We start from the raw sequence: 144,179 nt of genomic DNA on the forward strand, positions 1-144,179 counted from the left end.
TCTGGCAGGGCAATAGAACAGGTCCCAGGTCCTGCATGGTTTATTGTTTGGTGATCTGAATCAGGCAAGACTGTAAACTGAATTCCCTGGCCAGATGGGGCCACTCCTTTTGTTCTGCAGACAGGGAAACCACAGACTGGCTCTGTGTTCAGGTGCCACTGTAAGCAGAGCTGTTGGATAAGCTATGCAGCTTCCCAAGTTCACTGGTTAAGTTCCCTGGTTGGGTAGGCAAGGCTACAAATTAATTTTCCTGTCAGGCAGAGTGGAATAATCAGATCCAAGGTTGGCAAGGATATTTGTGGTCTTGACTCAGGCCTACCCATGTGCCAAGTTCCCTGGCCAAATGGGGCCACTGGATTTGCAGATGATCACCTGTGCCTCTCAGAGTCTATTGCTGGGCTACAGTTTTCCAGGTGTTCCAGCCAGGATTTGTGGTTCAGAGGGGCTGGGAGCTATACTCAGCAGTGGGTGAGGCTATGAATTAGCTCCTCTGCCTGGGCAGAGAGAGGGAACCAGCTCCAAGTCTGGAAAAGCTCTGTTTGTGGTCTTGAATCAAGCTAACCCTCACCCCAAATTCCCTGGCTGAGTGGTGTCCCTGGCTTTGCTCTGTGGATGATTAGCTCTGCCTACTGTAATCTCTGCTCGAGCATTGTTGGGTTACACAGCTTTACAGGTGTTCCAATCATGCTTCCCCTGTGAGGTGAGGCCAGAGTGGAACTCCCAAGAAGCAGCCAACAATGCTGGGGGAGCTGGATGTCCACCCTGGGCTCTTTGTTCCCATTGGAGGAATTGTAGGCTCAGTGGAACCCTCTTGGTGTGGTGTTGCCCTTGCCTGGGGGAGGGGCAATGTGCTTCGAATGCAGTTGCTTCTCTTACCCTTCTAATGCAGTCTGTCTCAGCCTCTGTGGTGCTTCAGAGACTGAAGCTTCAGTGCTTCAGCCTCACCTCCATATTCTAAGATTTTCTCAGTGGTGTCTTGCCTATGAATAGCTGTTAGTTCAACTTGTGAAGGGGAGTGAAGTCAGGAGCAAAGCCTGGCATGTCCTATGTTGCTATCTTGGTGACTTCCTACCATTTAAAAGTTGCCTTTTTTTTTTTTGGATTCAGTGTTTACTTGGCTGCTATAAACTTTTGACTGTTTTCCAGAGTTCTGGAAAATCTGGTTGTGAATGTTCCTCATGTTTTCAATGTTTCTCTGGGACATCAAGATCTTGGATGTGCCCAGTCCATCATTTTTCTCAAGTGTGTGCTTTTTTTAAACCTCGCTTTAGCATTGTGGTAGGACAATTATTATCTTAAAAGAAATAACTCCCTGAGTCTTTTGTATGACTCAGAGTTCAAAAAGTTAGGTTTTCCAATTATAATAGAAAAATGATTTAAAAATTTAGTGTTCAAGGACAGGCTAGTCTGTGTCCCAGTAGAAGGGCTCCTATGTTTCAGACACTGTGCAAGGCATTTCCTGTCTCTAATATTCACAAAAACCTGGTGAGATAGGTGTCTATTTTTACAAATGAGGTAGCTTGGGAGAGGAAAGTAGCTTGTCTAAAGTGGTACAGGAGATAGGTGATGAGGCTAATGTTTAAACACAGAAATGTCTGAGTTTTCAAAACTGTTTTAAACTCAGTTAAAAAAAATATCTCCAGACTATATTAGATTATGATGGGGAAGGTGAGGGATGGATATTCATTTTTTAAAAATCTCTCATTGTGACTCTAATGTACAGTTAGTTTTGAGAACCACTGCACTTAACATCTTGCTCCTAAGGAACAGCAGAATGGAGGTGAAATTCAAGGCAGGTCATTTTGTTCTAAATTAGGCAGCTAACCAAAATGTCCACATACCATTTTCAGTGAAGGGAGTAGAGTGACTAACTTGTCCTCGTTTGCTGGGGACTCCCCAATTTTAGTATTGAAAGTCCTGCATCTTGGGAAACGTCTTAGTCCCAGCAAACCAAGATGGCTGGTCATCCTACCAGCCACATATTTATGGAATTTAATTATCTGTAATAGCCTTTTTTTTTCTTTTTTTTCTTTTTTTTGGCTGCTCCATGCAGCATGCAGGATCTCAGTTTCCCGACCATGTATCAAACCTGTGCCCCCTGCACTGGGAGCATGGAGTCTTAACCACTGGACTGCCAGGGAAGTCCCTGTAATAGCCTTTTATAATTTAAAAATCCTAGATGTGTTCCTGAAAATTAGAGCACAATAGGGAGGTGGTATTCCTATGTATTTCTTTATGATTTTGCATAAGAAGCCCAAATATGTCCAGAAACATTCTTTGCTTTCCAATGAACAAGGTATCAGTGTTCTCACATTCTCACTTCACAGAGCCCTTAGTTTTGCAGAAATTTTAAAAGGGTGCCCCATCCCTTATCTCTCCCCACACCCCCTGCCAAAAGATACTTAGTGCCCCTTTTTAACCATTTAGATCCAAATATTTTCTTTTTTTAAAACATGTAAATTAATTTTATTGCATCCTTAAATCATAATTACTAATTGGGGTTGTGTTCATCTGCTGGCCACTATGTAACTTGCCAAATCTTGGAATCATATTGAACACTACCAACTTATTTCCACATAGAATTTCAGGTGGTATTTGCTTTTTATCACAGCAACTTCTGAAAACCCAGCTTCACAAATACATATCATCTTCTAAAGTAATATCACATGATCTAATGTTGAAACTGAACAACCTTGGGCTATAATCTCCAGTGGTTCTGACAGGTACTGCTGTTTTCCTTGAAAATTCAAAATGTCCCACAGGGGCTTCCCTGGTGGCGTAGTGGTTAGGAATCCACCTGCCAATGCAGGGGACATGGGTTCGAGCCCTGGTCTGGGAAGACCCCACATGCCACGGAGCAGCTAAGCCCGTGCACCACAACTACTGAGCCTGCGTGCTGCAACTACTGAAGCTCGCATGCCTAGAGCCCATGCTCCGCAACAAGAGAAGCCACTGCAATGAGAAGCCCGCACACCACAACTAGAGAAAGCCTGCACACAGCAATGAAGACCCAACACAGCCAAAATAAATAAATAAAAAAAAATTTAAAAAAATGTCCCACAATACCTCTTGAGTTCACAGTGGTGCCACAGGGCATCTCAGAAGACAGTTTGGGAACTGTGGGTCCATAGACATTTAATTCTGTCATGCAACCACTACATGAAAATATTCAAATGAATAGTCAACCTTAATGCTCTTTTGACATTTTGTAAGAAGCCTGTAAAACCTGTGTTAACAAACATTAATTCACATTTCTCTGGCTTAACTCCATGAAACTTATTCAAGTTTAAGAGAATATCATAAAAAATGTTGTGTTTATGACTATCTTACAGAATCTTCCTGGGGCACTTCTGGTTAACAGATCATACTGAAATATCCAGGGCAGTGATTCTAAAGCACTATTTTCGATGGAAACTTGTTAGGTTTAGGTTTGGGCAGAAAAGAGGTTAAGAACCACTGGTCAAATGGACTGTGTCATGTTAAAAGCAAAAATGTCTCTGAATACCACTATCAGTTTTCCTCCATTAACATCCACTGATGACCTTTGAAAACAGTCTCATGAAGTAAGGTCTTCAATGGTGCTCAGCCCATCTGTAACACTACCAGAGATAGTTCACTATTCCAGACACTTGTCTGACTTAACAAGATATTTAAAAAATTGATGCATAATTAATGTACAGTGAAATACACAGATCTTGGGTTTTCTCTTTGAATTTTTAACAACTGAGTGTACCCATGTATCCACCATGCAAATCAAGACATAGAGCATTTCCATCACTACTGAAAGTTACCTTGTCTTTTTTCATTCTTCCATCATTTTAATTATGGCTGTTCTTATATTTAACATACATTGAGTCATAATGTATTCTTACCTAACTGCTTTCATTTAATGATGCTTTTGAGGTTTACTTATTGTATACATTAGTTTATTTCTAATGTTGAGTAGTTTTCCACTGTATGAATCCACCACTTTATCCATTTTGGTTACAGTTTTGGGCTATTTTTAATAAGGCTCCTATCAACACTCTTGTACAAGCTTTTCTTGTGAACATATTTTTATTTTCTTAGGTAAATATGTAGGAGTGGTATTGCTGAGTTGTATGGTTAGTAAATGTTTACCTTTAATAAGAAACTGATGAACAGTTTTCCAAAGTGGTTGTTCCATTTTACACTTCCATCAGCAAACTAGGAGTGTTCCAATGGCTTCATATTCTTGGCAGCATTTGTTGATATTAGTCTTTTTCAGTCATTCTAGTGGATGTGAACTGGTGTATCATTGTACTTTTAATTTGTACTTCCCAGCTGACCTAAGATATAGAATACTTTTGAATAAATTTAAAATTTTGATTAAGTCCAACTTATCCTTTTTTTCTTTCTTTGTTGGTGCCTTCTGTGTCCTACCCCAAAAAAATCTTTACCTACTCCAGGGTCAAACACAGTCTATGTTTCTCCCTGCAACCTTTTGTCTCTGGGCTTTACATTTAGATCTATGATTCACCTGTGTGCGTGTGTGGAAAGTTAAGGGTTGAGGCTCATCTTATTTAATAGTTATTCAGTTGTTCCACCAATAACTGTTATATTCTCCTTTTCCCACTGTATTAACTTGACACTGTGGTCAAAAATTGATTATATATGTTTAGGTCTATTTCTGGACTCTTGATTCTGTTCCATTGATGTATTAATTTATTCTTATCCTAATATCATAGTCTTGATTACTGTAGCTTTATAGTAAGTCCTGAAACCAGAACGAGCAAGTCTTCCAACTTGTTCTTCCGTTTCAAGATCGGTTGGCTATTTTAAGGTCACTGTACATCTACATAAACTTTATTATTTTTTTATTTTTTGGCTGCATAGGGTCTTCATTGCTGCACACAGGCTTCCTCTAGTTGCAGCAAGTGGGGGCTACTCTTCATTGCGGTGCGTGGGCTTCTCATTGTGGTTGCTTCTGTTGTTGCAGAGCATGGGCTATAGGCACGTGGGCTCAGTAGTTGTGGCTCGCAGGCTCTAGACTCAGTAGTTGTGGTGCATGGGCTTAGTTGCTCCATGGCATGCGGGATCTTCCTGGACCAGGGCTCGAACCTGTGTCCCCTGCATTGTCAGGCAGATTCTTAACCACTGTGCCACCAGGGAAGTCCCAGCATGTGGGCTCAGTAGTTGCAGCATGCAGGCCCTAGAGCGCATGGGCTTCAGTAGTTGCAGCTCGCTGGCTCTAGAGGGTAGGCTCAGTAGTTGTGGTGCACGGGCTTAGTTGCTCTGTAGCATGTGGGATCTTCCCAGACCAGGGATCGATCCCATGTCCCCTGCATTGGCAGGTGGATTCTTAACCACTGAGCCACGAGGCAAGTCCCATAAACTTTAATTTTAATATTTTAATCAACCAGTCTTTGTTCTTTTTTTTTTTTTTTTTTAAAGCCTGATAGAATTTTGGCAGGGACTGCATACCTATTAATCAATATGGGGAGAAGATACCTTAAACAATAACTGAGTTTTCCAATTCATGAATATGATACATTTTTTTATTTAGGTTTAATTAATTATTTTTGGCTGCGTTGGGTCTTCATTGCTGTGCGTGGGCTTTCTCTAGTTACGGTGAGTGGGGCTACTCTTCATTGCAGTGTGCAGGCTTCTCATTGCAGTGGCTTCTTGCTGCAGAGCACGGGCTCTAGGTGTGTGGGCTTCAGTAGTTGTGGCACGTGGGCTCAGTAGTCATGGCTTGCGGGCTCTAGAGCTCAGGCTTAGTAGTTGTGGTGCCCGGGCTTAATTGCTCCACGGCATGTGGGATCTTCCCAGACCAGGGCTCGAATCCGTGTCCCCTGCATTGGCAGGTGGATTCTTAACCACTGCGCCACCAGGAAAGCCTTTATTTAGGTTAAACGTATTTTTTTTCTCAGCAATTTTCGTACTCCTCAGTGCAAAGTCTTTCTATAGGTTTGTTCCCAGGAATTTGATGTTTTTCACTGCTACTGAAGTGTTGTTTTAAAAATTTGTTTCCAGTTAAATCACTAGCATGCCCCTGGACTTTAATATTTGTAAGATCTTGCTAAATTCACTTATTGGTTCTGATTTTTTTTTTTTGTAGAGTGCCTAAGGTTTTCTACATAAACAATCCTGTGATTTGTGAATGACGACTCTTGTGTTTTAATCTTTATGCCTTTTTCTTGACTGATTGCATGGTTAGGACCTACAGAACAAGGATGAACAGAAATGGTGAGAGCAGACATCCTTGCTTTAATATTTTACCATTAAGTATGATGTTAAGTGTGGATGTTCTTTTGCAGATGCTCTTTATTAAAGAATTTATATTCCTGTTTTTGTACTGTGGGAGGGAGGGTGTTGAATTTTGTCCAGTGCTTTTCCTGTAATCATTGAGATGACTGTATGGGTTTCCTCTTTTATTCTGTTCATAGGTGAATTATACTGATTAAATTTTTAATGTTGACCCAAACTTGCCTTCCTGGAATAAACCCTATTTGGTCATGATGTATTAGTATTTTCCTTTTTATACATTGCTGGGTTCAATTTGCTAATATTTTAAGGATTTTTATTTCTATATTCATGAGGAATATTGGTTTATTTTCTTTTCTTGTAATACCTTTTTCAGGTTTTGTACCGCATACAGTATTTCTTAGGAGTCATCTATGTAAATATCATTTTATCACAAGCCTAACAAATGCAAAACTCAATTGTTCTGAGGTATGTTTTCATGGCCATTGAAAGGTTCCTAAAAGCCATATGAAAGAAGTAAAAACAAAAAGGTCATCTGTCTGATTCTGTAAAAATTTTACATTAAGTGAACAAAAAGCTGAAAAAACCCAGGGAGAGAATTGAGATGTGAGATAAATTGCTAACTCAAAGATTTGTATTTGCTAGTTGTTTTCTCTCCTTCATTCCATCCATTTCACAGTAACAGGAAAAAAAGAGGGGGGGGGGTTGGAAAAAGGAACTCTGCACTGAGGATTAGGCAAGCTTCACAAATGTTTTTGAATATCCTCAGATATAGTATATGATGCATAAAAATACTGAGATTCAAACTCCAAGCATAATGAAATTTCGTTGAAAACTATTGGGAATTTAAATCAATTTAGTTTTAAAAGCAGTTCTAATATTTTCCACTCTACAAAAATCAAGAGAAATCTCTCTGCCCAAGTTAAAAATGTAAGGGATCATCTAACACACCTTTAATTACAAATGCAAAAATTATAGGGAAATTTCAAATGTACACTTTAACAATAAAAAAGTTAGAAATTTCATACACAATAAAGTATCTGCCATTTACATAAAAAACAAAGGTCTGTGTGTGTGTATACACACATATGTACTTTCTAAGTAGAGAAAAGGTCGGAAAGGATAACAAAAGGAAAACAGCAGTTACCTCTGGGAACAACAATTGTGTTAAGAATGCTAAATCCTTTTTAGCAATGGCTTGAATTTTCTAGATGAGATTCTACTCTTCATAATTTGTGTAACCAAAATAAACTTTAAAAAACTGTTCATACCAGTGAATCATGAGTCTTCACTGCAGTAGAAATCACACACCAACCTGCTAAAATAAATTACATGCAGCTTCAAAACTAGGGGTGATAATGTCAGAGGCCACATGCTCAAATCCTACACATAATCAATTTTTTCCTGATTGTCTTTTGGGCAACAATTTGCATAATACATTTAGGATGGCCCTCAAGTTATTTAAACAAATAGATTTAACAGAAATTATTTTAGTAAACTCACTTTGAAAAATGTTCTCAATTTTTTTTTTTTTTTTAAACTCTCATACACATAGCATGTTTCAAAGTTTTTATTTTATAGTTATTGAGAGTGCCACAAAGAACTTTTTTTTTTTTTGGCTGTGCTGGGTCTTCATTGCAGCGCGCGGGGCTCTTTGTTTAGAGCCTCTCACTAGTTGCCGCACACAGGCCTAGTTGCCCCATGGCATGTGGGATCTTAGTTCCCCAGCCAGGATCGAACCTGAGTCCCCCGCATCTGAAGGTGGATTCTTAACCGCTGGACCACCAGGGAAATCCCTCAATTTCTTTTTGATTCAATGACCTTGCCTCACTTTCTTAATCACACAAATTTTTTATTAGAAAATGAATCACATGTGCTGAATATTTATTTTTAATAAATTAATTTTATTTATTTTTATTTTTGGCTGCATTGGGTCTTTGTTGTTGCACACAGGCTTTCTCTAGTTGCGGTGAGCAGGGGCTACTCTTCATTGTGGTGCATGGGGGCTTCTCACTGCGGTGGCTTCTCTTGTTGCGGAGCACAGGCTCTAGGTGTGCAGGCTTCAGTAGTTGTGGCACACAGGCTTAGTTGCTCCATGGCATGTGGGATCTTCCCAGACCCGGGATTGAACCCGTGTCCCCTGCATTGGCAGGCGGATTCTTAACCACTGCGCCACCAGGGAAGTCGCTGTGCTGAATATTTAAAATACTTGTTTCCTGTCTAGGCCTACCACCAATGACAAAACAACCACAACAAAAAATAGTAACTACCTAACAAGCGATAACTTAGTACACCAAAAACATACACAAATTTAAAGAAAATGGCAAATGAGGGAAACTATAACATAGCACAGCCAAAACATGAGTATCTTTGTTTTGTTTTTTGTTTTGTTTTTGTTTTTATTTTTGGCCGTGCTGTGTGGCTTGCGGGATCTTAGTTCCCCGACCAGGGATCGAACCTGTGACCTCGGCAGTGAAAGTGCAGAGCCCTAACCACTGGATGCCAGGGAATTCCCAGAACATCAGTATCTTTAAAATATAAAGCTCTTACAAATCCATAAGAAAAAGATGAACAGATATTTCAAAAAGAATTACAAATGGCCAAAAAACAAGTAGTCACTCTCTAATAGCCAAAACAAATAATTAAAATAAGATTTTTTTCACCTATTAAGTGCCAATGAGTTAAAAAAAAATGATAATACCTATTGCTGGTAGAGATTCATTGGCCTTCCTTAGACTTCTGTTGGTACAATACATTAGTACACATTTCTGAAGAACAATTTGACAAGCATTAGTTATCAAAAGCCCTAAAATGCCTTAATCAGAATACTTAACAAGTAATTCATCACGATTAAGATTTTCATTTAAACTCATTTGTAAACAGAGATAGTTAAAATGAAGAGAACTAAAAGAGGTTTTTATGGTTCAGGACAGAAGACCAACCAAAGCCAAACAGCTATAACAAGCTTCCTTCAACTCCTTTCTTAAGCTGGAAAAGTCGATGGAAAAATCAAATGGAAATGGAAATATGTTAAACTCTTACTGTTCCTGTGTGTCTAATTCCTGCAAACACCGCAAAAAAAGGGGCAGCCTGTCATGATACCAGAAGGTAGAAGGTGGAAGGAATGGAAAGACAGAGTCCTTGCTTTTCGGGTTTTGCAAATCCTCCCCTCCATTACTGGGAATAAAGAAGTGGCAACACTTTTTTTTTTTTTTTTCTTCTTTCTCCAAGCAAAAGAGCCAAGTGTGACTATATTAAAACCTCATTTTAGTACTTTCCTATAAAGTTCACTCAAACTTCTTTAATTACTGATTTAAGATGGTCTAGGTGATATTCTTCTATGAAGGATTCTGCTTGATTCAAAGCTTTTATTTTCACCAGAATAAGAATTATTTCTTTGACTTCATCCCTGAAAAAAAACAACAAAAAAGCATTTTCCCTCTTAGAAATGCAATGTGTAAGGGCACAGTGAATCATAAGTAGTTAATCTGAAACAAAAACTTTACCTTATGCCAATATCTAAAATAGCATAAAATATTTAGATGCTACCTTCTCCACATAATCATGAAGTTCCAATACAGGCTATTAGTGGAGGTATTCTGGCAAATTTTAATGTGAATGACTATAAAAAAGGAGAAAAGCACAGAGCAAATCTATCAGAAATCTGAGTTGTGGTTTGCTGCTACCCGCAGCTTATATGGGCTATCCTGGCAGCAGTATTTATCCACAGATATCATCAAATGCTACAATTTGAGGTTTTAACTTTTTTTTCTTTTTGGAGAGGTGGTTTACCAGAATATCACTGTATTTAAGTCCTTAAACATCTAGTGCTGTGAATGAGATATCCAAAACGGAGATCTAGCTACTGCTGGGTAAACGCCAGGTTGCAGACCTGTACTTAACAAATGTTGAGATTTTGAAATGGCTAGGAAAATTAAGAAGACATTAAAAACATGCTTGTTAAGAGGCTTTTGATTTATAGTTTTAATTTTAAATTCCCCTGTGATACAGTTTTCTGGAAGTGCTTATTTTGGAAGAGATTTACATTTAAAAATATGAACTAATATGCATGAGGTGTGAATATAAAATATTGAGTGATTCTAAAGGTCATACATGAAAATATCTCCTAACTCTTCAGTGACAGTCTCAGATTTTTAAAAGTAAAGTACAAATCTTTCTAAAAATTGCTGAGAACGGAACCCTAAACTATGCTTATGGAGGTACAAATAAAATATGCATTACCTGATTTCACTTGTAGATAATTTACGTGCAGACTGCAGTAAAAACTGGATGAAGTTTTCTAGCTGGGGAAAAGATGTTCTCATGGCAGAATTTTGGAACCATTTTTCTGGTAAACATGCTGCTATCTGATAATCAAAACACATTATTTTTAATAATGACAGTTATTATCTGAGGACTTTAGCTAACATAATTTCATTTAATCCTCATAGTACTCATGTTGGTTGAGTATTAGTCTTCCATTTTATAGTTCACGGTTAAATAACTTTTGAGAATTTCCCCTTTATTTGTCAAGGTTTTATACTTTAAAAAAAATCATATTTTGATACCGAGAGCTTAAAATAGACTACTCTTTATAAATACTTCCTAGTACTTGTGATACTTTCAATACTCTGTATTCCTGAGCGATTACATTGTACAAAACATTTATAACTAAACACCAGAAATGTGTAGACACAAAACACTTTTAGTTAACATACCTACATTTGACCCTTAAACAATGCAGGGAGTTACGGGCAGTGACCCATTCACAATTGAAAATCAGTGTATTAACTTTACAGTCGGCCCTCCATATCTGTGGTTCTGCATCCAAGGATTCAACCAGCTGTGGATTGTGTAGTACTCTAGTATGTATTTATTGAAACAATCCATGTAGAAGTGGACCCATGCAGTTCAAACCTGTGTTGTTCAAGGGTCAACTGTATAAAATAGGTACATTTAATATGATTTCACAGTAAGAAATTGGGTGAGTTTGTGTATAATCTACATGAACAAATAAATCAAGGTCATTCTAAGATACACTGAGTGAAAAAAATTAATTATGGCTTTGATTTTCTTGTAATTTAATACATTGCTTTAAATGTCCATGGCAGCATAAAGAGTCAATGTATGTGCATTCATTTTTTTCTTTTGGGGTGAAAAAAACCCCAAACAACACTTATCATCATCATGCCAAAGGTAATACATGATTTGGGGAAAAGTTTTGGAAAAAAAGAAAAATGTTAACAAAATAAAAAAGAAAAGAAAAACTTCCTCATAGCAGAAGGAAGAATTTTTTTTAAAAAGGAGAGAGAATGGGAGCAAGGAAAAATCTGAGATCATACTATTTAAAGAAATTCTTGGTTTTGCTATAGTTGGTAAGATCAAGATCAGTACGTACTTCTAGAAAGTAGAAAGTTGCACCATATATATATTATAAAATATGTTAAATGAAAGTTCTGGAATGCACTCTTTCTAAAATAAATCTGACTGGTCAACACTGAAAACACAGTTGAGGAAAATGATTTATCCTATTTTTTAATCACCTTTTTCAATTATCCAGAAAAAATACAGACACACTGATTGCCTAAGGCAGAAAGTCCTATAAGTCTTATTATGCAAACTGTATCTTTTTAAAGTTTAAAAACCAGCCCTTACTGGCTTGGAATTTAATGTCGTTTGCACTTGCTTTCCCCTTGTTTTGTACCACAAGTCTCAATAAAATTCTGAAGGAACTATCTAGCTTTTCCATAAATGATCCTGGGACTTATAAACACATTGTCTTGGCCTGGTTTTCTGGCCACAAGCTGTGGAAAGAATGTCATATATCCTCTTCCTTACTTCTGTATAGTAGAGCCTATGGTCAAAGAGAACTAAACTGAAACCTGAAACACACATAGGATGGATGATGATTGAAATTTCTGGTAGATAATGTAGTTTAAAACTACATGAAATAAAAACCACAGCTAGAAAAATGGAGGTTGTCTAGGAACTGCTAAATAACGTTACATATATATTTATATTTTTAAAAAATTTATTTAAGGATGTAAATATTTTCCCACATTCTTAAAAAATTTTCCTCATGACTTTTATCTTATGGATAGACACTAATGTTTTTAGACATTTAGATTCTTTCCAACTGTCTTCTATTATAAATAATGCTACAATAATATTCTTTGTATGTAGAAACCTTTATGCACATCTGATTTTTTAACATAGGATAATTTCCTAGAAGTAAAACTGCTAAGTAAAAGGGTATAAACTTTAAAGGTTTTATATCAATCATTCCAAAATAGTCTCCAGAGTTGTATTCCTCTTTCCACAGTTCAGAAACTATTTCCCAGAATTGCCACTCCACACGTTCTAGATGAATGGTATCCCTGGAATGATGTGGGGCTGTTGTTTCCCTGTGCTTATGACAATACTGGGAATTATAATGGAAATAACAGCAAAAAGTTTGCCAGCATAACAGGTAAAAACAATATCCTTAGTGTATTATTTGCAATTCTCTGATTATTAGTACTGTTAATATTTTCCACATGTTCAGAAGTTATCTTTGCATATTCTTTCTTTGGTGAATTAGGCAATTCACCATGTTGCATGTCTTTTGGTCATTTTCAATAAGAATATTTGAATTGTTTACTGCTTTTTAAAAATGTGGGTATTTATCCTCGTTATGCATTGTAACTTATTTCTCTGTTTTTCAACTTTCTTTTTAACTTTTCGTTATAGAAAATTTCAAACATAAACAACAGGAGAAAGAATAAGTATAGTGAGCCCAATGAACCCATCTTCCAGTTTTAACAATAATCAAATAATCCTGATACATTTTTGATTTACTGAAGTTTTATATTTTTGTCAAATCTATTATTTTTTCTCACCATTTTTGCTTTTAAGTTCAGAAAGGACTCCCTTAACATCAGGTATAGTCATTTATCTTCTTAGTACAATATTTTATAGTTTCATATTTTTACACTTAATTCTTTACTTCACCTGTAATTTACATTGGTATGTAGTGAGAGGTGAGGATCTAACATTCATTTTGTAAACAGTTAACCAGTATACTTTTTTTAAATACTGGGTTCTTCTGGGTTTCTAGTCTGTTAAATTAATTTGTTGTTAATGTGAGTACCACAATTTTAATTATTTTGCTACAAAACTGATTTTAATAACTAAATTTTAAAAATGATAAAATTAGAATCAGTTTCTATACAACTTACCTGGTTGCACTTTTTAACAACATCTGGCCCAGGTATGGCATTGAGAAGAGCTATAATAAGATAACGATTCAGCAGCTTCCCTAGTCCTAGCTCTTGCAAGGTGTCTTCTGGGAGGAGTTCATTCCAAAGAAGAATATTGCGGAAGAGCTAAAACACAATAAAATGTCAAGTGACTATGTACCTTTTCTCAAAGGAAAACCGTAATAGTATCCAACAAACATAAAAAGGTTGGTCAAACTCTTTTAAGCTCTCACTACAATTGGCACTGTTGGAACTGTCAATTTTAGAATCAACAGAAAACATTTCTGAATAAACACCTGATTCTTTCCAACCTCCATATATTTGTTCATCCTATTTTCATTTTTTTAGGACAACCGCTCAAAATCTATTTCAAATTACCTTGCTGGAGCCTTTCCTGATCAATAATCTTCCTTCTCAATCCATACTCTCCTGGAGGCTCGGGCCATCAGATACAAGACCGCAGGACCTCAGGATTCATAAAAGCACTCCTGTTAAAGCCAGTGCTACTGTTACCAATGTGTGACCTTGAGAAATCAATCAAACCTGAGAACCTCACTGCTTTAATATAGAAAATAAGATTAATAATAATCTGTGACTTTGGAGATACCTTGGGTAAAATACTTTTAAGAAAATCTAATAAAAGTAACATGGGTTGCATTTCCCTCCTCTAAATGCAGATCTTTCTGTGAATTTTATGGTATCTTCCACTTTCTTTCCAGTAATATATTTATCACGCTAGGTGCTAAACTACATCCAATTGTACTAATATGCAATGCCTTTTCACAACGTCATTTTTGATGTTGCTCCCTCTTCCTGAAAAGCCTTTTTCCTGACTCAACCACATGACAAGTATTGATTCACCCTATCAAAATTGTTCTTGCTGAGGTCACCCATTACCTTACCATCATCAAATCCAGTAAAAAAATTTCAGTCTTCCTTCCAATTCTCTTCAGTGGCATTAACACTCTGTCTTCGTTCTTGAAAGCCCTTCACTTAGTTTCCCTGATGCCACTCTCTTATGACCATTCTTAGTTTCACAACTCATTCTTAAGGCCTCTCTGAAGACTCCATTTTCTCTGCCCACCTCTTATCTCAGTATCTCCCAAGGGTCTATCCTTAGCCTTCTTCTCATGCTTCATGCAATCTCCTCAGAGGTTGTTATTCATGACCATGCCTCCAAATACTGCCTATATGTGGTTGACTCCCAAATCTCCAGCTCAGATCTGTCCCCTGCAACTCAGACTCATATATCCAATTGCCTCCATTTGTCCCATAGATATCTTAAATTCACCATGTCCAAAACAGATCTTATCTCTCCTCCCAAACCTTTTCTTCTTCCTGTAACCCCTCCAACGCCCTCAAAGAATGTCATCATAAGTTACCAGGTTGCCAAAGTCAAAAACTTGACTAACACCCTACATTGTTCACACGTAATTAATATCTTTTGAATCCATCTTTTCCTTACCTTCCTTTGCCACTGACTTAGCACCGACTTCATCCTGTATCGTTTAGACCAGGGGTGAGACAACTATGGCTTGTGAGTTAAATACAGCTTACTGCCTGTTTTTGTAGAGTTGGTGAACTAAGAATGTTTATTTATTTATTTATGTATGTATTAAAATATTTATTTATTTATTTGGCTGTGTCAGGTCTTAGTTGCGGCATGAGGGATCTTCATTGCAGCACGTGGGACTGTGGCACGTGGGCTCTTTTAGTTGTGGCATGTGGACTCTTAGTTGTGGCATGGGGGATCTAGTTCCCTGACCAGGGATCAAACCTGGGCCCCTGCATTGGCAGCGTGGAGTCTTAACCACTGGACTGCCAGGGAAGTCCCAAGAATGGTTTTTATAATTTTAAATGATAGTAAAGTTTACTGAACCAAAGACATGTGCTCATTTGTTTACATATTGTCTATGACTATTTGTACTACAGTGGCGGAGCTGAACAGTTCAACAGAGACCATATGACCTACAAAGCTTAAAATATTTACTGTCTGGTCCTTTACAGAATTTTGCTGATCTTCACTCTATAGTAAACTTTTTAAAAAATAAAAACAATTATTTTTATTTCTGCCGTTTTCTGCTTACCTTTAGACCTGACCAGAACTGTCTTTCTTGGAACTTTGAATGTGGTGACATTCTGTTTTCTACAGCACTAATTTGAAGCAAAAGAAAGAGAAAGAAGAAAATGCAAATGACTGTTCATCTTTCAGAAACAGAGTTTAAAAAACTGAATGGTTTTGTTTTTTTAAAATCAACCAAGCTAAGCCTTAACAGAATATAAAGGGAGGTGCTCTGGTGATATCTACTAAAATTACAAATGCATGCACACTTTTGACTCAATAAATCCATGTCTGAGAATGCCTTCTGCAGATACATTTCCACATGTACAGAATAATATGTCCATAAAATTATTCCCAACCTTGTTAGTAATGGTTTACTGCTTACATGCTCATCAATTACAGTACATCTATATAATGGCATATTGTGCAGCTTAAAAAAGACTGAGGAAACAACTTATGTGACGACATAAAAAGATCTCAAAGATGTACTAAGTCAAAAAAGGAAGGTACAAAACAATGGTTATGACTACAATATACTTACTTTATAAGTAAATATATAAAAAAGGAGAGGAAAATAAGATTAATTCTAATTGCATTGTAAGTATTAAAATTCTATAAGTATTTAATTCTAATTGCATAAAGAAATTCTGAAAAGGTAAAATAATTTACCAACATTGAGCATTCTTGCATGCATGTATGTGTACAGAGAAGGAAGGGCAAAAACTGGGTGGATGGAGGTCAGGAATGGGAGGGAGTAAGACTTTTCATTTTAAACATAAACAAAATTTAAAAATACACATTCATACTTTTTAACCATGGGACTATATTACTTATCTAAAATATTACAAACCTTACTGGGGGGGAATTTTTACACGCAGGCATCTCTTCAGGATTCACATTAACTAGCAAGCTTAGAAGTTCCTTTCTTTTCTTTCCATACAACTCTTCCATCCTGTAAGTACTCTACAGCTTCAGTTCATGGTCCATTACTATAACTGATGCCTTCTTAGCAAATATAAGAATATGTATCAAATACTACTTGTTTGATCATTTAAAGGTAAATATAGAATTCAAAGATGCAGTTTCTGGCCCCTCAGTGATGTTCCAGGCCTTATGCTGGGCTTTCTGTGTCAGGCATTGTTCTGAGCACTCCCTTCATCTTCACAACGTCCTGTGAGGCAGGCATTAATTTAATGCCCAATTTTATATACAAGGACACTGATGCACAGAAAGGCCCAAGGTCAAATATCTAGTAATGGTGAATCTGGGCTCCAGAATCTGTGTTTCTAACCACTCTGCCATGCCAACTGTCATGTTCTTAGGAATATCATTAAAAAACAACCACCACCCCCAACCAAAAAAAACCCCTAAAACCTATGTCCAAGTGCCAGACATCATACACGGCAATATAAAAGGTGACTGAAAAATATTTGTTGAAATCTCAATTTGCATCTTAATAGGTATGTGTGTTTTGAAACCACTTAATACTGTTAGTTTCTTCTACATTACACTCTTAAATAAATCTGTATTGCAGGAGTAACTATTTCATAAAATCTAGAAATTAGCAACTCTTACCTCTCTGGATATAGAGGAATAAAAACATCATCATCTATTGCCTTCTTCATTCTTGAAACAATGGGTTTAAGTAAATCCTATTTTAAAAAAAATTAAAAGCATCACTGATAGTTACAGGTAGAAATGTGTTTACCAAAAGAAGCAATTTTAACAGAATAGTGCAAATTTGTACACACTCACAGACTTAGGTGTTAAAATAACTATCAATTAGGTACAAGAGAACTTCATTCATCCATGTTGTTGCATGTTGCAGTAGTTGGTGCCTTTTCACTGCAGCACAATATTCTGTTGCATGATGGAACATTTATTTTAACGGTCTTCAGTTTAGGGGTTACTATGAATCATGTTGCTATAAAACTTCTTGTAGAACATGTCTTTTAGTATGCATAGGTATACAATTCTAATGGATATATGTAGAGATGGAACTGCTGGAATACAGTTCATGTTTATATGTTCAACTTTGTACAGAATGCCAAATTGTTTTCTGAAACAGTGGTATCCCATTTATATTCCCACTAGCCATGTATGAGAAATCCTGTTTCTCTACACCCTTACTAAATCCTGGTATTTTTAGGGTTTTTAAATGCTTGCAATTCTGGTATGTAGTCATATTTTATTATGTTTTAATTTTTATTTTCCTATTGAGTAATGTGATGTTGAGCATCTTCTCATATTCTTATTTACCATTTGGATATGCCCCTTTGCAAAGTACCCAATTAAGCTGCTTGTCTACATATCTGTTTTTTTTTTTTTTTTAATTTAAATTAGGTTCTATCTCTTATTGATTTGTAGATGCTTTTTAAATACAGTTTCTTCACTGGTTTGTCAATATCCTTTGACATAGTATATTCACTTTGGCAAACTCATTTTATTGTTTGTATATCAAAAATTGAAAATAACCAAAACATTGAATCATGGGAACTTTTAAGGACATGTTATGTCCATCCAGTGCATGAAGTATTTAGCTAAAGTTTATGAAGACTGTAGTAACATGCAAATTTAAATGTTTAATATTTAAGTGGAAGAAGTAGGATACGAGTGTACATGTCCATTAGTATTATAATTCTGAAATAAAAGGTAGGCTGAAAATATCCTACAATGGTATCAGTCTTTGTACTAGGATAAAAATTTCTATAATAAGATACTGGTCTTACACTTAAAAAAGGAATCCATATTTGAAAAATGGAAACAGCATACTACATACTAGAGGGAAAGTTATTTTTTTAAGTCAGTGACAATGTGTGTAGCACAAATTATGCTGTCATATACCCTATACTAATTAAGTTACTCATAAATGTAGAATTCAACCAAATATATTTTTTCATAAAAGGTATATCTAACTGAAGTCTTGTTTCTCTTTTCACTTAAATATCTGTAACATATTCCTCAAATGGCTGCATATCAATATTAACATTAAAAACAAATAAAAACTCAATTTTCTTTTACTCTCTCAAACATTTTGAATTCTTTTAAAATACAATTATGCTTTGATTTTTTTCCACTTAATATAAATGATTTTGAATCTCAGCCTTGATAAATATTTCCATATTAATTTTTGTTTCTTAAAAATAGTTCTCTAAAAAATGCTATAAAGGAGTTTATTGAGTCAAATGACAGAAGTAGAATATGGATGGTAGATTAAGTACTGTTAAATTTACTGAAATTGCTAACTGTACTATGGTTATGTAACAGACTATCCTTAGCAAATACGCAACTTACTCTCAAAGTGTTCAGGAGAAAAAAAATCGTGTGTGTGTGTATATCTAATGGGAGAGCAAATACTAATGCAAATGGGGCAAAATATTAACGACAGGTCAATCTGGGTAAAAGGCCTATGAATATGCTATTTTTATTCATGAGAGTTTTCTGTAAGTTTGCCATTATTTCCAAATAATTGTTTAAAACAAAAGAAAACTTAAATTCACATATTTTATAACTCGGAGCTCATTAACTTTTCCAAGTAGTAAAATACCTTTGGTGGAAAAAAAAAGTTCTCTAAAGAGTAAAGTTTTAACAACTACACACACTTCTGTATATAGACTTTATTTTTATTTTATTATTTTCTTATTGAAAGATTCTTTGAATTCTATAATGCTTTACAATTTTCAGAAGTTTCACACACATGATAAAAATATGGGATGCTTCACGAATCTGTGTGTCATCCTTGCACAGGGGCCATCCTAATCTGTGTATCATTCCAATTTTAGTATATGTGCTGCCGAAGCGAGCACTATATAGAGACTCTAAAACAGCTCTGAAAAGGCACTTAAAAGCTCTAGCTAGTAGTTTTTATGATGCTCTGCATATCCATAGTGATAATCCTGGGTGGCATGGGCAGATGTTGAGGCCCTCAGGGGAGAATGAGAGTAGGTGCTCACCACAGCAAGAGCAGCATTACTTTTGTGTGTGTCTGTGTACAGGGGTGTGTAAGACTTTATTTGAAAAAGTTTCTGTGGATAGAAAAAGAAATCTGAAAACTACTAATCTATCTAAGCATTCATCTGATGTCACTTTCACACTTCCACTAACCGGTCAACCAACCTTTCTTTGCACTATCCCCTGAGGCTGTGCATAACTTCGGGCATCTTTTGACTATTAGATTTCAGTTGATGAGAAACAAACTTCTCTCCCCTACACCTTCCATACGTTGGTCCTGGTTTACTTCTCAGGATCATGCAGAGCAAATCTAATCATCCTTCCATATGAAAACTCTTCAGGTTTAAGATTGATATCTCACTTTTCTACATTTTCTCTTTCCCATACCATCTTAGACACTCTCCATTTAATATACTTTAACCTAAAATTAAATGCAAAATACCCAGGGAAGTCTTACTTGTGAGGAAAGCACATACAACATTTTTACTCAAAAGAGCAGACACCTAGTAGGATGAACTCCCATTAGTCTTTCTGCTACTCAAGTGACACTGTTGACTCATATTGGGTTTACAGTTGATTATAATCCCTCTCTGTGTTACCTATGTTGCTTCAAAGCTGTGCCTCTCCCATCTTTTATTTATGCAGTTGAATTTTTGAACACAATGGTAGGACATATGTATATTCCTCTTACATTTTATGTTTTGAGAGTCAGTCCATTTTCTCAGTATTTTGAAATTCTTTTGGATTCTAATTCTATTATCCATAGATCTATGATAGAATTCCTAGCTTTCAGCATCAAGAAATTTTATTAGCATGTATTTCACATCTTCATCCAGTTCAATAAAAATACTGAACAGGACAAAGCTGAGAAGATTCTGGCCCTATGGGTCAGTATTCTTTAGGTATACTCTACCTGTTTTCTTTATATCTAACTATACCATATCTTTTCCCATTTGATATATAAGAAAATCTTAACATATTTAAATACATTATCTACTGTACCTGTACAGTTCCTTATTTATCAGTGAAAGTAACTGAGACAATATGGAAGAATATGCTTTGATAAACAGTTGTTTGTATTTAGGAACCCCATCAATGAAAGATTACAGTAAACACTGCTTTCTTATTTTAAGTGCTTGTAATCCATCTCTGTAATAATCTATTTTAGAACATTAACCAGAATCAAAACTATTCTCACCAGACATTAGTTTACAGAATCATTTGCTTTTCACTTCAAAATCAGGAACTATGCTGTCTGACTTGTTCTTCTGGAACCTTTCTCATTCTCTTCAATTCTTAAATGTCACTGAAAAAAATTGAGTGAGCTCACTGGCAAACTGTGTTACTAACCTGGAATATTACATAGTACACTGATTCTCAAGTAGGGGTAATTTTGCCATGCCTCAGAATATTTTATAAGTCTAGAGATATTTTTGGTTGTCAAGACGGGGAAGTGCTACTGGCATCTAGTGAGTAGAGGCCAGGGGAACTTAACGCATAGGACAGCCTCCCACAAAGAACTATCTGTTCCAAATGTCAAGAGTGCCAAAGTTGAAAAGTCCTGATGTAGTTCTAGTCTCCTACGAATGCAAAGACCCCATTTCCAACATTCAGAGTGGGAGGGCTTCCAGAATTAAAATTACCAGTATAAAAACTTCATGAGTGAATCCATAACACGGTTGAAAGACTTTAGTAGTTACAAAGTGCTGGGTCTGCCACTTTTATCTTTTAAAAGTGACTTGGAACTCTGGGCCCCAGCTTCTTCACCTGTAAAATGCAATTAAAGTCAACACATTTTACAAGGTTGTGAGGATCAAATGAGAAAATGTGAAAGTGTTTATAAAATGGCAAAGCACTATTTACATTTGGGCTATAATTAAATAATCCCACATAGAGAGCAAATACAGGATTATATAGCTGCTTCCTTGTAGCTCTAACCTACTAATCTTGGTTCTATGCTTTATAACAACACAGAATAAATCTATTCCTTCTTCAAATATAAACACTATCTCTATGCACATCTTCTTTTAAGTTGAATCTCTCTAATTCATGCATGATTTTCACATGTTTTTATCCTGTTGGAGGTAAGTGGAAAATGCCCTTTCTCCATCAGTTGCTACTGTTCAAATCCTATTCCTTCCTTCAGGTCCCTGCTCAAATGCCACATCTAACAAAAATTCTTTCACTGCAGAAAGTAATTTCTCTCTCCTGCCTCTCTTTTGAGGTTTCATAGCCCTTTATCTGGGCCACTCATGGGGAGGCAATGTGGTCAGTGAGATGAGCCTGGGCTTTAAAGTAAGACTAACCAAGGTACAAATCCTAGTTCTGACTCAAGGCTTTACTGTGAACAACTTTTCAAGATTCAGATTCTTCAACTGTAAGATTAAGCTGTCACCGTTGTTAACAGGATTGCTGGGACTAAGTGGGATGATACAGGAATGAGACCTAACAGAGTGCCTAGTACATAGCAGGAATTAGATAAACAAGTGCTCCTTGTCACTCCCACTTACTTCCTATTTGAAATAACAGTTTATGTACATCTTGTTTCCTCTAAGATAACATGTTTCTTAAAGGCAGAATCATGCTAGTATCCCTATTCTCCCTCTTATTTATTACAGCTTCCCTCCTTCATGACAGCAATTCCAAGTGCTAAAACTTACTGGTGTTCAGAATATGAATATGACATGTCTCCTTGCTTTTTCAACCACCTTGGTTATTCCACTCTGGGTACCCTCCAGTCTGTCAATCTCTCTCGTAATTCTCTTAAAACTCAACATAAAATTGGTTTACTTATTTAACTGCATGAGTATACAATATTATTATCAACAAACAGAATGATAAAAAAGAGTACTACAATAAGAGTAAGATTCAACACTCTCAACAGAGCCTCTAAAAAGTTCCTTCCTCTTTATGTCTTATGTTCAGTGAAACTCAATTCTAAATTATGCTAAGATGAGAATCTATCCTATTGAAGCTTGAATCCTCAAAGAGATTACTGTTCTCAACTTTGGCAGATTATAGAAAACTAGTTAATATAATAAATGTTAACCTAGTTTTAAAATCATTGTTAAAGTAAGGTCATAATACTACTAGACTTTTGCCAAAAAACAAAGGTAATTCGTTTTTTTTTCTTTTAGAAGGAATGAATTTGCACTAATGTATTTATGCCTTTTCGTCTCTGCAGGGCCAATGTATAGTCACAAACCTGAAAGACAGCTGGCTGGGCCATGAGAACACAAAGCAGACCACTGAACAGAGAGAAATAAGCTAATAAGAATGAAAGTAATAATCTGGATCTTATTGAATGTATGTGTATCCTTTTATAAGCATTACCATTCCTGTAAGAATGTTCAGAAATATCAAGGTGTATTCTTTCATCTTATTAATTATAAAGAGCAAAAAATGGTCAATCCTAAATAGTTTTCCCTAAATAGTTTTCTGATAATTACTTCTTCTGCATCTTCTGTAAACAAAGATTTATAATAAATTATATTGATTTACAAATATATCAAGAAATTCATAATTCTAGAAATTATTACCTGTTTGCCTTTACTAATAACTTCATTTTCACAAGTGGAATGTTCTTCAAGAATTATTCTGCTCTGTGTTATTAAATTTGTTGTCTGTGAGGTTGACAAGGGATCCCAAATGAATTCTACAAAGTCTGAAACAAAAATTTTTGGTGGTGCACAATTTAGTTACTAGACTAAGCTTTGCTTATCACATATAAACAATTGAGGCCTTTAGCAAACACTACTTCCCTCCTTATGTGGTTTAAAATCCATGACAATCAGTACCATTACGTATTTGCATACACTCTCTTTTGTTGCAGTCTGGCTCAACTGCAACCCTAGTTAAATCACCTTGTCACAGCATCTGTGCCTGCAACCATGCAGCTAAAACATGGCTGGAAAAAAATACACTTTAAATTGATCACCATGAAACTCCAGTGAGACCTTAATGCTGCCCAGCAATCACATTCTGTTTCCCTGGTCCATTCTCTTTCCCTGTGGCCTAGACAATTATTTCCTGCCTTATCCTTCCCCCTTGCTCTCAGTTAATGGACTTTACTCTTCCAGGTGACTATTTCTTATGTTTTCTTTTCTCCACACTTGCTCTCACTCTCAGCTGATTACTTCCCCATTTGATGAGAAAAATAGAATCAATCAGAAGAGAAGCTCCACAAGCTCCTCCTACAGCATCTACACAACTACCAGCACCTGTGCTCATAAACTGTAACTTGTCTCCCATTCCTATGGACGAAGCACTACACTCCTTGCCAAGGCCAACCCTTTATTTGTACAAAAGACCCCAACCCCTTTGGCTTTCTTGAAGATCCTGTTCCTGGAATTCTGCCCTCTCACTTCTACTGGATCTTTTCTATCACTCTACAATTATTTCTCTTGTATTAAAAATAATCCCTCTCTTGACCCTACTTTCCCCTCCAGTGCTGCCTTATTTCTTTCCTTCATTTTATAACAAAATTACTCAAAAAACTTCCTATCTCCAATTTCTCTCCTCAAACTCCTGAATTCACTTCAGTTAGGCCTTACCTCCAACTATTCTCCTAAACTACTCTTACCAAGTCACAGATAACCTTCACATTTGTAAAATCTAATGGTTGATTCTACTCCCCATCTGATTTATCAGCAACAATTGCAACACTTTTCTTTACTTGGCTTCCAGGATACTACTCCCGTTTCCCACCTACCTCTCTGGTCTCTTTTACTGTCTGCTTGTCATCTTGTTGACTTTCTAAATGCTGGAGTACCTCAGGATTCAGGTCACTTACCTTCTCTTTCCTATTTATATTTATACTTTATATAGAATTCAACCACTTTCCAGCCACCTCCACTTTTAACACTCAAGCCTAAGCTACTATCATCTGTTGCTTGGATTACTGCAAAAGCTTCCTAACTGGTCTGCCTACAGTTCATTCTCAATACAATAACCAGAGTAATCCTGTTAAAATGTTAAGGCAGATCTTGTCACTTCTCTGCTCTAAACTCTCCAACTGTTTCTCACTCTTTCACTTAAGTAAAAGTCCTTACAAATGATTATAAGGCCCCATATGACACAGACACTTCATCCTGCTCACCACTTCTTAGTCTCCCCCTTGCTCATTCTACTAAAGTTACCCTGGCTTATGTGCTGTTTTTCAAGCAAATCAGGCTAGCTCCTGCCTCAGGGCCTTTGTACTTGCTGTTTCTGCTGCCTTGGATGCTGTTACCTCAGATATTCATATGGCCCACTTCTTTACTTCCTTTTGGAATCTGCTCATTTGTGACCTTCCCAGGAAAGCTTTCCCTGGCCAACCTATTTTAAATTGCACTACTCTTTCATAATTTGTATCTCTTTCCCTTACTTTATTTTTCTCCTTGGCCATTTTAACCAACATACTCTAGATTTTATTTATTTATCTTGTTTATCATTTGTCTTCTTCATGGAATGTAAGCTCCATGAGAGCAGGGATTATTATTTTGTTCATTGCTGTATACACTGAAGTAACAACTGTGCTTGACCCTTGTAAAATACATGTTAAATAACTTTTTTAAATTTAAATAGGTTAAAAAGAAACACCCCAAGTCAAATATAAAACAGTGATTTCTCAGGCATCTAGAAGGTTAGGCTTGTAATAATCTTAGAAATATTTGGGCAACTAACACTGAGAGCCTACTATGTGCCTAGCATTAACGACAGGAAACAAAGCAATAAGTAAGACTAGGTAACTGCCTCTGAACAATTCTGTCTAATGGCAAATACAAAAGTTTAGGTAAGCAATTATAATTAAATGTGTAGATGCCACCCTAAGTATGAGTTCAGAGTGCTACAGGAACCCTGAAAGGTATGCCTAATCCAGTTCCTAGAAGTGATGTCCATACTGAGTTCTGAAAGATGAGGAGAAGTTAGCTAGATGAAAGAGGTAGAGTTAGGGGATTTGTCAAGTGGATGGAGGGTAGAAGATATAAAGGCCAAGGAGAATATAGCTGAAGTCCAGTAGAGGTGGAAATGAGGGGAAGAAGGAACCGAGCTTGGCAGGAGATGGGGCTAAAGCACTACTAAACAGAGACAAAATCCTGAAAGGCCTGGAAAGCATGTTAAAGAGTTTAGACTTCATCCTAAAGACAGTTAAGAATAATTAAAGTGTTTTACGTGAGGTATGACAGAATCAGACATATTTTAGATAGATCACCATGGTTTTTGTATAGAAAATGGGTTAGAAAAAGGAAAAAAAAAAACAGACTTGGCAATTGCTTATATAAGGAGGTAAGAAAAAGGGAGGAGTGGATGACTTGAAAGTTCTGGTTTGAATATGTGGGTAGATGGAGGTACCATTTTCTAGACAAGGAATATAAGAGGAGCAGGTCTGCAGCAAAGATGACAAGTATGATTTTGCATGTGGAGTTTGAGTTGTCAAGTAGATGTACTCAGAAGGTACTTTGATAAGAGAGATCTGGTGCTCTAAGAAGACATCTGGACTTGTTCTTCCAGTTCTTTTTGATTTAAAATGAAGCAGAATAGTACCATCCAAAAGAACTTTCTGTGATGATGGAAAAAACATCTTACATCTGCACTACTTAATATGATAGCCATGAGTGATATATGGCTCTTGAAGATTTAAAATGTGGCTAGTGTGACTGAGAACTGAATTTTAATTTTACTAATTTGAAATTTATATTTTAATAGCTACATATTGCTAGTGGTTACCATACTGAGTAACACAGATATAGATGGCACTAGAGGAGAGTATGCAATTACCCAGGGAGCTCATGAAGAGTATGAAGAAGGTCCAGGATAGGACTTGAGAATAAATATACAGTATTAATTTCTCATAATGCTACTTATTTGAGGAACTGTTTAATTGTAAGTGAAATATCTGGAGTTTTCAGATGAGTACTTAAATGAGGCACATATATTCTATGCTATCATTAATAGTGCTTAATAGCTAAAAGTAAATAGTTAAAAGTACTATCTTTCTAAGATACCCCATGATTGCACTGCAAGTTATATGAAGAAAAATCTTTAAAGTATAGTCAAGTTGGCTGAGAAGCAATATAAAGTAAGTTGCTTCATCTTTTAAGACTTCTGCAGACTTTGCTGTCAGAATCCATTCTCAGTGACATGGTGGAACAGATCCTTATCAAGTACAATTTCAGATAAAACAAGTCTTCAGACTGAAGCACAAGCATCAATGCCCAAGGGCTTCTGAGTGCTAGTGGCAGATGTGAGGGAAATGTAGTAATGTTTTTTAAAGAAAGAAGAAACACACCATACACAAAAATAAACTCAAAATGGATTAAAGACCTAAATGTAAGGCCAGCCACTATAAAACTCTTAGAGGAAAACATAGGCAGAACACTCTCTAACATAAGTTGCAGCAAGATCTTTTTTGATCCACCTCCTAGTGAAAATAAAAACAAAAATAAACAAATGGGATCTAATTAAACTTAAAATCTTTTTTTGGGCCACGCCACATGGCTTGTGGAATTTTAGTTCCCCAACCAGGGATCAAACCCAGGACCTCAGAAGTGAGAACATGGAGTCCTAACCACTGGACTGCCAGGGAATTCTCTAAACTTGAAATCTTTTGTACAGCAAAGGAAACCGTAAACAAAACAAAGAGACAAGCCTCAGAATGGGAGAAAATATTTGCAAATGAAGGAACCTACAAGGGATTAATCTCAAAATATACAAACAGCTCATGCAGCTCAATATCAAAAAAACAAATAACCCAATCAAAGAATGGGTGGAAGATATGCATAGGCATTTCTCTGAAGAAGACATACAGATGGCCAAAAAGCACATGAAAAGCTGCTCAACATCACTAATTATTTAGAGAAATGCAAATCAAAACTACAATGAGGTATAACCTCACACCGGTCAGAATGGCAATCATCAAAAAGTCCACAAACAGTAAGTGCTGGAGGGGGTGTGGAGAAAAGGGAACCCTCCTACACTGTTGATGGGGATGTGAATTGGTACAGCCACTACGGAGAACAGTATGGGAGGTTCCTTAAAAAACTAAAAATAGAACTACCATATGACCCAGCAATCTCACTCCTGGGCATACACCTGGAGAAAACCATAATTCAAAATGATACATGCACCCTAATGTTCACTGCAGCACTGTTTACAATAGCCAGGACATGGAAGCAACCTAAATGTCCATCAACAGAGGAATGTATAAAGAAGATGTGGTATATATATACAATGGAATATTACTCAGCCATAAAAAAGAACAAATAATGCCATTTGCAGCAACATGGATGGACCTAGAGATTGTCATACTGGGTGAAGTAAGTCAGACAAAGACAAATATCACGTTATCGCTTATATGTGGAATCTAAAAATAAGGGTACAAATGAATTTATTTACAAAATAGAAGTAGAGTCATGGATATGGAAAACAAACTTATAGTTACCAGGGGATGGGGGGAGGGGTAAATCAAGAGATTGGGATTGACATGTACATACTACTATATATAAAATTGATAACTAATAAGAACCTGCTGTATAGCACAGGGAACTCTACTCAATACTCTGTAATGGCCTATATGGGAAAAGAATCCAAAAAGAGAGTGGATATGTATAACTGATTCACTTTGCTGTACATCTGAAACTAACACAACAATGTAAATCAACCATACTCCAATAAAAATTAAAAAAAAAAAGAAACGTTAAGGGGAAAAGTTAAGGGAAAGAAAGAAATACATGCAGTAGAGATGAAAGTGTGCCCCTAATAAATGACTTATAAAAAAGTAACTAATGAAAGTAATGCTAGGGCTTCCCTGGTGGTGCAGTGGTTAAGAATCCACCTGCCAATGCAGGGGACACGGGTTTGAGCCCTGGTCCAGGAAGATTCCACATGCCGCAGAGCAACTAAGCCCGTGCGCCACAACTACTGAGCCTGCACTCTAGAGCCCGCTCGCCGCCAACTAGAGAAAAGCCTGTGCGCAGCAATGAAGACCCAACGCAGCCAAAAATAAAATAAATTAATTAAAAAAAAAAAAAGTAACGCTAATGTCACAAATACTAAAGATCCAAAAGTATCAGGAGTTTGATAGCCAATCACTTGCACAAACAAGCATTTTTAATCAGCTTAAATTATAACATCTGTTGATTTTTACTGTATATTACAGTTCTTGTGTTCAAAAACGTCTAAAAAAATTTGTGACTGTAACAGAAATTAATGATCTTATACTTTGCCAAAGAACAATTTAATTTTACCAAGATTACAAAACAGTACCTGTAAGTCGAGGAATAATTGTTTTGCTGATGACAGTAGACAAGATTTTCTTATCAGAACTATCTTCCTTCTTTGAATCTTCCATACTGCTATCTATAAATTCCTCTATAGATGTGAACCATGGCATCTGTTTTAAACCTATGGAATCAAACTTATAAATAAAATTATCCAAGTTATAAATAAATTCTTAAACATTAGTTTATTTTTAAATAGTTAACTTTTTCAGTAATCACCAGAGCTTTTCTAAGGATCAAAGGAGAATAATTCCATATTTTAACCCAATGTATACAGTACTAGACCACCAAGGGTAGGCAGGATGACATGACTAAGACATGATGTCTAGGCAGTAGGACAGAACACTGCGTTTCATGCATTCATTCATATCTAGAAATGTCCATTATGTGTTCAGAGCCTAATACATGGCAGGTACTGTTAGGAGCAAAATATACATTTATAACAACAGCAGTTAAAATAGCCACGGACTTTGTTTATAAAAATACACTTACCTCACGCAAAATTCACTTCTGGTTCTCTCAAGTCTCATTGGCACAAATGTATACTTTGCATGTGGTTTAGCTTATTATTAAACAAACAGCAGATGGCCAATTATTATTTGTTGAATAACTGAATGAACAGATCTTTGCTAGATGTAACAGAGTACTCAGTTCAGCTGGAGTGGTTAACAACTAGGCTGCTTTCCGACCAACTACCTACCACTTTCTTAGGGATAAGCTTGGCTCCTAAACTATGAACACTGCATGGCCCTAACACAGAGCCTAAAGGCATGCATGACTAGAGCAGAGGAAGATAAAACGACAGGGATCCATCCTTTACTTTGTTAAATCTTTATTTTCAGCTCTCCTTTCTTCCTAGAGTTTCATTTTCTCATTTCTGTTTGCTTAACAGGCACATCCACATGGATGTCCCATCATCATTTCATTGTCTATAAAGTAAAACTTCCATCAAAACCGTTTTCCTCTCTGAAAAGTCACCATTTTTATGAATGGAACTACCATTGTACTAATAACTCAGACTCCAAACCTTGGGGTCATCTTTTTGATGTGTTGTGTTAGGGTTATTCTCCGTATTTTACTGATTCTTACTTCATAACGCCACTTGTAATCAACACTTTCTTTCTCTTCCCTTGTAATCAACACTTTCTTTCCCTTCCCTTTGTCACTATCACCCCACGTGAGGAATTCTTCACCCTGCACTTGGGCTACAGCAATAGCCTTTCAGTATATACCTTCAACTCTTTCTCCCTAGCCTCCAAGTTAGCCTGTTGCTCAGGGCTTCCTAAAACATTACCTTCATCATGTCACGCCTCCCATTACCTATCAAAACAAGTTCATATCTCTTAATTTAGGATCTACGCAGTCTCTACTAAACTAATATTTCTCCCTATGTACCTTTATGAAATACCCTTTCCTTCCTCTGTCTTCCTGTTTAAATTCTATATATCCTTCAAATCCTCATTTAAATTCCTCATCTTCATTGTAGCTTTCCTAGCCAAGTATTCCCATTACGTCATCTCCAACTTCAGAACTCTTGGTACCTATTTTGAATTTCACTCAAACAGACGGTAAAATTCTTAAGGTCTAATACTACCTTTACTTTTTTGAGTGATCTTAAACTTATCATAGAAGAAGATTTAAAAGAAAAAGTGTTTCCTTTACTGATGTTAAGTGTCACTCAGCCTTAAAAACAGAGTGAGAACCAAGAAAAGACGAGTGCAGACTATTACTCCAAAGCACAAATTATCAATTCCAACGCTAAAGGTAAGGTACTTTATAGTTAACCTGATAACTAGAGGATTTAAGTAACTAAATGTGATCAGGATTATTTTTTTCACATGTTAAGCTTACATACCTTAAGAGGATTCCAATCAATCAACTGAAATCGTATTAGGGGATGTAAAAGCTTCGGAATGCATAAACTAATGAAAGCTTCATAATAAGAATCAGGAAACTTTTCTCGCCATTGTTGAAATTTCAATAAAATATTCTGGATATTACAAAAATCATCGTGTACATCTTCAAAAATCTTCTTATGATCCTGTAAAATGTCACCTGTGAAGAAAATGAGTCTGTATAATATGCATTTTAAGTTTATGATCTTGAAGTTTGCTTCCTATAAACATAGTTATGTATAACTTATGTAATCAACTGAGCTGAAAATTATCCTTTGACGTTAACATATAAATTAGGTTTTATTAAAAAAACACTTTAGTAACAATTGACACTAGTAAAGTCTGCCGTTTATTGAGCCCCTGCTATATGCCAAAACATTATAAATACATTATCTCATTTCATCATCATAACTATGTTCCCTATAAGGTAGGTGTTTCTAGCCTACCTATTTACAGACAAAGAACAAGCAAACAAACAACAATATCAGATATAGTGAAGTCAAGGAATCTGCCAATGATCACACAGACTAGATCCCCTCTTTGAACTCATCTGGTTGACTGTAAAGCCCACACTCAACTATACATATTTTACCTTCTTATAATGCTAAAACTGGGCTTTACTAAATTCAATTATTTTAAATTGAAAATTATAATATAGAAAGTATGCAGTAGGGAAATGAAGCCAAAAATGTTCATGGTTCCTTTATAACAGGAGATGAAAAAGGTTGACGGAGAAAACTCAGGAATACTCATCATGCTCCTCCATTTTATCCATTTTTTCAGAGGTAAGGACAAGTCATATATGGAAAAAAAAAATGTATTCCTTTTTTCCTGAATTTTACCAACTATTTTACATAGCTTAAATAACTAAGGGCAATCACAGTAAAGCATTTTCCATCATTTCAATACTTCAAGACACATTAGAAACTTGATAACTGACCTTGGCTTTTTTGGAAGTCAATCATGTCTGAAGATAGTTCATCATCACTAGATGTTCCTTCCTGATGAGTACAATTCCCAGAAAGAACCCTTGCTTGTCTTCTTCGTGCCCTATATTTTGCAATAAACCAAAAACAAATAAAAAACAAATAGCTCCTGTTGAAAAGAAATGCTTTAAAACAAAAAGTAAAAGTCATCATTTACTTAAAATACCCAGAAATAAACCATCACATTTGCATGCAATTTTATGTTAATATTTTTGACATTTTAGCTTCATTAATCTGAATTGGTTCTCCCTCTTTTTTCCTGTAAGACATTCCCATAGCCTACCCAGATTTGGAAGAGCAGGTAACAATGTAATTAGGACCGGCTTCTAGGTATGAGCCATTCCCAGCCTGACAAATGTCATTTTACCCATTTCTTCTGACTGATCCAAATATACCAGTGCATCTTTAAACCATAAATTTTGGTTTTACATCATTCTCACAAATTAATATGCTAAGTTATGGTTATTTATACTATATGGTTAATTGTATTTAAGTAGCAAAAAATACTTGCTCAATGATGCTTTAAGTCTTTATATAGTTACCTTCGAGATTCAATCTCTTCTAAATTCCACTGAGTTTTTTCATCTATAGCCAAGCTTCTATTTGTTGACATCTCAGCTTTGCCTGTTAATGAATAAAATTGATTTCATACTGCAAATTCTCAAAAGAAATACAGTGAAACACTTTGAAAACAAGTTATATCTTAGGTATATATACATATCTGTATATATAAACACACACACATAGAATATGCTTAAATTGCATATTTCATCATGCAATGAAATTGCAATGTTAACTCCCTATCACAATATTAACAGTCATTGAGTTTGCTAGTCTAAGAAAATGTACCTTGTATGGTGAATATAGTTCAGCACTTGAGAACAGTAACAAAATTTAATATAAAGTTTCTTTCCCTCGTATTCTTTTTCAGCAGTTTTCACCAGTTTTTTTTCTGTCCCTATAGTCAAATGCTAGAAACATCTGCATTACCAATATGTCATTCATATTATTTCCTATTTTAGCATGTACCGTAATTTATGACCAACTGAATGTCATGTATTTGAGTCATTCTCATTTTGCTTTTATCATCTACTTGATGCTATGGTCCCATTTCTTTCACTATACCCCTTATATATAAGGTGACAGCACCTTAATCAATGGAAGGCATCTCTGAAAATACAAAACCAGTGTGAGAACTAAAGGGAAGCATCCAAATCTTTTATTAATATAATGAGATCTTACAGATGATTCTATGCTGAACCCACCAGAATTTCTTTAACCTCTACAAACAATCTGTGGACGGGCTATGGAAAATTTATAAAGTTGTATTTCTGACACAGTCTATATATTTATGTCACGTCATCTCCAAACAGTCATTAAATAGTCCTATAAATATTTTGTTTCAAATACTAAGTGATTAGAAGTTATAATTTTCATTTTTTAGTTTTAGACTGCATTTAAGACATTTTGAAGCCCTAGCTTAAATGGTTTGGGATTTTTGGAAGGGGCTAAGTGAAAGGTTAGTGGGAAAATACTCAAAAAACATTTTTTATACAGGAATAAAAATATTTTTATCTTTTAGCTGATAATTTAGCTTAATGAATAAAAAATCACATTGAACATGAAAAACACTAACGTGATAACTGTTGTAAATATGCTGATTCATGTTTTAATTCATCTTGCCTGCGTTTCATAAAGATCATGGCTTGTTTTACAAGGAGTGCATGCATGGCTGATTCTATTTCTTGGATGTTGATAATCTGAAATACATATATAAGTAACATTTTGTGGGTCATCATTAATGAATTATAAAAAATAATATTTATATATAAGCACATTACATGCTCAATTCTCATATACAGAAACATTTTTTATACCATCTCATCTCAATTAAAAGAACATTGTGAGGAACAGACCTAGCTTCCAATACTTTTAATACTAATAAAATTAGAAAATCAACTTACTGTATTAAAACAGCTATAAATATCATAAATAATAAAACCTAATGGGCTGGAGTCAGGAACATGGTAAGAGTGGATAGATAAGAAGAAGGATTCTTTTTTGAGCTAAAAGAGAAGGAGGAAATGATGACTGCAGCTATTTTTCACAGGCTGAGCGGGGGCAGACTGTAGGGAACACTTGAGGAAACTGGTAAAATTTGAAAAAAATAGAGAACGGAAGAGACCTAACCAGACAAGTAAGAAAGCTGTCAAGAAGAATTGAGTGATTAGTTGAAATTGGCATTTTTATATTTCTTGGGCAACAATCCCCCCAACTCCAACGATGTTCCATAGCTAATGCTATGGATTCAAGCCTTTGACAGTGTAATTCTTCAAGGATGAATGAAGAAAGTTACATTGTAATAGATATTTCAGAAAAGTAACTACCAAGTGATATTAAAGGTAGTCAACTTAAAACAACAGGGCAGAAAATACAATTATTTGGTAATATTTTAAAAGTAAATTAAAAGTAATGCAGAAAGTAGAGTATATTTTTAAAATGATTAGTTTACTTTAAAAAAAGGACAACTTAAGACCCCAGTGTAAGGACTTAGTATGTATAAAACAAAAACAGAAATTATAATGGAAAAGAATGATTCATAAATCTGATTAACACAAAAATTTCAAAACATCTGATGACATTGCTAATTACTAGAGAAATGCAAATCAAAACTACAATGAGGTATCACCTCACACTGGTCACAATGGCCAACATCAAAAAGTCTACATATAACAAATGCTGGAGAGGGTGTGGAGAAAAGGGAACCCTGCTACACTGTTGTGGGAATGTAAACTGGTGCAGCCATTATGGAAAACAGTATGGGGGTTCCTTAAAAAACTAAAAATAGAGTTGCCATATGATCTTGCAATCCCACTCCTGGGCATGTATCTGGAGAAAACTCTTAATTCGAAAAGATACATGCACACCAATGTTCACAGCAGCATTATTTACAATAGCCAAGACATGGAAACAACCTAAATGTCCACTGACAGATGAATGGATAAGGAAGATGTGGTGTACACACGCACACACACACACACACACACACACACACACACACAATGGAATACTACTCGGCCATAAAAAAGAATGAAATAATGCCATTTGCAGCAACATGGATGGACCTAGAGATTATCATACTAAGTGAAATAAGTCAGAAAGAGAAAGACAAATACCATATGATATCACTTATATGCAGAATCTAAAATATGATACAAATGAACTTATTTACAAAACAGAAACAGACATAGAAAACATATTTCTGTGTCATAGACACAGAAAACAAATTTATGGTTACCAAAGGAGAAAGGGGGTGGGGGAGGGATAAATTAGGAGTTTGGGATTAGTGGATACAAACTACTATATATAAAATAAACAACCAGGTCCTACTGTACATCACGGGGAACTATATTCAATATCCTGTAATAAACCATAATGGAAAAAAATATGAAAAAGAACATACATACCCATAACCGAATCACTTTGCTGTATACCAGAAACTAACATGTTGTAAATCAACTATACTTCAATAAAAAAAATTAAAAACAAAAAAACACATCTAATGTGAAAAAACCATTGCAAACAAAATCAAAAGACAAAGCAAATTGGAATGTTTACCTACATCAAATAGGATAAAGCACTAAAATTGTTAAGCAATAAAGAACTGTTCACCATATACTGGAAAAAGAAAAAAGGAAAAAAAACCCACAAAAAACCTCCGTATAAACCAAGAAGATAGCAGGGCAAAGGACACAATTATTCAAAAGAAGAAAAACTACATGTGTTAACAAAACAAAGGGTTTGCTTGAGATCAAAATAAATATGTAAAAACAAAAACCATTTTTTAATGTAGTAAACTAGAAACTTTCTGGAGGATAATTTAGCAATGTTTTGTAAGCCTTAAAAATATTTAGACCCTTTCACTTAATAATTTACTTTCTAGGAACTTTTCTTAAACAGATGGAATTTTAAAAATTTATACTGCTATTTATAAGTTGCAAAATGATTACAAAAAACGTCTAACTGTCCAACATTGAGGGAATACTTAATACTCCAGTATGTCAAAAATGTGTAGCAAGAGTCCTAGATGAAATATTTATTTATGGGATTTAGACTTTTAAAAAAATCACATTGTAAGGGAATTTCTCCATAAAAAGGAAATGATTACATATTTATAGACATGTACCTTTTTATTAAGACAGTCAATTAAATTATCCACATAAACTTTCATGCTTTTATAGAATTTAAAATTTAGAACTTGATTTGATGAATTCTCTAGGTTCTGGATGGTACTCTTTGAGCTCTTGACATCTTGTATGTATTTTTCATATTCCCTCAGGTGTGAGCGGTGAGTATCCTGTAGTAATGTTAATCTAAATAAATATAAAATAAAAATAAATAAAAATCGCTTTATATTACAAAGTTTTATTTCTATTATAGTAAGTAGCGGTCTAATGAAAAATTTTTTCAAATCTACCTTATAAAGACCACCAAGTCAACTGACAATCATATGAACCTGGGTTTATAAGACTTGTAGAGCAAAGGAAAACACCAGGATAAAAGAGGTTTCAAAGCGAAAGGTAGGAAAGGACACTTAAAGATTTTTAGGTGCTGGAGCTAATCATAAGTTAGTCTTAGAGGAGAAGTTAGTAAGTGTGGATTGATCAGATTTTATAAACAAGGTGAGTTCCTGCAATAATCAGTGGTTTTATATTTGAAACACAGGAGTCCATGTGGAGTTACTGTTAAATCAGTCTGTGGTCTTCCTTGCAATATGGGTATCTGAGCTGGTATTAAAACCATTTGAGCATGTTATGATTTGATATAATTTATCTGTTTTGTGACTCATAATGGTTTCTGTTTTGTCATTAGAATTTGATGTTCCGTGAGGTGCATTTCATTCCCTCTGTTGTTGCTGTAGCCCCTATACTGTTCTGTTGATGTTCAGAAAGCCCAGTTTCTTTCAGCTCTTGTGAATATCACATGTATCAACTGATGTAACATAAAAAAACTCTCAAATACAATTCAACATCTGCTTATCTTTTAAAATTCACTTACCCCTTACATATACATGCCAATGGAGGAATAAGAAACACACAAAAAATCGAGAATGTGTTTTACACTAATATTTGACACTGTGAGCACATTAGAATTAGAGAATTAACTAAATGAAATAACAAATTCATAGTATTTGGACTTGAATCAAACAATTAAAAAAAATTAAACTTCTGCTAACCTCCTCTAAAATGAAAACTCATTAGCAAGCACTTGCTTAGGCCAAATGTCCTCTTCTCAAGTTTCCCTTGAACAATGACTACTGCATTTGTCTCTGAAAGTCTTTCCTTGCTTTATATAAAAAACAGAGGCAGTTAAGAAATAAATCAAGATAATAATGTACAGCAAGCATTATTAACAAAATGCTTTAAGTGTAGTATTGCCGGTTACAGCAGTAAATGTGTAAGTACATATATGGAAAAACAAGGTATGGAACAGGGTATATAAGTGTGCTTCAATTTTGTATTAAAAATGGGGCAATATATAAGTACATATGTGCTTATACAGACATACATATATATTACTTCTGTAAGGAAACATAGGAAACTGGTAGAAATGGTTTCCTCTGGGGAAGATGACTTCCTTTTCTCTGTATAAGCTTTTGTACTGTTTGACTTTTCTGTCTTTAAACCATAAAATATATTTTCTTTTAAAATAAAGAACCCTGTTAATAAAAAAAATAAAGTACACTAAAGTTAAAAATAACATGTATCTGGATAAAGTGAAATGCTAATCTATATCAGTGGTCTGCTATTTTTTTCTGTTCTATTACTCATGCAAGACAACTCTCTCAAACACAGTCTCAAAAAAAAAAAGTTCTGAGTTATATGTGATTCTAGATGCAATCTATCTATAATTCTAGCTCTGTATCAGAAGGAGACTAAATGATAGTGAAAACATTACAAAAATCATCTTTAATCAAGATAATCTCATCACTTAACATCACTACTGAAAAACAATGACCTAGAACAGAGGCTGGCAAACTTTTTTGGTAAAGGGCCAGATAGTAAACATTTTAGGCTTTGGAAGCTCGATGGTTGCTGTTGTAACTCCTCAATTTTATGTTGTAGCACAAAAGCAGCTACAGACAATACATTGCACAAGCATGGCTATGTTTCAATAAAACCTTATATACAAAAAGGGGCAGTAGGCTGGTAGTTTGCCAACCTCCTAGAATACAGAGATAACCTGAAATCTAAAAATGGTACATCTAAAATTTTCATATCTTTCACAATAAAATGTTACAGAAGGTCCTTTTCTGCATCAAACCATTTAAATAAACCATGACCAACATATTTTAGTTGCAGTGTGATCAAGGAATGAAGCTACTGTAAACCTGATTTATACAAAAGATACAGGGGGAGAAAATTCTGAACCTATTCCAAGGTATTAGAAAAAAATTCCCAGGTATAAAAAAAAAAAAAAAAGCAACGAAAATGTTCTTTAAGAATACTTGCTTTGGTGGCAGGAGAACCAAGCTCTCTCCTTGTATTAAATGTTGTAAGGACTAATTAGACTTTTACTGTCATACTTATTCTTTCATATATCTAAAGATGCACACTAGATCCTAAGTAGTAAAACAGAATAAATATTTAAAACAAAACAAACTATTACGGGGTTTGCCTTATTTTTAACAAAAAATACTATTTATAAACGTGAGATTAATACTATTTAAGAGATAACTATTAATAGCAATAGATAATGAATGGTTAGCTGTGCTTTAGAAATGTATTTGTATCAAGAACCATAAAAATATGCCTAATTTTGCTGCAGTTAACTTTCCCCAGAAACTTATCTTAAGAAATAATATAACCGTTTTGGGACTTCCCTGGTGGTGCAGTGGTCAAGAATCGCCTGCCAATGCACGGGACACGGGTTCGAGCCCTGGTCTGGGAAGATCCCACATGCTGCGGAGCAACTAAGCCTGTGCACCACAACTATTGAGCCTGCATTCTAGAGCCCGTGAGCCACAACTACTGAGCCTATACGCCTAGAGTCCGTGCTCCGCAACGAGAAGCCACCACAATGAGAAGCCCGTGCACCACAATGAAGACCCAACACAGACAAAAATAAATAAATAAATTTATAAAAAAAAAGAAAATAACAGTTTAAGTGACTTATAGGAACAAAACGTTCATAATGAACATCTGTAGCATTATTTATAATAGACAAATTTAGAAATCAAAATGTCAATGTCCAACACAAATACTTAAATAAATCATGATATACTATCAATGAACAAAATGTTACTAATATGCTTATTATTTTTTATTGTAGTCAAAAACATATAACAAAATTTACAATCTTAACCATTAAAGTATATTACAGTAGTATTAACGATATGCACATTGTTGTATAACAGATCTTTAGAACTTCTTCATCTTGCAGAACTGAAATTCTATACCCACTGATCAACAACTTCCCATTTCCCCCCACCCTTGGCAACCACCATTCTACTTTCAGTTCCTAAGAGTATGACTACTTTAGATACTTCATATAAGTAGAATCATGCAGTATTTATCTTTTTGTAACTGGTTTATTTCTCTTAGTCCTCAAGGTTCATCCATGTTGTGGCATGACAGGATTTCTTTTTTTTTACCACTGATAATACTCCATTGTGTGTAAATACCACATTTTCTTTACCCATTCATCTGCTGATGGACATTTAAGTTGCTTCTATCTCCAAGCTATTGTAAATAATGCTGTAATGTGCAAATATCTCTTGAACTGTTTTCTTTTGAATTCTTTTGGCTATATATCCAAAAGTTGGATTGCTGGATCATATGGTAATTCTATTTTTAACTTTTTCGGAAATTGTTCTCCATAGCAGCTGACCATTTTACATTCCCACCAACAGTGTATAAGAGTTCCCTTTTCTCTATATCTTTGACAATACTAGTCAATTTCTGTATTTTTCATAGTGGCCACCTTAATGGGTATGAGGTGATAGCTCAGTGTGGTTATGATTTGTTAATTCCCTGATTGGTGATGTTGAGCATCTTTTCATGTTTGTTCACCACTTGTATGTCTTCTTTGAGAAATGTCTATTCCAGTCCTTTGCCCATTTTTCAGTTGGATAGTCTGTTGTTGAGTTATATGAACTACTTATATATTTTGGGTATTAACCACTTATCATATATATGGTTTACAAATATTTTCTCCTATTCCGTTGGTTGCCTTTTCACTCTGTTGATTATTTCCTTTGTTAGGCAGAAACTTTTTAGTTTGATGTAGTCCCACTTGCCTATTTTTGCTTTTGTTGCCTGTGCTTTTTCTTTGTTGGGTCCTTTGAGATTCCATATGAATTTCAGGATTTCTTCCTATTTCTGCAAAAAATGCCATTGGGATTTTGATAGAGAATGCATTGCATCTATAGATTGCTTTGGGTAATATGGACATTTTAACAGTATTAAGTTTTCTAATCCATGAACATGGGATGTCTTTCCATTTACTTATGTCTTCAATTTCTTTCAGCAATGTTTTGTAATTTTTGATGTACAAATCTTTTGCCTCCTTGACTAAGTTAATTCCTAAATTTTATTCTTTTTAATTCTATTGTAAATGAGTGTTTTCTAAATATATAGTTTTGGACTTTTCATTGTTAGTGCATAGAAACAACTGATTTTTGTGTGTTGATATTTCATTCTGCAATTTGCTAGATTTGTTTATTAGCTCTAACAGGGTGTGTGTGTGTGTAAGTGTAGTCTTCAGGCTTTCCTACATAAAAGATCATATCATCTGTGAACAGAGATAATTTTACTTCTTCCTTTCCTATTTGGATGTCTTTTATTTATTTATTTATCTATTTATTTTTCTTGCGTGAATTCTCTGGCTAGGACTCCCAATACTTTGAATAGAAGTGACAAGAATAGGCATCCTTGCCTTGTTCCTGATCTTACAGGGAAAGATTTTGGTTTTCCACCACTATATATGATGTTTGGTGTGGGCTACTCATATATGGCCTTTATTATGTTCAAGTAATTTCTTCCTATTCCTAGTTGGGTGAGGGTTTTTATCATGAAAGTGTGCTTAATTTTGTCAAAGGTGTCTTCTGTATCAATTGAGATGATCATGTGGTTTTTGCCCTTCATTCTGTTAATGTAGTATACCACACTGATTTTCTTATGAATCATCCTTGTATTCCAGGAATAAATCCCACTTGGTCATGTGTATAATCCTCTTAATGTATTGTTAATTACATTTGCTAGTATTTTACTGAGGGTTTTTACATCAATATTCATCAGGGATATTGGCTTATTAACTTTCTTTTTTTGTACTATCTTTGTCTGAGATTTTGGGATCAGGGTAATGCTGACCTCATAGAATGAGTTTGGGAATGTTATCGCCTCTTCAGTTTTTTGGAAGGGTTTGAGAAGGAATGGTGTTAATTCATCTTTAAATGTTTGGTAGAATTATACAGTGAGGTTATCTGTCCTGGGCTTTTCTTTGTTGGTAGGTTTTTAACTACTAATTCAATCTCCTAACTAGTAACAAGTTTGTTCAAATTTTTCATCTCTTTATAAATCAGTCTTGGTAGGTTGTATGTTTCTTGAAATTGATCCATTTCTTCTTGGTTATCTAGTTTGTTGGTGTATAATTGTTTAGAGTAGTATCTTATGATCCTTTTTGTTTCTGTGGCATTAGCTGTAACGTTTCTCTTTCTTATTTTTGTTATTTGAAACTATTCTCTTTTTCACTTAGCCTGGCTAAGGGTTTGTCAATTTTTTTGATCTTAAAAAAAAAAAAAACTTTCAGTTTTGATTTTTCTTCAGTTGTTTTCTATGCTCTATTATGTTTAATTCTGCTCTAATCTTTACTATTTCCTTCCTTCTGATAACTCTGGGCTCAGTTTGTTCTTTTTTAAGTTTTTTGAGGTACAGTTAGGTTGTTGATTTGATATCTTTCTTCTTTTTTAATGTGTTCATTGCTATAAACTTCCCTCTTAGTACTGCTTTTGCTGCATCCCATAACTTTTGGTGTTTTTGTTTTCATTTGCCTCAAGATACTTTATAGTTTCCATTTTGATTTCTTCTTTGGTACATTGGTTGTTCAAGAGCATGTTTAGTTTCCACACATTTGTGAATTTTCCCTTTCCCTTTCTGTTACCAATTTCTAGTCTCACTGCACTGTGCTTGGAAAAGGTATGATTTCAACCTTAAATTTGTTAAGACTTGTTTGTGACCTAATGTGGGATCTATCCTGCAGAGTATGATCTGTGTGCTTGAAAAGAAAGTATATTCTGCTGCTGTTGGGTGGAACATTCCATATATTTGTTAGGTTCATTTAGCTTTGTTCAAGATCACTGTTTCCTTAAGATTCTGTTTATTTCATCAATTATTTGAAAGTGTGATACTGAGGTCTCATACTATTATAATATTGCTATTTCTCCCTTCAGCTCTGTCAATATTTGCTTTATACAGTTAGGTGCTCTACTGTTGCATACATATATATATATAAATAATTGCTAGATTGTCCCAATAAATTGACCCTTTTATATTACATAATATCCTTGTCTCTTGTAGTTTTAAACTTAAAATTCTTTTCTCTAAGTAATGCCACTCCTCTCTCTTTTGTTTACTGTTTTCATGGAATATTTTTGCAATCCTATCACTTTCATCCTATATGCATCCTTAAATCTAAGTGAGCTTCTTGCAGATAGTATATAGTTGGCTCTTGCTTTTTAAACTTTTTTGGCTGTGCAGCTTGTGGGACCTTAGTTCCCTGACCAGGGATCAGACCCAGGTGCTAGGCAGTGAAAGCACAGAATCCTAACCACTGGACCACCAGAGAATTCCCGGATCTTGCTTCTTTTATTTTTCCCAACCTACTCAGCCACTATATGTCTTTTGATTATAGAATATAATCCATTTACATTTGAAGTAATTACTGATATGGAAGGACTTACGATTGTTATTTTTAAATTGATTTTTGTCTGTCTTGTAGTTATTTTGTCCCTCTCCCTCTCTTGCTGCCTTCTGTTTTGTTGATTTTTTTTTGTAGTGATGTGCTCTGGATCATTTTCATTTTCCTCTGCATATCTTCTATAGGTATTTCCTTTTTGTTTACCATGGGGATTACCAAAAAACATCTTATAATTCTAGTAATCTATTTTAAACTGACAACATCTTAACTTCAATCACATACAAAAACTCTACTCCTTTATATCTCCCCCTCCAAACCTTGTTATTGATATCACAAATTACACTTAAAAATTTTGTATCCATTAACATGTTATAGTTATTTTTGTGCTTTTACCTTTAAAATTCTATATTAAAAGTGATTTTCACACCACTCTTACAGTATTACAGGATTCTGTATTTATATATATATTTACCTTTACCAGAGAACTTCGTATTTTTGTATGCTTCATGCTACTGTCTAGTGTCCTTTCATTTCAACTTGAAGGATATCTTTCAGCAATTTTTGTAAGGCAGGTCTAGTGTAATGAACTCCCTCAGCTTTGTTTACCTGAGGTCTTTATTTCTCCTTCATACATGAAGGACAGTTTTGCTGGATACAGTAATCTCTGTTGGCAGTTTCTTTCTTTCAGTGCTTTGAATATATCATCCTACTCCCTTCTGGCCCCTGTAATGTTTCTGTTGAGAAGTCTCCTGTTAATCTTACGGGGCTCTCTTGTACATGATGAGGTGCTTTTGTTTTGTGGCTTTTTAAATTCTTTCTTTGTATCTAGAAAGTTTGATTATAATTGTCTCAGTGTAAGCCTCCTTGTGTTCATCCTTGTTGGAGTCCTTTTAACTTTTTGAAGTTGAATGCCCATTTCCTTCCTCAGGCTGATAAGTCTTTGGCCATTATATCTTCAGATAAGCTCTCTGTCCCATTCTGCTACTCTTCTCCTTCTTGGATTCCCATAATGTATATGTTGTTCTGCTTGATAGCATCATATAAATCCCTTAGGCTTTCTTCACTTTTCTTTATTCTTTTCTCTTTTTGTTACTCTGACTTGGTAATTTCAAATGATCACTCTTTGAGGTCTCGCTTGTTTCTTCTGCTTGATATAGTCTGCTACCTTCAGTAAATTTTTTAGTTCAGTTATTACACTTTCAGCTCTAGAACCTCTGGTTCTTTCTTAGTTTCCATCTCTGTTGGTATTCCAACCTTGTTCTTGTATCATCTCCCTGATTTCTTTAGTTGTCTGTGATCTCTTATGGCACATTAATCTTCTTTAAGAAGATTATTCTGAATTCTCTGTCAGGTAATTCATAGACCTCTGTTTCTTCTAGTTCTGGAATTACTTTTGGCCCTTTGATTGGGCCGTGTTTCCTTGTTTCTTCATGTATCTGGTTATCTTTCTGTTGTGTTTTGTGTATTTGAAAACGCACTTAAGGGGAGTTTCTCCCCCATATGAAGCTGTTTCCCTTAAGTGCATTTCAATCAGCCTGACTGGAGATTCCCAGTGGTGTTGTGTGGGGAAGAGTGTCTTCTCAAACCTTTCCTGGGGGATGCACCTTCTCTGGGCTTCTATATGAAATTTCCTAATTATAGAGATTTGTGGGTTTCTTTTTCAGGATTCTGTAGTCTCTTGTTCCCTCTGGTGTCTGTAGTACTGCAGACTTTCTGGCTCTGCAACAGGCTGCTTAGCTCTTTCTTGTCCTCTGTGGCCCTCAGGCATTTAATGTATGATGGTTCCCCATCAGTGTTCTGAGACAGACAAGACAGAAACAAGTCCCTTGGGCAGTACCTCCAAAAGACAGTGTTCCACTCTTCTTTCTCCTTCCCAATGGAAAAGCTATGACTTGGGTTTTTTCTCTCCATCAAAAGCAGTGCTGGCTTGTGAGAGGGGCTAGATGCAGTTGGAATGAAATGGTTTTTCTTACCCATTACAATGTGGCTATTTTGGGCTTTGAGCTTGCCTGGGGTACTACAACTTCCTGATTTCTGGAGTATTCATAAAGGCTTTTTGGACAGTATGTTGTTGTTAAGTTGGTATCTCTGTGAGGCAACGAAGTCTAGGGCTTCTTATTCTGGCATCTTGCTGCCATCACTCCCGACATATTATTTTGAAAAATTAAAGGCTATTTAACAATGCAGATAAATGCTAACAAAAATAGTAAGTGAAAAAAGCAGAACTGGATTTTATTGATTGTAACTATATGATACATATTTATTATAAACACTAAAAGACATATAAAAAAGGAAATCAGTTATGTTAATGTGGTAACACAGGTGATGCTAATTTTTTCCTATAAATCTGTTTATACTAATATTTAATAGTGCTAATTTTTTTCACTATTAAATGTCTATGACAAATGTAAATTTTAAAATTAATATTACTTACCTAGTATTTAGTTGCTTCTTTATAATTTCTAAATTTACTGGTGGAAATGAAATGGAAGTATCGAACTTCTTCACTGTTTGAGACTCACTGCTATGAGAAAGATCTATGTCTCGTCCCTAAAAATAATATGAAAATTTATATTGTTTTCAACATTCATTAGTCTTACAAATATTAATAGCATGAAAGCAGATTGGATACACCAAGGTCTCACCAGCTCAAAATTCCATGCCTCTGACATTTTTCATGGTTGTAATAAAATGTTTTTAAAATTTGCAAACAGTTTTAAAATTTAGAACTTTAAATTCATGTGCAAGAGGCAAATTACAAAATCTTATTTTTCACAAAAGTTTGGTTCTCAGTGTTTATATAGCTAGTTCTGTTTATGATCTAATATACTCTCAAAAAACCACATACTGGAGGCTCCAATCAAGGTGGCAGAATAGAATGACATGGAGGTCACCTCCATCCACAAATACATGAAAAATACATCTCTGTGGAACAATTCTCACAGAATACCTACTGAACCTGGCAGATCTCAGAACCTAAAAGTGCAAGAAAGATCTCCATGTAATTGGGTAGGATGAAAGAAAAAAAAAAAGGGAAGTGGGAGGGGACCTGTGTCCCTGGGAGGGAGTCATGAAAGAGGAAAAGGTTCCCATACCTCAGACGCCCCCTCAGGTGGGACAGAAAGGGAGCTTCAGAGGCTCAGAGGAGACAGCAGCAGCCAGTTTGCATAGAGAGACCAGAACAGATGGTCTAGGCCACTGCCCTGCACTCCTCAGCCTGAGATGCACATTGGCTGGTGCACACAGGGGCTGGGTGCTGATACTCCAGCTTTAAAGGACAGACCCAGGGGGAGGACTGGGGTTGGCTGTGTGGAGACAGCAGGAAGGGGCTGGAGTGTGGTACAGCGACAACTGGTGGGTATACATGGAAGAAGCCTGGGCCCGCCACAGAAGCGAAGTGTCATTGTTAAGGGGGTGTGAGAAGGGAGGGGCGGTGCCTGCCATTAGCAGCCTCACACTTGGCATGCTCACAGAGGGAGTGGGGCTGCCGCTGAAACCCCACTGTTAATGTGCATGTGAGTGAAGGGAGGGGCGGGGCCGCCATAGCAGCCTCTTTCTCTGAATGCTCTCAGCTGGCTTGGCACCACCTCTACAAGCTCTGGGAGCACGCAAGTGCCAGGGGGTTGCCCACAAGTGGAGGCAGGGCTGAAATCCGAGTTGATTACCAGAGGTCACACAACTTAGGAAGCGGGGCTGAAATCTAAGCCATCTCCCCACAACCATGTGATCTGCAGATTTATGCCACGGCCACTGGCTTTGTAAAAACTCAGCGACTGCACGACATCTGAATGGACAACGGGTGCTCCTGCAGCTCTGATGGGTCTGGCCTTAGCATCTGTGGGCTCTGTGGGCGCATGCACATGCAGGCTGGGACAGGGTCTGCGTTGCTTCCATAGCTCCCATGGCGGGTCCAGGTGTGCAACTACTGCAGTCGTGGTACCTGACTTCAGTGGATCTGCACTGGTTGATTTGCGCTGGTGGCTTTGTAAACACAGGGCCTGAGGGACACCAGGGACTACTGCCTGCATTCCCAAAGTTGAGGTGGGGCCAAGGGCATGCCACCAACAGTATACTTTGTGAGCTTTCACAATGGGTTTCAGGTGACACCATGGCGCGCACTTCACAGTGGATAGCTCCGGTAGAGGAACACTCAGTGGCTCCTCTCTCAGTGGGAGTGCTCCAATTCCACCTATCTCACACCACACATCAGAAACAGATCTGAGGGTTTCTACTCCAACAACTAGGGGGTAGACACTGCTGCCAACAGGGCTGTGACAACCACAGAGCAAAGAGGAGGCTCCGCTCAACATTCAGTTCAGGCTCGGGTCACCACAACACCAGTCACACCCCCTTTTAAGGTGATAACGGCCAGCACACACTGAGGAAAGAGGCAGCCATACTAAAAACAGCCCTTCCACCAAAAATATTAAACCTATGCAGGCTACACATGGATACTCTCACATAAAAATAGCCCTCCAAGACCACAGTAGTTAACTGTTTCTCCTAAACTCATAGAGTAAGAGAAATATAAGTAAAATGAAGAAGCAGAACAACCACTCCCAATTAAAAGATCAAGAGAATTGCCCTGAAAGAACAAACAGTGAAACAGACATCTTCATCTAACAGATACTGATTTCAAAAAGGAGATAGTGAAAATACTGAAGGAATTAAGAAAGGCTATAATTGAAATACATATTACTGTGAAAAGGAACTAGAAACTATATAGAGGAGCCAAGAAAAATTAGAAAACTCAGTTGCCCAGAAGAAAGCTGAGCTAAAGGCAATAAATAGCAGACTGAATAATGCAGAACAAATGTGTTCTGAAAGACAAAATAATGTAAATCACCCAATCAGAACAGCAGACAGAAAGCCAATATAAAAGAAATGAAAAAAATGGAAGCAATATAAAAGATCTATGGGATAATATAAAGCTTGCCAGTGGTTAGAGGTCCCGCTCTGCCAACAATCAGCCTGGCAGTGGTCCTCGTTGCGGAGAGTGCAGTGAGAGGAGGATCGCAGCCTTCTCCCTGGGCCCTCCAGGCCCTCTGGCCTCAGGCTGGAGGGTGAGCTGGGGGCTCAGGGACAGGCTGAGGGCTGTGTCCTGCAGAGCTCCAGAGCCCTCGCCAGGGCCACCCACTGGTGGGGCCCAGGCCTTGAAGCAGCCCCGAACCTCTCCCCCATCCCCACCTCTGGGACTTAACGGCAGCAGCAGTCTCCATGGGTCACAGTCCGTGGAGGCCCCAGCAACTGGAGTACATGGACACTGCCGTTAAGGTAGGATACTTCCGCTCTCCCTTGAAGCCGGGCACAGCCACATGCCTCCTTGCAGCTAAGGAAGTCTGAGCAGAAGTGACATGTATAGCACCCAGGCCAAAGCACTGAGCTGCAGTACTTGACTCAAAGGCCTCTCTTCCCTGCCGCAAGGACCTCGGAGGTTCAGACTCCAGTCATGCTTGTGGAAAGTTCTACGCTCTCCTTCCTGCTCCTGCTGCCTCAACAATGTTGCTTCAATTAAAATTACTGTTCCTTGAAGAGTGGGTTCTGTCTCCTCCAGGCCCACAAGAGCCAGGGCAGGATGAAGGCTCCTCCCCAGCCCACAGCCCCACCCACACTTTGGGCAAAGATCACTTGCGCTACAGTTGCTTTTATGTACCAGGAGTGGTGATTTTTAGTATGGTCTGCTGTTTTCTCAACTTTACAATTTTCAGTTAGTTCCAAGGGCTTTTTTTTATCACTTCACTGGTTCCTGGACTAAAGATTTAGAAGGCAGTTTAGATTTAGTCCAGACATTTATGGTCTTAGGGATAATCAACTCTATAAATTGTGGAATAAACAGCTTATGCTCATAGAACTGTACAACACAAAGAGTGAACTGTAATATAAGCTATAAACTTTGGTTAATAATAATGTCTCAGTATTGGTTCATCAACTGTAACAAATGTACCACACTAATGCAAGATATTAATAATGGGAGAAACTGGGTGAAGAGGGAGAGGTGGGAATGCTGCATATTATCTGCTTAATTTTTTGTGAACCTAAAACTTCTCTAAAAAAAAAAAGTCTATTAACTAAAACATAATAATATGGGCAGGGTGAGTACATGAGGGCATCGATGAAACAAAATTAGCCAATAGTTGGCAATTTTTGAAGCTGAATGATGGTCCACAGAGGGGGATTCATTATATTATTATATGTCCACAATAAAATTTTTAAAATCTTAAATATAAAGCGTGCCAATCTAGGCATAATAGGAATTTCAGAAGGGGAAGAAAGAGACAAGGGGATCGAAAATGTATTTGACGAAATTATGGCTGAAAACTTCCCAAACCTAAAGAAGGAAACAGATATCTAGGCACAGGAAGCACAGAGGGTCCCAAACAAGATGAACCCAAGCAGACTTACACCAAGACATATTATGATTAAAGTGGCAAAAGTTAAAGATAAAGAGAGGATCCTAAAGGCACCAAGAGAAAAAGGGTTAATTACAAGGGAACCCACATAAGGCTATTACCTGATTTCCCTATAGAAAACACTGCAGGCCAGAAGGGAGTAAAAAGAGTTAATTACAAAGGAACCACCATAAGGTTATTACCTGATTTTCCTATAGAAAACATTGCAGGACAGAAGGGAGTGGCAAGATATAGTCAAAGTCCTGAAAGGAAAAAATCTGCAACCTAGGATACTCTACTCAGCAAGATTATCATTTGGAATAGAAGGAGAGAGACAGAATTTCTCAGAAGAGCAAAAACTAAAAGAATAACAGCAATACTAAACCTATACTAAAAGAAATAATTAAAGGCCTTCTCTAAATAGAAAAGAAGCAATAATCTATATAAAAGAGAAAATCAAAAATGGAAAGTAAATCACTTAAGCCAGGATACAGATTAAAGTAAAAAACAAAAACATTTTTGTGAAAGGGATGATAAGCAAAATGAACAGAAAAAGGATAAACATGAAGATGTAAAAGAGGGTATCAAAATCATAAAATGCCGGGTAAGAGAGTAAAAAAATGTAGATTTTTAAATTTTAGAATGCGTTTGAGCCTATATGACTATCAGTCTAAAGCAAGTAGATATAGCAATGGGTTAACATACTTGAAAACCATATGGGTTACCACAAATCAAAAAACATACAACAGATTCACAAAAACCAAAAAGAAGAGAACAAGTATAATACAAAAGAAAATCATCAAACCACAAAAGGAAAAACAAAAAGAAAGGAACAAAGAAAAAACACAAAATCAACTGGAAAACAAGGTTAAAAATGGCAATAAATACATACCTATCAATAATTACCTTAAATGTCAATGGACTAAATGCTGCAATCAAAAAATACAGAGTGGCAGATTGGATTAAAAAACAAGAGCCTACCATATGCTGTCTACAAGAGACCCACTTCAGAGTGAAGGACACAGACTAAAAGTGAGGGGATGGAAAAAGATATCTCATGCAAACAGAAATGACAAGAAAGCAGGGGTAGCACTACTCATATCAGGCAAAATGGACTTTAAAACAAAGGTCGTAAAGAAAGATAAAGAAGAACACTATATAATGATGAAAGGATCAATACAAGAGGAGGATATTACATTCGTCAACATATATGCACCCAATATAGGAGCACCCAAATACATAAAACAAATACTAACAGACATAAAGGGGAAAAGGGATGGGAGTAAAATAATAGTAGGAGACTTAAACACCCCACTCAAATCAATGGACAGATCTTCTAGACAGAAAATCAATAACGCAGCAGAGATCCTAAATGATACACTAGAGCATTTAGACTTAATTGATATTTTTAGGACATTATATCCAAAAAACCCAATACACAGTCTTTTCAAGTGCACATGGAACATTCTCTAGGGCTGACCACATACTGAGGCACAAAACAAGCCTCAACAAATTTAAGAGTATAGAAATTTTTTCAAGCAGGTTTTCTAACCACAACAGCATGAAACTGAAATCAACCACAGAAAAAGAAATGAGAAAAAAAAAAAAAGATTACATGGAGACTAAACAACATGCTACCAAAAAAACCAATGGGTCAATGATGAAATCAAAGAGGAAATTAAAAAATACCTTGAGACAAATGACAATGAAAATACAATCATACAAAAATCCATGGGCTACAGCAGAGCAGTTCTTAGAGGGCAGTTCATTGTGATACAGGCCTCCCTCAAAGAACAAGAAAAATCCCAAATAAAAACCTACCCTAACACCTAAAAGAATTAGGAAAAGAAGAACAAACAAAACCCAAAGTAAGCAGAAGGAAGGAAATAATAAGGACCAGAGAGGAAATAAATGAAATAGGGATTAAAAAAACCATAGAAAGAAATCAATAAAACCAAGAGCTGGTTCTTTGAAAGGATAAACAAGATTGACAAACCTCTAGACAGGCTCACCAAGAAAAAAAGAGAGGGGAATCAAATAAACAAAATGAGAAGTGAAAGAGGAGAAATCACAACTGATACTGCAGAAATACAAAAAACCATAAGCGAATACTATGAACAATTATATGCCAACAAATTGAACAACCTAGAAGAAATGGACAAGTTTCTAGAAACATCCCACCAAAATTGAATCAAGAAGAAATAGCTACCTTGGACAGACCAAGCACTAGAAGTGAAATAGAATCTGTAACAAAAAAACTCCCTACAAACAAAAGTCCAGGGCCTGACGGCTTCACAGGCGAATCCTACCAACCACACAAAAAAGGACTCATACTGATCCTTCTCAAACTCTTCCAAAAGCGTGAAGAGGAGGGAAAACTCCCAAAGACATTCTATGAAGCCATCATCACCCTGATACCAAAACCAGACAAAGACGCTACAAAAGAAGAAAATTACTGGCCAATATCTTTGATGATTATAGATGCAAAAATTCTCAGTAAAATACTAGCAAACTGAATCCAACAACACATAAGAAAGATCATACACTATGACCAAGTTGGATTCATCCCAGGGTCACAAGGATGGTTCAAAATATGCAAATCAATCAATGTGATACACCACACTGACACAGAAAAGACAAAAACTACATGATCATCTCAACAGATGCAGAAAAAGCATTTGACAAAATTCAACATTCATTCATGATAAAAACTCATACCAAACTGGGTATAGAGAGAACATATTTCAATATAATAAAAACTATGACAAACCTACAGCCAATATAATACTCAATGGTGAAAAACTGAAAGCCTTCACGCTAAAATCTAGATCAACACAAGGATGCTCACTCTCACCTCTTCTATTCAACATAGTACTGGAAGTCCTAGCCACAGCAATCAGACAAGAAAAAGAAATAAAAGGGATCCAAATTGGAAGGGAAGAGGTAAAACTGTCATTATATGACATGATATGTAGAAAACCCTAATGACCCACAGAAAAACTATCAGAACTGATAAACGAATTCACAAGGTAGCCAGGATACAAGATTAACACACAGAAATTGGTAGCATTTCTTTACACTAACAACGAAATACCAGAAAGGGAAAGAAAAAAACAATCCCTTTTAAAATCATATCAAAAAAGAAAATACTTAGGAATAAACCTCACCAAGGAGGTGAAAGACATATGCTGAGAAATATAAAACATTAATAAAGGAAATTGAAGATGATTTAAAGAAATGGGAGATATCCCATTCTCTTGGATTGGAAGAATTAATATTGTTAAAAAGGCCATGCTATCCAAAGCAATCTACAGATTTAATCTGATCCCTATCAAATTACCTATACCATTTTTCACCGAACTACAACAAATAATCCTAAAATTTATATAGAACCATAAAATACCCAGAATTGCCAAAGCAATCCTGAAGAAAACAAACAAAGCTGGAGGTATAACCCTCCCAAACTTCAAACAATCCTAGAAAGCCACAGTAATAAAAACAGCATGGTACCAGCACAAAAACAGACATATGGATCAATGGAAAAGAGAGAGACCAGAAATAAACCCACACACCTATGGTCAATTAATCTTCAACAAAGGAGGCAAGAATATACAATGGAGAAAAGACAGTCTCTTCAGGAAGTGGTGTTAGGAAAGTTGGACAGCCACACGTAAATCAATGAAGTTAGAACATACCCTTACTCCATACACAAAAAATAAACTCAAAATGGCTTACAGACTTAAATATAAGACATGACACCATAAAACTCTTAGAAGAGAACATAGGCAAAACATTCTCTGAAATAAATCCTACCAATGTTTTCTTAGGTCAGTCTCCCAAGGCAACAGAAATAGAAGCACAAATAAACAAGTTGGACCTAATCAAACTTATAAGCTTTTGCACAGCAAAGGAAACCATAAACAAAATGAAAAGACAACCTACAGACTGGAAGAAAATATTTGCAAATGATGTAACTGACAGGGGCTTAATTTCCAAAATCTACAAACAGCTCATACAACTCAGTAACAAAAAAAACCAACCCAATAGAAAAATGGGCAGAAGACCTAAATAGAAATTTCTCTAAAAAGACATACAGATGTCCAACAGGCACATGAAAAGATGCTGAATACTGATAATTATTAGAAAAATGCAAAACAAAATTACAATGAGGTATCACCTCACACCAGTCAGAATGGCCATCATTAAAAAGTATACAAATAACAAATGCTGGAGAGGGTATGGAGAAAAGGGAACCCTCCTACACTGTTGTTGGGAATGCTAATTGGTGCAGCCACTGTGGAAAACAGTATGGACGTTCCTCAAAAAACTAAAAATAGAGTTGCCATATGATCTTGCAATCCCACTCCTGGGCATACATCCAGAGAAAACTATAATTCAAAAAGATACATGCACCCCAATGTTCACTGCAACACTATTTACAATAGCCAAGACATGGGAACAACCTAAATGTCCATTGAAGATGAATGGATAAAGATGATGTGGTACATATATACAATGGAATACTACTCAGCCATAAAAAGGAATGAAATAATGCCATTTGCAGCAACATGGATGGCCCTAGATATTATCATACTAAGTGAAGTAAGTCAGAAAGAGGAAGACAAATACCATATGATATCACTTATATGTGGAGTCTAAAATATGACAGAAATGAACTTATCTACAAAACAGAAACATACTCACAGACATAGAGAACAGACTTGTGGTTGACAAGGGGGAGTGGGGGAGGGATAGATTGGGAGTTTGGGATTAGCAGATGGAAACTATTATATACAGAATGGATAATCAACAAGGTCCTACTCTATAGCCCAGGGAACTCTATTCAATATCCTGTGATAAATCATAATGGAAAAGAATATGAAAAAGAATGTATATATATGTATAACTGAATCACTTTCCTGTACAGTAGAAATTAACACAATATTGTAAATAAACTATACTTAAGTAAAATAAATTAAAACAACAACAAACCAAACACCTGTTTTTCATGATAGATGTTGCCACCTAACTCCAGTCTAATGAAAGGAAAGCAAATGGAAGTCTGCTGGTGGGTTTCTAGGTAAAGCTTTTAATTTTCTTTAAGCCACCATTATTTGGGTTTTCTGTTACTTGCAGAGGAATGCATTCCTAGCTAATACATGTTGTAACTCAGTACATTTCATATTACTGTCCTCTGGCTCATCATAACTCACTCATCACCACCATGCTTAGAATGTTGAAAAGGTTCTGAAGAACCTGTTTTAGAAAAGGATATGTGAAGAGGTGGACCAGATAATTAGTCAACTCAATGGCTTAACTATACTTTTTATATTTTCCATGAGACTCCATCATTTCTCATATAAATTCTTACCAAGTCTCCTATCCAGTTCGAATCATACCTACAAATTCCCAAATTAACCAGACCTTTTCAAACTTCATGTCTTCACCCCTGATATCCTCTTTTGCTTCAAATTCCTTACATCATAAACATCTTTCAAAGACTCATTCAAATTTGACCATTTTCTTACAGGCTTTTCCAAACCTTCCCATCCACCCTCTCGCCTATAAAACTGACCACTCACTTGTTCCTTTGTGCTATTTCAGAACCCTGTACAGAATTCTGCCACAGAACCTTGTAAGATTTTACTATAATTATTTTGTTTAGCTGTCTCTCCCCTGTAAAGATTGTACATTCTTTTGTCTACCACTGTTAAGTAGTTACAGAGGCTACACGGTGATCCCCAAAAGATATGCCCAGGTTCTAAAATCCCAAACCTGTGAATGAATATTACCTTATATGGCAAAAGATGTGATTAAGTTCAGGTTCTGGAGAATAGGAGCTTATCCTGGATTAACTAAATGAGTCCTAACTGTAATTACATGTAGCCTCATAGAAGAGAAGGAGAGAGAGTTTGGGATGCAAAAAGAGGAGGTGATGTGAAGATGGAGTAGAGAGATACAGCTATACGCCAAGGAATGCCAACAGCCACCAGAAGCTAAAATAGTCAAGGAATAGATTATCCTCTAGAGCTTTTTGGAAGGAGTGTAGCTATATCAACACCTTGATTTTGGACTTCTGGCCTCCAAAAGTGTGAGAAAATAGAATTTGGTGCTTTCAAGTCATTCAGTTTGCAGTAATTTGTTAGAGCAGTCACAGGAAACGAATACAGTGGTATGCAGTAAATCTTTAATAAAGAAATCAGTAAATGTACCCACATCAGTAATAAAAATGCAAATCAAATAAACTTGAGATTCCATTTTCACCAAGTGAACTTATACCTAAAGCTGGCAAGATTATGGTAAAACATTCCCATAATAACAGTGGCATTACGGAGTGATCTAAATTTTCTCTAGAAGACAACAGAGAAAAATGTAGTAAGTGCCATAAAAATGTTCATCTTCTTTATTAGTAATACCACTCTTGGCCATTACCTTAAGAGAAAAGTTCAAAAAACACACATCTGAACAAAAGAAAGAAAAAAAAAAGGAAGGAAAAAAAACCAAGCAAATTTACCAGTTCTTACTAATAGCAAAAAAATTCAGATTGCAAATAACTAAAAAAAAAAAAAATGGCTCAGAGACTTCTAAATTGCAACTGAAGGCTTACTTTTACTTAGCTTTTTAGTTTTAATAACATGAAGATCGTACAATACTTTCTTGCTTAAAAGAGCAAAAAATCTTTCAAAGCACTCCTATTAAAAAGATTAAAAATAAAACTTGCATTTGTTATACAATGTATAAGCACTTTGACTTCGATTAGATCATTATAACTTTGAGCCTTACAGCCACCTACTCAGGTAGGTAACATTATCATTCCCACTTTATTATTCCCACTTTATTGATGAGAAAACTGAGATTTAGAAACATGAAATTATTTTCTCAAAGTCACACAAATAATTATTGAGCTCTCACAATATTAGGCACTATGGGATATAACACTGAAAAAAGTAGTTAATAATTCTTTACTTCAGAGAGAGTATTTTTTAGTGGTAGAGCCACAACCCAAATCTAGGACTTTCCACCCCAAGTATAATACTTTTTTTTGTTTGTTAGTTTTGTTTTAACCCTATTTATTTGTTTGAACTTCACATTTAGGCATCTACCATATAACTGTAAAATTAAAAGTAAAAAAGATGGTTCCCTCAAGGGACTTACAATATGTAGAAAGTATTTATAATCTAGTGGGAAAAGAACATAATGTACATGGTATAGTGGGTTGAATGATGGCCTCCCAAAGATAGGTCTATATCCTAACCCCTGGAACCTCTGAATATGACCTTATTTGGAAAAAGCGTCTTTGTGGTTATAGCTAAGTGAAGAATCTCAAGATGAGATCATTCTGGATTATCCAAGTAGGCCCTAAATCCAATGACAGGTATCCTTATAAGAGACACACAAACTAGAGGCATAGAGAAGGCCATGTGAAGAAGGAGGTAGAGATAGAAGTTATGTAGTCACAAAGCAAGGAATACCTGGAGCTACCAGAACTTACAAAAAGCAAGAAAGAATTCTCTGCTGGGAGATTCAATGCAATCCCTACCAAAATACCAATGAAATATTTCATGGAACTAGAACAAATAATCTTGACATTTATACGGAACTACAAAAGACCCTGAAATAGCCAAAGCAATCTTGAGAAAGAACAAAGCTAGAGATATCAAACTCCCTGATTTCACACTATATATTTCAAACTATATTGTAATCAAAACAGTATGTTACTGTCACAAAAACAGACACATAGATCAATGGAACAGAATAGAGAGCCCAGATATAAACCCATGCTTATATGGTCAATTAATCTACAACAAAGGCGACAAGGATATACAATGGGGGAAAAGATAGTCCCTTCAATAAATGGTGCTGGGAAAACTGGACAGCTACATGCAAAAGAATGAAACTGGACCACTTTCTTATACCATATACAAAACTCATTTTTGAAACCATAAAACTAGAAGAAAACATAGGTAGTATGCTCTTTAACATGAGTCTCAGCAATATTTTTTGGATATGTCTTCTCAGGCAAGGGCAATAAAAGCAAAGATAATCAAATCAGACTACAAATTGAAAACCTTCTGCACAAGCAAAGGAAACCATCAATAAAACAAAAAGGCACTCTACTGAATGGGAGGAGGTATCTGCAAATGATATATCTGATAAATTGTTAATATTCAAATTATATAAAGAACTCATACACCTCAATATCAAAAAAACAATCTGATCAAAAAATGCACAGAGGATCTGAAAAGACATTTCTTCCAAGATTTACAAATGGCCAACAGAAACATGAAAGGATGCTCAACATCACTAATCATCAGGGAAATGCAAATCAACACCAAAATAAGATACCTCACACATATTAGAATGGTTATTATCAAAAAGACAACAAACAACAAGGGTTGGCAAGGATGTGGAGAAAAGGGAACCCTTGTGCATTGTTGGTGGGAATGTAAATTGGTGCAGCCACCACGGAAAACAGCATGGAGATTCCTCAAAATATTAAAAATAGAACTATCATATGATCCTGCAATTCCACTCTGGGTAATTACCTGAAGAAAATGAAAATGTTAATTTGAAAAGTTATATGCAACCCTATGCTCACTGCAGCATTATTCACAATTGCCAAGATATGGAAGCAACTTAAGTGTCCATTGATATACAAATAGATAAAGAATATGTGGTATATATACACAATTGAATATTATTCAGCTATAAAAAAGAATGAAATCATGCCATTTGCAACAACATGGATGGACATAGAGGGTATTATGCTAAGTGTAACAAGACAGAGAAAGACAATCTCTTTGATCTCACTTATATGTGGAATCTAAAAAATGAAACAAATAAGACAGAAACAGACAATATAGACACAAAGAGCAAACTGATGGTTGCCTGAGGGGAGGCGGATGGGGGTAGGGTGAAATAAGTGAAGGGGATTAAGAGGTACAAACTTCCAGTTATAAAATAAATAAGTCACAGGGATATGATATACAGCATAAGGAACATAGTCAATTACACTGTAATAATTTTGCATGGTGAAAGATTGTTACTAGACTTATCATGGTGATTTATTTCATAATGTATTTAAAAGTCAATCACTATCTTGTACACCTGAAACTAACATAATACTGTTATGTCAACTCTACTTCAATTAAAAAAAGAAAAACGGGGGGGGGGGGAGGAGGAAAAAAGAAAGAATTCTTTCCTAGGGCCTTCAAAAGGAGCACAGCCCTGCCAACACCTTGAATTGAGACTTCTAGCCTCAACAACTGTGAGAGAATAAATGTCTGTTGTTTTAGCCATCAAGTTTGTGGTAATTTGTTACACTAGCCACAGGAAACTAATACATATGGCATAAAAGATTATTACCTTTGTGATTTTAACTGCTTTTCTCATCTGCTGCTGTTCCCAAATATCTTGATATTTTTTATCTTCTTCACCATCTTCACTTGTTTCTTCATTTCTGGCTGCTTGAAAAAAAAAGTTCATGTATAAATATTCTATATTTTTCCATTCTAATAGCAGCAGCAATTAGCAATTGGGGAGCTTATAAATGGCTTAGCAGCTCTTTATATGTGTTAACGTTTTCTTCACAATTCATAATTCACTCTCTCTTTATAAACAAAGAAACTCAGATATCAGGATGTTACATAACACAGTCCTATATCTAAGGACTGTGTTGAACCTAGGACCTGAATCTAGCAATCTGACTTCAGAATCTGCATTTATCACCAAACTGTCTCACTCAAAACATGATGGTCTCACATATAAAAAAGCTTGGAAAAAATGCAACATTTGGTTTTATCAGAGATTCTCAATTCTACCTGAGAATCTAAACATGCAAAAATAATTTCTGGGTTAATAGGAACCAAGAGTCTCATTCTGAAATAGTATTATTTGAAATGACAAAAACGTGGTAAAACATTATTGTTTATAAATGAGAAATGTGAAAATAGTTCTTTGATACCTAAGGATTATTGGTTGAGGAAAACTTTTTACTAGAGCAGGGAAGATTTTAACACGTGACACCAAAATCCTACCGATGTTTCCATGTTAAAAAAAAATCTTATAAAGGTGACAATGAAAGTTTTCAATATCAAAAATAAGAAACTCTACAAATTTTTTAACCTGCCAAGAAAGATCAAGTGGAGATCAGATAACAGTAAACATTATTATTGCACGTACCCTTTGATAACATTTTGATACAGACATGTATTTTAGAAGCCATGATGTCAGTAAGTAAATTGGTATTAAAAAAATAAATAACCTTTAGAACAGGAGACACTACATTATGTTTTTATGGATATTTTTATCATAATATTATATTCTAAGGAAAAATGCCTTAATGTTCATTTATTATAAATAAATTAAATATGTACCTGTTTCTTCAGCCATCTTTTGTCTAAGTGTTTGAAGCTTCGGGGTAAATGGTATTATATTTTCATGATCATCAGGCTCACTCTCAGGATATTCAGTGCTTTTCCTCATACCAGAGATGGTGAAGCCATGTTTTACATCCAAAGAAATATAGTCCTCTTGGGCCCTGGCCAATTCACGTTTTCGGTAGGCTGCCTGAATAAAAGCTGCATCAGGGATATTTACTGAAAGAAACAAAGAGGAGGACATTGAAAACAAAATACCAACAGAAAGAAATATTCCTCATATTTAAAGGAAAAGAGCACTGTTTTTCCAATTTTTTCACTATTTTGATACGAATAATATTCAAAATCTGTATCAATAGAAGATAATTATTTTAATAGAGATTAAATATAAATTAAAGAAATGAAACAAATCTAGAAGTATCAGAAAATATTGAAACGACTCCAATTTATCTTTTATCTCTCTTCTTCATCAGGTGTTGTTGCTGACTTTTTGTTGAGGGCTAGCTACTTCTCATTTCCAGAAGCTCTGAAATTATCAGGGTAGGGATGTGGAGAGGGCTGAGCATGGAGTTATTCTTGGAGCATGGAGGGTAGAATGATAAGTGGTAGAGCAGTCTGCCTTATAAAGTAACAGGGACATTCTACTATGACCTGCCCCTCGCCTTTGGGCATCCAGGCACATAGGGAGTGAGAAACAGACTAAAACCCAGCACACATTCAAATCAGCCTCCAAGGTCCTGTGGCGATTCTCACATGAATAAACATAAGTTAAAAAGTATAAAAGAAATAATCAGGTAATTTACCAGGTTTAAAATATTTAAGGGACAACATCTTTTAATAGAGGCTTGTTTTATTTTTTCTTCATTTTATCCAGTACAAACTTCATTAATATAGACTCTTCTAACTCAAAACAAGTTTCTTCATGCATGATCTAAGCTGAAATTTATCTTTACACTCTGGAAACAAATGGTTTCTTAAGCAAAATACTAATGTAAACAAAATAGCAAGAGAAATCATTGTTTCAAGCACTTCAAGATATTAATTAGGGATACCAAGCCACTGAGTAAAATTTTCTAACCTTTCCCACAAACTGGTCCAAATCCTTTGAGAAATAAATACAAAAGATGCCATATGCCAGGAGATACACAAATACTCTGATTTTTGAAAGAGATAGAGAGAGTTCAGAAATTATAGATCAATATACTTGACACTAGAACTAAGGAAAACAAGTAGTGCTTGAATTAATTATGAAGCAGTAAGTGATGAGCCCTAGAAAGCAACATATGCTCATTAAAAACAAGGAATATCAAATAAGTGATTTATTTTTTATAGACTAGAAATTTTTGTAGAACAGTACCAGGAAAATGATGCAGGTAAGGTGTCTCTTCATCCTCCCAAAACACTCAGGATAATGCCAGCATTTCTTGACCCTGGCTATATGCATTAGAATCACCTGGGAAGGTTGATAATCTGATAACTAGGCTCCCATCCAAAACACGGGATCTAAATGCAGCTGATCTGAGGTGGAGTTGAGCAGCAGTATGTTTTTATAGCCCTCTAGGGGATTTTAATGGGTCACCAGAGTTAAGATGATGCACTTAAGTTCAAATATTCAAGTGTATGAATACAGAAACAGAAATACTTGAAGCAATTCACCGGCAAGTGATTTGGTGGGGTTTAATTAATAAATCACAAGCAATGGACTCACTAGTGAGATACTAGTGTTACATAAAGCTAATCCTCTCTCAAAATACAATAAAGAAATACAAGTTCAAGGAAGAGAAGAATATTCCATCCTGTCCTGTCTATATCTAACACCTAGCTCAAGGGTTCCCACATAGCAGATGTTGGTCAGACATGAGATGAATTAATAATGTTAGCATATTGCTTTATAATAATAAAAACATCATGTTTTTGTAGATTTATAACTCATAAATAATTTTCACATACATCATCCTATCTGAAGAGTAGAGGTTACGAGGGGCATCGAGATGGCAGAGTAGGAGCTCACCTCTCCCCATGAACACATCAAAACTACATCTACATGTGGAATAATTCTCATAGAAAACCAATTGGAAACAGGCAGATCTCCCACATAACCAAAGCTGCAAGAAGGATCTCCATGTAACTGGGCAGGACAGGAAAAAAAAAAAAAAAAAGCGGAAGGATCTGTGCCCCTGGGAGAGATCTGTAAAGGAGAGAAGGTCCACACGGGCAGACCCTTGCCTGGGGAGCCCCCTGCCAGCTGGGAAATCTGCTGGGACAGACAGAGGGGCTGGGGAAGCCTAGACTACACTTGTGAGGAGTGCAGGCATGCTGGCTTCCTAACAATCAGGATGGAAAGGGACCAGTGCCGGTGGCTGATGCCTTGCTGCACTTCCCAAGCCTCACCTCACTTCCCAATCCGAAGCATGCGCCAAGTGGGACCACAAACACATTAAGTGCTGAATCTTGGGCAGACAGGATGTGGGCGAGGACTCCATTTACCTGTGTGGAGACAGTGGAGACAGCCCTGACGGCCTGGGGTGTGGTCCAGGCTGAACCATGGAGCCCACTGTCAATGTACACAGGGAGGGGTGGGTCCAGCTGTGGCACACTTTGTCAGTGAGCACACCAGGTGGTATCACAGAAATGCACAGTGGCTGGGCATTGAGGTTCGGTGGAAAGGTCCTAGGCAGCAGCATGCAGTGGTTCATCTGCCGGTGGGAGTGCTCCAGCCCTGCCCACTCCACACCTCAGCTTGGAGCTGGAATTGGGGTGGACAGGTCCTGGGAGAGGTGTGCCACAGAGGCAGCCCAGGCAGCAGCACAACCACCTTGATCCTGCAGCCACAGCGCCACAGCCTCCAGCCACAGCCTACTCCACAAAAGAGCCTACCACTAGGTCTGGAATGAACACAACAGAGAAAGGGACACAACATTGCACTGAGTCTGAGAGGAACTGCAGATGCCTGCCTAGGCAGTGCATGGGTTCAATGTGACCATACAGGCCCCACTTGCACCAACAGTCGCCTCCTTTGGGGCAGGGCACACACTCAAGGGCAATGAAGTTTCATCAAACACAAACTTCAGGGCTTCTACTCCAACAGTTGTGGAGCAGACCCCACCCCCAACAGAGCTGTGATAGCCTCAGAGCAAAGAGGAGGTCCTGCCCACCATAGAGCCCAGGTTCTAGACGCTTCAACACCAATCACATCCCCTATCAAGGGGTTAATGGCCAGCAAATGCTAAGGAAAGAAGTGGCTGGCACCCACATCAAAACCAGCCCACACACCAAAAATATTTGACTCACACAGTCTACACAGGGATGCTCCCACATAAAAACACCCCTTCAAGACCAGAGTAGATAAATGTTTCTCCTAAATTCACAGACAGAGAAAGTTAAGTAAAATGAAAAAGCAGAGGAACTACTCTTAATTAAAAGAACAAGAGAAATCCCCTGAAAGAACAAATAATTTCTGAAACAAACCTCACCAGTCTACTAGACCTTGAGTTCAAAAAGAAGGTAATAAAAATGCTAAAGGAATTAAGAAAGATTATCAATAGAAATGCAGAGCACTGTAACAAGGAACTAGAAACTATGAAGATGAACCAAATCAAAATTAGACAACTCAACTGCTGAGATAAAAACTAATCTAGAAGCAATGAATAGCAGACTAAATAACACAGAACGTGTAAGTGATCTGGAAGACAGAATAATGGAAATCACTCAATCAGAACAACAGACAGAAAGACAAATGAACAGAATATGAAGATAACATATAAGAACTATGCAATAATATAAAGCATGCCAAACTATGCATAATAGAGGTTCCATAAGGAGAAGAGAGAGAAAAGGGGATTGAAATTATATTTGAAGAAATTATGGCTGAAAACATCCCAAACCTTGAAGAAAGAAACAGATATCCAGGCACAGGAAGCACAGAGGGTCCCAAACAAGATGAACACAAAGTGACCCACACCAAGATACATCATAATTAAAATGGCAAAAGTTAAAGAGAGAATTCTAAAGGTAGCAAGAGAAAAACAAAGAGTTAATTACAAGGGAACCACCATAAGGCTATCAATTGATTTCTCTGCAGAAACTCTGCAGGCCAGAAGGGAGTGGCATGATATATTCAAAGTCCTGAAAGGGAAAACCCTGCAACCTAGGATACTCTACCCAGCAAGATTATCATTTAGAATAGAAGGAGAGAGAAAGAATTTCTCAGACAAGCAAAAACTAAAAGAATTCAGTATTACTAAACCTACCCTAGAAGAAATATTGAAAGGTCTTCCCTAAATAAAAGAGAAACAAGAATCTATAGGTAAGGGAAAATCACAATGGGAAAGCCAATATATAAAAGGATTGAAGACCACTTAAATAAGCTGGTACATAGATTTAAAAACAATAATTAAAAATATTTTTGTAAAAGCAATTATAACTACAATGAACAGCAAAAAAATAAGCATGAAGATGTAAAATATGACATCAAAATAAAAAAATGTGAGGGAGGGGGACTCTAAAGATGTAGATTTTTTTTTACAATGTGTTTGAACTTGTATGACTATCACTTTAAAGCAAGTATAGTTATGGGTCAACATACTTGAACCCCATGGTAACCACAAATTTAAAACATACAATCAATTCACAAAAACCAAAAAGAGAGGAACTCAAGCATAATATAAAAGAAAACCATCAAACTACAAAAGGAAAAACAAAAAGAAGAAACAGAAAAGAACTACAAAAATAACTGGAAAACAAGGTTTAAGATGGCAACAAATACATACCTATCAATAATTACTTTCAATGTCAATGGACTAAATGCTCTGATTAAAAGACACAGAGGGGCAGGTTGCATAAGAAAACAAGAACCCATAATATGATGCCTACCAGAGACTCACATCAGGGTGGAAGACACACAAAGATAGAAAATGAGGGGATGGAAAAAGATATTCCGTGCAAATGGAAACGATGAGAAAGTGGTGGGAGCAATACTCATATCAGACAAAACAGACTTTAAAACAAAGGCCATAAAGACAAAGAAGGATATTATATAATGATAAAGGGATCAATACAAGAAGAGGGTATTACACTCATTAACATATATGTACCCAATATAGGAGCACCTAAGTATATAAAGCAAATACTAACAGGCACAAAGGGAGAAATTGACAGGAATACAGTAATAGTGGGAGACTTTAATACCCCACTGACATCAATGGACAGACCTTCCAGACAGCAAATCAATAAGGCAACAGAGGACCTAAATGACACAACAGACCAGTTGGACTTAATTGATTTCTACAGGACACTACAGACAAAAAAAGCAGAATACACATTCTTTTCAAGTGCACATGGAACATTCAGTAGGGTTAACCACATACTGGGGCACAAAACAAGCCTCAAAAAATTTAAGAGTATAGAAAGTATTTTAAGCATTTCTGACCATACTGGTATGAAAGTAGAAATCAACCACAGACAGAAAAATGGGAAAAGAACAAACACATGGAGACTAAACAACACACTAATAAAAAACCAATGCATCAACAATGAAATAAAAGAAGTCAGAAAATACCTCAAGACAAATGACAATGAAAACACAACCATATAAAATCTATGGGATACAGCAAAGCAGTTCTAGGAGGGAAGTTGATAGTGATACAATCCTTCCTCAAGAAACAAGAAAATTCTCAAATAAACAACCTAAGCTACCACTTAAAAGAATCAGAAAAAGAACAAACAAAACCCAAAGTCAGCAGAAGGAAGGAAATAATAAAGATCAGAGAGGACATAAATAAAATAGAGATCAAAAAAACAATAGAAAAGATCAATAAAACCAAGAGCTGGTTTTTTGAAAAGATAAACAAAATCGACAAACCTCTAGCCAGGCTCACCAAGAAGAAAAGAGAGAGGAGCCAAATAAATAAAATAAGAAATGAAAGCGGAGAAATAACACTGATACCACAGAAATACAAAAAATCATAAGAGAATACTATGAACAATTATATGCCAACGAATTGGACAACCAAGAAGGATGAACAAGTTTCTAGAAACATACAGTCTGCCAAAACTGAATCAAGAAGATACAGATACTTTGAACAGACTGATCACTAGAAGTGAAATAGAACTGGTAATAAAAAAACTCCCTACAAACAAAAGCCCAGGGCCTGACGGCTTCACAGCAGAATTCTACCAAACATACAATGAGGAACTTATCCTTCTCAAACTCTTCCAAAAGACTGAAGATGAGGGAACACTCCCAAATTCATTCTATGAAGCCACCATCACCCTGCTACCAAAACCAGACAAAGACACTACAAAAAAAAAGAAAATTATAGGCCAAAATCTTTGATGAATATCGATGCAAAAATCCTCAACAAAATAGCAAATCAAATCCAAGAATACATAAAAAAGATTATATACCATGATCAGGCTGGGTTCATCCCAGGGTCACAAGGATGGTTCAACATACACAAATCAATCAATGTGATACACCACATTGACAAAAGGAAAGCCCAAAATCACATGACTGTCTCAATAGATGCATAAAAAAGCATCTGACAAACTTCAACATCCATTCATTATAAAAACTCTCACCAAAGTGGGTACAGAGGGAACATATCTCAACATAATAAAAGCTATTTATGACAAACCCACAGCCTGTATAATACTCAATGGTGAAAAGCTCAATGCCTTCCCACTAAATTCTGAACAAGGATGCCACTCTTACCACTTTTTTTTTTCTTAGTCAGTATACATTCCAGAATTTATTCCAATACATTACCAAGTACCTGGGTCAAAGGAGAAAAATATATTACCATCTCATAAAATAATCATGAAAGATTTAATTCTGCTTACATTTTAAAGAAATGTAATGATTCTAGGCAACAGTGCTATGTGTACTTGATTTTTCTACAAGGAATGCAAATAAGAATTGTGTCTCTTATTTATTTATTTATTACTTTATACTGGAGTATAGTTGATTAACAATGTTGTGTTAATTTCAGGTATACAGCAAAATAATTCAGTTATACATATACATGTATCTATTCTTTTTCAAATTTTTTTCCCATTTAGGTTATTACAGAGCATTCAGCAGAGTTCCCTGTGCTACTCAGTAGGTCTTTGTTGGTTATCTATTTTAAATATAGCAGTGTGTACATGTCAATCCCAAACTCCCAGTCTATCCCTCCCTCCCACCCTTCCCCCCGGTAACCATAAGTTCATTCTCTAAGTCTGTGACTCTGTTTTGTAAATAAGTTCATTTGTATCATTTTTTTTAGATTCCGCATATAAGTGATATCATATGATATTTGTGATATTTATCGAAAAGAATGAAATAATGCCATTTGCAGCAACATGGATGGACCTGGAGATTATCATACTAAATGAAGTCAGTCACACAGAGAAAGACAAATATCTTACCACTTCTATTCAACATAGTTTTGGCAGCCCTAGCCACAGCAATCAGACAAGAAATAAAATGTATCCAAACTGGAACATAAGAGATAAAACTGTCATTATACATAGATGACATGATACTCTATACAGAAAACCATAAAGATTCCACATAAAAACTATTAGAATAAATAAATTCAGCAAGATAGCTAGGATACAAGATTAATATACAGAAATCTGTTGCATTTCTTTAACAATGAAATATCAGAAAGAGAAAGTAAAAAAACAAACCCATTTAAAATCACATCAAAAAAAAAAATTCCAAAAAAAAAAAAAAATCCTAGGAAGAAACCTAAGGAGGTGAAAGACCTATATGCTAAGAACTATATATAAAACAGTGATACAGGAAATTGACGATGATTCAAAGAAATGGAAAGATATCACCTGCTCTTGGATTGGAAGAATTAATATTGTTAAAATGGCCATACAAGGCAATCTACAGATTTAATGCAATCCCTATCAAATTGCCCATAATATTTTTCACAGAACTAGAAAAAATAATTCTAAAATTTATAGGGAACCACAAAATACCCAGAATTGCCAAAGCAATCCTGAGGAGAAAGAAGAAAGCTGGAAGCATAACTCTCCCAGACTTCAGACAGTCCTATAGAGCTACAGTAATCAAAACAGCATGGTATTGGCACAAAGATATATAGATCAATGGAAAACAATAGAGAGCCTAGAAATAAATACACACAACTATTGTCAATTAATCTATGACAAAGGAGGCAAGAACAGAACAAAAACAGACTCACAGACATAGGAAAAAACTTATGTTTACCAGAGGGGAAAGGGTGTGGGGGAGGGATAAATTAGGAGTATGGGATTAATAGATACAAACTACTATACATAAAAGAGATAAACAACAAGGACCTACTGTACAGAACAGGGAACTATATTCAGTATCTTATAATAACCTATAATGGAAAATAATCTGAAAAGTATATATATAACTGAATCAGTTTGCTGTACACCTAAAACTAATACAATATTGTAAATCAACTATACTTCAATTTAAAAAAAAAGAATAAAGGTTAATATCATGCCCAATTGATAAGCAGTCTCTGCAACAGTGCACATCTCAAGGCCAATATTCCAGTACTGGATCATTCTAATAGTTCTATCATCTGAACAAAAAAATAAATGCACTCCATCTTCTACATACCAGTCCTTAAACTTATCTCATTCCTTCTTATTCTTTTCCTCTCCAGAAAAAAAGAAAAAAAAAACAACCACAAAGTGTTCCTTACAGGACAAGTTTTCATCTTTCAATCAGTGTTTCTCAAAGGGGCATCAGAGGAGGGACAATTCTTCACCTTGGTAAACTGTCCCACATTCTTTATCTGTATCATCTCTTGCCTTCAGGGCACTACATGCCAGCAACACCTCAGGCACTATGATAATTTAAAACTATCCTACATATTTCCAAACACTGCATTTTCTCCTTAGGTTCCCAATGCTACCAACACTTTACAATTACTGCCTTACACTGTCTAATCTGCCATCTTCTACAGCACCACTGTTCAGTACTGTAACCACCAGCCATATGTGACTATTTAAATTTAAGTAAATTAAAAGTCTAGTTCCTTAGTCACACTAGCCACATTTCAAGAACTCTATAGATACATGTTGCTAGTGGCTAATGTACTGGACTGTGAAGATACAGAACCTTCACAGAAAGTTTTATTGGACAGCACTTTACCTAGAGTCTAGACAAAGCTTCACTTGTCTACTAGGCTTCAATTCTTAATACTGGCTTCATCACTAATTACTTCTGTAGCTTAATGAACTTGTTTAAGAAAAAAAATTAGAAGAGCTTCTGGTTCCTGTTACTTCACATGTTAATAAAGCACTTACTACTATACTACAAATCTTTAAAAAAATATTTTAACAATTATATTTCAAATTAATGTTTCCTTTATAAAGCTATACATTTTACTTTGTTTTCCTCAGAAGGGGTCTTAGGCTTCATGAGACTGAAAAGAGTCCACAGCACAAGACAAGTAAGAACCCTTGAGCGAGAGTAGAAGGCCAATAAATATTTCTGGCTTTTTGGGCCATAAAGTCTCTGTTACAACTTCTCAGCTCTGCCATTGTAGTGCAAAAGCAGCCAAAGACAATACATAATTGAATGAGCATGGCTTTAATAAAATTTCATTCACAAAAGCAGACAGTGGCCCACATTTGGTCCACAGGTGGTAATCTGCCAACCCCAGAACTGGATTTATCTTTCTAAAACACAAAAATGGTCATGTCATCTATTTGCATAAAATTTTCAGTAGTTCCCTTAAAACCCTGTATTATCTGACTCCAGTCAGTCCCTCGGCTTTCTTTTTGTTCTTTATTAAACTTAAACCAAGTGTTTTCAGTCCAACAACTACATTTTAGTTCTCTGCACATGCTATGTTATCTTCCCTAGGGTTTTATATATGCTACATCCTATACCTGAAACATCCTCACAGACAAATTCTTACCATTTTTAGATACTGCCATGAATCACCCAGTATAGCACAGTGGTTAAGAACCTAGGCTCTGGAGCAGATTCCCTGGGTTGGAATCCTAGCTCTGCCTCTTTTAAGCCATCTGACCGTGGGCATGTTATGTAATGGAACCGAGCAGCCAATTTTGGTCCCTTGACAATCATTAGTAATGACTTATTTGCCCCACACTTCGCTAGAGTTTATTAATAATAAGAATCACTGGTATAGGAGATTGGTTCAAGATGGTGGAGTACAAGGACGTGCTCTCACTCCCTCTTATGAGAGCACCAGAATCACAACTAACTGCTGAACAATCATTGACAGGAAGACACTGGAACTCACCAAAAAAGATAAACCACATCGAAAGACAAAGGAGAAGCCGCAATGAGACGGGAGGTGGGGCGCAATCACAATAAAATCAAATCCCATAACCACTGGGTGGGTGACTCACAAACTGGAGAACAATTATACCACAGAAGTCCACCCACTGGAGTGAAGGTTCTGAGCCCCACGTCAGGCTTCTCAACCTGGAGGTCTGGCAACAGGAGGAGGAATTCCCAGGGAATCAGACTTTGAAGGCTAGCGGGATTTGACTGCAGGACTTTGACAGGACTGGGGGAAACAGAGACCCCACTCTTGGAGGGCACACACGAAGTAGTGTGCACATCAGGACCCAGGGGGAAGGAGCAGTGACCCCATAGGAGACTGAACCAGACCTACCTAGTGTTGGAGGGTCTCCTGCAGAGGTAGGGGGTGGCTGTGACTCACCGCAGGGACAAGGACACTGGCAGCATAAGTTCTGGGAAGTACTCCTTGGCATGAGCCCTTTCGGAGTCTGCCATTAGCCCCACCAAAGAGACTGTAGCCTCCAGTGCTGGGTCACCTCAGGTCAAACAACTAACAGGGAGGGAACTCAGCCCCACCCATAAGCAGACAAGCGGATTAAAGTTTTACTGAGCTCTGCCCACCACCAGTCCTTCCCATCAGGAAGCTTGCACAAGCCTCTTAGATAGCCTCATCCACCAGAGGACAGACAGCAGAAGGAAGAAGAACTACAATCCTGCAGCCTGTGGAACGAAAACCACACTCACAGAGAGACAAAAGGAAAAGGAAGAGGACTATGTACCAGATGAAGGATCAAGATAAAACCCCAGAAAAACAACTAAATGAAGTGGAGATAGGTAACCTTCCAGAAAAAGAATTCAGAATAATGATAGTGAAGATGATCCAGGGCCTCGGAAAAAGAATGGAGACAAAGATCAAGAAAATGCAGAAAATGTTTAACAAAGACCTAGAAGAACTAAAAGAACAAACACCTAGAATAATTAAAGAAAAAACAGACATGAACAATACAATAACTGAAATGAAAAATACACTAGAAGGAATCAATAGCAGAATAAGTGAGGCAGAAGAACGGATAAGTGACCTGGAAGACAGAATGGTGGAATTCACTGCCATGGAACAGACTAAAGAAAAATGAATGAAAAGAAATGAAGACAACCTAAGAGACCTCTGGGACAACATTAAACTCACCAACATTCGCCTTATAGGGGTCCCAGAAGGAGAAGAGAGAGAGAAAGGACCTGAGAAAATATCTGAAGAGATTATAGTCAAAAACTTCCCTAACATGGGAAAGGAAATAGCCACCCAAGTCCAGGAAGTGCAGAGAGTCCCAGGCAGGATAAACCCAAGGAGAAACACGCCGAAACCCATAGTAATCAAATTGAAAAAAATTAAAGACAAAGAAAAATTATTAAAAGCAACAAGGCAAAAATAACAACATACAAGGGAGCTCCCGTAAGGTTAACAGCTGATTTCTTAGCAGAAACTGTACAAGCCAGAAGGGAGGGACACGATATATTTAAAGTGATGAAAGGGAAGAACCTACAACCAAGACTACTCTACCTGCAAAGATCTCATTCAGATTCAAAGAAGAAATCAAAAGCTTTACTGACAAGCAAAAGCTAAGAGAATTCAGCACCACCAAACCAGCTCTACAACAAGTGCTAAAGGAACTTCTCTAAGCGTGAAACACAAGAAAAGAAAAGGACCTACGAAAACAAACTCAAAACCAGTAAGAAAATGGTAATAGTAACATACATATCGATAATTACCTTAAATGTGAATGGATTAAATGCTCCTACCAAAAGACACAGGCTTGCTGTATGGATACAAAAACAAGATCCAAATATATTATGTCCACAAGAGACCTACTTCAGTCCTCGGGACACATACAGACTGAAAGTGAAGGGATGGAAAAAGATATTCCATGTGAATGGAAATCAAAAGAAGCTGGAGTAGCAATACTCATTTCAAATAAAATAGACTTTAAAATAAAGAATGTTATGAGCCACAAGGAAGGACACTACATAATGATCAAGGGATCAATCCAAGAAGAAGACATAACAATTATAAACATATATGCACCCAACATGGGAGCACCTCAATACATAATGCAAAAGCTAACAGCTATAAAAGAGGAAATCGACAGCCACACAATAATCGTGGGGGACTTTAACACCTCATGTACACCAATGGACAGATCATCCAGACAGAAAATTAATGAGGAAACACAAGCTTTAAATGACACAATAGACTAGATAGATTTCATTGATATTTATAGGACATTCCATTCAAAAACAGCAGATTGCACTTTCTTTTCAAGTGCGCACGGAACATTCTCCAGGATAGATCACATCTTCGGTCACAAATCAAGCCTTGGTAAATTTAAGAAAACGGAACTCATATCAAGAATCTTTTCTGACCACAACGCTATGAGATAAGAAATAAATTACAGGAAAAAAAACGTAAAAAACACAAACACATGGAGGCTAAACAATACGTTATTAAATAACCAAGGGATCACTGAAAGAATCAAAGAGGAAATCAAAAATACCTAGAGAAAAATGACAATGAAAACATGACGATCCAAAACCTCTGGAATACAGCAAAAGCAGTTCTAGGTGGGAAGTTTATAGCAATAAAATCCTACCTCAAGAAACAAAAAAAATTCCGAACAATCTAACTTTACACTTAAAAGAACTAGAGAAAGAAGAACAAACAAAACCCAAAGTTACTACAATGAAAGAAATCATAAAGATCAGAGCAGAAATAAATGAAATAGAAACAAAAAAAAACAATAGCAAAGATCAATAAAACTAAAAGGTGGTTCTTTGAGAAGATAAAATTGATAAACCTTTAGCTAGACTCATCAAGAAAAAGAGAGAGAGGACTCAAATCAATAAAATTAGAAATGAAAAAGGAGAAGTTACAATGGACACCACAGAAATACAAAGCATGCCAATAAAATGGACAACCTGAAAGAAATGGACAAACTCTTAGAAAGGTATAACCTTCCAAGACTGAACCAGGAAGAAATAGAAAATATGAACACACCAATCACAAGTAATGAAATGGAAACTGTGACTAAAAATCTTCCAACAAACAAAAGTCCAGGACCAGATGGTTTCACAGGTGAATTCTAGCAAACATTTAGAGAAGAGGTAACACCCATCCTTCTCAAACTCTTCCAAAAAATTGTAGAGGAAGGAATACTCCCAAACTCATTCTACGAGGCCATAATCACCCTGATACGAAAACCAGACAAAGATACTACAAAAAAAGAAAATTACAGACCAATATCACTGATGAACACAGAGGCAAATCTCCTCAACAAAATACTAGCAAACAGAATCCAACGACACATTAAAAGGATCATACACCATGACCAAGTGGGATTTATCCCAGGGATGCAAGGATTCTTCAATATATGCAAATCAACCAATGTGATACACCACATTAACAAACTGAAGAATAAAAACCATATGATCATCTTAATAGCTGCAGAAAAAGCTTCTGACAAAATTCAACACGTATTTATGATAAAAACTCTCCAGAAAGTGGGCATAGAGGGAACCTACCTCAACATAATAAAGGCCATATACGACAAACCCACAGCAATCATCATTCTCAATGGTGAAAAACTGAAAGCATTTCCTCTAAGATCAGGAACGAGACAAGGATGTCCACTCTCACCACTATTATTCAACATAGTTTTGGAAATCCTAGTCATGGCAATCAGAAAAGAAAAAGAAATAAAAGAAATCCAAGTTGGTAAAGAAGTAGTAAAACTGTCACTGTTTGCAGATGACATGATACTATACATAGAGAATCCTAAAGATGCCACCAGAAAACTACTGGAGCTAATCAATGAATTTGGCAAAGTTGCAGGATACAAAATGAATGCAGAGAAATTGCTTGCATTTCTATAAACTAACAACAAAAGATCAGAAAGAGAAATTAAGGAAATCATCCCATTCACCATTGCAACAAAAAGAATAGAATACCTAGGAATAAACCTACCTAAGGAGGTAAAAGGCCTGTACTCAGAAAACTATAAGACACTGATGAAAGAAATCGAAGATGACACAAACAGATGGAGAGATATACCATGTTTTTGGATTGGAAGAACCAATATTGTGAAAAATGACTATACAACCCAAAGCAATCTACAGATTCAATGCAATCCCTATCAAATTACCAATAGCATTTTTTATAGAACTAGAACAAAAAGTCTGAAAATTTGTATGGAGACACAAAAGACCCCGAATAGCCAAATCAATCTTGAGGGAAAAAAACGGAGCTGGAGGAATCAGACTCCCTGACTTCAGACTATACTACAAAGCTACAGTAATCAAGACAATATGGTTCTGGCACAAAAACAGAAATACAGAATAATGGAACAGGATAGAAAGCCCAGAGATAAACCTACGCACCTATGGTCAACTAATCTATGACAAAGGAGGCAAGGATATGCAATGGAGAAAAGACAGTCTCTTTAATGAGTGGTGCTGGGAAAACTGGACAGCTACATGTAGAAAAATGAAATTAGAACACTCCCTAACACCACACACAAAAATAAACTCAAAACGGATTAAAGACCTAATGTAAGACAGGAAACTCTGAGACGAAAACATAGAAAGAACACTCTTTGACATAAATCACGGCAAGATCTTTTTTGATCCACCTCCTAGAGTAATGGAAATAAAAACAAAAATAAACAAATGGGACCTAATGAGACTTAAAAGTTTTTGCAGGGGCTTCCCTGGTGGCGCAGCGGTTGAGAAACTGCCTGCCAATGCAGGGGACATGGGTCCGAGCCCTGGTCTGGGAAGATCCCACATGCCGCGGAGCAACTAGGCCCGTGAGCCACAACTACTGAGCCTGCGCATCTGGAGCCTGTGCTCCGCAACAAGAGAGGCCGTGACAGTGAGAGGCCCGCGCACCGCGATGAAGAGTGGCCCCCGCTCGCCGCAACTAGAGAAAGCCCTCACACAGAAACGAAGACCCAACACACCCAAAAATAAATAGATAAATAAATTAATTTAAAAAAATAAAATAAAAAAGCTTCTGCACAGCAAAGGAAACTGTAAACAAGATGAAAAGACAGCCCTCAGAATGGGAGAAAATATTTGCAGACAAATCAACGGACAAAGGATTAATCTCCAAAATACATAAACAGTTCATGCAGCTCAATATTAAAAAAAAACAAAGAACCCAATCAAAAAATGGTAGAAGACGTAAATAGACATTTCTCCAAAGAAGACATACAGATGGCCAAGAGGCACATGAAAAGCTGCTCAACATCACTAATCATTAGAGAAATGCAAATCAAAACTACAATGAGGTATCACCTCACGCCAGTTACAATGGGCATCATCAGAAAATCTACAAACAACACATGCTGGAGAGGGTGTGGAGAAAAGGCAACACTCTCGTACTGTTGGTGGGAATGTAAATTGATACAGCCACTATGGAGAACAATATGGAGGTTCCTTCAAAAACTAAATATAGAATTACCATATGACCCAGCAATCCCACTACTGGGCATATACCCAGAGAAAACCATAATTCAAAAAGACACATGCACCCCAGTGTTCACTGCAGCACTATTTACAATAGCCAGGTCATGGAAGCAACCTAAATGCCCATCGACAGACGAATGCATAAAGAAGATGTGGTACATATATACAATGGAATATTAGCCATAAAAAGGAACGAAACTGGGTCATTTGTAGAGACGTGGATGGACCTAGAGACTGTCATACAGAGCGACGTAAGTCAGAAAGAGAAAAACAAATATTGTATATTAATGCATATATGTGGAATCTAGAAAAATGGTACAGATGAACCGGTTTGCAAGGGAAACAGTGACACGGATGTAGAGAACAAACACGAGGACACCAAGGGGGGAAAGTGGGGTGGTGGGGGGTGGGATGAATTGGGAGATTGGGATTGACATATATACACTAATATGTATAAAACAGATAACTAATAAGAACCTGCAGTATAAAAAAATAAAATTAAATTTTAAAAAATCACTGCTATAGAAAAATACTAATATTAGAAATAAAGTTTTTAAACAAAATTCAAAAGTTACCAACCTAGTGATGTAAACTCTTCTTCCAGCGAGCTAGAGCTATTGGAAGATGAACTCTGATCATCTTTACTTTCTGAAGAACGATGTGTTCCATCCTCTTCGTCTGTTGAAAGATCAACCGCTCTGGATTCTAACAGGATGTTTTTTGAATATAACAAGAAAGAGTCAAGATGTTGCAATCAATAATTGAAATTATGAACAATACATGGCATATGTAAAATATGGTGTTTTAATTTTACTCCACATATTTAAAGTAGATATGCAGATCTTTCTCTAACTTCCATTCTTTCTGAAATCAATGGATGGTCTAATAAATGTACAAGGAGGTATCCTATTTGTGTTATCTACTTAACTAGTAAAATAGTCCCTTCATTAAAGAATGAAACAAAAAGAGGAAAGGGAACATAAGAGAAAAAAGAAAATGACAAAAAGTGAAAGAATATTTAAATGAAAAAAGGAAAATAGTGATAGTGAATAAGTAGAAAAAGAAAAGAATACTTAACGTACATTTCCTATGTGTTAGGCATACTGAAGTCTGTTTTACAAGATTTATTTCATTTAACATTCACAACTCTATAAAGTAAATGCTATTACTGATGAGAACACTAAGGATTGGAAAGGCTAAATAACATATCCAATGTCACAAAGTTACTAAATGGAGAAGCTGGGCTTTCAATCTAATTTCATCCAACTCTGGAATTTAGGCTCTTGTAATATAAATACTAAGTTACATTTCAATGGCTGGTGGTAAGAAGTACTATAATGAGTACTGTAGCCTCAAACCAAATCATGGATCTATTTCCATTGTGTGATTCTGGAAAGGACACAGTCAATTAATCTATTAAACAAAGACAGCATTAAGAGAGAACACCCACAGAGGTATTGTGAGAATCCAATGAGCAAAGTGTAAAGGAATTTATGGTATTATTGACAAAAAAGGACTTGTTAGTTCACAAATATTTTGTAATAGTTGTGAATAACCTTAAGATTTAAGATTACATAAATAAGTACTCTTATATTAAGAACGTTCCTTAATTAGAAAACCTATATAAATTTCAAAAAAGCTGGAGTAAAATCAAGAATTAAAAGACAAAGTAATATATCGCTTCTTGGCCTTTTGGCTAAGATCAAGTGTAAAAGACAAGGAATATAGCTGTAGCTTACATTTTTCTTAGCTACTGCTATTTATGACAACTACATCTTCTTAAAGTGAAGTAAAGTTACACCAGAGCAGTGGTTCTCAGAGTATGATCCATCAACCCTTGGAGGTCCCTCAGACCCTTTCAGCGGGTCTGAGGGAAAAGCCAAACTACTTTCATCACAACATTAACATGTTACTTGCCCTTTTTACTCCGTTGGTGGGTAAAACTGCTAATCTTTTAGTATGAATCATAACAGTGATACCAATCTGCAGAAGCATCCACTGTATTCTTTGCCACCTTGTACTAGCAAGAAAAATAGTCAGTTTCACTTATTGTCCTTAATGAAGCAATAAAAAATTAATTTTATTAAATTTTGGCCCTGAGTACATATCTTTTTAATATTCTGTGGATCAAAATGGAAGCATGCACAAAGCACTTCTGGCACATACTGAAATGCAATGGTTGCCTCAAGGAAAAGCACTTGTGTGATGAGCTGCAAGTTGAACTTAACCACTGTCTTCGAGGAGGAAAACCTTTCTACCTGAAAGAATGACAGACAAACTCTAGTTATTCAGACACGGGTATCTGACAAACATTTTCTTAAAAACGAGCAAAGTTGTGCCTATCACTTCAAGAATTAGAGATTTCGAGTGAAGTCTATAATTTTGGGAAAACATACCCTCTACTGTGAACATGATAGCTTTCCAATACTTAAAGACTGATGATGTTAGTAGTAGCATTAAGAGAGGTTTTTTTTGACATTGTAATAAATTGTACCAACACTTGCAAGAACTGCAACTCGGTGAACCACTACTTTCCAAATAGTCAATGCATGATGTTACCAATCATGCATGGGTAAAAGAGCCATTCAAAGTGCAAAACACACCAACAGATTTTAATCTAGTGGAGTACAAAAAAATTGACTGATATGGGTTCAGCTTCCTTGTGCCAACTAAAAATTGGCACTTGCCTTCTGCATCTACAAGGATTAAGTAACAAACTGCTGTAGCTGCTGATTTTCAACACACCCTGAAAGGAGTTCAGGGCACAGATGAGGAATGAGGTACTCTGTGCTTTGGTAAAAACTGGCAGAACAGGCCTTCAGACAGATATTTTCAGAAGATTTTATGAGCCCAATCCTTACATCTCCTCATATCTGGAAAAGCACTAAAATCATTAATGGTGACGTCTGCTCCTCATGACTAGCAGCAAGCCTCTGCCAAAATGTGTGTTTGACCCCACAAACCCCTCTTCACTAATATCATATGTAACACTGACCTCTCCCCTGCCTCTGTGGAGCAGTTTCTCAAAGCTACCTGAAACACTGTCTCCTGGGCTATAGTTCTCATTTTGCCCCAAATAAAACTTAACTCACAAACTTTCTCGTTGTGCATTTTCTTCAGTCGACACACATTGCAAACTAACCTTTAAGAACTTATTACTTTTTGAGCTTCATTGTAATATTAAAGCAGAACACCTTCAATGAACTAAAAAGGCTCTTAAGTACTCCTAATCATCTATCTGTGGTTTTCGTCACACATTCAAACAAAACAACATATTTCAATAGACTGAATGCAGAACTATCTGTGAGAATTCAGCTGTCTTCCATTAAGCCAGACATTAAAGAGATTTGCAAATTGAAAACGTCACTCTTACTATTTTTCAGAAAACAGTTATTTTTCATAAAAATGTTTCTTATCCATACATATAATGAGTTAATTTAAAAAAAGAATAAAAATTTATCTTAATTCCTAAGATGGTAAATATTATAGATATAATCCACAGAAACAAAAGCTCTTTGGGATCCTTAATTATTCTTAAGAGTATAAAGGGTATACCTTTAAGACCAAAAGGGTACTCTTAAGACCAAAAAGTTTGAGAGCCACTGTTTCACTGTTTTAGAAGGCAAGAGAAGAGGCAACTCTTGCCCCCCCCATTAAAGTTTAACCAGATGACTCTTACATAAAGCAAAAAATATTTTAAAAGTCATCAGAACTTCAGATAAACAGGTGATGATAACAATGACTAAGAAATCACCAAAATCACTTGGACTAAAAATAGTGGGGAGAAAATTTTTTTACCTCAAGACTAACCAAAAACTATATTATTTTTTTTACAGATACTTTATTTATTGAAATTATACCATGTATACTGTCTTGAAAATAACAATAAATTATGTAACATATCATTAGCAACATAGGCTTGTTTTCTACATGGTTATTTCATCCTGTGACAAGCCAGAAATGCTGAATCATCATTCTATTGGTGGCATCATCCACAGGTGACAAATTGGAGATTCTACTCATGTCAACAGGCCAGGGATTATCTCAGTTCATTAAACTTGAGTGTTAGGTATCCTGGAGAAACATGGTTTGCAGACAAAAGTAGGTAAAAAGTGTCATTTATCTGGAGAAGCTGGTTGCTTTTAGGGCCTTTACTACGAGCTTCACTATTGAATTTTTTTAGAAGTTCCTTTTAGAATGAAACATAATCTCAAATATTTTTATGTGTGTCTGAGTCAGAAGTTAATGTATTTAAACTTCAAGACCGTACTTATACAAGTTCCTTCCAAGCCCTTGTTCCTGTGTTATTTCTAACTTTTCCTAACTATATAGTTTTATTTTTAACTATATTATTATTAAACTCCAATTCAAACTAGAACACATCTTATGTAAACAAGTTTATGCTGCTTGAATTCTATTTTTAAGAACGCAAAGGTACTTCAAAATTACTACATTGTATTTAACACCATTATTGGTACTCTACAAGGTCACCAATCTGTTGTTAGTGGCATATATCGCTATTTTAATCTTTTCTTTAAATAACCGATTAAAAAACAAAACGCAAAAGAAAATGTCCCAAAGCCTGTCACCTAAATTTTTCTAGTGTATCGTTTTGCTTGTTTTCGAGGAAAAGAATTGGGGACAGAAAGTACCTTCACCTACCTAGGAGTATTAGGAATTTTTAAACTCTTCTGTGACGATTTAGGTTCTTCATAAGCATAAAGTGCAGCGCTAAAGCTATATATAATTGGTGAGGGTTTATCTGACAGTGCAAACACGGACAAGCCCAAACCTTGCAGTATTCTTTCTACTCCCCCAAGGGGCCCAATACGGAGATGCAGGCAGAAGGCCAATGTTCGCAGGCAGGTATCTCCGCGATTCATCGTTGTTCGTGGTTGGCAAAGGGTTGTAGAAACCTTTAGAGAACCCCGCGGGCTCTTTCCCCATCCTCCCCACACCCCGACCCGGGCACCCACCCTGCTGCCCCGGGCACCCACCCTGCTGCCCCGCGTCACCTGGGACGTCCGAGCCTCCGTCCAAGCGCGGAGCCGCTCTCGCGGCGTGCCGGGAACTGGCCCAGACCCGGCCGCGGCCCCGACCCCAGGCCCGGCGGGGTAGTTCCGCCGCTTCTGCGCGGCCTCCTCCAAACGGCAGCCCTTCCTCCGCAGGGCCCAGGTCTGCTTGCTCCCGCGGCGCCCCGGGTTCAGCAAATGGCTCCTGGGTGCTGTCGCTGTCACTAGAGTCCGCTCGGCGCTGCCGGAAAGTCCTTTTCGGCCTGTCAGCCATACCACGTTCACTTCCTGCTCTGGCTAACCCAGGGCTACAGCAGCCAACCAGGCGCGCGCTCCCGCCTCCCGCCTTTCTGCCGCATGCGTGCGCCCGACCCGCGCGTCTTCGACTCCAGCTTCGCCATGCGCATGCGTGCTTTGCTTCCTTCGATCTGTTCGACCGAGTTCGGTGCCCAGGGCTGAGGTCTGGGCATGTAGAGCGTTGTCTTTACTTTGCAAGCCCAGCTTGTGCAGATGGTCTCAGAGAATCTCGCTGACTTCCGGAGGTGAGTTCCACGGAAAGCTGCACTCACAGGCTCTCCTTGTGCAAACCCTATCTGGGAATCAGGCGTTATGCCCACATCCTGGACTGGGACTGGATCTGCTCTTCTACTTTCTGGAGTGAAGTTCTCTCTCCAACCAAGAATTAAAACAGATAAAAAACAAGCAAAAAAACCGCAGGTGTGTGTGTGTTTGAGATTGTCTCCGAAAGCTAAACAGTAAAATCTACACAGTAAAATATGCACATAAGTGATAGGTGCACAAATAAGCAAAAATCAAATGATTGCTTCCAAGCATCAAGGCTTCAATCGAACCTGGTTAAATACGTTGGTCCATAAGAAAAAAAATGTATTTGAAATATGGGGATGTTATTTAAAAGGAAGCACAGAGATAAGAAGGACAGCCCCACAAAATTACCTTTAGAAACAGGTAAAGAGCAACAAGAGAACAAGAAACCTTTTTAGGTACCCATAATCATCATTACTTTATATTATTTGCTCTTTCTCATGAATACGAGGAGTTTCTTCCCCCAAGAGGGCATGAATAATGCCATATATCTTATTTGCCCCCACTATACTTATTTACAATACTAGCTTATTAAATTAATCAACTGGTTATTAGGAAACTTTGCATTATTCATCTTTTATGTAATTTAAAATTGCAGAGGTTAATAATTGAAAGAAAATTGGTATATGAAATATTCCCAGCTTTTGGAAATCGTTTATCCCCTAGTGAAGTGACGTTTTATTCTGCTTCTCTAGCCATTGATCAGTGGGTTCTGAGCTCCCTCTAGTGAGAAATGTGCTATTTACAGATGGATCGTGTCCATCTTTTGGAAATTGCCTCCTTTCTCATAATAGAGCTACTTTTAATTCTCTTTTGTTATAAGTAATGGATATATTTTCATTTTTAAGCCAAACCTACATCAGATTTTCTCAGAGAACAAATTTTGAGAAGTCGTATTAATAAGTTATCACTCTCTCCTTTGGGAATTAAAAACACTTATTGTGGAAATACATCCACAAAAGTATGGACCTAATTTTGTTTTCATTTTTTCAGTATCTATTTTTGAGCACTTACTATGATGGTCCCTTGTCCTGGGCCCAAAGGATCATGATATACATGGGGGTCATGCTCCCGGTGGTCAGGTGCTATTAGCCAAATTACCCCTACAGTTTGGCTTGTTGGAAATTACTTTTAAAAAAAATGATGCTCAAAATACTTAACGTAAGATCTGCACTCTTAACAAATTTTTAAGTGTACAGTACAGTATTGTTAATTATAAACACAATGTTGTACGGCAGATCTCTGGAACTTTTTCCTTTTAACCAAAACTTTTTACCTGTTGTACTTTAACTCCCCATTCCTCCTCCTCCTCCCTGCCCCTGGCAATCACCATTCTCCTTTTTGCTTCTATGAGTTTGGCTATTTTAGGTACCTCATGTAAGTGGAATCATGCAGTATTTACCCTTCTGTGACTTAGCATAATGTCCTCAAAGCTCATCCATTTTGTCACATATAGTGGGATTTCCTTCCTTTTTAATGCTGAATGATACTCCATTGTCTCTGTATACCACATTTTCTTTATCCATTCATTGGACAATAGACATTTAGGTGGTTTCCATACCTTGGCTATTGTGAAGAGTGTTGCAATAAATGTGGGAGTGCAAATATGTCTTCAAGATCCTGATTTCAATTCTTTTGGATAAATACCCAGAAGTGGGTCAGCTGGATCATATGGTAGTTTTATTTTTAAATTTTTGAGGAACTTCCATACTGTTTTCCATAACAACTGCACATTTCACATTCCCATCAACTGTGTGCAAACATTCCAGTTTCTCCACAACCTTGCCAACACTTGTTGACTATTGATTGATTGACTGATTGATACCGGCCATCCTAACAGGTGTGAAGTGATATCTCATTGTGGTTTTGATTGGCATTTCCCTGATTAGTGATGTTCAGCATCTTTCACATACCTGTTGGCTTTTTTGGAGAGAGTCTATTCAAATCCTTTGCCCATTTTAAAATTGGGTTATTTGGTTTTGTTGTTGTTGTTGGTTTTGTTTTGTCATTGAGTTGTAGTATTACCTTATATATTTTGGATATTAATCTATTATCATATATATGGTTTGTCAATATTTTTCTCCCTTTCCATAGTTTGCCTTTTCACTCTGTTGATCATTTCCTTTGCTGGGCAGAAGCTTTTTAGTTTGATGTAATCCTACTTGTCTATTTTTGATTCTGTTGCCTGTGCTTTTGGCATCATATCCAATAAATCTTTGCCATGACCAATGTCATGAAGATTTTCCCTTATATTTTCTTTTAAGAATTTTACAGTTTAAGATTTTATGTTTAAGTGTTTAATATATTTTGAAATGATTTTTGTGTATGGTGTAAGATAAGCATACAATTTCGTTCTTTTGCATGTGGATATCCAGTTTCCCCAACACCATCTGTTGAAGAGACTATTCTTTCCCATTGTGTGTTCTTGGTACTTCTGTCAAAGATTAGTTGACCTTATATGTGTGGGTTTATTTCTGGGTTCTCTATTCTGTATCATTGTTTTATATGTCTGTCTTTATGGCAGTACCATACTCTTTTGATCATTGTAGTTTTGCAATGGGTTTAAAAATCAGGAGATGTGATGCCTTCAACTTTGTTTTCTTTCATAGAGTTGTTTTGGCTATTCAGGGTGTTTTGTGGTTCCAGATGAATTTTAGGATTTTTTTCCTACTTCTGTAAAAAATGAGATTTTAATAGGGATTGCTTTGAATATGTAGACTCTTTGGAGGTAGTATGGACATTGTAACAATATTGTCTTCCAATTCATGAACACAGGATGTCTTTCCCTTTATGGTATTTTCTTTAATTTCTTTCATCAATGTTTTGTGGTTTTCAGTGTAGAAGTCTTTTACCTCCTTGGTTGAATTTATTCCCAGGTATTTTTTTCTGTTTGATGCTACTGTAAATGGGATTGTTCTCCAAATTTCCATTTTTGATTGTTCATTGTTAGAATGTATAAATGCAACTGATTTTTGTGTGTTGATTTTGTATTCTGCAATTTTGTTGAATTTACTTATTCTTTCTAACAATTTTTGTGTCTGTTTGTATGTGTGTGCTGTATAGTTTTTAGGATTTCCTATGTATAAGATCAAATAATGACAATTTTACTTCTTCCTTTCTGATTTGGATACCTTTTATTTCTTTATCTTGTCTAATTGCTCTAACTAGGAATTTCACTACTGTGTTGAATAAGAGGTGAGAGTGGGCATCTGTCTTGTTTGTGATCTTAGAGAAAAAGCTTTCACTCTTTCACCATTGAGTATGATGTTAGCTGTGGGTTTGTTGTACATGGCCTTTATTATGTTGAAGTATGTTCCTTCTATACCTAATTTGTTGAGGGTTTTTATCATGAAAAGATGTTGTATTTTGTCAAAGGCTTTTTCTGCATCTATTGAGAGGATCATATTGTTTTTACCTTTTATTCTATTTAATGTGGTGTATCACATTTTTGATTTGCATATGTTGGATCATCCTTGCATCCTGGGGATAAATCCCACTTGATCATGGTGCATGATCTCTTTAATATATTGTTGAATTCAGTTTGCTAATATTTTGTTGAGAATTGTTGTATCTATATCCATCAGGGATATTGGTCTCTAGTTTTCTTGTAGTGACCTTATCTGGCTTTGGTATTAGGGCCTCTTAAAATGAGTTTGGGATGGTTCCCTCTTCTTCAGTTTTTTTGAAATAGTTTGAGAAGGATTGGCTTTAATTCATCTCTAAGTGTTTGATAGAATTCATTAATGAAACCATCTCATCCTGGACATTTCTGTGTTGGAAGGTTTTTGATTACTGATTCAATCTCCTTACTTATTATTGGTCTGTTCATATTTTCTATTTCTTCATGATTCAGTCTTGGTAAGGTGTATATTTCTAGGAATTTATCCATTTATTCTAGGTTATCCAATTTGCTGGTGTATAATTGTTCATAGTAGTCTTTTATGATCTTATGTATTTTTGTGGTACCTTTTGTAATGTCTCCTCTTTCATTTCTGATTTTATTTATTTGAGTCTTCTTTCCCCCACCCTGTGGTTAGTCTAGCTAAAAGTTTGTCAATTTTGTTTATCTTTTCAAAAAAACAGCTCTTAGTTTTGTTGGTATTTTCTATTTTTTCCTGTCTCTATTTCATTTACTCTGATTTTTGTTATTTCCTTCCTTCTGCTTATTTTGGGGCTTAGTTTGTTCCTTGATATGTAGTTTATTTGGGATCTCTCTATTTTCTTAACATATACGTTTATAACAATAAAATTTCCTCTATTAACTGCTTTTGCAGCATGCTGTAGGTTTTGGTGTGTTGTATTTCCATTTCCATTTGTTTTGAGATTTTTAAAAATTTTTATTTCTTCTTTGAACTATTGGTTGTTTAGAGTGTATTGTTTAGTTTCCACATGCTTATAAATTTTCCAGCTTTCTTCTTGTTGGTTTCTAGTTTCATACCACTGTGGCCAGAAAAGATACTTTATATGATTTCAATCTTCTTGAGCCAGCTGTTAATCTTGACAAATAAGCTGTTTTTAGTTGGCTCGCAGTCTTACCTTCCAGGAGCAGGTGCTTCTGGTAACAAATATCTTTGTTCAGCCCAGTATTATTTAGCATGAAATACAGGAAAATATAATTCTTTCAGAATTGTTTAACTTAGGGACCAGAAAGCATATTTGTTCTCAGTAGGGAATTGTTTTAGTTTCACTTCTTATAAGAGTGAGATCTTAAAAGCACTAATTTTTGGTAGGCAATAAAATAATAATAGCAGCCAAAATTTATTGAGCAACTACTATGTGTCAGGTATTATGACAAGCACTTAACATATATTATTTCATTTTATACTCATAGCATCCTTACTAGTTGGAGCATTATCACTGCTTTCTTGGATGAGGAAACAGAGGAACAAAGAGAAAAATTAGGAAAAGCTCCCAAGGACAGATGTCAGCATCATGGTGGTGTGAGATGCTCTTTTAATCTGCCCCCTTTAATCTACAACAGTAAAACATCCCTGACTCAATAAATGTTTCTTTGCCCAACACACTGAGATGCTGGAGAGTTCCACACATCTGTACATCTAAAGGTGGTTGGACTGGAACACATAGAGGAGACAGAACCAGGGAAAAGTAGAGGTGGTGCTTGTGATCCCAGCCCTCTGGCCATGGGGACTGAGCCCCAGAGAGCCTGGTAACAGCAGGGGAGGTAGCACATGTGACTCCAGCATCCTGACCACAGTGACACCTGTGGCCACAGGGAACCAGGCAGAAGCAGCAGTGGGGCCTGTGACCCTGTCCTTCCAGCTGTGGAGGTGCCCACAATTCTGGCCCACAGCATTGGTGCCCCCAAACCTAAAAACCCTGGATATGGCAGAGGTGCCTGTGACCATGACTCTACCTGCCACGTTTCATCTCCCTCTGTGTGACCCAGGCAAACTTGGATGTGATGGAGGCATCTGCCATCCCGGTGCCCTAGGTGGTGATACCATTGACAGCAGCAACACTGGCAGCAGCAAGGCACCAGTGACCCTGAAGACACAAGCAGTGACAATGAGGCCATTGGCAACACCTTTGGAAGGGGAGGTAGAGGGTAGAAAGAAGGTGGATTCTCAAATATAGCTGGAGACAGCTCAGGTAAAAGAAATCAAAAGCTTGTGCTCTAGTGCCACTTACTGAAAAGGAAAATAAAGACCTCTAATTACTAACCTGTTGAGTTGTTAGAATCCAGTAGAAAATACTTTACCTAAAGAAGAAAAGTGTTCACTACTTCAAATGCTCTGGCAGAGGAACAACTCATCAAGCACCATGAAAAACCACAATAACACAGTATTACAAAAGAAAATGACAATTCTCCAGAATTCTGATTTAACTGATATCATGAAGAAGCTCACTGAGCTCTAAGAAAACTCAGAAAGGCAGTTCAATGAGCTCAAGAATAAAATTAATGAACAAAGGAATACTTTATTAAAGAGATTGAAACTCTGAAAAAGAACCAAACAGAAATTCTGGAGATGAAGAACTCAAAAAATGAGATGAAGAATGCATTAGACAGCACTGAAAATCAAACAGACCATATGGAAGACAGAATTTGCAAGAACAAAGATAGATATCTAGAAATGATACAGGTAGAAAAGGAGAGAGAGCTAAGATCAAAAAAATGAAGAAATTCTACAAGAACTATCTGACTCCATTAGGAAGGACAACATAATGATAATAGGTATCTCAGAAGGAGATGAGAGGGAGAAGAGAGCAGTGAGTTGATTTAAAGAAGTAATAGCTGAAAAATTCCCAAACCTGGGGAAGGAAATGGGTATATAAGTCAATGAAACTAAAAGAACACTTAATTGCCTCAATGCAAAAATACCTTCTCCAAGACACATATTGAAACTGTCAGAAGTTAATGACAAAGAAAATTTTAAAGGCAGCCGGGTGGGGGTGGGGGTAACCTCCAAAGGATCCCTCATTAGGCTATCAGCAGATTTCTCAGAAACTCTACAGGCTAGGAGAATGGAATGACATACTCAAAATATTGAGAGATAAAAACCGTCAGCCAAAAATACTCTATCCAGCAAAGTTATCCTTCAGATATGAAAGAGAAATAAAGGCTTTCCCAGACAAATAAAAGCTGAGGGAGTTCATCACAACTAGATCTGCCTTGCATGAAATGTTGAAAGGAGCTCTTCTACCTGAAATGGAAAAGCAAAAAAGTACACAAAACTTTGAGTAGGGTGATAAATAGACAGAATCAGAAACTTGCAATTCTGTATCCAAATAGGTTGTTAAACAATTATAGCATAAAGGATAAAGGGAAAAAGCAGGAAAAAATAACTATAGCTACTTTAATTTGGTAGTGAACTCACAACATAAAAAGGGATAATTTGAAACAACAAAAACATAAAAGAGGCAGAAGAAAAGGACAGAACCAGTAAAGGCAAATGAAGATAAGATGCCATCAGCAGAAAAAGGACTATTTTATCTATGAGACATTTTATACAAACCTCATCATAATCACAAAACAGAAATCCGAAGCAGTGACATGCAATATAAAAAGAGAGGAAACAGAAATATCACCAAACCAAAATGGCAGACAAAAACACAAGGAAAAAGAAACAACGGAGATATAGAGTAACCAGAAGACAAAAGATAAAATGGCAGTACTAAGTCCCCATTTATCAATAATCACCCTAAATACAAATGAATTGAATTCATTAATCAAGAGACACAGAGCTGATAGATGGATTAAAAAACAAGCTCCAACTATATGCTGCCTCCAGGAGACTCTTCTCAGCTCTAAAAGCAAACATAAGTGCAAAGTGAAAGGACGAAACATGATACTCAAAGCAAATGGCAGCCAAAAGAAAGTGAGTGTAGCTATACTCATATCAGATAAAATAAACTGCAAGCCAAAAAATGTAGCGAGAGACAAAGGTAGACATTATATTATGATAAAGGGGACAAGTCATCAAGAAGACATAACAGTTATTAATATATATGCCTCTAACACAGGAGCACCATAATATATAAAGCAATTATTAACAGACTTAAAGGGTGAAATTGACAGCAACACAATAATAGTAGGGGATTTAAAAACCCCACTTACATCAATGGATAGACCATCCGGACAGAGAGTCAACAAGAAAACAATGGCCTTAAATATAGAACATTCCATCCAAATACAGCAAATACAAATTCTTCTCAATGGAACCTTGAGAATCAAGGTGAGACCATATGTTAGGACATAAAACATGTCTCAATAAATTTTAAAAAACTGAAATAATATCAGCATCTTTTCCAATCACAATGGTAGGAAACTACAAATCAACTACAAAAAGAAAGCTGGGAAAATCACAAATATGTGAAGACTAAACAACAGCCTATTGGGTCAATGAAGATATCAAAGGAGAAATTGAAAAATACCTGAAGACAAATGAAAATGAAAATACAACATACCAAAATCTGTGGGAGGCAGCAAAAACAGTTCTAAGAGGGAAGTTCATAGTGATAAAGGCCTACCTCAAGAAATAAGAAAAATCTCAAATAAACAATCTAATTTTACACCTAAAGGAACTAGAAAAAGAAGAACAAATGAAGCCCAAAGTCAGCAGAAGGAAAGTAATAATAAAGATCAGAGTGAAAATAAATGAAATAGACACTACAAAAACAATAGAAAAGGTCGATATAACTAAGAGCTAGTTCTTTGAAAAGGTAAACAAAATTGGCAAACCTTTAGCTACACTCACTAAGAAAAAAAGCGAGAAGTTTCAGATAAATAAAATCAGAAACAAAAGAGGAGAAATTACAATGGATACTACAGAAATACAAAGGGTTATAAGAGAATAATATGAATAGCTACACAACAACAAATTGGACAACCTAGAAGAAATAGCTAAATTCATACAACCTTCCAAGACTGAATCATGAAGAAATAGCAAATTTGAATATACCAATCACTAGTAAGAGTAAGTAAGTAAGTAAGGAGATTGAAACAGTAATCAAAAACCACCCCCAAAACAAAAGTTCAGGATCAGGCAGCTTCACAGGTGAATTATGCCAAACATTCAAAGAAGATTTAATGTCTATCCTTCTCAAACTCTTCCAAAAAATTGAAGAGGAGGGAATGCTTCCTAACTCATTTTATGAATCCAACACTCCCCTGATACCAAAACTACACAAGGACAACACACAGAAAGAAAATTACAGGCGAACGTCTCTAATGAACATGCATGCAAAAATCCTCAATAAAATATTAGCAAACCAAATACAACAATGCATTAAAAGGATCATACACCATGATCAAACGGGATTTATTCCAGGGATGCAAGGATATTTCAACATCTTCAAATCAATCAACATGATATACTACATTAACAAAATGAAAGGTAAAAACCACATGATTATCTTAATAGTTGCATAAAAAGCATTGACAAGATTCAACACACATTTATGATAAAAACTGTCAATAAAATGGGTATAGAAGGAATGTACCTCAACATAATAAAGACCATATATGTTAAGCCCACAGCTTACATCATACTCAATGGTGAAACTGAAAGCTATCCCTCTACAATCAGGAACAAGTCAAGGATGCCCACTCTCACCACTCTTATTCAACATAGTATTGCAAGTCCTCGTCAGAGCAATTAGGCAAGAAAACAGCAATAAAAGGCGTCTACATCAGAAAGGAAGAAGTAAAACTATCACTATTTGTGGATGACATGGTTTTATATGTAGAAAACCCTAAAAACTCCACCAAAAAACCATTAGAAATAATAAAGAAATACTGTAAAATTACAGGGTACAAAATCAATATACAAAATATGTAGTATTTCTATACACTAACAACAAACTGAAAGTAAAAGAAATCAAAACAATCCCATTTTCAACTACATCAAAAAATAAAATACCTAGGAATAAATTTAACCAAGGAGGTGAAAGATCCATACACTGAAAATTATAAAACATTGTTGAAAGAAATTGAAAAAAAAAACACTAAGAAATGAAAAGATATTCCATGCACATGGATTGAAAGAATTAACATTGTTAAAATGCCTATACTACCTAAAGCAAACTACAGATTCAATACAATTCCTGTCAAAATCCCAATGACATTTTTCACAGAAATAGAACAAAAAATTCTAAAATCTATGTGGAACCATAAAAGACCCTGAATAGTGAAAGCAATCCTGAAAGAAAAAGAACAAAGTTGGGGGTATCATACTCCCTGATTTCAAATTATACTACAAAGCTATAGTAATCAACACAGCATGGTATTGGCAGAAAAACAGATACATAGATCAATGGAGAATTGAAAGCCCAGAAATAAAGTCATACATATATTTTCAGTTAATTTAGCACAAAGAAGTAAAGAACATACGATGGAGAAAGGATAGTCTCTTCAAATGGTATTGGGAAAATTGGACAGAATGAAAAAGAATGAAACTAGATCACTATCTTACAGCATACACAAACATCAATTCAAAATGGATTAAAGGCTTGAATGTAAGACCTGAAACCACAAAACTCCTAGAAGAAAACATGGTCAGTATACTCTTTGACACTGGTCTTAGCAATATCTTTCTGGATATGTCTCCTTAGGAAAGGGAAACAAAAGCAAAAATAAACACATGGGATTACATCAAACTGAAAAACTGCTGCCCAGAAAAGGAAACCATTAACAAAATGAAAAGGCAACTTACCAAAAGGGAGAAAATTTTGCAAATCACATAAACAGTAAGGAGTTAATATCATATATATTTATATAATATATAACATATATAATATAGCTATATAGAAATAACCTAAGTGCCCATCCACGGACAGTGGATAAGGATGGACAGTGTAATACTACTCAGCCATAAAAAGATAAAATCTTGCCATTTGCAGCAACATGTGTGGACCCTGAAGGTATTATGTTAAGTGAAATAGGTCAGACAGAGAAAGACAAATACCATATGATTTCACTCATATATGGACTGTAAAAAAAGAAGAAAAAATCAATGAACAAACCAAAACAAACAAACAACCCCCCCCCCCCCCATATAGATACAGAGAACAGAATAGTAGTTACCAGGGGGCAAGAGAGGTAGGAGGAAGGAGAAATTGGTAAAGGGGTCAACTGTATTGTGATGAATGGAAAAACTTTTTTTGGTGAGCATGCTGTAGTGTATACAGAAGTTGAAATATAATGTTGTACACATGAAACTTATGTAGTGTTACAAACCAGTGTTACCTCAATAAAACACTTACATTAAAAAAGAAAAGTTCCCAAGTTAAAGTACTAGCTTGAAAGTCATGGGACAGTGATTCAAATCCAGGCAGCATAATCTGAAGCCTTTTGTTTCAACTACTACATGACACATCACAAGGGCAATTTTCCTCAAGGAAATGCAGCAATGTGAAATAACTCATACTGTGGTGACCACAGCCTGTTCATGCATTGCAATCAATTTAAGATCAATATACATGGCAATTTAGTAAGATGAAAAGATATAACAAAGAACAGTGTCAAGGGTGATCATGAGTGACTTTCTTCATTTTGTATCTTTTGCCCCTTAATTCTAGACAAAAAATTCTAGAGCTTTGCTTCTATTCCAACAATCAGTTTTCTAAGTCCAAGCTTCTTTTCAGTGCCTCACCTGGAGTTTTTTTTAATTGAGTTTTTATTTCCTATTATGAACTGTGAAATACATCCATAAAAATACACAAAACAAAAATGTACAGGTCATGGACTTATTGCAGAGCAAATTCCTCTGTAGCCACCATCAAATTAAAGAGACAAAACATTGCTAGCACTCTAGCAATCTCTTTTATGGCCCTCCTTTCAGTCCCCATTTCCCTCTCACTGTTTCTCAAAGTAATCATTATAATGATTTTATAGTAGTCACTTTCTTGCTTAAAAAACGTTTTACCACCTAAGCATGTGTCTTTAAACACTATGGTGTAGTTTTGTCTGTGTTTTTGAACTTTACATAAATGGAATCACCATGTGTTTATTGTTTTGAGCCTGGACTTTTTCTCTTTTTTGCTTAATATGTGTTTGCATTATATTTCCACATTTCTCTGCGTAACTGTAAACCAAACAATGGTTTTTATTGCTGTGCAGTACTTCATTGTATGAGCATACCACAGTTTATCTATTCTAATGTTGATGCTTTGGTAGTTTTTAGGTTTTCACCACTGTTTTAAGGAAAAGAGCCCAGTCTTTCCCTCCTGTGTAAGGAAGAACACAGTTATCCTCCTGTGTTTTCCCTTTACTCTCACATTACTACCACACTTACAATGCTTCTGACACCAAGTGTTTGGGAGTTTCTCCCACCAAACAATTTTGTGATACCAGTTGGATATTCTACAATTAAACAAAATTGTGACACTGTTTACCTGGGGATAGCATCAGATCCACTGGTTAAGGGCCCAGTCCCATGAGACTATCCCCCACTTCAGATGCCAATCTCAAGTAGTAGGTCTCCAGGTTACCCACAACTTCTGTATGACCTGGCTTAAGATCAAAGGTTCTCATGGCTTTCTCCCTATTGGATTCAATTATTTGCTAGAACAGCTCACAGGGAAAAACTTACCAGTTTGCTAAAGGATATGATAAAGGATACAGATGAACAGCCAGATGAAGAGATACATAGGGAAAATTCTGGCAGTGTTTTGAGTACAGGAGCTTCTGTCCCCTTGGAGTTGGGGTGTGTCTCTCTCCTGGTACTTGGATGTGTTCCCTAACCTGGAAGCTCTCTCAACCCCATATAACTGGGATTTTTATGGGGGCTTCATCATAGGCACAATGGATTATTAACTCCATTTTCAGCCATTCTCCTTTCTCAAGAGAATGAGGAGAGCAGGGCTAAAAATTTCAAACTTCTAATCATGGCTTGGTCTTCCCTGTGACTGGCCCTCATCCAGCAGCCCATCCAGAGTCACCTCACTAGAACAAAAGACACTCCTATAACCCAGGAAATTACAAGGTTTTCAGGAGCCCTGTGTCAGGAACTGGGGTCAAAGACCAAATATTAGAACAAAAGATGCTCCTCATGCTCTTATCACTTAGGAAAGTACAAGGATATCAGGAGCTCTGTGCCAGGAACCAGGAGCAGAGACTGTTACTGAACCAAACTTGAGTCCACTCACCCAACACACAGCAAAGCCTATTTACCAACACTGGGTTGTAGTGAAGGAAAGTACAGCATTTACTGCAGGGCCAAGAAAGGAGAATGGAAGGCTCATGCACAGAAGACCCCAAATCCCTGATGGCTTTCAGGGAAAGGTTTTAAAATGCAAGGTGAGGAAGAGGGTTGCAGGGTGCTTGATCAGCTCGTGGATATTCTGATTTGTTGGTGGTGAGGTAACTGAGTGGTGTTTCAGAGTCAACATCATCAACCTTCTAGTTCCAACTGGTCTGGGGTCTACATGCTGGTGGTCAGCAGTTAACTTCTTTCACCTGTTGGGGGTTTTAGTATCTGCAAAACAACTCAAGCATATGGCTCAGGATATTATCTATAACCTTTAAGGAAGAACTAGAAGTCCTTGACTTTGTCTTATGGCTAAACTACTATTATTGTTTCTTGCTTGACTGTTTTCCTTAGTTTCTGCATTTCTCTGATTAAATTTGCTCATTGGCATTCAGGGAAGGTTTTAGGAGGCTAAAGCTCGTCTAAAAACAAGAGGCAGGGGACATGGGGATCTGTTCCTGGGAAGGCTCCATAGGGGCCTATAATAGAAATATATATATTTCTATTATCTCACAGCCATATTGCAAATAATATAGTCATTAAAACTTATACCTGTCTCGGGGTAATGTTCACACAGTTCTGTTGGGTATTGTCCTATGAGTGAAATATTGGGATCATGGATTATGCATATCTTTAATTTCAGTGGAAAATGCCAGCTTTCCAAGGTAGTAGCCACCTAATTTTATACTTCCATAAATTTACATGTATAAAAGTTTTCATGATTCTTTATCCTTGCTAACACTCGGTATTGTCAATTGTCTTACTTTTAGCCTTCTGGGTCCTAATGGCTTTAATTAGAATTTCCTTGATCACTAATGAATAAGAGCCCTTATTCATATATATATATAAATAATATATATGTATGTATTACACATGCACACACACATACACACACACACACGCACACACACACATACATCCTACCTAAAGTTCCTCTTTTGTGACTTTCCTATTCAAGTCTCTTATCAATTTTCTATTGCTTGTTTTTTTCTTAATGGCACATAGCTATTTGTTATGTATTAAGTATATGAGCCCGTTGACTGTTATACGTATTGCAAATATGTTCTACCACCTTGTGGTTTGCTTTTTCACTCTCTTAATGGTTTTTGGTTTTTTGTGTGTGTGAAGAGAAATTCTTAAATTTTTAATGTTAATGTAAAACAATTTATTTATCCTTTCCTTTACCTTTTGTGCTTTTTGTGTCTTATTTTAGAAATCTTTCTATATACCCCAAGGTCAAAAATATAGTCTCTGATAGTATATTATGGATATAGATCTATAATGTACCTGGAGTTGATATTTTTTGGGTATGGAGTGAGATGACCGTCAAATTAATTTTTATATGGCTATCCAATTGACCTAATTTAATTAAAAATTATATAATGGAAAATTTCCAAATATATGTAATAAGTACACAGAAGAATTTAATGCACTCTCATTATTCAGCTTTGATAATTTTCAACTCATGGACAACTTGTTTCATCTCTACTCCCATCTACTCTCTTTATACATTATTTCAAAATATGTCCCACACATGGTGTTTCATCCAAAATATTTCAGGTATGTCTAAAACGTAAGGAATATATTGTTAAAAAAATAGTCACAATAAAATTATCACACTTACAGTTGGTAATACTTTAAAAATTTTTTAAATTGAACTATAGTTGATTTACAATGTTGTCATAGTTTCAGGTGTACAGCAAAGTGAATAAGTTATACATATACATATATCCACTCTTTTTAAGACACTTTTCCCATATAGACTATTGCAGAGGATTGAGTAGAGTTCCCTGTGCTATTCAGTAGGTCTTTATTAGTTATCTATTTTATATATAGTACTGTGTATATGTCAGTCCCAATCTTCCAATTTATCCTTCCCCCTCTTACACCCTGTAACCATAAGTTTGTTTTCTACATCTGTAACTCTATTTCTGTTTCGTAGATAAGTTCATTTGTACATTTTTTTAGATTCCACATATAAGCGATATCATATCATATTTGTCTTTGTCTGACTTACTTCACTCAGTATGACAATCTCTAGGTTTATCCACATTGCTGCAAATGGCATTATTTTGTTCTTTTTTATGACTAATATTCCATTGTATATATGTACCACATCTTCTTTATCCATTCCTCTGCTGATGGACATTCAGGTTGCTTCCATGTCCTGGCTATTGTAAACAGAGCTGCAATGAACATTTTGGTACATGACTCTTTCTGAATTATGGTTTTCTCAGGGTATATGCCCAGTAGTGGGATTGCTGGGTCGTATGGTAGTTCTATTTTTAGGTTTTTAAGGAACCTCCATACTGTTTTCCATAGTGGCTGTATCAATTTACATTCCCACCAACAGTGCAAGAGTGTTCCCTTTTCTCCACACCCTCTCCAGCATTTATTGTTTCTAGATTTTTGGATGATGGCCATTCTGACCGGTGTGAGATGATACCTCATTGTAGTTTTGATTTGCATTTCTCTAATGATTAATGATGTTGAGCATTCTTTCATGTGTCTGTTGGCAATCTGTATAACTTCTTTGGAGAAATGTCTGTTTAGGTCTTCTGCCCATTTTTGGATTGGGTTGTTTGTTTTTTTGGTATTGAGCTGCATGAGCTGCTTGTAAATCTTGGAGATTAATCCTTTGTCAGTTGCTTCATTTGCAAATATTTTCTCCCATTCTGAGGGTTGTCTTTTGGTCTTGTTTATGGTTTCCTTTGCTGTGCAAAAGCTTTTAAGTTTCATTAGGTCCCATTTGTTTATTTGTGTTTTTATTTCCATTTCTCTAGGACCTGGGTCAAAAAGGATCTTGCTGTGATTTATGTCATAGAGTGTTCTGCCTATGTTTTCCTCTAAGAGTTTGAGAGTGTCTGGCCTTACACTTAGGTCTTTAATCCATTTTGAGTTTATTTTTGTGTATGGTGTCAGGGAGTGTTCTAATTTCATACTTTTACATGTACCTGTCCAATTTTCCCAGCACCACTTATTGAAGAGGCTGTCTTTTCTCCACTGTATATGCTTGCCTCCTTTATCAAAGATAAGGTGACCATATGTGCGTGGGCTTATCTCTGGGCTTTCTATCCTGTTCCATTGATCTATATTTCTGTTTTTGTGCCAGTACCAAACTGTCTTGATTACTGTAGCTTTGTAATATAGTCTGAAGTCAGGGAGCCTGATTCCTCCAGCTCCATTTTTCGTTCTCAAGATTGCTTTGGCTATTCGGGGTCTTTTGTGTTTCCATACAAATTGTGAAATTTTTTGTTCTAGTTCTGTGAAAAATGCCAGTGGTAGTTTGATAGGGATTGCATTGAATCTGTAGATTGCTTTGGGTAGCAGAGTCATTTTCACAATGTTGATTCTTCCAATCCAAGAACATGGTATATCTCTCCATCTATTTGTATCATCTTTAATTTCTTTCATCAGTGTCCTATAATTTTCTGCATACAGGTCTTTTGTCTCCTTAGGTAGGTTTATTCCTAGATATTTTATTCTTTTTGTTGCAATGGTAAACGGGAGTGTTTTCTTAATTTCACTTTCAGATTTTTCATCATTAGTATACAGGAATGCAAGAGATTTCTGTGCATTAATTTTGTATCCTGCTACTTTACCAAATTCATTGATTAGCTCTAGTAGTTTTCTGGTAGCATCTTTAGGATTCTCTATGTATAGTATCATGTCATCTGCAAACAGTGACAGCTTTACTTCTTCTTTTCCGATTTGGATTCCTTTTATTTCTTTTTCTTCTCTGATTGCTGTGGCTAACACTTCCAAAACTATGTTGAATAATAGTGGTGAGAGTGGGCAACCTTGTCTTGTTCCTGATCTTAGTGGAAATGGTTTCAGTTTTTCACCATTGAGGACAATGTTGGCTGTGGGTTTGTCATATACGGCCTTTATTATGTTGAGGAAAGTTCCCTCTATGCCTACTTTCTGCAGGGCTTTTATCATAAATGGGTGTTGAATTTTGTCGAAAGCTTTCTCTGCATCTATTGAGATGATCATATGGTTTTTCTCCTTCAATTTGTTAATATGGTGTATCACGTTGATTGATTTGCGTATATTGAAGAATCCTTGCATTCCTGGAATAAACCCCACTTGATCATGGTGTATGATCCTTTTAATGTGCTGTTGGGTTCTGTTAGCTAGTATTTTGTTGAGGATTTTTGCATCTATGTTCATCAGTGATATTGGCCTGTAGTTTTCTTTCTTTGTGACATCTTTGTCTGGTTTTGGTATCAGGGTGATGGTGGCCGTGTAGAATGAGTTGGGGAGTGTTCCTCCCTCTGCAATATTTTGGAAGAGTTTGAGAAGGATAGGTGTTTTCTCTTCTCTAAATGTTTGATAGAATTCGCCTATGAAGCCATCTGGTCCTGGGCTTTTGTGTGTTGGAAGATTTTTAATCACAGTTTCAATTTCAGTGCTTGTGATTGGTCTGTTCATATTTTCTATTTCTTCCTGGTTCAGTCTCGGCAGGTTGTGCATTTCTAAGAATCTGTCCATTTCTTCCAGGTTGTCCATTTTATTGGCATAGAGTTGCTTGTAGTAATCTCTCATGATCGTTTGTATTTCTGCAGTGTCAGTGGTTACTTCTCCTTTTTCATTTCTAATTCTATTAATTTGAGTCTTCTCCCTTTTTCTCTTGATGAGTCTGGCTAATGGTTTATCAATTTTGTTTATCTTCTCAAAGAACCAGCTTTTAGTTTCATTGATTTTTGCTATTGTTTCCCTCATTTCTTTTTCATTTATTTCTGATCTGATCTTTATGATTTCTTTCCTTCTGCTAGCTTTGGGGATTTTTTTTGTTCTTCTTTCTCTAATTGCTTTAGGTGCAAGGTTAGGTTGTTTATTCGAGATGTTTCCTGTTTCTTGAGGTAGGCTTGTATTGCTATAAACTTCCCTCTTAGAACTGCTTTTGCTGCATCCCATAGGTTTTGGATCGTCGTGTCTCCATTGTCATTTGTTTCTAGGTATTTTTTGATTTCCCCTTTGATTTCTTCAGTGATCACTTCGTTATTAAGTAGTGTATTGTGTAGCCTCCATGTGTTTGTATTTTTTACAGATCTTTTCCTGTAATTGATATCTAGTCTCATAGCATTGTGCTCGTAAAAGATACTTGATACGATTTCAATTTTTTTAAATTTACCAACGCTTGATTTGTGACCCAAGATATGATCTATCCTGGAGAACGTTCCATGAGCACTTGAGAAAAATGTGTATTCTGTTGTTTTTGGGTGGAATGTCCTATAAATATCAATTAAGTCCATCTTGTTTAATGTATCATTTAAAGGTTGTGTTTCCTTATTTATTTTCATTTTGGATGATCTGTCCATTGGTGAAAGTGGGGTGTTAAAGTCCCCTACTATGATTGTGTTACTGTCGATTTCCCCTTTTATGGCTGTTAGTATTTGCCTTATGTATTGAGGTGCTCCTATGTTGGGTGCATAAATATTTACAATTGTTATACCTTCCTCTTGGATTGATCCCTTGATCATTATATAGTGTCCTTCTTTGTCTCTTGTAATAGTCTTTATTTTAAAGTCTATTTTGTCTGATATGAGAATTGCTACTCCAGCTTTCTTTTGATTTCCATTTGCATGGAATATCTTTTTCCATCCCCTCACTTTCAGTCTGTATGTGTCTCTAGGTCTGAAGTGGGTCTCTTGTAGACAGCATATATATGGATCTTGTTTTTGTATCCATTCAGCCAGTCTGTGTCTTTTGGTGGGAGCATTTAATCCATTTACATTTAAGGTAATTATCAATACGTATGTTCCTATTCCCATTTTCTTAAATGTTTTGGGTTTGTTATTGTAGGTGTTTTCCTTCTCTTGTGTTTCTTGCCTAGAGCAGTTCCTTTAGCATTTGTTGTAAAGCTGGTTTGGTGGTGCTGAACTCTCTCAGCTTTTGCTTGTCTGTAAAGGTTTTAATTTCTCCATCAAATCTGAATGAGATCCTTGCTGGGTAGAGTAATCTTGGTTGTAGGTTTTTCTCCTTCGTCACTTTAAGTATATCCTGCCACTCCCTTCTGGCTTGCAGAGTTTCTACTGAAAGATCAGCTGTTAACCTTATGGGGATGCCCTTGTGTGTTATTTGTTGTTTTTCCCTTGCTGCTTTTAATATGTTTTCTTTATATTTAATTTTTGACAGTTTGATTAATATGTGTCTTGGTGTGTTTCTCCTTGGATTTATCCTGTATGGGACTCTCTGTGCTTCCAGGACTTGATTAACTATTTCCTTTCCCATATTAGGGAAGTTTTCAACTAGAATCTCTTCAAATATTTTCTCAGTCCCTTTCTTTTTCTCTTCTTCTTCTGGGACCCCTATAATTCGAATGTTGGTGCGTTTAATGTTGTCCCAGAGGTCTCTGAGACTGTCCTCAGTTCTTTTCATTCTTTTTTCTTTATTCTGGTCTGCAGTAGTTATTTCCACCATTTTATCTTCCAGGTCACTTATCCGTTCTTCTGCCTCAGTTATTCTGCTATTGATCCCATCTAGAGTATTTTTAATTTCATTTATTGTGCTTGTCATCGTTTCTTGGTTCCTCTTTAGTTCTTCTACGTCCTTGTTAAATGTTTCTTGCATTTTGTCTATTCTATTTCCAAGACTTTGGATCATCCTTACTATCATTATTCTGAATTCTTTTTCAGGTAGACTACCTATTTCCTCTTCATTTGTTAGGTCTGGTGTGTTTTGACCCTGCTCCTTCATCTGCTGTGTGTTTTTCTGTCTTCTCATTTTGCTTATCTTACTGTGTTTGGGGTCTCCTTTTCACAGGCTGCAGGTTCATAGTTCCCGTTGTTTTTGGTATCTGTCCCCAGTGGCTAAGGTTGGTTCAGTGGGTTGTGTAGGCTTCCTGGTGGAGGGAACTAGTGCCTGTGTTCTGATGGATGAGGTTGGATGTTGTCTTTCTGGTGGGCTCGTCCATGTCTGGTGGTGTGTTTTGGGGTGTCTGTGGCCTTATTATGATTTTAGGCAGCCTCTCTGTTAATGGATGGGGCTGTGTTCCTGTCTTGCTAGTTGTTTGGCATAGGGTGTCCAGCACTGTAGCTTGCTGGTCGTTGAGTGAAGCTGGGTCTTGATGTTGAGATGGAGATCTCTGAGAGATTTTCGCCGTTTGGTATTACGTGGAGCTGGGAGGTATCTTGTGGACCAGTGTCCTGAAGTTGGCTCTCCCACCTCAGAGGCACAGCCCTGATGCCTGGCTGGAGCACCAAGAGCCTTTCATCCACATGTCTCAGAATAAAAGGGAGAAAAAACGGAAAGAAAGAAAGAAAGAGGATAAAATAAAATAAAATAAAGCTATTATAATAAAAAATAAGAAAAAAATTATTAAGAATAAATTTATTAAGAAAAATTTTTTTTTAATTTTTAAAAATAGATTTATTAATTTTTTATACTAAAAATAAGAAAAAAATTAAGAAAAAATGTATTAAGAAAAAAATTTTTTTAATTTTTTAAAATAAAAAATATGAAAAAACTTATTAAAAATTTTTTTTTAATTTTTTAAAATAAAAAATATGAAAAAACTTATTAAAAACTTTTTTAAATTTTTTAAAAATAGAAAATAAGGAAAAAATTATTAAGAAAACATTTATTAGAGGCAAAAAATTTTTTTAAGTAAAAAAAAAAACAAACAAAAACAAAAAACAAAAAACGGACAGACCTAACCCTTGCACTAACGTTGAGAGCAAAGCTATACAGACAAAATCTCACCCAGAAGCATACACATATACACTCACAAAAAAAGGAAAAGGGGAAAAGTTAATATATCCTGCTCCCAAAGTCCACCTCCTAAATTTGGGATGATTCGTTGTCTATTCAGGTATTCAACAGATGCAGGCACATCAAGTTGTTTGTGGAGCTTTAATCCGCTGCTTCTGAGGCTGCTGGGAGAGATTTCCCTTTCTCTTCTTTGTTCGTACAGCTCCTGGGGTTCAGCTTTGGATTTGGACCCGCCTCTGCATGTAGGTCGCCTGAGAGCGTCTGTTCCCCGCCCAGACAGAAGGGGGTTAAAGGAGCAGCTGATTCGGGGGCTCTGGCTCAGTCAGGCCGGGGGCAGGGAGCGGTACGGAGGAGGCGGGGCGAGCCTGCGGCGGCAGAAGCCGGCGTGACGTTGCAGCAGCCTGAGGCGCGCCGTGCGCTCTCCCGGGGAAGTTTTCCCCAGATTACGGGAGCCTGGCCGTGGCGGGCTGCACAGGCTCCCGGGAGGAGCGGTGTGGAGAATGACCTGTGCTCGCCCACAGGCTTTTTGGCGGCGGCAACAGCAGCCTTAGCGTCTCATGCCCGTCTCTGGGGTCCGCGCTGATAGCCGCGGCTCGCGCCCGTCTCTGGAGTTCGTTTAAGTGTCGCTCTGAATCCCCTCTCCTTGCACGCCGCGAAACAAAGAGGCAAGAAAAAGTCTCCTGCCTCTTCGGCAGCTGCAGACTTTTTCTCGGGCACCCTCCCGGCTAGTTGTGGTGCGCTAGCCCCTTCAGGCTGTGTTCACGCAGCCAACCCCAGTCCTCTCCCTGGGATCCGACCGAAGCCCGCGCCTCAGCTCCCAGCCCCCGCCCACCCCGGCGGGTGAGCAGACAAGCCTCTCGGGCTGGTGAGTGCTGCTCGGCGCCGAGCCTCTTTGCGGGAATCTCTCCGTTTTTCCCTCTGCGTCCCTGTTGCTGTGGGATCCGTGCTGATAGCCGCGGCTCGCGCCCGTCTCTGGAGCTCGTTTAGGCAGCGCTCTGAATCCCCTCTCCTTGCGCGCCGCGAAACAAAGAGGCAAGAAAAAGTCTCTTGCCTCTTCGGCAGCTGCAGTCTTTTTCCCGGACTCCCTCCCGGCTAGCACCGAAGCCCGAGCCCCAGCTCCCAGCCCCCGCCCGCCCCAGCGGCTGAGCAGACAAGCCTCTCGGGCTGGTGAGTGCTGGTCGGCACCGCTCCTCTGTGCGGGAATCTCTCCATTTTGCCCTCCGCACCACTGTGGCTGCGCTCTCCTCCGTGGCTCTGAAGCTTCCCCCCTCTGCTACCCGCAGTCTCTGCCCACGAAGGGGCTTCCTAGTGTGTGGAAACCTTTCCTCCTTCACATCTCCCTCCCAGTGGTGCAGGTCCCGTCCCTATTCTTTTGTCTCTGTTATTTCTTTTTTCTTTTGCCCTACCCAAGTACGTGGGGATTTTCTTGCCTTTTGGGAGTTCTGACGTCTTCTGCCAGCGTTCAGTGGGTGTTCTGTAGGAGCAGTTCCACGTGTAGATGTATTTCTCATGTATCTGTGGGGAGGAAGGTGATCTCCGCGTCTTACTCTTCTGCCATCTTGCCCCCAGGATCAGTCATGGACTTTTGTTTGTTGGAAGATTTTTATCACAGTTTCAATTTCAGTACTTGTGATTGGTCTGTTCATATTTTCTATTTCTTCCTACTTCAGTCTTGGAAGGTTGTGCCTTTCTAAGAATTTGTCCATTTCTTCTAGGTTGTCCATTTTATTGGCACATAGTTGCTTGTAGTAGTCTCTTATGATCCTTTGTATTTCTGTGGTGTCCATTGTAACTTCTCCTTTTTCTTTTCTAATTTTATTGATTTGAGCTCTCTCCCTTTTTTTTTCTTGATGAGTTTGGCTAAAGGTTTATCAGTTTTGTGTTCTCAGTGAACCAGCTTTTATGTTCATTGATCTTTGCTATTATTTTCTTTGTCTCTATTTCATTCATTTCTGCTCTAATCTTTATGATTTCTTTCTTTCTACTAACTTAAGGTTTTGTTTGTTTTTCTTTCTCTAGTTGCTTTGGTGTAAGGTTAGGTTGTTTATTTGAGATTTTTCTTGTTTCTTGAGGTAAGATTGTATTGCTATAAACTTCCCTCATAGCTCCTTTTGCTGCATCCCATATGTTTTGGATCATTATGTTTTCATTGTTATTTGTCTCTAGGTATTTTTTGATTTCCTCTTTGATTTCTTCAGTGATCCCTTTGTTATTGAGTAACGTATTGTTTAGCCTCCACGTGTTTGTGTTTTTTACGTTTTTTTCCCTGTAATTGGTTTCTAATCTCATAGCGTTGTGGTCAGAAAGGATGCTTGATACTATTTCAATTTTCTTAAATTTACTGAGGCTTGATTTGTGACCCAAGATGTGATCTATCCTGGAGAATGTTCCATGTGCACTTGAGAAGAAAGTGTAATCTGCTGTATTTGGATGGAATGTCCTAGAAATATCAATTAAATCTATGTGGTCTATTGTGTCATTTAAAGCTTGTGTTTCCTTATTGATTTTCTGTCTTGATGATCTGTCCATTGGTGTAAGTGTGGTGTTAAAGTCCCCCACTATTATTGTGTTAGTGTTGATTTCCTCTTTCATGGCCATTAACATTTGCCTTATATATTGCAGTACTCCTATGTTGGGTGCATATATATTTACAATTGTTATGTCTTCTTCTTGGATTTAATCTTTGATCATTATGTCATGCCCTCCTTGTCTCTTGTTAACAGTCTTTATTTCATTTTTTCTGATATGCGTATTGCTACTTCAGTGTTCTTTTGATTTCCAATTGCATGGAGTATTTTTTCCATCCCCTCACTTTCAGTCTTGTAGTGAGTTGTCTTGTAGATAGCATATATATGGGTCTTGTTTTTGTATCCATTCAGCCAGTCCATGTCTTTTGATTGGAGCATTTAATCCATTTACATTTAAGGTAATTATTGACATGTATATTCCTATTGCCATTTTCTTGTTTTGGGTTTGTTTTTGTAGGTCTTTTTCCTCCCTTCGTCTTTTGTTCTCTTCTCTTATGTGTCCCACCTAGTGAAGTTCCTTTAGCATTTGTTGTAAGCTGGTTTGGTGGTGCTGATTTCTCTTAGCCTTTGCTTGTCTGTAAAGCTTTTGATTTCTCTGTTGAATCTGAATGAAAGCCTTGCTGGGTAGAGTATTCTTCATTGTAGGTTTTTCCCTTTCATCACTTTAGATATATCATGCCACTCCCTTCTGGCCTGCAGAGTTTCTGCTGAAAAATCAGCTGATAACCTTGTGGGGATTCCCTTTTTTGTTATTTGTTGCTTTTCCCTTGTTGATTTTAATATTTTTTCTTTGTATTTAATTTTTGCTAGTTTCATTACTATGTGTCTTAGTGAGTTCCTCCTTGGTTTTTTCCTGTATGGAACTCTCTGCTTTTCCTGAACTTGGGTGACTATTTCCTTTCCCATGTTAGGTAAGTTTTTGACTATAATCTGTTCAAATATTTTCTCAGACTGTTTCTCTTTTTCTTCTTCTTTGGGACCCGTATATTTTGAATGTTGGTGCATTTAATGTTGTCCCAGAGGTCTCTGAGGCTGTCCTCATTTTATTTCATTCTTTTTCTTTATTCTGTTTCTTGGCAGAGATTTCCACCATTCTGTCCTTCAGGTCTTATTCATTTTTCTGCCTCAGTTGTTCTGCTATTGATTTCTTCTAGTGTATTTTTTATTTCAGTTATTGTATTGTTCACCTCTGTTTCTTGTTTGGTTCTTCTAGGTCTTTGGTAAACATTTCTTGTATCTTCTCTATCCGTGCCTCCATTCTTTTTCCGAGATCTTGGATCATCTTTACTCTCATTACTTTGAATTATTTTTTGGGTAGATTGCCTACCTCCTCTTCCTTTAGTTGTTCTTGTAGGTTTTTATCTTGCTCCTTCATCTGCAACATATTTCTTTGTCTTCTCATTTCGTCAAACTTACTGTGTTTCTGGTCTCCTTTCCTTTTACTGCTGGTGTCTGCACCCTGGTGAGCGAGGTTGGTCCAGAGGCTTGTGTCTTTATCCCCTTGATAGGGAGTTTGATTGGTGTTGTGGTGACCAGATCCTGCCCTAGATATTGAGTGGGGCCTCCCCTTTGTTCTGTGGTTGTCACTGCCCTCTTAGGGGTGGAGTCTGCTCCCTAGTTGTTGGAGTAGAGGCCACCAGATCTGTTCCTTTGCTGTGATTCTGATCTGTGGTGTGAGGTAGGCGAGATTGGAGCATTCCTACTGGGAGAGAAGCCATTGAGTCTTCCTTCTCTGGAGCTGTGCACCTGTGAATATGCTGTGTTGTGTCCCCTCTGCTTGTTGTGCAGGCTCACAAAGTACACTGTTGCTGGCACTGCTCTTGGTCCCATATTAACAGGGGGTATGCCGGCAATTGGCCCTGGTGACTCTCAGGCATTGTTTTCAGCAGGCCACCAGTGCAGATCCACTGAGGTCAGGTCCCAGGACTGCAGTAGTTGTGCACCTGGACCTGCCGTGGGAACTATGGAGGCAGCTCAGACTTTGGCCTGGCCCAATTCCCATGCGTACGTGCCCACAAAGCCCATAGCTGCTAAAGCCAGACCCATCCCAGATGCAGGAGCACTTGTCCTTTTGGATGTTTTGCAGGTGCTGAATTTAGGAAGCCCTAAATTCAGTGGAGGTGTAACTTCGTGGTTTGTGCATCTGTGAGGAGTGATTTCAGTTCTTCTTCCTTAGTCACATGGCCCCTGGGTCTCAGCTGTGGTTTCATCCCCACCTCAGAGGGGATGCATGTGCTCTTCTCTCTAGAGTCTGTTCCAGAGGTTGCCAGAGCACATGAGCCTGTCAGGCAGGAAGGAGCTGAGGAGGCGATTGGGGTGAGCAGGCTGCCCAGGGAGGAGGGTGCTGGTGTAACGATTGGAATGCACAAGCCCTTCAGGCGGCCACTGGGGCAAGTGAGCAGCCCAGGCGGGAGAATGTAGGGGTAGGGATTGGAATGCATGCACCCGTTAGGCGGTGATAAGGGCGAGTGTGTTGCCCAGGCTGGGGTTTGGGGGAGAGGAGGAGGCAATGGCAGGCGTGTGTGAGCTGGCTTTGGCGGGAGCCCTCCCTAATGCCCATAGAGGAAGGGGCTGGTGCGTGAAGAGAGAGGCTGCAATGGAGGCCCTGCCCTTTGTGTGTCACTCAACAGTGGTGCTTTGCTTCTGTGGTGATCTGGGCTTCCTCCACAAGCATTCCTGGTTGTGGAGCTCCTCACTCCCATCCCCTCAGGCTGCATCCTCACAGCCAACAGCAGTCACCTCCCTGGGTCTGCTCTCCAAACCCCACGTTCCAGCACCTAGTCTTAGTGCACACTGGCAGACACCGTCTCAGCCTGGGGTGCGCAGGGCTGTGGCATGGACCATCTGTGTAGGTCTCACTCTATCCTGCCTGCCACAGACCGGTTGCTGGGCTATCCTCTGAGCCCCTGAGGCTCCCCTTCTGTCCCAGCTGATCTCTCCGCCAGTGAGGGTGCTTCCCCAGATGTGGGAACTGTCCTCACCTTCAGCTCCCTGCAGGTCCCATCTTGCTTCCTATCCTCTTCCTTTTCCCTTCTTGTTTCTTTTGTCCTACCTTGTTATGTGGGGATCTTTCTTGTCCTTTTAGGTGTCCAAGGTTCTCTGCTAGTGTTCAGCAAGTGTTCTGTGAGAATTGTTCCATTTGTTCATGTATTCTTGTTGTGTTTGTGGGGAGAGATGAACTCCACGTCCTCCTAATCCTCCACCATCTTGGAAAGTTCTCACTATCACACTGATTGATATGCAGATATTGAACCAGCTTTACATCCCTGGGAGAAATTCCACTTGATCATGATGGATGATCCTTTTAATGTGTTATTGAAATCATTTTGCTAATATTTTATTGAGGATTTTTGCATCTATGTCCATCAGTGGTATTGGCCTATAAATATTCTTTTTGAGGTATGTTTGAGGATGGAGGGAACAGAAAGTGCCCACCAAACTCAGAAGGCATCTTGAGACCAAAAAATGAGGCATGCAGCTCCATATAATCAATGGATCAGTTTATTATAGGATAATTTACTCACAGGGTGGATTAGGGACTGGGCAGACAATGATCTGGAAGCATTTGCAGCTGTTCTCCACACTGTTGAGAGGTCACTGGGACAATTTTTCAGTTAACCTAGGGAATGAGGGTAAGTTCTTTCATATAGAGTGTGTTTTCCTAAGACAAGATTTATGAATGGGTAACTAGTCTCGTAGATGCTGGTAATACATAACGGAAGGTTTTCATCATTGCTTGGGGACAAACAGAACATAGAGGCTACCTGGTCCTAATTATTATTAAACAATATCTATTAACTACAAAGCTCTTGGTGACAGAGAAGTGATTTGCCACACAGCACAGTCCTAGATAGGGTCAACAAAAGGAGAGGAGAAACTGTAAGGGCCCAAAAAGGCATCAGTTATGCTGATAACCATAGAAGGTATCTTTGTCTGGTCTTTGTATCAGGGTGATCCTGGCCTCATATAATTAGTTTGAAGGCATTCCTTTCTCATTTGTTTTTTGTTTTATTCCTTTTTTGAAATAGTTTGAGAAGAATAAGTGTTAACTCTTCTTTAAATGTTTGTTAGAGTTCACCTTGTGAAGCTGTGTTGTCCTGGCCTTTTGGTTGGGATTTTTTTTTTTTTAGTGATTCAGTTTCATTACCAGTAATCAGTAGGTTCACATTTTCTATTTCTTCCTGATTCAGTCTTGGGAGATAGTACAATGGATAGGAATTTATCCATATCTTCTTGGTTGTCCAATTTTCTGGCATATAACTCTGGCTCTTATGATTTTTTTTTTTTTTTTTTGTATTTCTGTGGTGTTGTTTGTACTTTCTCCTCTTTCATTTCTGATTTTATTATTTGGACCCTTTCTTTTTTTTTCTTGATGAGCCTGGCTAAAGTTATTTCTTTTTTTTTTTTTTAACATCTTTATTGGAGTATAATTGCTTTACAATGGTGTGTTAGTTTCTGCTTTATAACAAAGTAAATCAGTTGTACATATACATATGTTCCCATATCTCTTCCCTCTTGCATCTCCCTCCCTCCCACCCTCCCTATCCCACCCCTCTAGGTGGTCACAAAGCACAGAGCTGATCTCCCTGTGCTATGTGGTTGCTTCCCACTAGCTATCTATTTTATGTTTGGTAGTGTATATATGTCCATGCCACTCTCTCACTTTGTCACAGCTTACCCCTCCCCCTCTCCATATCCTCAAGTGCATTCTCTAGTAGGTCTGTGTCTTTATTCCCGTCTTGCCAATAGGTTCTTCATGACCCTTTTTTTCCCCTTAGATTCCATATGTATGTGTTAGCATACTGTATTTGTTTTTCTCTTTCTGACTTACTTCACTCTGTATGACAGACTCTAACTCCATCCACCTCACTACAAATACCTCCATTTCGTTTCTTTTTATGGCTGAGTAATATTCCATTGTATATATGTGCCACATCTTCTTTATCCATTCATCCGATGATGGACACTGAGGTTGCTTCCATGTCCTGGCTATCGTAAATAGAGCTGCAGTGAACATTTTGGTACATGACTCTTTTTGAATTATGGTTTTCTCAGGGTATATACCCAGTAGAGGGATTGCTGGGTCGTATGGTAGTTCTATTTTTAGTTTTTTAAGGAACCTCCATACTGTTCTCCATAGTGGCTATATCAATTTACATTCCCACCAACAGTGCAAGAGTGTTTGCTTTTCTCCACACCCTCTCCAACAATTATTGTTCTAGATTTTTTGATGATGGCCATTCTGACCAGTGTGAGATGATATCTCATTGTAGTTTTGATTGGCATTTCTCTAATGATTAATGATGTTGAGCATTCTTTCATGTGTTTGTTGGAAATCTGTATATCTTCTTTGGAGAAATGTCTATTTAGGTCATCTGCTCATTTTTGGATTGGGTTGTTTGCTTTTTTGTTATTGAGCTGCGTGACCTGCTTGTAAATTTTGGAGATTAATCCTTTGTCAGTTGCTTCATTTGCAAATATTTTCTGCCATTCTGAGGGTTGTCTTTTGGTCTTGTTTATGGTTTCCTTTGCTGTGCAAAAGCTTTTAAGTTTCATTCAGTCCCATTTGTTTATTTTTGCTTTTATTTCCATTTCTCTAGGAGCTGGGTCAAAAAGGATCTTGCTGTGATTTATGTCATAGAGTGTTCTGCCTATGTTTTCCTCTAAGAGTTTCATAGTGTCTGGTCTTACATTTAGGTCTTTAATCCATTTTGAGTTTATTTTTGTGTATGGTGTTAGGGAGTGTTCTAATTTCATACTTTTACATGTACCTGTCCAGTTTTCCCAGCACCACTTATTGAAGAGGCTGTCTTTTCTCCACTGTATATGTTTGCCTCCTTTATCAAAGGTAAGGTGACCATATGTGCGTGGGTTGATCTCTGGGCTTTCTATCCTGTTCCATTGATCTATGTTTCTGTTTTTGTGCCAGTACCATACAGTCTTGATTACTGTAGCTTTGTAGTATAGTCTGAAGTCAGGGAGCCTGATTCCTCCAGCTCCATTTTTCGTTCTCAAGATTGCTTTGGCTATTCAGGGTCTTTTGTGTTTCCATACAAATTGTGAAATTTTTTGTTCTAGTTCTGTGAAAAATGCCAGTGGTAGTTTGATAGGGATTGCATTGAATCTGTAGATTGCTTTGGGTAGTAGAGTCATTTTCACAATGTTGATTCTTCCAATCCAAGAACATGGTATATCTCTCCATCTATTTGTATCATCTTTAATTTCTTTCATTAGTGTCTTATAATTTTCTGCATACAGGTCTTTTGTCTCCTTAGGTAGGTTTATTCCTAGATATTTTATTCTTTTTGTTACAGTGGTAAACGGGAGTGTTTTCTTAATTTCACTTTCAGATTTTTCATCATTAGTGTATAGGAATGCAAGAGATTTCTGTGCATTAATTTTGTATCCTGCTACTTTACCAAATTCATTGATTAGCTCTAGTAGTTTTCTGGTAGCATCTTTAGGATTCTCTATGTAGAGTATCATGTCATCTGCAAACAGTGGCAGCTTTACTTCTTCTTTTCTGATTTGGATTCCTTTTATTTCTTTTTCTTCTCTGATTGCTGTGGCTAACACTTCCAAAACTATGTTGAATAATAGTGGTGAGAGTGGGCAACCTTGTCTTGTTCCTGATCTTAGTGGAAATAGTTTCAGTTTTTCACAATTGAGGACGATGTTTGCTGTGGGTTTGTCATATATGGCCTTTATTATGTTGAGGAAAGTTCCCTCTATGCCTACTTTCTGCAGGGCTTTTATCATAAATGGGTGTTGAATTTTGTCGAAAGCTTTCTCTGCATCTATTGAGATGATCATATGGCTTTTCTCCTTCAATTTGTTAATATGGTGTATCACTTTTATTGATTTGTGTATATTGAAGAATCCTTGCATTCCTGGAATAAACCCCACTTGATCATGGTGTATGATCCTTTTAATGTGCTGTTGGGTTCTGTTAGCTAATATTTTGTTGAGGATTTTTGCATCTATGTTCATCAGTGATATTGGCCTGTAGTTTTATTTCTTTGTGACATCTTTGTCTGGTTTTGGTATCAGGGTGATGGTGGCCGTGTAGAATGAGTTTGGGAGTGTTCCTCCCTCTGCAATATTTTGGAAGAGTTTGAGAAGGATAGGTGTTTTCTCTTCTCTAAATGTTTGATAGAATTCGCCTGTGAAGCCATCTGGTCCTTGGTTTTTGTGTGTTGGAAGATTTTTAATCACCGTTTCAATTTCAGTGCTTGTGATTTCTCTGTTTATGTTTTGTATTTCTTCCTGATTCAGTCTCAGAAAGTTTTGCATTTCTAAAAATCTGTCCATTTCTTCCAGGTTGTCCATTTTATTGGCATAGAGTTGCTTGTAGTAATCTCTCATGATCCTTTGTATTTCTGCAGTGTCCGTTGTTACTTCTCTTTTTTCATTTCTAATTCTATTGATTTGAGTCTTCTGCCTTTTTTTCTTGATGAGTCTGGCTAATGGTTTCTCAATTTTGTTTATCTTCTCAAAGAACCAGCTTTTCGTTTTATTGATCTTTGCTATCATTTCCTTCATTTCTTTTTCATTTATTTCTGATCTGATCTTTATGATTTCTTTCTTTCTGCTAACTTTGGGGTTTTTTTGTTCTTCTTTCTCTAATTGCTTTATATGCAAGGTTAGGTTTTTTATTTAAGATGTTTCCTGTTTCTTAAGGTAGGATTGTATTGCTATAAACTTCCCTCTTAGAACTGTTTTTCCTGCATCCCATAGGTTTTGGTTCGTCGTGTCTCCATTGTCATTTGTTTCTAGGTATTTTTTGATTTCCTCTTTGATTTCTTCAGTGATCACTTGGTTATTAAGTAGTGTATTGTTTAGCCTCCATGTGTTTGTATTTTTTACAGATCTTTTCCTGTAATTGATATCTAGTCTCATAGCATTGTGGTCGGAAAAGATACTTGATACGATTTCAATTTTCCTAAATTTACCAAGGCTTAATTTGTGACCCAAGATATGATCTATCCTGGAGAATGTTCCATGAGCACTTGAGAAAAATGTGTATTCTGTTGTTTTTGGGTGGAATGTCCTATAAATATCAATTAAGTCCATCTTGTTTAATGTATCATTTAAAGCTTGTGTTTCCTTATTTATTTTCATTTTGGATGATCTGTGCATTGGTGAAAGTGGAGTGTTAATGTCCCCTACTATGATTGTGTTACTGTCGATTTCCCCTTTTATGGCTGTTAGCATTTGCCTTATGTACTGAGGTGCTCTTATGTTGGGTGCATAAATATTTACAATTGTTATATCTTCTTCTTGGATTGATCCCTTGATCATTATGCAGTGTCCTTCTTTGTCTCTTGTAATAGTCTTTATTTTAAAGTCTATTTTGTCTGATATGAGAATTGCTACTCCAGCTTTCTTTTGATTTCCATTTGCATGGAATATCTTTTTCCATCCCCTCACTTTCAGTCTGTATGTGTCCCTAGGTCTGAAGTGGGTCTCTTGTAGACAGCATATATACGGTCTTGTTTTTTTATCCTTCAGCCAGTCTGTGTCTTTTGGTGGGAGCATTTAATCTACTTACATTTAAGGTAATTATTGATATGTATGTTCCTATTCCCTTTTTCGTAATTGTTTTGAGTTTGTTATTGTAGTTCTTTTCCTTCTCTTGTGTTTCTTGCCTAGAGAAGTTCCTTTAGCGTTTGTTTTAAAGCTGATTTTGTGGTGCTGAACTCTCTCAGCTTTTGCTTGTCTGTAAAATTTTTAATTTCTCCATCAAATCTGAATGAGATCCTTGCTGGGTAGAGTAATCTTGGTTGTAGGTTTTTCTCCTTCATCACTTTAAATATGTCCTGCCACTCCCTTCTGGCTTGCAGAGTTTCTGCTGAAAGATCAGCTGTTAACCTTATGGGGATTCCCTTGTGTGTTATTTGTTGTTTATCCTTTGCTGCTTTTAATATGTTTTCTTTATATTTAATTTTTGATAGTTTGATTAATATGTGTCTTGGCGTGTTTCTCCTTGGATTTATCCTGTATGGGACTCTCTGTGCTTCCAGGACTTGATTAACTATTTCCTTTCCCATATTAGGGAAGTTTTCAACTATAATCTCTTCAAATATTTTCTCTGTCCCTTTCTTTTTCTCTTCTTCTTCTGGGACCCCTATAATTCGAATGTTGGTGCGTTTAATGTTGTCCCAGAGGTCTGTGAGACTGTCCTCAGTTCTTTTCATTCTTTTTTCTTTATTCTGCTCTGCAGTAGTTATTTCCACTATTTTATCTTCCAGGTCACTTATCCGTTCTTCTGCCTCAGTTATTCTGCTATTGATCCCTTGTAGAGTATTTTTAATTTCATTTATTGTGTTGTTCATCATTGCTTGTTTCCTCTTTAGTTCGTGTAGGTCCTTGTTAAATGCTTCTTGCATTTTCTCTATTCTATTTCCAAGATTTTTGATCATCTTTACTATCACTATTCTGAATTCTTCTTCAGGTAGACTGCCTATTTCCTCTTCATTTGTTAGGCCTGATGGGTGTTTACCTTGCTCCTTCATCTGCTGTGTGTTTTTCTGTCTTCTCATTTTGCATATCTTTCTGTGTTTGGGGTCTCCTTTTTGCAGGCTGCAGATTCATAGTTCCCATTGTTTTTGGTGTCTGTCCCCAGTGGCTAAGGTTGGTTCAGTGGGTTGTGTAGGCTTCCTGGTGGAGGGGCCTAGTGCCTGTGTTCTGGTGGATGAGACTGGTCCCTGTGTTCTGGTGGATGAGGCTGGATCTTGTCTTTCTGGTGTCCAGGTCCATGTCTGGTGGTGTGTTTTGGGGTGTCTGTGGCCTTATTATGATTTTAGGCAGCCTCTCTGCTAATGGGTGGGGTTGTGTTCCTGTCTTGCTAGTTGTTTGGCATAGGGTGTCCAGCACTGTAGCTTGCTGGTCGTTGAGTGAAGCTGGGTCTTGGTGTTGAGATGGAGATCTCTGGGAAATTTTCACCGTTTGATATTACGTGGAGCTGGGAGGTCTCTTGTGGACCAGTGTCCTGAAGAGTTGGCTCTCCCACTTCAGAGGCACAGCACTGACTCCTGGCTGGAGCACCAAAAGCCTTTCATCCACACAGCTCAGAATAAAAGGGAGAAAAAATAGAAAGAAAGAAAGTAAGAGGATAAAATAAAATAAAGTTGTTAAAATAAAAAATGAAAAACAATTATTAAGAAAAAAAAATTTTTTTAAGTTAAAAAAAAAAAGGATGGACAGAAACCTAGGACAAATGGTGAAAGCAAAGCTATACAGACAAAATCTCCCACAGAAGCATACACATACACACTCACAAAAAGAGGAAAAGGGGAAAAAATAATATATCTTGCTCCCAAAGTCCACCTCCTCAATTTGGGATGATTCGTTGTCTATTCAGTTATTCCACAGATGCAGGGTACATCAAGTTGATTGTGGAGATTTAATCCGCTGCTCCTGAGGCTGCTGAGAGGGATTTCCCTTTCTCTTCTTTGTTCATACAGCTCCCAGTGTTCAGCTTTGGATTTGGACCGGCCTCTGCGTGTAGGTCACCTGAGGGCGTTTGTTTTTCGCTCAGACAGGACGGGGTTAAAGAGCAGCTGCTTCGGGGGCTCTGGCTCACTCAGGTGGGGGGAGGGAGGGGTACGGATGTGGGGCAAGCCTGCGGTGGAATAAGCCAGCATGACGTTGCAGCAGCCTGAGGTGCGCCGTGCATTCTCCCGGGGAAGTTGTCCCTGGATCACGGGACCCTGGCAGTGGCGGGCTGCACAGGGTCCCGGGAGGGGATGTGTGGATAGTGACCTGTGCTTGCACACAGGCTTCTTGGTGGTGGCAGCAGCAGCCTTAGCATCTCATGCCCGTCTCTGTGGTCCGCGCTGATAGCCGTGGCTCGCGTCCATCTCTGGAGATCCTTTAAGCAGCGCTCTTAATCCCCTCTCCTTGCGCACCAGGAAACAAAGAGGGAAGAAAAGGTCTCTTGCCTCTTCGGCAGGTCCAGACTTTTTCCCGGACTCCCTCCCGGCTAGCCGTGGTGCACTAACCCCTTTAGGCTGTGTTCACGCCGCCAACCCCAGTCCTCTCCCTGGGATCCGACCGAAGCCCGAGCCTCAGCTCCCAGCCCCCGCCCGCCCCGGTGGGTGAGCAGACAAGCCTCTCAGGCTGGTGAGTGCTGGTCGGCACCGATCCTCTGTGTGGGAATCTCTCTACTTTGCCCTCCGCACCCCTGTCGCTGTGCTCTCCTCCGTGGCTCCGAAGCTTCCCGTCTCCATCACCTGCAGTCTCTGCCCGCGAAGGGGCTTCTAGTATGTGGAAACCTTTCCTCCTTCACAGCTCCCTCCCACTGGTGCAGGTCCCGTCCGTATTCTTTTGTCTCTGTTTTTTCTTTTTTCTTTTGCCCTACCCAGGTACGTGGGGAGTTTCTTGCCTTTTGGGAGGTGTGAGGTTTTCTGCCAGCATTCAGTGGGTATTCTATAGGAGCAGTTCCACGTGTAGATGTATTTCTGATGGATATGTGGGGAGGAAGGTGATCTCCGCGTCTTACTCTTACGCCATGTTCTCCGACTCTTCTTTTGTATGTTTTTGATTTGTGGTTACCCTGGTTTTCAAGTATGTTAACCCATTACTATATCTACTTGCCTTAGACTGGTAGTCATGTAATCTCTTTTAGGTGTGTGATACATAAGGAACAAAATAAAAATCTTTGCTTTGAGGAACTTAAACTTTAGTGAACAAAGAAATAAATAAATAAGTAAATAAATCAACAAATACTATTTCTAATGATCATAACTCCTGTGGTGAAAATATAAAATGTAGGAGGGGATAAGGAGTGTTGGGTGGTGGCAGATTGCAAGGGAATACTGCATCTGAGTATCTGAGAAAAGCTTTGAGGAAGTGAGGGATCAAGCTCTACAGATATCCTATGGAAGTGTGATCTGAGTAGAGGGGGAAAGTGCAAAGCTCTGAGGTGGGAGGGTATCCAATATCTGATGTGTTCAAGGAATATTAAGGATTCTATTGTGCCTGGAGTGAGGTGAAGGCTGGGGAGGTGGTGGGGAAGAATATTTTGAGAAGAAGTCAGAGAAGAACAAAAATCAGATTGGATCGATTGGATAAGATAATGTCATTGGATTTGTAAGGACTTTGCTTTTTATTCTGAATGATATGGGAATCCACTGGGGGGTTTTGGGCATAAAAGAAACATGAAGTGTCATAGATTTAAAATAACCACTTTAGCAACTGTGTTGAAAATAGACTATAAGCCTTAATGAATTGTTTAACCAATAGAATGTGGCAGAAGTGATGTTATAGGATACTTAAGAACACACAGCTTCTGCATGAGTTTCTTGAGTATTTACTCTGGGCATCAGCCACCATGTGAGAAGATATGCTACTCTGAGACTACCATGTGGTGAGGAAGTTAGAACTCTTTCTGGAAATAAAGATGTCTAACTGGTCCCTATTGTACCAGTCATCCTAGGCTAAGCACCAAACCTGTAACTAAACAAGCTTTATGTGTCTTCAACCTCAGACTCCCCAGCTGTGACTATCAACCCCCAGAATAATGAGAGATAATAATAAATTGGTATTTTAAGCCACTTAGTGTTGTGGAAATTTGTTATGAAACAATAGATAACAAAATAATTCACTGACATATAAATGAGCTTTAAATCTATGAGACTAGCTAGATGAGCTCACGAGGGAATGAGAGGAGATAAAGAACAGAAGAGAGCCAAGGATTGAATCCTAGAATGTTTAAGCATCTAGATACTTAGATGTTGGAGAGATTGTGAAGAAGAAACCCTCCACACCTCCCAAAAAAGACAATTATTTTCCCTCAGTGCTTTTAAGATTTTACTCCATTATCTTCTGAAATCTTTTTCTGGAAAAGAGAAATCTGCCATCAATCGATGTTTCTGTTAAGTAGTATGTCTTTTCTCTCTGGTAGCTTTTAAGATTTTCTATTTTTTTCCTTAATGTTCTGAATTATACTCTGTAGCTTAGTAGGAATTTATTTTTATTTATCTTAGTATTTGTAGTCCATGTTTACTCTGAGTACACATATTTGCAATTCTGGAAAAATCCCAACCATTAATTTGTCAAAAATTACTCCTCTACTCTTTCCCCTAGTCTCTGGGTTTCCTATTGGACATACGCAGACATCTCTCAATTTTCTCCTCCATGTCTCTTACTGTTCTGTACATATGTATGTATATGTATGTGTATATGTATGTATACATATGCACATATTTGTATATGTGGGTGTATAATTTTTTTCTGGATTCACTGTTGTGCTTGTGATGAATCCTCAGACTATTTTCTGATTGATTATTCTCTCTTCCACTGTGTCCTTTCTAGAATTTATCTCATTCTAGATTTTTTTAAAATTTTAATGATATTTTTAGTTTTAAAAATTTCTAGCTATCTCTTTTATATATACACTTGTCCTTTAAAAATTATGCTTGCAAAAAAAAATCCTTGCTTTTGTATTATAATTTCCTATTCTTTTTTATGGCTATATTTTCTTCATTTATGTAATTAAAGGGCCTAACATGTTTATTTTAAAGTCCTTCAGACTGTTCTATAAAACTGATTTCACTTGGAATGTATTCATATTAAGTTTGTTAAATGTTTTTCTTAACATTAGATATCATCATATTTTTTTGAATTTTGTTTCCTCTTTGTCTTTTGGCCTCCCATGGCTCCTATAATCTGTAGTCCTAGGTGGAGTTTGTAGTATTTTTTAGCCTTCTTTCATGATTTGGAGGTCCTTCACCAAACCCTGTCTTAGTCAGTGGGTCTTACTCTGATTCTTTGACTAGCCTGGTGGATCATTTTTATTCCCCATTACCTCATAGGGACTGAATTCGTATTTGCTCCTCCTGTTTGCTTCTTGATCCAGAGCTCAGCTCCCACTTTGTATTTCTTTTCCATGTCTGGTCCTTGAAGGTATTTATGTCTTATTTTTGAACAGTTTTTACTTACTTTGTTGTTTGTTTCCTTTTCAAATTTTTTCTATCACTGCTATTTATTTGGAGCATGAGGAACGTTTCAAAGTGTGAATTTACTGCTCTCTCTTCCCTGAGCTCTTGCTTTATATCCTTTTGTTGGAGGTTTAATGAAAACTTTACTGTTTGAATCCTTTTAATTACCCCTATTCCCCACTTGGATTTTTGTAGATAAAGTCTCAAGTTGAGTCAAGAGTACAAAGTGTTCTAAAGCAGAGGACTGCTGAGTAAAATGGATTGGAGAACTTGATGGGGCCTCTTCTTCTCCTTCCAATCCTAGACATTGGGATATGATAACTATGACTTTCTACTGCCCATTCCAACCCCATACAACTTATAGGTCCTGAAGCTTAAAACAGCAGTCACTCCTCACTGGGGTGGTGGTGGTGGTGGTGGAGGGTCTTTGCCCTGGTGATCTTACTTCAAGAAGTAAGTGAGCCAAGATGTCAGGGGATGGGAAGTGTTTCACAGAAAACACACCTGTATGACAGGGTATCAGCTCACCCCAATTCTCCAAACATATCAGTCACTCTACCTTTCTATGGGAAGATCAAGTTCAGGGTTTACACAGGGCCTGGAAGTATTTGCACCCAGCCTGTCCATGCTCTGTAAAGACAGGAGGAGCTGAAACTATAGTATTCCCTTAATAGTTTTGATTCAATAATTCAATTTCTGGAAATCAATCCTAAGAAAATAATCAGAGATGTCATGAAGATTTATTTATAAATATGTTTGCTTTACTTTTACCTGTAATAGTGAAAAATTGAGGGAACAAACCCATACGTCCAAAAACAAAACATAAAAACGTCCCCCCCAGAAAAACCCAAAACCCTTCTGTTCTAAATAGTCAATGTAGAGATAAGGAAAGCAATATGAGTTGTTGCATATAATCTTTAAACTTTGCTTACAGACATTAAAAAAAAAATCTCTAAAAGAAAAGCAGATTACATACAATCCTTTTATAGCAGGGTGGCAAATGTTTCATTAGGCAAAGTGCGTGTTGGCATAAAAATGAATGTAATTTATATTTGAACTTTTAGCTAATCAAATGACATATGTTTTATTGTCTTACAGTTATATTAATGAGGAATATTTAATTAAAACCTAATTGAATATTCCAGACAGCAATTATTTTGTAATAGAGATGCCAATTCTGACACAAGGAGGCAGGTGAGAAGAAAGGAGAACTTGTGTAATTATTCCTCGGGATGGGAAAGAAGAAACCACACCAAGCATTGCCACAGAGGGAGATTTGTGAAGATCTGCCCTAAATGCCACTGTTTCCTTTGTTGAGCTTTGCTTACATGTTCTTCATTAGGTAAACCATGCTCAAACTAAAGCTAATATTGCGGGTATTCATTAGTTTACAAATGCAATTCTATAGCCATCCTTTGAACTCAAGCCAGGAAGAGAAGAGTGAGCCTCATTCACTTTCGTTAATTCAGACACAGATTATGTGTAATATAGTCTGGGTAAGTGTCCTTTTGCACATGATGTGGAAGACAGAAAAACGTAAAACTCTTAAGATCAGATGACAGTTGGGCAGAATCCACCAGTTGAATTTAAATTCATTTTATTTTTGGAGACATTTATATATATATACATATATATTCAAATATATATGAATTTAAATTTAAATATATTATTTAATAAATATAAATATAATGTATATTTCACTTAAAATGAGTAGATTATCATATGTAAATTTTGCCTCAGTAGATCAAGGGAAATATTATTCACTCAGTTTTAAGTGTACAATTTAATGACTTGGCAGTTACATACATCAGTACAATCAAGATTTAGAGCATTCCCATCATTCCCAAAATTCCCTTTTGCCCCTCTGTAGTCAGTCTCTTCCCCAGACCTCCAACGAGAGCAACCATTAATCTGTTTTGTCACTATATATTTTTTTAAATTTCTAGCATTTCGTGTAAATGGAATAATACAGCTTGTAATCTTTTGAGTTTGACTTTTCTCTTAGCATAATGTTTTTGAGATTCATCCATGGTGTTGCATATTTGTGTAAGTTACAATACAATTGTTATGAGACTACTTAGTTTTTCCATATTTATCTCCCACAAAGAATTCAGTATTTGTCATCTGAGGAGAGTTAATTATCTTTCAGACTTGTGTTTTTGGTATTTTTGTGGCAAAGAATTGGGAGAATGGAGAGTCAGAGACAGAAGAGAATGGAAAGTCAGAGACAGAATTATAGAAGGAGGAAAAGAGGAGAACACAGCCAGAGAAGCTGAGATGATCTACATCTGCAGATCTTAAAGAGGGACCTCTGAGCCATCAGGATCATCTGGGAACTTTCTAGAAATGCCAGAGACCCCCCAGGATCTGCCTTACCCAGAAGTAGACTGACACTAGCTCCAGGACCCCATGAGCCTCAGTGCTGTCCACCAACAGGCTGACACCAGATCCAGAAACTCCCTGCCCTGCAGCCAGAGACCCCAGGACCAGTTCTACCCACCAGTAGGCCAGCAGTATCTCTGAGACTTGGCCTCACCCCCCAGTGGGCATACACCAGCCCTGGGGCCACTGAGGGCCTGCAACCACCTGTGTCAGGACCAACACATTCACCAGGACCTCCTGGTCTCTGGCCTCATCCACCTGTGGGTTGACACCAGCTCTAGGACCCCCAGGGTCCTGCAGTCAGATACCCTGGTACCTGGCTCCACCTATCAGTGGGCCCATACTAGCCACAGGACCTGGCTTCACTCACTAGTGGGTGGGCATCACCCTCAGGACCACTGTGGCCCTGCAGCCAGCTGTATCAAGACATGGCCCACCTACCTGCAGGCTAGCACCACCCAGGAATGCCCTGGGTCCCAGTCCCACCCTAAAGCATGCCAACACCAACCCCAGGACAACCCCAGACTTGGCAGCCAGCCATGTTAGGAACTGACCCCACCCACCAGCAGGCTGCCACCAGCCCTGGTACCCTTTGGTCTATAGCCCTGCTCATCAGCAGGTTGACAGTTTCAAGACCCCTGGGACCTGGCTCTGCCCACCAGTGGGCTGACACTAGCCCCAGGACCTCCTGGGGCTCCATAGCCTGTCACCTCATGACCTGGCCCACTTATATGTAGGTGGGCACCAAGACTTGAACTCCCCTGGTCATGCAGCCAGCTGAGCCAGAACCCAGCCCTACACATCAGTGGTTCACAGCCTCTGTACCAGACAGGGCCTGACAACCAACCAGGCCCAAGGCTAGCCAAGACTACAGTAGTCAGCCCACTACAACAGAAGGACCCATGCAGGACACATAAAGGTCAATTCTAAAACCCATAGCTCTGGTGACCAGAGGGGAGTGTGATACTGGGCCCCATAGGATGTTTCCTACATAAGGCCACTTCTCCAAGATCAAGAAATGTGACCAAACTACCAAATACATAGAAATAAAAACAGTGAATTAGGCAAAATGAGGTGAGAGAGAAATATGTACCAAACAAAGAAACAAGATAAAACCCCAGAAGAACTAAATGAAGTGGAAATAAGGAATATACCTGATAAAGAGTTTGAGGTAATAATCATAAAGGTGCTCAAAGAACTTGAGATGAACAGAGTGAGAAATTAGAAGTTTTTAACAGGGAGAAAATATAAAGAAAAACCAAACAGAGCTGAAGAATATGATAACTGAAATAAAAATACACTAAAAGGAATCACCAGTAGATTAGATGGTATAGAGGAATGGATCAATGAGCTGAAAGACAAAGTAGTGGAAATCACTGAAGCTGAACAGAAAAAAGAAAAAAAAACCCAAAAACCCAAACATAGTATTGCAAGTCTTAGCCAGAGCAATTAGGCAAGGAAAAAAAAAAGGGGGGGGGGGGCATCCACGTTGAAAAGGAAGAAGTAAACTGTCACTATTTGCAGATGACATATATAGAAAACCCTAAAGACCCCATCAAAAACTTAGAACTAATAAATGAATTCAGTAATGTTGCAGAATACAAAATGAGTAAACAAAAATCTGTTGTGTTTTCATATTCAAATAATAAACTATCAGAAAGAGAAATTAAGAAAACAAACCCATTTACAATTGCATCAAAAAGAATAAAATACCTAGGAATGAATTTAATCAAGGAGATGAAAGACCTGTACACTGGAAACTACAAGATGTTAAGGAAAGAAATGAAGAAGAAACAAATAAATGAAAAAATATTCTATGTTCATGGATTGGAAGAATTAATATTGTTAAAATGTCCATAACTACCCAAGGCAATCTACAGACTCAATGCAATCCCTATCAAAATATAAATGACATTTTTCACAGAAATAGAAAGAATAAACAATCTTAAAATCTGTATGAAAACACAAAAGACCCCAAATAGCCAAAGCAATCTTGAGAAAGAAGAACAAAGCTAGAGGCATCATACTCCCTGATTTCAAACTCTTTGACAAAACTATACTAATTAAAACAGACTGGTATTGGCATCAAACCAGACACAGAGACCAATGGAACAGAATAGAGAGCCCAGAAATAAACCCATACATATATGGTCAATAAATTTATGACAAAGGAGCCAAGAATATAAAATAGAGAAATGACAGTCTCTTCAATAAATGGTGTTGAAAAAGCTGCCACATGCAAAAGAATGAAACTGGACCACTGTCTTACACCATACACAAAATTAACTCAAAATTGATTAAAGTCTTGAGCATAAGTCCTGAAACCATAAAACTCTTAGAAGAAAACATAAGCCCTCAACATATGTCTTGATGATGAGTTTTTAAATCTGACACCAAAACTAAAAGCAACACAAGCAAAAATAAACAAAATAAAGTGGGGCTAAAATAAACTAAAAAGCTCTACACAATGAAAAAAACTGTCAACAAAATAAAAGGCAACCTATTGAATGGGAGAAAATATTTACAAATCATATATCTGATAAGGAGTTAATATCAAAAATGTATAAAGAATTCATACAACTGAATTAAAAAACTCCAAACGATTTGATTAAAAAGTGGGCAGAGGGCATATTTTTTCAAATAAGACATAAAGATGGCCAACAGACACATGAAAAGATGCTCAGCATCACTAATCATCAGAAAAATGCAAATCAAAACCACAATGACATATCACCTCACACTTATTAGAATGACTACCATCAAAAAGACATGTGGTGGGCGGGCGACACAGGCTCCCGGGAGGGGCGGTGTGGAGAGTGACCTGTGCTCGCACACAGGCTTCTTGGTGGCGGCAGCAGCAGCCTTTGCGTCTCAGGCCCGTCTCTGGGGTCCGCGCTGATAGCCACGGCTCGCACCGGTCTCTGGAGCTCGTTTAGGCGGTGCTCTGAATTCCCTCTCCTTGCACACCAGGAAACAAAGAGGTGAAAAGCAATAAGGATGTTTAAGTGCTGGTCAGCTGTTTTGATTCTTGGATTCATTTTTCTGGAGTCAGAAGGAAGGCCAACCAAAGAAGCAGGATATGGCCTTAAATCTTATCAGCCTCTAATAAGATTGCGACACAAGATACAGTAGAAATACATCTACACGTGGAACTGCTCCTACAGAACACCCACTGAACGCTGGCAGAAGACGTCAGACCTCCCAAAAGACGCCCTCAGGCGACCTACATGCAGAGGCGGGTCCAAATTCAAAGCTGAACCCCGGGAGCTGTATGAACAAAGAAGGGAAAGGGAAATCTCTCCCAGCAGCCTCAGAAGCAGCGGATTAAAGCTCCACAAACAACTTGATGTACCTGCATCTGTTGAATACCTGAATAGACAACGAATCATCCCAAATTCAGGAGGTGGACTTTGGGAGCAGGATATATTAATTTTTCCCCTTTTCCTTTTTTTGTGAGTGTATATGTGTATGCTTCTGTGTGAGATTTTGTCTGTATAGCTTTGCTTTCACCATTAGTCCTAGGGTTAGGTCCATCCGTTTTTTTTTTTTTTTACTTAAAAAAATTTTTTTTCCTATTAAATGTTTTCTTAATAATTTTTTCCTTATTTTCTATTTTTAAAAATTAAAAACAAATTTTTAATAAGTTTTTTCATATTTTTTATTTTAAAAAATTAAAAAAATTTTTTTCTTAATAAATTTTCTTCTTAATAATTTTTTTCTTAATTTTTTTATAAAAAATTAATAAATCTATTTTTTAAAATTAAAAAAAATTTTTCTTAATATACTTATTCTTAATAATTTTTTTCTTATTTTTTATTACAATAGCTTTATTTTATTTTATCCTCTTTCTTTCTTTCTTTCTTTCTTTCTTTCTTTCTTTCTTTCTTTCTTTCTTTCTTTCTTTCTTTCTTTCTTTCTATTTCTTCTCCCTTTTATTCTGAGCCGTGTGGATGAAAGGCTCTTGGTGCTCCAGCCAGGCATCAGGGCTGTGCCTCTGAGGTGGGAGAACCAACTTCAGGACACTGGTCCACAACAGACCTCCCAGCTCCACGTAATACCAAACGGCGAAAATCTCTCAGAGATCTCCATCTCAACATCAAGACCCAGCTCAACTCAACGACCACCAAGCTACAGTGCTGGACACCCTATGCCAAACAACTAGCAAGACAGGAACACAGCCCCATCCATTAGCAGAGAGGCTGCCTAAAATCATAATAAGGCCACAGACACCCCAAAACACACCACCAGACGTGGACGTGCCCACCAGAAAGACAAGATCCAACCTCATCCACCAGAACACAGGCACTAGTTCCCTCCACCAGGAAGCCTACACAACCCACTGAACCAACCTTAGCCACTGGTGACAGATACCAAAAACAACGGGAACTACGAACCTGCAGCCTGTGAAAAGGAGACCCCAAACACAGTAAGATAAGCAAAATGAGAAGACAAAAAAACACACAGCAGGTGAAGGAGCAGGGTCAAAACACACCAGACTTAACAAATGAAGAGGAAATAGGCAGTCTAGCTGAAAAAGAATTCAGAATAATAATACTAAAGATGATCCAAAATCCTGGAAATAGAATAGACAAAATGCAAGAAACATTTAACAAGGACGTAGAAGAACTAAAGAGGAACCAAGCAACAATGAAAAACACAATAAATAAAATTAAAAATATTCTAGACGGAATCAATAGCAGAATAACTGAGGCAGAAGAACGAATAAGTGACCTGGAAGATAAAATAGTGGAAATAACTACTGCAGAGCAGAATAAAGAAAAAAGAATGAAAAGAACTGAGGACAGTCTCACAGACCTCTGGGACAACATTAAACGCACCAACATTCGAATTATAGGGGTCCCAGAAGAAGAAGAGAAAAAGAAAGGGACTGAGAAAAAGAAAGGGGCTGAGAAAATATTTGAAGAGATTCTAGTTGAAAACTTCCCTAATATGGGAAAGGAAATAGTTAATCAAGTCCTGGAAGCACAGAGAGTCCCATACAGGATAAATCCAAGGAGAAACACGCCAAGACACATATTAATCAAACTATCAAAAATTAAATATAAAGAAAACATATTAAAAGCAGCAAGGGATAAACAACAAATAACACACAAGGGAATCCCCATAAGGTTAACAGCTGATCTTTCAGCAGAAACTCTGCAAGCCAGAAGGGAGTGGCAGGATATACTTAAAGTGATGAAGGAGAAAATCCTACAACCAAGGTTATTCTACCCAGCAAGGATCTCATTCAGATTTGATGGAGAAATTAAACCCTTTACAGACAAGCAAAAGCTGAGAGAGTTCAGCATCACCAAACCAGCTTTACAACAAATGCTAAAGGAACTTCTCTAGGCAAGAAACACAAGAGAAGGAAAACACCTACAATAACAAACACAAAATATTTAAGAAAATGGGAATAGGAACATACATATCGATAATTACCTTAAATGTAAATGGATTAAATGCTCCCACCAAAAGACACAGACTGGCTGAATGGATACAAAAACAACACCCATATATATGCTGTCTACAAGAGACCCACTTCAGACCTAGGGACACATACAGACTGAAAGTGAGGGGATGGAAAAAGTTATTCCATGCAAATGGAAATCAAAAGAAAGCTGGAGTAGCAATTCTCATATCAGACAAAATAGACTTTAAAATAAAGACTATTACAAGAGACAAAGAAGGACACTATATAATGATCAAGGGATCGATCCAAGAGGAAGGTATAAGAATTGTAAATATTTATGCACCCAACATAGGAGCACTTCAATACATAAGGCAAATACTAACAGCCATAAAAGGGGAAATCGACAGTAACACAATCATAGTAGGGGACTTTAACACCCCACTTTCACCAATGGACAGATCATCCAAAATGAAAATAAATAAGGAAACACAACCTTTAAATGATACATTAAACAAGATGGACTTAATTGATATTTATAGGACATTCCATCAAAAAACAACAGAATACACATTTTTCTCAAGTGCTCATGGAACATTCTCCAGGATAGATCATATCTTGGGTCACAAATCAAGCCTTGGTAAATTTAAGAAAATTGAAATCGTATCAAGTATCTTTTCCGACCACAACGCTATGAGACTAGATATCAATTACAGGAAAAGATCTGTAAAAAATACAAACACATGGAGGCTACACAATACACTACTTAATAACGAAGTGATCACTGAAGAAATCAAAGGGGAAATCAAAAAATACCTAGAAACGAATGACAATGGAGACACGATGACCCAAAACCTATGGGATGCAGCAAAAGCAGTTCTAAGAGGGAAGTTTATAGCAATACAAGCCTACATCAAGAAACAGGAAACATCTTGAATAAACAACCTAACCTTGCACCTAAAGCAATTAGAGAAAGAAGAACAAAAAAACCCCAAAGCTAGCAGAAGGAAAGAAATCATAAAGATCAGATCAGAAATAAATGAAAAAGAAATGAAGGAAACAATAGCAAAAATCAATGAAACTAAAAGCTGGTTCTTTGAGAAGATAAACAAAATTGAGAAACCATTAGCCAGACTCATCAAGAGAAAAAGGGAGAAGACTCAAATCAATAGAATTAGAAATGAAAAAGGAGGAGTAACCACTGACACTGCAGAAATACAAAAGGTCATGAGAGATTACTACAAGCAACTCTATGCCAATAAAATGGACAATCTGGAAGAAATGAACAGATTCTTAGAAATGCACAACCTGCCGAGACTGAACCAGGAAGAAATAGAAACAGACCAATCACAAGCACTGAAATTGAGACTGTGATTAAAAATCTTCCAACAAACAAAAGCTCAGGACCAGATGGCTTCACAGGTGAATTCTATCAAACATTTAGAGAAGAGCTAACACGTATCCTTCTCAAACTCTTCCAAAATATTGCAGAGGGAGGAACACTCCCCAACTCATTATACAAGGCCACCATCACCCTGATACCAAAACCAGACAAAGATGTCACAAAGAAAGAAAACTACAGGCCAATATCACTGATGAACATAGATGCAAAAATCCTCAACAAAATACTAGCAAACAGAATCCAACAGCACATTAAAAGGATTATACACCATGATCAAGTGGGGTTTATTCCAGGAATGCAAGGATTCTTCAATATACGCAAATCAATCAATGTGATACATCATATTAACAAATTGAAGGAGAAAAACCATATGATCATCTCAATAGATGCAGAGAAAACTTTCGACAAAATTCAACACCCATTTATGATGAAACCCTGCAGAAAGTAGGCATAGAGGGAACTTTCCTCAACATAATAAAGGCCATATATGACAAACCCACAGCCAACATTGTCCTCAATGGTGAAAAACTGAAACCATTTCCACTAAGATCAGGAACAAGACAAGGTTGCCCACTCTCACCACTATAATTCAACATAGATTTGGAAGTGTTAGCCACAGCAATCAGAGAAGAAAAAGAAATAAAAGGACTCCAAATAGGAAAAGAAGTAAAGCTGTCACTGTTTGCAGATGACATGATACTATACATAGAGAATCCTAAAGATACTACCAGAAAACTACTAGAGCTAATCAATGAATTTGGTAAAGTAGCAGGATACAAAATTAATGCACAGAAATCTCTTGCATTCCTGTATACTAATGATGAAAAATCTGAAAGTGAAATTAAGAAAACACTCCCGTTTACCATTGCAACAAAAAGAATAAAATATCTAGGAATAAGCCTACCTAAGGAGACAAAAGACCTGTATGCAGAAAATTATAGGACACTGATGAAAGAAATTAAAGATGATACAAATAGATGGAGAGATATACCATGTTCTTGGATTGGAAGAATCAACATTGTGAAAATGACTCTACTACCCAAAGCAATCTACAGATTCAATGCAATCCCTATCAAACTACCACTGGCATTTTTCACAGAACTAGAATAAAAAATTTCACAATTTGTATAGAAACACAAAAGACCCCGAATAGCCAAAGCAATCCTGAGAATGAAAAATGGAGCTGGAGGAATCAGTCTCCCTGACTTCAGACTATACTACAAAGCTACAGTAATCAAGACAGTTTGGTACTGCCACAAAACAGAAATATAGATCAATGGAACAGGATAGAAAGCCCAGAGATAAACCCATGCACATATGGTCACTTTATCTTTGATAAAGGAGGCAAGCATATACAGTGGAGAAAAGACAGCCTCTTCAATAAGTGGTGCTGGGAAAATTGGACAGGTACATGTAAAAGTATGAAATTAGAACACTCCCTGACACCATGCACAAAAATAAACTCAAAATGGATTAAAGACCTAAGTGTAAGGCCAGACACTATCAAACTCTTAGAGGAAAACATAGGCAGAACACTCTATGACATAAATCACAGCAAGATCCTTTTTGACCCAGCTCCTAGAGAAATGGAAATAAAAGCAAAAATAAACAAATGGGACTGAATGAAACTTAAAAGCTTTTGCACAGCAAAGGAAACCATAAACAAGACCAAAAGACAACCCTCAGAATGGGAGAATATATTTGCAAATGAAGCAACTGACAAAGGATTAATCTCCAAGATTTACAAGCAGCTCATGCAGCTCAATAACAAAAAAACGAACAACCCAATCCAAAAATGGGCAGAAGACCTAAATAGACATTTCTCCAAAGAACATACACAGATTGCCAACAGACACATGAAAGAATGCTCAACATCATTAATCATTAGAGAAATGCAAATGAAAACTACAATGAGGTATCATCTCACACCTGTCAGAATGGCCATCATCAAAAAATCGAGAAGCAATAAATGCTGGAGAGGGTGTGGAGAAAAGGGAACACTCTTGCACTGTTGGTGGGAATGTAAATTGATATAGCCACTATGGAGAACAGTATGGAGGTTCCTTGAGAAACTAAAAATAGAACTACCATACGACCCAGCAATCCCACTACTGGGCATATACCCTGAGAAAACCATAATTCAGAAAGAGTCATGTACCAAAATGTTCATTGCAGCTCTATTTACGATAGCCAGGACATGGAAGCAACCTAAGTGTCCATCATCGGATGAATGGATGAAGAAGATGTGGCACATATGTACAATGGAATATTACTCAGCCATAAAAAGAAATGAAATGGAGTTATTTGTAATGAGGTGGATGGAGTTAGAGTCTGTCATACAGAGTGAAGTAAGTCAGAAAGAGAAAAACAATTACAGTATGCGAACACATATATATGGAATCTAAGGGGAAAAAAAAGGTCATGAAGAACCTAGTGGCAAGACGGGAATAAAGACACAGACCTACTAGAGAATGGACTTGAGGATATGGGGAGGGGGAGGGGTGAGATGTGACAGGGTGAGAGAGTGTCATGGACATATATACACTACCAAATGTAAAACAGATAGCTAGTGGGAAGCAGCCGCATAGCACAGGGAGATCAGCTCGGTGCTTTGTGACCACCTAGAGGGGTGGGATAGGAAGGGTGGGAGGGAGGGAGATTCAAGAGGGAAGAGATATGGGAACATATGTATATGTATAACTGATTCACTTTGTTATAAAGCAGAAACTAACACACCATTGTAAAGCAATTATACTTCAATAAAGATGTTTAATAGAAAAAAAAAGACATGTGGTAAGAAATGCTGAGGAGGATGTGGAGAAAAGGGAGCACTTGTGCACTGTTGGTGGGGATGTAAATTGGTGCAGCCACTATAAAAAACAGTATGGAGGTTTCTGAAAAAATTACAAATGGAGCTACTATATGATCTAGCACTTCCACTTCTGGGTATACAAAACACAAACTCAAAAAGATATATGCATAGGGGATATATATCCCCTATGTTTACTACAGAACTATTTACCGTAGCCAAGACATGGAAACAACTTGGTTATCAATAAATAAATAAATAAATAAATTGTTGTATTATATACACAATGGAATATTATTCATCCATTTGCCATTTATGACAACATAGATGGAACTTGAGGGCATTATGCTAAGGGAAATAAGTGAGGCAGTGAAAGATAAACATCATATGATTTCTCTTGAATGTGTAGATCTAAAAAAAAAAACAAATCCAAAGCAAAAAATAAGCTCATAGATACAGAGAATAGATTGGTGGTTGCCAGAACTGGGGGTGGGGTGGGGGTGGGGAAATGAGTGAAGGGGTTCAAAACGTAAAGAAGTGGAAAATATTTTGACATTACAAAGTTGGATGAAAGGGAGGTGGATTATTATATAAGACATTCTTTCTGTGATTTTATATCATTGTAATTTCTAATAAGAAAAAATAGGGCTTCCCTGGTGGCACAGTGTTTAAGAATCCACCTGCCAATGCAAGAGACATGGGTTTGAGCCCTGGTCTGGGAAGATCCCACATACCATGGAGCAACTAAGCCTGTGCACCACAGCTACTGAAGCCCACACACCACAACTACTGAAGCCTGTGTGCCCTAGAGCTTTGCTCTTCAACAAGAGAAACCACCAGAATGAGAAGCCCACACACCACAATGAAGAGTAGCCCCACCCGCCACAACTAGAGAAAGCCCGCACACAGCAATGAAGACCCAATGCAGCCAGAAATAAACACATAAATAAATAAATAAATAAATAAGAAATAAATAAATAAAAGAAAGTATACTACATGCATACAAAACACTGTCATGTAAGAACCAGGATAATGACTAGTATAAGTTCAAGGCTAAGATTCTCACTTATCCCTTATAAATTTGCTACAGGAGTTGGGCTTGACCCTTAGTGTACACAAAAGAAGTCTGACAGGTAAGGAGGATTAATAATATACCCATCAACTAGAACATCCTTTGGACAATGCTTGCTGGAGTAAAGGTTTACATAGAGATTACATCCTTGAAAAGTACAGAGAAGTCACTCAAGTCTAGATTCGTAACTTCATGAACAACTCCTTCTCAAACTTCCTCTAAGGTAAAATTAATAAGAAACATCTCAGATATAATCAAAAGATTAGTTCAATCTATGAAAAAAAGGAAGAGAGTAGTGAAACTTTTGTGTGAGTAGCTTAAGAATGTTTTACATGAACCATGGTTTCATAACATTGGGCAGATGCTTTGTGGAGAGGTGTAGAATAAAGGGTAAGCAAGGCACATTGTGTGAACATTCAATTGCTTACTAAGACAGTAGCTGGAGTATTTAATAGGTTGGGATGACAGTTTGCAGAATGAGAAACTGATGTTACATTGATTTTATTTTAATCATTGATTTAAAAACCCCATCGTATAATCTTGGTACCCTTGTCAAATATCAGTTGGCTGTATATGTGTAAGTTTATTTCAAGATTACTTTGAATGATAATTGGGAAAAGGATAGTCTCTTCAACAAATGGTGCTGGGAAAACTGGATATTTACACATAAAAGAACAAAATTAGACCCTTATACCATACACCAAAATCAACTCAAAATATATTAAACACAAACATAATACCCCAAACTGTAAAATTTCTAGAAGAAAAACAGGGGGAAATCTTCATGATATTAGTTTTAGCAATGATTTCTTGAATAGGACACCAAAAGCACAAGAAACAAAGGCAAAAATAGACAAGAGAGGCTACATCAAACTAAAAAGCTTCTGCACAGCAGAAGAATCAATCAAAAGTGAAAAGGAAACCTATGGAATGGAAGGAAATATTTGTGTGTGTGTATATATATATATACACACTCACATACACATATACACAAATACACATATCACCATGCATATGAAAAGATGCTTAACTTCCTCAATCATCAGGGAAATACAATCAAACCATAATGAGATATCACCGCACACTTGTCAGGGTGGTTATTATTAAAAGAATGGAAGAAAACAAGTGTTGATGGGAATGTGGAGAAACTAGAACCATTGTGCACGGTTGATGGGAATGTAGAAAGGTGCAGCCCTTATGGAAACAGTATGGAGGGTTCTCAAAAAGTTAAAAATAGAACTACTATATGGCCCAGTAATCTCACTTCTGGATATTTATCCAAAAGAATTAAAATCAAAATCTTGAGGAGATAGGTGCACTCCTGCGTTCATTTGCAGCATTGTACACAGTAGCCAAGATCTGGAAGCCACATAAATGTCCCTTATCCAATGAATGTATAAAGAAAATGTGTTATGTGTATACAAGGAATATTCAGCCTTAAGAAAAAAGTAAATCCTGCTGCTATATGTGAGAATAAGCCTTGAAGCCGTTATACTAAGTGAAATGTCAGTCACAGAATGACAAATAACACTGTAAGATTACACTTAGATGAGATATCAAAATAGTCAAACTCCTAGAAACAGAGAGTAGAATGGTGATTGACAGGGGCTGAGGGGAGGGGAAGACAAGGAGTTGATCTACTGGCATAGAGTTTCAGTTTTGAAAGATGAAAAATTTCTAGAGATATGCTGTACAACATTGCGCCTATAGTTAAACAATATGATATTGTGCACTTAAAAAATTTGTTAAAAGAGTAGATCTCATATTAAGTGTTCTTACCACAATAACAAAATAAAACCCAACAAACAAAGGAAGAACAATGAAACCAAAAGAGAATGAAAGCTCAGCTAACATGTGTTGTAGACCTCTCAAAGATCACTGGGGAAACCTGTGTCAGCCACACAAGCAAGTTTATTTATGTTCTTTCAGACGGGGAAGAGAACTGCTAAGAACAAAGTCTCAGTGGTGTTTTGAAAAGAGAATTTGCCAACGGTTTTTATCAGCCTAGGATGGGAATTAGGTTTAGAGTTTGAATGATTTGGGTAATGATTCAGGATTAGGTGGAGCAGCAGGTTAAGGTCACTTTTAATTGTTACAGGAGCACAGAACAAGATTTTCAAGCAGTTTGTTCACTAAAACTTTTAATGTTTCACCTATTTTCTCCCAGAGCAATTTGTGGCAAAGGGAGTTAGGTCTTGCTTTTTTATAGTCTTGGTAAATTTCCGTTTTTAGTTTTCTAAGTTCAGCTCCCATTTCTCAGCCTATTTCTCAAAAGAAACAATGACAACAGACTAGTTTAGATTATTGTATCTTTAAAAAAACACATTTGCGTAATCATCTGTAGAATGATAAGTGTATGTTAAATCAATTTCATACTGTGCTTTGACAAGTTTTCATTTGGGATTATCAATGACCTCTATTCTTCTTTATTTGCCTCTTTTTGATATGAATGTTACATAATTCAGAAATTTCTTGAATTTGGCCACCTTTTTCATGGGGTTTCTTATTTTAGAGTTTTTAATTATCTTGTCTACCTTTGTATTTTTAAGTTAAAAAATAATTTGACTCTTTTAATTTGTTTACTTATTTAATTTTATTTTTTTCATTAAAAATTTTTTGTTGAAATATTTACAATGTTGTGTTAGTTTCAGGTATACAGCAAAGTGATTCAGTTATATCTATCTATCATCTATCTATCTACCTATCTACCTATCATCTATCACATACCTCTATTCATTTTTAGATTCTTTTCCATTATAGGTTACTACAAGTTATTGAGTATAGTTCCCTGTGCTATACAGTAGTTCCTTATTGGTTATTTACTCCATAAATAGTAGTGTGTATATTTTAATCCCAAACTCCTAATTTATCCCTCCTCTTCCTTGTTCCCTTTGATAACCATAAGTTTGTTTTCCATGTCTGTGAGTCTATTTCTGTTTTGTAAATAAGTTCATTTGTATCATTTTTTTAAATTCCAGTATAAGCAATATCATATGATTTTTGTCTTTCTCTGTCTGACTTATTTCACTTAGTATGACAATCTCTCGGTCCATCCATGTTGCTGCAAATGGCATTATATCGTTTTTTTGTCTTTTTTTTTTTAGGCTGAGTAATATTCCATTGTACACATGTACTACATCTTCTTTATCCAATCCTTTGTTGATGGACACTTAGGTTGCTTCCATGTCTTGGCTATTGTAAATAGTGCTGCCATGAACATTGGGGTGCATGTATCATTTCCAATTATAGTTTTCTCTGAATATATGCTCAGGAGTGGAATTGCTGGCTCATACGGTAACTCTACTTTTAGATTTTTAAGGAACATCCATACTGTTCTCCACAGTGGCTGTACCAATTTACATTCCCACCAACAGTGTGGGAGGGTTCCTTTTGCTGCACACCCTCTCCAGCATTTATTATTTGTAGACATTTTGATGATGGCCATTCTGACCAGTATGAGCTGATACCTCATTATAAGTTTTGATTTGCATTTCTCTAATAATTAGTGATGTTGGTCATCTTTTCATGTGCCTTTTGGCCATCTCTATGTCTTCTTTGGAGAAATGTCTATTTAGATCTTCTGGCCATTTTTTGATTGGGTTGTCTGGTTTTTTGATATTGAGCTGTATGAGCTGTTTGTATATTTTGGAAATTAATCCCTTGTTGGTAGCATCATTTGCAAATATTTTCTCCCATTCTGTAGTTTGTCTTTTCGTTTTGTTTATGGCTTCCTTTGCAGGGGAAAAGTTTTTAAGTTTCATTAGGTCTCATTAGTTTATTTTTGTTTTTATTTCTATTACTCTAGGAGATGAATCCAAAAAGATATTGCTGCAATTTATGTCAGAGTGTATTGCCTATATTGTCCTCTAGGAGCTTTATAGTATTCAGTCTTACATTTAGGTCTTTAATCCATTTTGAGTTTATTTTTGTGTATGGTGTTAGGGAGTCATCTAATTTCATTCTTTTACATATAGCTGTCCATTTTTCCCAGGATCAGTTATTGAGGAGACTGTCTTTTCTCCCCTACATAGTATTGCCTCCTTTTTCATAGATTAACTGACCATAGGTACATGGATTTATTTCTGGGCTTTCTATCCTTTTCCATTGATCTTTGTGTCTGTTTTTGTGCTGTGTACCATACTGTTTTGATTACTGTAGCATTGTAGTATAGTCTGAAGTCAGAGAGCCTGATTCTTCCAGCTCCGCTTTTCTTTCTCAAGATTGCTTTTGCTATTTGGGGTCTTTTGTGTCACCATACAAATCTTAAGATTTTTTGTTCTAGTTCTGTAAAAAATGTCATTGGTGATTTGATATGGATTGCATTGAATCTGTAGTTTGCCTTGAGTAGTAGAGTCATTTTTACAATATTGATTCTTCCAATCCAAGAACGTGGTATATCTTTCCATCTGTTTATGTCATCTGATTTCTTGCATTAGCATCTTATAGTTTTTGGAGTACAGGTTTTTGCCGCCTTAGATAGGTTTATTCCTAGGTATATTATTGTTTTTGATGCAATCATAAATTGGATTGTTTCCTTAATTTCTCTTTCTGATCTTTTGTTGTTAGTGTATAAGAATGCAAGAGATTTCTGTGTATTAATTTTGTATCCTGCAACTTTACTGAATTCATTGATGAGCTCTAGTAGTTCTGGTAGCATCTTTAGGGTTTTCTTGTCATCTGCAAACAGCGACAGTTTAACTTCTTCTTTTCCAGTTTCAATTCCTTTTATTTCTTCTACTTCTCTGATTGCCATGGATAGGACTTCCAAAACAATGTTGAATAAAAGTAGAGAGAGTGGACATCCTTGTCTTGTTCCTGATCTTAGAGGAAAAGTTTTCAGCTTTTCACCATTGAGTATGATGTTAACTGTAGGTTTGTCATATATGGCCTTTATCATGTTGAGGTAAGTTCCCTCTATGCCCACTTTCTGGAGAGTTTTTATCATAAATGGATGTTGAATTTTGTCAAAAGCGTTTTCTTCATCTATTGAGATGATCATATCGTTTTTAGTCTTCAATTTGTTGATGTGGTGTATCACACTGATTGATTCGCAGATACTGAAAAATCCTTGTATCCCTGGGATAAATCCCACTTGATTATGGCATATGATCCTTTTAATGTATTGTTGGATTTGGATTGCTAGTATTTTGTTGAGGATTTTTGTGTCTATGTTCACCAGTTATATTGGCCTGTAATTTTCTTTTTTTTTTTGTATCTTTGTCTGGTTTTGATATCAGGGTGATGATGGCCTCATAGAATGAGTTTGGGAGTTTTCCTTCCTCTGCAATTTTTTGGAAGAGTTTGAGAAGGATAAGTGTTAACTCTTCTCTAAATGTTTGATAGAATTCGCCTGTGAAGCCATCTGGTCCTGGAGTTTTGTTTGTTGGGAGTTTTTAAATCACAGTTTCAATTTCAGCACTTGCAATTGGTCTGTTCATATTTTCTATTTCTTCCTGGTTCAGTCTTGGGAGATTGTACCTTTCTAAGATTTTTTCCATTTCTTCTAGCATATAGTTCATTTTATTGGCATATAGTTGCATATAGTAGTCTCTTATGGTCCTTTGCATTTCTGCGATATCAGTTGTAACTTCTCCCTTTTCATTTCTAACTTAATTGATTTGAGCCCTCTCCCTTTTTTTCTTGATGAGTCTGGCTAAAGTTCATGAATTTTGTTTATCTTCTCAAAGAACCAGCTTTTAGTTTCATTGACCTTTGCTATCATTTTATTTCTCTCTATTTCATTTATTTCTCCTCTGACCTTGTGATTTCTCTTCTTCTACTAACTTGGGTTTTGTTTGTTCTTCTTTCTCTAGTTACTTTAGGTGCAAAGTTAGGTTGTTTATTTCAGATTTTTCTTGTTTCCTGAGGTAAGATTGTATTGCTATAAACTTCCCTCTAAGAACTGCTTTTGCTGCATCCCATAGGTTTTGGGTAGTGGTGCTTTCATTTTCATCCATCTCCAGGTATTTTTTGATTTCATCTTTGCTTTCTTCAGTGATCCATTGATTGTTTAGTAGCATATTTTTTAGCCTCCACATGTTTATGTTCTTTACAGTTTTTTTCTTGTAGTTGATTTTTAGTCTCATAGTGTTGTGGTCAGAAAAAATGTTTGATATGATTTCAATTTTCTTAAATTTACTGAGGCTCGCTTTATGTCCTAGCATGTAATCAATCTTAGAGAATGTTCCATGTGCACTTGAGAAGAATGTATATTGTGCTGCTTTTGGATGGAAGGCTCTATACATATCAATTAAGTCCATCTGGTCTAATGTGTCATTTAAGGCCTGTGTTTCCTTATTGATTTTCTGTCTGGATGATCTGTCCAATGATGAAAGTGAGGTGTTAAAGTCCCTCACTATTACTGTGTTACTGTTGATTTCTCCTTTTATGGCTGTTAGTATTTTCCTTTATTATTGAGGTTCTCCTATGTTGGGTGTGTAGATATTTACAATTGTTATATCTTCTTCTTGGATTGATGACTTGATCATTATGTAGTATCCTTCCTTGTCTCTTGTAACAGTCTTTATTTTAAAGTCTATTTAGTCTCAGGGACTTCCCTGTGGTCCAGTGGTTAAGACCTTGCCTTCCAATGCAGGGTGTGTGTGTTTGATCCCTGGTCAGGGGAGCTAAGATCCCACATGCTTCGTGGCCAAAAATTCAAGACACAAAAAAACAGAAACAATATCATAACAAATTCAATAAAGACTTAAAAAAATGGTCCACATCAAAAAGAAATTAAAATCTATTTAGTCTGATATGAGTATTGCTACTCCATCTTTCTTTTGATTTCCATTTGCATGGAATACCTTTCTCAATCCCTTCACTTTCAGTCTGTTTGTGTCCCTAGATCTGAAGTGGGTCACTTGTAGACAGCATATACATGGGTCTTGTTTTGGTATTCATTCAGCCTCTCTATGTCTTTTGGTTGGAGCATTTAATTCATTTATGTTTAAGGTAATTATTGATATGTATGTTCTTTTTACCATTTTTTAAATTGTTTTGGATTTGTTTTGGTAGGTGTTTTTCTTCCCTTCCTCTTTTGTTCTCTTCTCTTGTGATTTGATGACTAACTTTAGTGTTGTGTTTGGATTCCTTTTTCTTTTTTTGTTTGTATATCTATTGTAGATTTTCAGTTTGTAGTTGCCATGTGATTTTGATATAGCAGTCTACAGATAAACAAGATTGTTTTAAGTTGCTGCTCTTTTAATTTCAAATGCATTTCTAATATCCTGTATTTCTTCTCTCTTCTCAAAATTGCTGATGTTGATATCATATTTGTGTGTGGATGATTTCCTACATTTACTGTATATTTGTCTTTTCCAGTGAGCTTTTCCATTCATTATTTTCTTGTTTCTAGTTGTGGCCTTTTCTTTTCCACCTAGAGAAGTTCCTTTAGCATTTGTTGCCAAGCTGGTTTGGTGTTGCTGAATTCTTTTAGCTTTTGCTTGTCTGTAAAGGTTTTGATTTCTCTGTCAAATCTGAATGAGAGCCTTGCTTGGTAGAGTGTTCTTGTCTGCAGGTTCTTCCCTTTCATCCCTTTAAATATATCATGCCACTCCCTTCTGGCCTGCAGAGTTTCTGCTGAAAAAACTTCTGATAACCTTATGAGAATTCCCTTGTATGTTATTTGTTGCTTTTAATATTTTTTCTGTGTATTTAATTTTTGTTAGTTTGATTAGTATGTATCTTGGCATGTTTCTCCTTGTGTTTATCCTGTATGGGACTCTCTGCACTTCCTGGACTTGGGTGAATATATCCTTTCCCATGTTAGGAAAGTTTTTGACTATAATTTCGTCAAATATTTTCTCAGGCCCTTTCTCATTTTCTACTTCTGGGACCCCTATAATTCGAATGTTAGTGCATTTAATGTTGTCCCAGAGACTCTGAGACTGTCCTCATTTCTTTTCATTCTTTTTTCTTTCTTCTGTTCCATGGTAGTGATTTCCACCATTCTCTCTTCCAGATCACTTATCCATTCTTCTGCTTCAGTTATTCTCCTATTGCTTCCTTCTAGTGTATTTTTCATTTCAGTTATTGTATTATCTCTGTTTGTTCTTTAGTTCTCCTGCCCTGTTGGTTGTTTGGCCTGAGGCCTCCCAGCACTGGAGCCTACAGGCTGTTGAATTGAGCCCAGGTCTTCGTGAGAAAATGGCCACCTCCAGGAGAACTCATGCTAATGAGCACTCCTCAGAACTACTGCTGCCAGTGTCTTTGTCCCCACAGTGAGCCACAGCCGAACCCGTTCTCTGCAGGAGACCCTCCAATATTAGCAGGTAGGTCTGGCCCAGTCTCTTATGAGGTCACTGTTTCTTTCCATGGGTCCTAGTGTGCACAATACCTTGTGCACACCCTCCAAGAGAGGAGTTTCTTTTTTCCCCAGTCTTGTGGAATTCCTATGAACAAACCCCAATGGCTTTCAAAGCCAGATTCTCTGGCCACTCCTCCCATTGCCAGACCCTCATGCTGGGGAGCCTGATATGGGCTCAGAACTTTCACTCCTGTAGGAGATCTTCTATGGTATAATTATTTTCCAGTTTGTGGGTTGCCCACCTGGTGAGTATGGGATTTGATTTTATCATGATTGTGCCCCTCCTAATGTGTTGTTGTGGCTTCTTCTTTGTCTTTAAATGTAGAGTATCTTTTTTGGTAGTTTCCAGCTTTTTTTTTTTTTTGTCAATGATTGATCAGCAGTTGGTTGTGATTCTGGTGTTTCCATAAGAAAAGTTGAGCTACGTCCTTCTATTCCACCATCTTGTCCTCTTCTCTAATAATTACATATTTATATAGCTGATGGAACTCTTCTTCCTCACAAAAGATAATGTGAATATTCTCCAGTCCTACCCTCAACCAATGTTAGTGTTCTGTTGTTAACCCTGAAATATACATCAATTAAACTACCAGAATAATCACTGATCCATACTTTGATTATCAATTTTCCATTTTTCTTGCTTCTAAGGCAGGACAAGATCCAAAGCTTGCAGTTTTTTTAATCCAATGTCCTTCTTGGTGTGTGATGCTCAACCAGTCTTAGTGAGAGAAGTGTAATCTGGTTTGCAACAACTCCATGATACTGGGAATATATCTGAGTAAATTGGATGCTTGCTGTTCATTTTAAGAAAGTGTCACTGGAAAAGGTGTGTGTAGTAATCACAGAAGGTGCTCAAGAGCAGTATTCACCATGTGCTGTTTACTACAATGCATCTAACGCAAGGACAGCAAGATGAGTGAGTTGCACAAGGCAAGGCATGGGGAAAGGGGGTGAAGCTTTAATCCCTCTCTGAGAGCAATTCTCTTTCAGCATTTCCCTGTGTTCGGGCTCCCAGAAGTTCCAGATATGTATGCCCTTATTGCCATTTTGTTAATTGTTTTGGATTTGTTTTTATAGGTCTTTTTCCCCCTTTTTTCTTTTGTTCTATTTTCATGTGATTTGATGACTATGTTTAGTGTTATGTTTGAATTCCTTTTTCTTTTTTATGTGTATGTCTGTCATAGATTTTTGTTTTGCAGTTACCATGAGGTTTTTTATATAGCAGTCTATATATATATATATATATATATATATATATATATATATATATATATATATATATATATATATATATATATATATATATATATATATATATATATGGCAGTCTAATAGTTGTCAAATATACATATATATATATGATTATTTCAGGTTGCTCATCTCTTAATTTCAAATGCATTTTAAATACCTTGAATTATTACTCTCCTCCCCTCACAATTACTGGTTTTGATATCATATTTTACATCTAATTGTTTTGTGTATCTTTTAACTGCTTATTGTGTATACAGATGACTTTTACTACTTTTGTCTTTTAACTTCCCTACTAGTTTGTGTGCAGATGATTTCCTATCTTTACTGTATGTTTGCCTTTACTGGTGAGTTTTTCCATTTCATAATTTTCTTGTTTCTAGATGTGGCCTTTTCTTTTCCACCTGAAGAAGTTCCTTTAGTATTTGTTATAAAGCTGGTTTGGTGGTGCTGAATTCTTTTAGCTTTTGCTTGTCTGTAAAGCTTTTCATTTTTTTTGGCAATTGAACAAGAGCCTTGCTGCATAGAATATTCTTGGTTGTAGGTTTTTCCCTTTCATCACTTTAAAGATATTGTGCCACTTCCTTCTGGCCTGCAGAGTTTGTGCTGAAAAAAATCAGCTGATAACCTTATAGGAGTTCCCTTCTATTTTATTTGTTGCTTTTAATATTGTCCTTTTGCCTTTATATTTTTGTCATTTTTATTACAATGTGTCATGGTGTATTCCTCTGTGGGTTAATTCTGTATGGGACTCTCTGTGCCCCCTGGACTTTGTTAACTGCTTCCTTTCCCAGGTTAGGGAAATTTTCAGGCATTGTTTCTTCCAATATTTCCTCTGGACTTTTCTCTCTCTCTCTCTTCTCCTTCTTGGACCCCTATAATGCTAATGTTAGTGTGCTTAATGTTGTCCCAGAGACTTCTTAAACTGTCCTCATTTCCTTTTGTACTTTTTTCTTTTTTCTGCTCTGCAGTATTGATTTCCACTATTCTGTCTTCTGGCTCACTGATCCATTCTTCTGCTTCATTTATTCTACTATTGATTCCTTCTAGTTTTTGTTATTTTTTTTTTCCGGTTTTTGTATTCTTCTGCTCTGTTTGGTTGTTCTTTATATTTTCTAAATCTTTGTTAAATACTTCTAATTTTCCCCTCTGTGCATCCATTCTTCTCCTGAGTTCTTGGATCATCTTTACAATAGTTACTCTGAACTCTTTCTTGGGTAGGTTGCCTATCTCCACATCACTTAGTTCTTCTCAGGTTTTATTTTGTTCCTTTGTCTGAAACATATACCTCTGCTGCCTTTTTTAGGTCTAAATTTCTATTTGTGTTTTGACTTACGTGGTCAGTTAGTTACATTTCTTGACCTTGGAGAAGTGGCCCTATGTAGAAGATGTCCTATGCATCCCAGCAGTGTAACCCCCTCTCATCACTGAAGTGCCAGGGACTATTTGGTCCCAGGTTAGTGTCTGGCCTGCATTTGTGAACTTGGTCTGCAGGGTGTGGGACTGTAGTTTTCTTGCTTCTGGTGTCTGCCTCATGGTGGTTGAGGGTGGTGTTGAGTCTTTTGCAGGCTTCCTGGTGGGAGGGGTTGGTGCCTGCCTACTGGTGAGTGGAGCTGGGTCTTGGCCTTTTGGTAGGCAGGGCCATGTCTAGGGGCATGTCTAGCAGTGGCTGTGGGTTCAGGAAGTCTTTAGGCAGCCTGTCTGCTTATGGGTGGGGCTGTGTTCTCCCCGGTTAGTTGTTTGGCCTGGTGCTTCCCAGCACTGGAGCCTACAGGCTGTTGGGTGGGCCCTGTTCTTGGTGCTAATGACCCAAGCAAATTTTCTGCCTTGAGGAGATTTCATGCAGATGAATACTCCCTGATATATCCACTACCAGCTTTTATGACCCCAGAGTAAGCCACGGCTGCCCCCTGCCTTCCCAAGAGGTCCTCCAAGACCAGCAGGTATGTCTGGCCCAGACCCCAGCCTCCTATGAAGTTACCACTTTTGCTCTTGGTTCCAGTGGATATGAGATTTTGTGTGATCCCTTTAAGAGTGAAGTCTCCATTTCCCCCAGTTTTGTGGAGCCCCTGCAATTAAGCACCCCTGGCCTTTAAAGCCAAATGCTCTGGGGGCTCCTCTTCCCAATGCCAGATCTCTGGGCTGGAGAGCCTGATGTGGAGCTCAGAACTGTCACTCCTATGGGAGAGCCTCTGTAATATAATTATTCTCCAGTTCATATGTCATGCACCCAGGAGATATGGGATTTAATTATATTGTGATTGCACCCCTCCTATCATCTCGTTGTGGTTTCTTCTTTATGTCTTTAGTTGTAGAATATTTTTTTCGTAGATTCTAGTCTTTTTTATTGATGGTTGTTCATCAGTTATTTGTGATTTTGGTGTGTTTGTGAGAGAAGGTGAACTCAAAGTCCTTCCACTCAGCCATCTTGCTCTGAGTCCACCCAATCTTTTAAAATTTCTTATAAGGCAGTTGTCAATCCCTTTATTATTCACTTTACCTATTCCTGGACCTTTAAGAGATCTATGAAGAGTGTGATATTAATTCATATATTTCTCTAGTCACTTTACTGCAAACTATACCAGTTGTTTCTGTGACTTGAGAAGTGACTGCAAAGACAAACATAGCCCCTAATTTGAAGTACTGATGGCCTGCAGAAAATTAGCAGCTGAAAGAGTGTTCAGTATCTAATCTGGATAAGCCAATTAGGTAGAAAATCTTGCAAAGCAGATTAGGTTGCAATCTGAAAGTTCACAGAGACAGCTGGGCAAAGAAATATTAATGGTGTACTGAAATGTGATTTTTGGCATTCCTTTTGGTCTCAGAGCTTGGCAATGAAAACATGATCTTCTTTGGGCTTCAGAGGAGCTTATAGGAAATTCCAAAATATGAAAGGAGATGTGGTCTTTTTATTACCACTATATTATTATTGTGCATTAAGAGCTGTAATTAGTCTGAGCCAAACTATTATCTTCTATTGGAACTAATTAAACATGAGATATGTTACCAGAACAATATTGGGAGACTGAAAACTTATACAAACTAGGTCTTCTGAAATGATGAATACAAGTTATAATATTTCTGGAATAAACCAGAAAACAAGACTGAAGAGAGAATGAAATCAATCATGTGAATAGAAATCCTAATTTTCCTACATGCAGACTAGGTAAAAGATGTCATAGGCAGGGAAAAAGGAATGGGAGAGATACAAAAAGAAGAGACCATAAGACCTGGACATTGTGGTGGACCTTCAGTCATTGCTAACACCAGGATCCAGTGTGTGCCAGTTCTCCTACTTGTTGCTATCTGGTATATGTATAAGGATATATATATTTACATCACTGTGTTATTTATAATAGTGAAAAATTTGAAACAATTTTAAGGCCCCCAAATAATGAACTAAAAAATTACATTTGGCATATGCACATAACAAAATACTAAGCAGAAATTTTAAAAAGTATTTCTCTAAGGAAATATTTCTGTTTTATGTACTGGAAAATGGGCTCCAAAATCTTACATAAATTATTCCATTTATTCATCTAAATGTATTAATATGTCTCTGTATAGGAAAGTTATTTGCTGACAGCATATATAATTTAGCTCTGGTTATCTTTGAGCACTGACATAATAAAAGTTTTTTGTCTTTATTTCATTTGTTCATGGTTATATTTTTGAAGATTTTTTGCTTCAAGTATGTATTAAACCCATGATTAAAAAATATAGTAAATGCTATTTAAGAAAAGAAGAATTAAATACAAAAACTAAAATCGTAAAATAACTAGAAGGAAACATAGGTGATTTTTTTAAAAAACATCTTTACTGGAGTGTAATTGCTTTACAATGGTGTGTTAGTTTCTGCTTTATAACAAAGTGAATCATTTATACATATACATATGTTCCCATATCTCTTCCCTCTTGCATCTCCCTCCCTCCCACCCTCCCTATCCCACCCC

General features: G+C 37.0%; 1 protein-coding gene and 1 non-coding gene across 4 annotated transcripts; both read right to left on the reverse strand.

Annotated features, from left to right (window-relative positions):
• Positions 1-8,108: 8,108 nt before the first annotated feature.
• GCFC2 (GC-rich sequence DNA-binding factor 2) lies at positions 8,109-80,379 on the reverse strand. Of its 3 annotated transcripts, XM_061210688.1 has the most exons (17): positions 80,102-80,379; positions 75,666-75,791; positions 59,300-59,521; positions 58,290-58,390; positions 44,969-45,084; positions 35,804-35,990; positions 33,254-33,377; positions 32,160-32,241; positions 31,572-31,681; positions 30,592-30,791; positions 28,723-28,873; positions 23,016-23,140; positions 17,101-17,177; positions 15,551-15,617; positions 13,443-13,589; positions 10,468-10,592; positions 8,109-9,634 (listed from the first exon to the last, which is right to left on the reverse strand). In XM_061210688.1, the coding sequence occupies exons 1-17, from the start codon at positions 80,370-80,372 to the stop codon at positions 9,517-9,519; spliced, it is 2,349 nt and encodes a 782-aa protein (XP_061066671.1). In that variant the 5' UTR covers positions 80,373-80,379; the 3' UTR covers positions 8,109-9,516. The 3 variants fall into 3 exon arrangements, with proteins under 3 accessions (XP_061066671.1, XP_061066669.1, XP_061066670.1); XM_061210686.1 differs by lacking the exons at positions 8,109-9,634; positions 10,468-10,592; positions 13,443-13,589; ... (4 more) ...; positions 30,592-30,791; positions 33,254-33,377 and having other exon boundaries at positions 31,598-31,681; XM_061210687.1 differs by lacking the exons at positions 8,109-9,634; positions 10,468-10,592; positions 13,443-13,589; ... (6 more) ...; positions 32,160-32,241; positions 35,804-35,990 and having other exon boundaries at positions 33,321-33,377.
• Positions 19,228-19,331, reverse strand: LOC133074863 (U6 spliceosomal RNA). Its single transcript, XR_009697269.1, has one exon. It is a non-coding gene; the product is annotated as a U6 spliceosomal RNA (small nuclear RNA).
• Positions 80,380-144,179: the final 63,800 nt, after the last annotated feature.

The sequence above is a fragment of the Eubalaena glacialis genome, chromosome 14, assembly GCF_028564815.1.
Source record: "Eubalaena glacialis isolate mEubGla1 chromosome 14, mEubGla1.1.hap2.+ XY, whole genome shotgun sequence".
NCBI classification, from domain to species: Eukaryota; Metazoa; Chordata; class Mammalia; order Artiodactyla; family Balaenidae; genus Eubalaena; species Eubalaena glacialis.

Coding starts and splice junctions, on each gene's coding strand:
- GCFC2 (XM_061210688.1), bottom strand. CDS start 80,372: ATGGCTGACAGGCCGAAAAGGACTTTCCGGCAGCGCCGAGCGGACTCT. Junction 35,991..44,968: donor AAGAAGCAACTAAATACTAG/GTAAGTAATATT, acceptor ATATTTATTTAG/ATTAACATTACTACAGGATA. Junction 28,874..30,591: donor TTGATTGGAATCCTCTTAAG/GTATGTAAGCTT, acceptor TTTATTTATAAG/TTTGATTCCATAGGTTTAAA.